This window comes from Brassica rapa, chromosome A09 (assembly GCF_000309985.2).
Source record: "Brassica rapa cultivar Chiifu-401-42 chromosome A09, CAAS_Brap_v3.01, whole genome shotgun sequence".
Classification (NCBI taxonomy): Eukaryota; Viridiplantae; Streptophyta; class Magnoliopsida; order Brassicales; family Brassicaceae; genus Brassica; species Brassica rapa.
Window position 1 is genome coordinate 26,497,835 of NC_024803.2, and position 127,934 is coordinate 26,625,768.

The 127,934-nt window shown below is 32.8% G+C and overlaps 11 protein-coding genes and 2 long non-coding RNA genes across 15 annotated transcripts; 7 read left to right on the forward strand and 6 right to left on the reverse strand.

Moving 5' to 3' along the window:
* Positions 1-2,228: 2,228 nt before the first annotated feature.
* LOC117128407 lies at positions 2,229-10,438 on the reverse strand. Its single transcript, XR_004451703.1, has 2 exons — positions 3,536-10,438; positions 2,229-3,501 (listed from the first exon to the last, which is right to left on the reverse strand). It is a non-coding gene; the product is annotated as an uncharacterized LOC117128407 (long non-coding RNA).
* Positions 10,439-10,777: 339 nt separating this feature from the next.
* Positions 10,778-17,811, forward strand: LOC103840273 (transcription factor bHLH111). 2 transcript variants are annotated; one of them, XM_009116770.2, is made up of 7 exons: positions 10,778-13,969; positions 14,696-15,215; positions 15,999-16,127; positions 16,807-16,875; positions 17,005-17,070; positions 17,170-17,208; positions 17,321-17,811. In XM_009116770.2, exons 1-7 carry the CDS (start codon positions 13,656-13,658, stop codon positions 17,492-17,494), a joined length of 1,311 nt encoding a protein of 436 aa, XP_009115018.1. In that variant the 5' UTR covers positions 10,778-13,655; the 3' UTR covers positions 17,495-17,811. The 2 variants fall into 2 exon arrangements, with proteins under 2 accessions (XP_009115018.1, XP_009115019.1); XM_009116771.2 differs by having other exon boundaries at positions 10,781-13,969; positions 16,011-16,127; positions 17,321-17,796.
* A 10,655-nt stretch (positions 17,812-28,466) lies between these two features.
* LOC103840274 lies at positions 28,467-38,209 on the forward strand. Its single transcript, XM_033279052.1, has 4 exons — positions 28,467-28,738; positions 30,590-30,664; positions 30,742-30,879; positions 33,517-38,209. The coding sequence occupies exons 1-4, from the start codon at positions 28,523-28,525 to the stop codon at positions 33,808-33,810; spliced, it is 723 nt and encodes a 240-aa protein (XP_033134943.1). The 5' UTR covers positions 28,467-28,522; the 3' UTR covers positions 33,811-38,209.
* A 14,178-nt stretch (positions 38,210-52,387) lies between these two features.
* Positions 52,388-54,370, reverse strand: LOC103840275 (thioredoxin O2, mitochondrial). The gene is made up of 7 exons (XM_009116774.3): positions 53,586-54,370; positions 53,432-53,522; positions 53,285-53,350; positions 53,154-53,204; positions 53,002-53,081; positions 52,822-52,866; positions 52,388-52,686 (listed from the first exon to the last, which is right to left on the reverse strand). The coding sequence occupies exons 1-7, from the start codon at positions 53,613-53,615 to the stop codon at positions 52,588-52,590; spliced, it is 462 nt and encodes a 153-aa protein (XP_009115022.1). The 5' UTR covers positions 53,616-54,370; the 3' UTR covers positions 52,388-52,587.
* Positions 54,371-54,781: 411 nt separating this feature from the next.
* On the forward strand, positions 54,782-58,734 carry LOC103840276 (protein OSB4, chloroplastic). The gene is made up of 7 exons (XM_009116775.3): positions 54,782-57,345; positions 57,426-57,567; positions 57,645-57,741; positions 57,833-57,936; positions 58,017-58,161; positions 58,250-58,317; positions 58,409-58,734. Exons 1-7 carry the CDS (start codon positions 56,984-56,986, stop codon positions 58,532-58,534), a joined length of 1,044 nt encoding a protein of 347 aa, XP_009115023.1. The 5' UTR covers positions 54,782-56,983; the 3' UTR covers positions 58,535-58,734.
* Positions 58,735-67,686: 8,952 nt separating this feature from the next.
* Positions 67,687-70,278, forward strand: LOC103840278 (protein SUPPRESSOR OF FRI 4). The gene is made up of 7 exons (XM_009116776.3): positions 67,687-68,066; positions 68,293-68,393; positions 68,467-68,596; positions 68,738-69,069; positions 69,160-69,305; positions 69,388-69,441; positions 69,893-70,278. Exons 1-7 carry the CDS (start codon positions 67,873-67,875, stop codon positions 69,962-69,964), a joined length of 1,029 nt encoding a protein of 342 aa, XP_009115024.1. The 5' UTR covers positions 67,687-67,872; the 3' UTR covers positions 69,965-70,278.
* A 5,528-nt stretch (positions 70,279-75,806) lies between these two features.
* Positions 75,807-78,076, forward strand: LOC103840279 (GTP-binding protein ERG). The gene is made up of 7 exons (XM_009116777.3): positions 75,807-76,414; positions 76,478-76,567; positions 76,667-76,812; positions 76,978-77,136; positions 77,198-77,372; positions 77,448-77,587; positions 77,666-78,076. The coding sequence occupies exons 1-7, from the start codon at positions 75,908-75,910 to the stop codon at positions 77,748-77,750; spliced, it is 1,302 nt and encodes a 433-aa protein (XP_009115025.1). The 5' UTR covers positions 75,807-75,907; the 3' UTR covers positions 77,751-78,076.
* A 1,166-nt stretch (positions 78,077-79,242) lies between these two features.
* Positions 79,243-84,598, reverse strand: LOC103840280 (vacuolar-sorting receptor 6). Its single transcript, XM_009116778.3, has 11 exons — positions 82,564-84,598; positions 81,257-81,949; positions 81,021-81,179; positions 80,839-80,922; positions 80,673-80,749; positions 80,490-80,571; positions 80,316-80,398; positions 80,170-80,233; positions 79,945-80,073; positions 79,772-79,875; positions 79,243-79,660 (listed from the first exon to the last, which is right to left on the reverse strand). Exons 1-11 carry the CDS (start codon positions 82,856-82,858, stop codon positions 79,541-79,543), a joined length of 1,890 nt encoding a protein of 629 aa, XP_009115026.1. The 5' UTR covers positions 82,859-84,598; the 3' UTR covers positions 79,243-79,540.
* A 230-nt stretch (positions 84,599-84,828) lies between these two features.
* On the forward strand, positions 84,829-85,611 carry LOC103840281. 2 transcript variants are annotated; one of them, XM_033279597.1, is made up of 2 exons: positions 84,829-85,134; positions 85,295-85,611. In XM_033279597.1, the coding sequence occupies exons 1-2, from the start codon at positions 84,921-84,923 to the stop codon at positions 85,426-85,428; spliced, it is 348 nt and encodes a 115-aa protein (XP_033135488.1). In that variant the 5' UTR covers positions 84,829-84,920; the 3' UTR covers positions 85,429-85,611. The 2 variants fall into 2 exon arrangements, with proteins under 2 accessions (XP_033135488.1, XP_009115027.1); XM_009116779.3 differs by having other exon boundaries at positions 84,840-85,155; positions 85,301-85,611.
* Positions 85,612-85,759: 148 nt separating this feature from the next.
* On the reverse strand, positions 85,760-88,761 carry LOC103840283 (peroxidase 7). Its single transcript, XM_009116780.2, has 2 exons — positions 87,074-88,761; positions 85,760-86,697 (listed from the first exon to the last, which is right to left on the reverse strand). Exons 1-2 carry the CDS (start codon positions 87,353-87,355, stop codon positions 85,936-85,938), a joined length of 1,044 nt encoding a protein of 347 aa, XP_009115028.2. The 5' UTR covers positions 87,356-88,761; the 3' UTR covers positions 85,760-85,935.
* A 2,806-nt stretch (positions 88,762-91,567) lies between these two features.
* Positions 91,568-97,782, reverse strand: LOC103840358 (zinc finger MYM-type protein 1). The gene has a single exon (XM_033280646.1). It carries the CDS (start codon positions 95,845-95,847, stop codon positions 93,514-93,516), a length of 2,334 nt encoding a protein of 777 aa, XP_033136537.1. The 5' UTR covers positions 95,848-97,782; the 3' UTR covers positions 91,568-93,513.
* A 335-nt stretch (positions 97,783-98,117) lies between these two features.
* On the forward strand, positions 98,118-103,323 carry LOC103840284. The gene is made up of 5 exons (XM_009116781.3): positions 98,118-101,468; positions 101,582-101,700; positions 101,807-102,358; positions 102,446-102,752; positions 102,831-103,323. Exons 1-5 carry the CDS (start codon positions 100,644-100,646, stop codon positions 103,143-103,145), a joined length of 2,118 nt encoding a protein of 705 aa, XP_009115029.1. The 5' UTR covers positions 98,118-100,643; the 3' UTR covers positions 103,146-103,323.
* Positions 103,324-104,546: 1,223 nt separating this feature from the next.
* On the reverse strand, positions 104,547-113,107 carry LOC117128202. Its single transcript, XR_004451423.1, has 2 exons — positions 107,584-113,107; positions 104,547-107,501 (listed from the first exon to the last, which is right to left on the reverse strand). It is a non-coding gene; the product is annotated as an uncharacterized LOC117128202 (long non-coding RNA).
* Positions 113,108-127,934: the final 14,827 nt, after the last annotated feature.

Genomic DNA, 127,934 nt, shown 5'->3' on the forward strand with positions numbered 1-127,934 from the left:
AAATAAAATTATTATATTGAGCTAAATAAAATTATTATATTGAGCTAAATTTAATAAAGTTGTATTAAATTTATATATTTATATATTTTATTTTTGTAATTATAAAATATTTATGTTCAAAAATAAAATCTAATATGTTAGTAAGATGGGTTAACATTATCAAACTATATAATACATGTATAAAAATTAACATGTATTTCTTTAAAGTTAATAATATAAAATCTTTGTAACTACTTTAATCATAATATATTTTCATTTTAAATATAATATATATTTATATATTATATTTCTAAAATTCTAATAAATCTGTGTAAAAATATTTAAACAATAACTTAATGTATTTTAAGTTATCGTTTAGAAATGAAAATAAATAAATTATATCCTATTTTATCTACTTTTATAGTCATGATCATGTTAAAATATAATTATTATACTAAAATAAATATGATAAAATTATATTCATTTGATAAATTTATAAATTTTATTTTCATAAATATAAACTATTTATTTAAAATATAATATGATGATAGAACGGCTTATAATTAACAAATTATATAATACATGTCTAAAAATTAACATATCTTACACTTTTATATATACAATAATAAATTATCTAAAATGAATATGCATAAAAATATTGGTAAAAAGAAATCCAGTTTTGAAATACAGATCAGAATTTAGCCTAAATTAAATAAAAAATATTTTTTAAAAATATTTTTTCATGAATATATTAATTTGCTTAATAACTAAATGCAAATACAATAAGATAAATATATAATAAGAAATGGCAAATACATAAGGTTTAAACAATTAATTAATTATAACATGTAAATTATAAAATTATTGTATTTGAAATAGTTATATAAATATTTAAGTATATGATTAACATTAAAAATATATACCACTTATGTTCTAAAACAATAATTTATGTATAAAAAGTGAAAACAAACACCCGTGCGATTGCACGGATCAAAATCTAGTTTTTATAATTAAAAGAGAAAGCAAATCATTTAGATTTAGATCCTTATTTTCTAATACCCTAATATTTTATTTAACTCTGTAAATTTTTATTCGAAAAGTTGAAAAGGCTTAATGAAAATACTACACTATAATAGAAAACCACAATTCCTCTAACAGTAATAAATTAAAGGGAAAATTGTTTTTTTTAGCCAAAAAATGATAATTATGTCATATTAGACTAATTTTTTTATATCATTTTTTCTTCTAATACCTTTTAGTATTTTTCTGAAATAAATCAAATAAATAGTTTTACAAACAAAAAAAGTTCAAAAATAGTAAGTAGTGATAAAATACACATATCAACTTATTGGTATTTTTTTCAGTTCTAAAAAGGTTTAAATCATAGTTTCATATTTTGTTCTACAAAAAGTAGAATTGACATTAGAAAATGTAATTCATTTTTTCATTGAATTTAATATGTTTAGAATATGTGATCTACGTAAATAATAGTAATCTAAAGTATTTGAAAAACACATTTCACGCTTAACCTATCGTTCTAAAATCTGTAGAGTCCGAAATCTACATATCACTATAAATCTAAAACCTGTAGAAATCAGAATCTACACATTACTATAAATCTAAAACTAGTAAAATTCGATTTCAAATATGTTTACTGTGTTCCACATATAGTAGAATATAAACTCTACGGATAACGATAATCAGTTCCAAAAATATGGAGATAATATATTTAAAAATATTCAGTTTCTTCATATTTATTAAATCGATTTTTTTTGAAAAAAGAAAATCGTGATTTATAAAATCAATTTTTTAAATTAAAAAAATTAAACATCGATTTGGAAATTTCTTCTCATACCATCTTTTTCTCCCCTTTGTTCTTCAAGGAGAAGAGAAAAATGGGTTTGATTGATTAGAAATCAAATTTTAAGAGTTCAGCTTGTGTTTGTTCGGTTCAAATTAAGCGGGAATCAAAACGGTTTTGACCGATGAAAACCAATAAATCGATTTAGAGACTTACCTAGGCACGGGATCGATTGATCCCGAAGATGCGGCCGATCGAAGTGGGATCGAGCTTCTGCGATCGACTGACCGGGCTTGGTCGATCAGTATATCTCTGCATATTGTTGTTGTTCTGGATATATTTATCCGGATCGACCGGTTCAGATCGAACGGTTTTTTACGGGAACGATCGATCCCTTTGAGAAAAAAAATTTGAACTTTAGGTTTTGTTTTAAAATTATTTTTTAAAAATTATTTTAGTTAGAACTTATATTTTAATATTTAACAATTGTTTTATTAATTGTAATTTCGATTTTTTAATTGAAATTGGGTTTATATTACTATTTTGGAAATAATTAGACTAATATGACATAAAGTACACAAAATTAGCCTAATATGATATATTTATATTTTTTGGCCTAAAAAGATAACACTTGTTCACTTGAACAAAAAAAATCATGTCATTGTTACTCAAGATTTTGTCATTCTCTATAAATACACCTCTTAAATCAAACATCCGTAATAGACGGATATTTCTATTTATAGTGGACAGTATTTTATGATTTATAATTGTACAAAAAAAAACGAATTTCCTGATTTGTGGATTCATATATGCACGCACCTGGCAGTGCTATTTGACCCCTTTTTTTTTTAAATACATCGGGCAATACGTGAATCACCGACATGTCGTATGATGGGAACGTTTAATTAATTGAGTGATGAAAAAATAATTTATTTATTTGTACGGGGAACTGTGTCTTATTAATGGAAATGAAAGTTAGTTGAGAAAATGTGCGTAGACTTGAGTAAATTGCAAGATTTAACTCGTATTTTTCACTAAAGTCAATTTGGAAGATATTTGAAAAATGAAAACACTGATTTTCTAAAGTAGATTTTATCTTCTCTAAAACTCGTCGTGTTAGGAGGTGTCTGATATTTTCTACGGACTATCAGTTTGGTGGAATGGGAATGTATGGTCTTCATCACATGATTAGGTAAAGACATCGACAGTATATTTAAAATCGAGATTCAACGAAAACATAAGGTACAAATAGTTCTAAGAACACATATCATATCTGTTTTATTAGAAATCATTGACACAATCTTTTATAGACTTGTTTGATCTGAATTATACTACTCGACACAAATCAATTTCTAACACACCCAATTTACTTGACTCAATCTCAAAACCCCAAAACCTTTTGTGTTTCTCTTTGAGAATTATAACGTCAAAAGCATTAACCCTAATTCTTGAAAAACTCAAAATATATATTAAATAATCTTTTTCAATCATCTAATATATTATTTCCTATATTTTAGCATCACAAAATCTTCTAATTTGTGATCTACTAACCATTCTCTGTGTGTAACATAAGTACACGAACCAAAGCTTCACCACTGCAACAACCTATCAAGCTCCAAGTTCTTGAGCTTACATTCTCCTCTTGTTTCACTGAGTTTTACAGCTCAAGCTCACTAGCATAATATGCATCATACATCCCATCAAAGTATAAACTTAACCCCCTCCCCCCCCCCCCCCCCCCCCCCCCCCCCCCACCCCTTGAATTATCATCTCCCCTTGATTGAGTGAAAAACTTTGTGAAAAACTTCATGATACTTTTTGGACCATCAAAACTCTCAATACCTTCTAGGCCATCGAACTGGTTCTTCAAGTTCAGTACATTGATCTTCCATTTGAGTATATGACACATTGGTACGCTCCTTTGACACACCTTTTGTAAACTCAGGATACAAATCCTTCTTAGCTATACATACATGTCCACACCTTCTAGGTTCCATATAACAAATGTTCATCCTTCAAGCTCGCTCAATCTGGTTCCTCCGAGAATAACAAAAAGCAACATTATGTCCAATCTTACCACAAAAGTGACAGTCATTCTTTCGCTTAGCAACAACTTTTATGTCTTGTATCTTTGGAATCACGATCTTTGTTTTAGTTTCAAAAAACTAGGACTAAGCGTTTTACAAACTTGGTTTCTTCATTCTTGTTAACCGTTTGAGAATTAGTTTCATGACGACCTCGCTTTCCACTGAACAAACCTCTATTCTCACAAGCTGTGTTTTGATTATCTTTAGTCTTTGTCATTGATCCTGATTTTTCTTCAGCTTTTGGTTTGTCAACTTTTTGTGCTGCAGCTTTTGGTTTGTCATCTGATTTTACTTTAGCGTTTATGAACCTTATTCTTTCAGCCTCGTCATACTATTGTGAAGTTGATCCTTGATAACCCAAACCCCAATTAATTTTTGGAGACTATCCCATTGACAAGATATGATCCAGACTTGCTGATCCAATGTTCAACATTCTTACTTTCTTGTAGTTCTTAGTAAGTTGTCTTTCCAGAAGCTGACTCTTCTTAAGTTCTTTATTCAACAGATGTTTCATCTGATGAAACTTTATTTCAGACTCTTGTTGAACTCGATTTTTCTCTGCTATAACTCTCTTAAGAGACTGAAGCTCGTCTTCACCATCATTCTTTGTCATCCCACACTTTGATACACCCTTTGTGTCAGTCTGTTCCATATCTAGGATACTGACTTGAGCTTTTAATATAGTTTTATCCTTGATGAGCTGCAAGTTTTCGTGATTGAGTTCTGCATACTTGCCAAAGAGAACCTGATACTCAACTACAAGATCTGCATCTATATTACTCTTTGTACCACTGTGTGATGCATCAGAATTGGTGTTAGACACACACGACGCAGAAAATTCACCTTTAGTGATGTCTTTTTAAGGCCCCATAATTCCATGAAGAGCCACGAAATTGAGAGCATCTTCTTTTCTTTCTGGCTTTTTATCACTACAACTTCTTTTCATCTTCAGCTTCATCTTCTTTGTGTTCACACACTCTGATTATATGTGTCCATAACCATTACATCCATTACACTTGATTATTTTCTTTTGAATGATGGACACTCTGTTTTGACATGTCCAATACCATGACAATTAAAACACACCACTTCATGACTTTTATGTATTTCTTCTTCTTCTATAGGCAGTCTGACATTGAACATCTTAAGAGATTTGTGGTTTCTTCAAGTTTCTAAATCATCAGGTGAATATATTCTTGAAATTTTTGAGCTCTTTGGATGTCTTCATCAAATGTAATTCTAGAGTCTTGAGCAGGTTTTGAAGATTTAGATTCCAATTCCATATCCTCAGCCTTTAATATCCTTACTACCTCATCAAACTTGAGTTCATCAGTGTTCATCGTCAAATTTATCACCGCTTTATGTGCTGCAAATTTAGTAGGTAAACATCGCAAAAGTTTCTTCAGTAATTTTGCGTCTTCGTATTTTTACCTAAAACTTATGCTTCATTTGCTATGAAGCTAAGCTTTGCATTGAATTATCCTATCTTCTCATCATCATCCATCCTTATGTCTTCAAACTGTGATGCAAGCAAGTTCAATCTTATCCTTCTGACATCCACAGTACCCTAAAACACATTTTTAGTATATTCAAAGCCTCATTAGCTGATTCACAGCTATGTATAAGCTCAAATTGCTTTCGACCTACAAAACTGAAGATTGTATCCAGTGCTTTCACATTAAACTTTGAAAGGTTTTTCTCTGTTGCAGTCCACTTCGTCTTCGGTTTAGGTGTCTTCAAGCCATCCTCTTGCATCACCCACAGTTCTTCCCATCCAGATTGAACAACTGTCCATATATTTTCATCAGTTCCGCATAAGTTTGCTCCCATTCTCACTTTCTAATACCCATTATTCACATCATTCAGCAGCAAAATATTATGTGCCAAAATCGCCATATTCTCTCAGGATCTCACATTGGTTCGAAGAACCCTCCTTTGTTTAGGTGTTCCGCTCTGATACCAATTGTAAAATCGAGATTAATCGAAAACACAAGGCACAAAGTAGTTCTAAGAACACGTTTTCTTTTATTAGAAATCTTTTACACAATCTCTTACGGACTTGTTTGTTCCGAATTACACGACTCAACACATATTGATTTATTACACACCCAACTTACTTGACTCAAACCCTGTTGATCAAGTCTACCAATTCACTTAGGTATGAAACTCCAAAACCCTTTGTGTTTTTCTCTGAGAATTACATTGTCAAAATTTCTAACCCTAATTCTAGGAAAACCCAAGACATATATTAAATATTTTTTTCTATTATCTAATATATTATTTCCTATAGTTTAGCATCACAAAATCTTCTAATTTGTGATCTACTAACATTCCTTTAATGCTTATTTCGTTAACCAAACATAAATATCACGCTTCATCTTTTCTTGACGTGTCCTTTTTATTCTCTGAAGCGTGTGTCCACACCATTCTCCGTGTGTAACACAAGTACATGATCCAAAACTTCACCACTGCAACAACCTATTAAACTCCAAGATCTTGAGCTTACAACATATAGTCGAATGCAGATTAATCTGACGCTTTTTCTTTTGTGGTGAAGTGAATAAGTCAAAAAAATTATTTATTTTTAGCTTGTTCCTATTTATTCATTCTCTGACTCTTGATATGTTATGAATTACTAAGACCAATTCAAATGGTTCATTCTATTTTTATTTAAAATAGAGTTGATTATAGTTTATTGCTATGTTATTTTAGAGTAAAAAATATAGTTGTGGACAAAAAATAAACGAATTATTTTATTTATAAAATAAATCTACTTTTTATTCTACTATAGAATAATAAATTGAATTAGGTTGGAAAATTTTACTCTAAAATTTATCTTAAAATTAGAAAATAAAATTAGTTAGAGATGTTCGGGTGATTGAGTTGTAATTATAGAAATTTTACTGTAGAATTTAGTATGTAGGATTTTTTTTATTTAGTTGTAAAAAATGTATCTTTAAAATGTATTATCACAGTAATATATTTCATACAACAAAAAAGATGGGATTTTACAAAATGAAGTTTTTACCACCATTTTTTTTTTTAATTTTTTGGCTATATCTTTAAAATCAACATAAAGTATAATTGATTATTTTAAAGACCGTAGTAAAAAAATTAAAAATAAAATTAGCTCTTATATATTGTCGTACTTATGTTTCCAATAGCTTTCATATTATTTTACATTTTTAAAATTCAATTTACTATTTTTCCCATTAAAGAAGAATAAAACATGTCCAAAATTACCAAAGTATAAGAAGTTTTATTGTGACAAACAAAAGTTCAAAGTGTCCTATTTTTCTAATTCTCCCATTATTTTATGGAAGCGGTATTTGAAAATCTAAACTAAACTAAACTAAAGAAAACGGAGGAAGGCTTTATTAATTTAACGGAGACAGCTAAACAAATAACAAAAAGTAGATACATTGTTTGAAAAAGAATGAACATTTAAATATTATTTTAAGCAACTTAAGTTTTCTGAACATTGGGCTATCATTGTTTGGTGACCGAAGGAAAAAATAAGAAATGAACATTGGCCCATCGTTCCATTCGATCGGTCATGCACTTATAATCGATTAATCATTGCTTCTGATCTTAATCAGAAGACTGGAGCTGGTGACGATTATTCAAATAAGTTTAAAGGTTGGTAAGTTGATTAATCAATTGTTACATCAAAGTTAGTTTGGTGGATAGGTCACAATTTAGTTTGGCCTAATCAGTTCAGCCAGTATCTTATACTTTTCAGTTTTCAAATATAAAATAGTTTACTATTCTTTGTTCAAAAACTTATGAAGTATTATATAATTTACTATGCCATGTAAAAGAGGTGATTTAAAAAATATTTTATTTAAAGATAAAAGCTAATTTATAATTTGTCTTTTTTAGGTTTCATCAAAAAAAAAAAATTTCTAAAAAAGCTGAAACCATAAAACAAGAAGAACTATAAGAAACAAAGTTCTTTTCCGAGAAAGTTTACCTAAGAAAAGTGTTAGGTGGAATGTGTTTTTTAAAGTTGTGACTGTATGCCACTTCTAGAGTAAATAAGAGTAAGAGATTTTTTCAATCAGGTGAAAAAATATTTCTTCCTTTTTCCTCTAGTTACTGTTAGAATAGAGAAAAATACATAAATAAATTTACTCCAACTTAAGCAAGAGTAAATATGTTTACTCTGCTATACTCTCTCTCCCAATTTTATTTTTTCACTCATTTTTACTTATTTATTTTTCTCTCATTTACTCCACTTTTTCCAATCACACTCTAAGAAACTAACGATTTATTAAACTTTTTTGTTAGTGGTATTTTCATGTGATATATTATTGAGTTTCTTTCAAAAATAACTTAAAATTTATGGTCAAACACACAAAAAAAATTAAAAAAATTATATTCACTCTTTCAACTAATTCACGAAAATGTCACTATTTATATTAATTTTACTCAAATATTTACCGTCATCACCTATTCACAAAAATATCATTGTATTCAGTATTACCAGTCACCATTAACAACCAAAATCAAGCGTTCAATATTCTCTCTCGTGTCATCCTTAATTTCAAAATCTTGGATTTCAATATGACATTTTCATTAAATTTACTCAAATTTGATGATTCTTTGTCAATAACGAATGTGTATCTATCATAAAGAAATTTCTAAGTGTTTGGAGAAGTTCAACAAGTACTCTCACAGGATCTATGTATGATATATGAAATTTTCAGATTTTTTTCATGAAGAAGACTTATGAAAAAGTTAATGTATAGGTTAGTTTTGCAATTGACTGTTTTGTAAATCTTTCATAAAATATTTCTACAGAAGTATTCTAACTTTTCTTTATAAAAAAATGAATAGACTTCCTTAGAAGTCTCCGTAAAAAAAGAGATTAATTTGACAACTGATCGAAATCATGCAGAAATTTGACTTTTCATAGAAAACATACAGAAAAAGACTTTTCCAGAAGTTAGATCGACTTTTAGTATGAGATTTTGGTGAAACCCAATTCATTTTGAGAGAAAACTTGTTGGAGTGGGTAAAATCCAAGATAAACCTGTAAAATTGCTAAAAAGACTCCAAAACAACATAGATAGTTCCTAAACACACAAATATATACAATGGCTGAAAGTGGGTAAAATCCAAGATACATCACTACCCAAGCTTCTCATTCGACCTAAACCAAGTTCCCATCTAGCTCAGAGTAGTGTAGTGTAGTTTAGGCAGCGAAGGTTAGCTCAGTATAGTGTAGTCAGTTCGTACAAGCTAGCTGACCAGTTCAACCAGTTGTGGCGGTTAGTTTAGGTAGTGATAGTAGTGTGAGGTCCGGGTCGGACGAGTGTCCGGATCTTGTCTTACAAAATATATAGTTTTATTCGAATATAACACATAAAACATACAAAAATAGATATCTAAAATTTATAGATCTATCTTTTTATGAGGGAAAATGATAACCATGAAATGAAAACCTGCAAAAAAAACAAGATGAAATGTTGAGAAGGACATGAGACAAAAAAAAAGAGAAATTGATATAAAGTTTAGTGTGTTCAAATTCAAATAGATTAGAGAGAGATTAGAGGGTTTTTGATAGATAAACATTAATTTTTTTTTGCAAACATGTGAGAGAAAAAAAAGGTGTAAAACTTCTTTATAAAAGAAAATAAAAATTCTAATGAGGTTAAAAAAATTTGGTGTAGAAGACTTCTCAAGAAATCTGCAAATGCATTGCAGTTTAGCAACTAGTGCATTATAGTTTACCATTACCCTAACTTTACCTTATGTTCCAGAAGATATCTAAGGAAGTGTGCTAGTGCATAAGTTCTTGACAGATTCCTTAAGAAGTCTTGTACCCTTAAACCCTAAAATCAAATAGTTTAACTAGATTTAAATAAACATTTCATTAAACATAAAATCAACTTATATAATGTTTAATATATACAAAAATAAACACTATATGTCAAATTTTTATTTTTTAAAATAAATTAGGATTTCATAATCCTAAAAATATAACAATACTTATACATATTTTTCCTTTTTTTTTTGAACACCTATTTTTCCAAATTCTAAGCAATGAACAATCATGACTTTCTTTCAAAAAAGAACAATCATGACTTACAGTTCAATTTTAGTACATTTAAAATCACATCATTTAGAATTGTCTATAGTTATAAGATTTCGGTTTATTTTCCATCAAAATATTTTTTCAAACTTTCTAAATTAATTTTAAGATAAAATACATGAATAGACATCTTGAAATGTTTTATCGTAGAAAACTTTATTGTCGTGAGAAATATTTTAGGATTATAGTAGAAATGTCTACAGTTTTTTATTTAGTCATAAGAAGATAACTAGAGTTTATCCCGCACATCGTGCGGGTATATTTTTATTTTATAAATATTTAATTTTGATATTATTATATAAATTTAAATATACAATTTATATCTTAGTGTTATGTATTTTATAACTCTTTAATTTTATTGTTTAGGTTTCTTATTACTTTATTAATATAAGGGTTTGTTTTATACATTTTACCTTTTTTATTACGTTTTTGAGTTTTCATAATTTGAAATAATCAAATAAAAAATATTCTTCAACATATGATTTTTGAAAATATATAGCTGTAGAAATAAATTTTTAACATATGTTAATAACTTCATTTGTATAAAAAAAATCTGACATGATTAATAAATTTGAACCCGTTTTAGTGGTAGATGATAATTTATTTAAATAAAAGCATTATATTACTTAATTACAAAATTAATTAATGTAATATTTAATAAAAATTATTTAAAAATTTAGTAGGATTTTGTTAGATTTTTTTCTCAACAGATTTTGTTATAACTGAAAATAAAATTCAAATCTATAGTTAAAATTAATTTATTTATTAATATTCCTATTAATTATTATGTCATATTATGTGATTAATGAAATGGTCTTAGTAGACTTCTAAATAGTAGATAAAAATGGTAATTCTCTTTTAATAGAGAAGATACTAGTTACACTATATCTTTTTAAGTTATTTTTGCATTAGATTGAATTTGAAATATAAATTTAAATTTAAATTTGAAATTTGGGTCTTTTTTTGGAAAATTGCCCTATATTATTTGGCAACGGATATTTCTTACAAGCCAGCCCAATCACATTTTGTGGAGAGATCAGCTACCACTGTTTAAGTAACCATTTCTCTTTACTTCTTTGTTTCAAAACTTTTATAGACTTTGATACTAAGTTTTCTGACCTTTGTGTCTTTTTCTGGGACTTTTGATATGTACTATATCTGAGCCAATAATTCAGTCTTTTCAGTGAAAACAAACTTTATGAGCGAGTTTAAACATTCTATTAACATACCAAAACTATTGTTTTCATGCGTTGCAGAAAAAAAAAACAGAAACGATGTTTCATTCATGAATCATGATGGGCTTCGAAGGAGAGATCAAACCCCAATAAAGAATGGGCTTATGTATAAACACACCTATAGCTGGCCTAATCTTTCTCTTCCACCACATTTATTTAACAAAAGTATAAATAACAGTTAACAAATACCAATTGATTATTATCAATTAAACTTTTGGCCAAAAGAAAAAAAAACATATTGGGTTGTGATGCTATCGATTGGTTATTGACTACAAATAAAGAGTCAAATATAGATGATAATGAATTTAACAAAAGTCAACCTTAGAAATTTTGGCCACTCAATCTCTTTCTAAATTAATATTTACTAAAATATGAAAAAGAAAATATAAAGGATATCACAAAAGACAAGAAACTTTTGGAGTGGAGTTGGAGTAGGATTAAAAGGGATGAATGCCTGAGAAAATAAATAGCGCACCAAGGAACAATAATAGATTAATTATGCAGGCGTGATTATTGATTCATACTTTAAGTTATCTTAAAAACAAAACAAAAGTTAGGGCCAATATGGAATTGATACACTTTTTGCTAGGTTTCGTGTCACCAAACAAGCTAGCACCTGATGATTTTACGATATAAGTCAATGCTATCAAGTAACACTCCTATTTAAAATGAAAACATGTTAATAAGTATTTGGGCTCGTGACTTTTATAGATAAATAGCAGTATGTTGGATAACCAAACTAATACTGGTAGGCTATTTTATTTGTACTGTTTTTACAAGACATGTATGAATACATGGACGTGTGGTAAAACAAGAAAGATGGGTGCTTCCTTGTTTGGTGAATTGAAACTAATATACATTAATATTAAATATTTCCCCTTGCTTTTGGTTATGAAAAAAAAAGATATTAACATATTAATCAATAATCACGCTCATATATTTAATTAGCATATCCGTATTAGTTTAAATTATTTTTTTTTGGAATCATGTGTCCACTTTTTATAATAATTGGACACCAATAAAGAAGTATAAGAATTAAAGTTATTAAACCCTATTGCACTCTACACCTCGTCCTTCGCCCTAGTTTTTTTGTTATTTATTATGAGAAGCTCAATTCTTAGAGTGGTATTAGGACGACATGCATGTACAAACCAATCAACATATATGTGGTCATAGACTCTTGATCATTTATCATTTGAGTCTTCGTATTTTTTTATTCGTCTATGAATGTCATCTCAAGTTCCTTAATTTTACACATGTTCTAGTTTCATCATCTGAAAACTGGTTGTCAATCAATTCGTTTAATTAACTTTCTGTCGGGAAAAGAAAATTTTTCTTAAAGCTGGAGAGCAAAAGAATAAGAGTTGTTCAAAACCAGTGTAGCAAAGAAATCAGCTAAATAATTGATTCTCTCGGAATAAACTGAATCGAATTACTTGAACGAAAGAAACATGTTTATAGGTTGCAGCAGAATAGTTCTTAGTTCTTGCTGTGGTGGAGGCGTCTCTTGGAGTATGCGGGCAGGGCCGGCTCATTGGGGAGGACAAGCGATGTCCCCCATATAATAATAATTAAAGAGTTTAATTTTTTATAAATCTTTTATATATATATATATATATATAAATTATAAATATAACAAAAAAAATTGAAAAGGGTCTAAAATTATTTGATATATATAGTTTTATTTTCATTACAAAATATACAAAATATTATTGATTAAATTTTAATAATACTTTAAATATCATTTGTATATAAATTTTAGCGGGTAAATAATTTTCTTTTTGTCTTATGACCTCCAACAGTGTTGAGCCGGCCGTGCATGTGGGTTGTGGTTTATAAATTGGACTAAATATCAAGTCCAATCTTCACATATAGCTTTTGAAAGTGTATCTCTCTGAAGAAAACATGTTCAGGAATACTAATTGGTCCCAAACTATTTATAGATTCTACTTTCTAGCAATATTTGGAAATAAAAGCTGTTAAACTGGGTATTTTGGTTTCTTCTCTGTCGTGATTAGTCGAACTCTTGACCATGAAGACACTATATATCCTTGGATGGCCATCTGATTTACTAGTTGAGTTACCGATGTTGGATTCGAGGCCAAATTTTGGATTCCTACTAAATATAGTTTCTAACAGATGATAACATATTTGTTACTGAAGAAAACCCCAATCACCTTAAAAAATGTAACAAGCTCATGTAGAGGTCAAATACATCTTCAATTGACGTACGATCTTACGCAGACCGCATATAGCAACATCTTCGGTGGCTTAAAGACATTTCCATAAATCTGTATATAATATTAAATGTATCTTAGTGGACATACCCCACTCGCATATTATATTGTCACCACCATCGAGCGTATCATATTCACAAACACTTTATATATATTCTCTAATTCGCATATCCTCTAGACTCTTAACCAACAACAAAAAAGTTTGAAGAAATAAAGAAAATGATAAGGGAAGAATGTACTCCAAGTTCGTCATGGTGGGAAGATGTTCATCATGATGATCATGCAAGCTCCATTTCAACTTCTTTTTACCATAAGAATAGTAATGGTAACAATAATAATAACTCAAACGCAAACTGTGAAGGAGACAATCTCTCGATCTCAACGGTCAACACTTCAAATCGTTTTGACCTAACCGCTGAATCATCCAGTCGTCACTCTCTCTCGGCTCCGGATCACCCTGCTTCCACCTCCGATGAGTTGCTCCGAGACCACGTCGTCTCTTCTAATAATCATCTATGGAGTCTTGCTTACTTGTAAGTATTCATACGTTTATTCGTCTCTATACGTACGTATTATTATGCTTCTTTTAGGTCTGCGTTCGTACTTGCAATTTACACAACGGTTCTGTAGATTCAAAGTTTAGTTTAACTTTTAGTTCTACGCTCCACTCCATCATGATATCGTCTTCTTGGTATTGCCTTTTCTTTTCTTTTTTAAGATAACTTTTATTTAAAAAACGAATGCTTTCAAACCTGAAAAACAAAATAAAAGAACATTAGAAACAAAAGAGAGGTCTAAAAGTTGGTTTACAAAAGTAAGTTAGTAGCTCTTTTGAATTATTGTTACCCAACAAATGATTTAACATTTGATTGGTGAGGGTATGCCTATTATTTTGCACTTATGATTCATCTTTTATTATTGGCCACTCGAATATGTAGTTTTTTTTTTTCCTAAAACACTCGAATATGTAGTTTATTATTATTAAACAAAAAAGGTTGGAGTTATTGTAACTATTTGTATTTACTTAAACAGAAACGTAAACGCAACTAAACATTATCATCTCGTATGCGTTTAAAGATTCCATATGTACTTTAAAAATTAAAAATGCAGTGTTCCTTATTTTGAAAGTAAAACAAATTAGCATATAAACTACACAAATTCATAAATAATTTTTTTTAAACGATCGGCCCATATTTATCTTAAGTTTTGTAATTTATACATACATGCACTGATGATTTATTAAGATTATAAATGTACAGGCCTGGTAGAAGTTTAGGAGATCAAATGCTGGATCATCATCATCATAATAATCACATAACATCTTCAAGAAATAATTCATCAACAACATCAGAATTACCTTTTGAGCCAGTCTGCGACAACGCCAACGGTTGGATCTACGACACAAACCAAGTAAGGTACAATCAAAGTAGTGACCAAAGGCTGTCAAAGTTGACGGATCTCGTAGGCAAACACTGGTCGCTTGCGCCACCGAGTAATCCCGACATGAACCATAACCTTCATCATCACTTTGATCAGACAAGCGATGATATTTCTATGTACAGACAAGAGTTGGAAGTGAAAAATGAGGAAGATCTTTGTTACAATAATGAATTAAATGGTGGTGCGTCGTTGTTTCGTGATGCTATAGAAAGTTCAAGAAGTTTCCTTGATATAAGGTTAAGCAGGCCATTAACGGATATTAATCCGTCGTTTAAGCCATCCTTTAAAGCCTTAAGCTTATCTGAGTTTGGCAAGAAAGAGCATCAAACAGCATCACTGGTACGCATACATCATCAGTTATGTTTATATCATCAAATATGTGATTTTCTTCCCTGATTTTGTTCATTAGCAATAGCGTATTTAATTTACTAATTCGCTTAAACGTTAGAATTTACAATTAATGGACTTAACGTTTGATATCTCCTTTGCAGCTTTAACCTTGGTGACGGATGTTAGTATATGGATGTGAAACTTTATTCTTAGAATTTTGATGACAAAACCTATTATTACATTTTAAAATATTATAATATTTTACGAAAACAAATTTTGGTTTTACGTGATTTTCAAAAAAGAAAATAAATGTTCTTTCTTTTCCAAAATGTTAGATGGTTCAAAAGTTTCCTTTACTTTATTTTATAAGATGTTTTACAAATTCTATGTAGATTTTAATAGTATTTAATTTTTAACAATTCAATTCTACTGTTGTATGATTATTAAAAATGTATTTCTAACTAATTTAAATAAGTATATTTGTATTTACTAAGTAGCTTTTAATTTCACGTTATTATCCACAGCAACTTATATTTTGGGGACAAAGTACTGAACTTTAGAAATAATTTCTTAACATAAATTTGGTGGTATTTGGATATTATTTTCCTTATTTATCTTTTTCTGCTATCTGCATGCTTTTTCATTAGAGTCAAATTCACCATAAGAGTTCATTCCTTGCATACCACATTCAGTACCACAGATTAATCTAACATTTCGTTATTCTACACATGTACTATGCCAAATTGCCAATTAGAGTCTATGCACCTAACGCTAACCACGAATTTGGAAAAGCTATTTTCGCAGGCAACTGTGAGGTTGGGATCAACAAACGCCGGGAAGAAGAAAAGATGTGATGAAGTCTCCGATGAGGCCTCTAAGAAGGCTAAGTGCGGCCGCGATTCCACACATTCGCCGGATAAGGTAATCTTTAACCGAATATGTTTGTGCGTGCACCCAAGTAAGTAATGAACGTATACCTTTATAAAGCAGAGCGATAGTGTGTATATGTCTCACATTCCTAGCTGGAGAAATAATTCACTAATATATAAAGAGCAGAGATCAATTTATTTATCATCAGTGGTTATTAGTTAGAAGCTTTTGATAAACTCGATTTCAACATGGTATCATATAGCTACTTGATGTTAGGCAACTCCATAAAAATAGTTCCTACAATTGCCCACACATGAATATGAAGAGGAACGTAGATGAATGAATCAAATCTCCTATCAGTAGCTGAAGAAATTATTTACTAATATATAGAAGGGTATACGCCAATTTACTATTGTTAATTTGCTTGAAAGTTCATAATAAACCTTAATTTAAAAATTAACTATTTAACAAGTGAATCTATGTCGAGAGTAAAACTATATACGTTGACAAATACTGAATTTGAAGATTAATTGTTTATAAGAATTTTCTAAATTATTGTTTGATTGAGAATCTTCTATTGAGACATATGATAACAGTCAGTAACTATTTTATGTACTATATTTGCCAAAAGTATAATAATGATCTTTTTATGGAAAATGTGGTTTTGAATGAAATTAATATTAGTTTATATAAATATACAAAAGAGGTTATTTTGAAAAATAAATGGCAGGATTTACCCAAAGCCAAGCTTCGAGACAAGATCACGACTCTACAGCAAATTGTGTCTCCCTTTGGAAAGGTACTACAAAAAAGGACTATTCAATTTTTCTTTTTAGACTTCATTTTCTTATATATATTTCTCTTTAGTTTAACGTTCCTATTTTTGGTACATGAAGAAAATTTTAATATTTGTTTGAAAATCTTTCAGACGGATACTGCTTCGGTGCTTCAGGAGGCCATCACATACATAAATTTTTATCAAGAGCAAGTAAAGGTAAAATGTTTACACGTAGGAAAATATTGATTGTTGCATGCACATGCAAGCCCTTAGATCTTAATTGATAATTTGGTTGGCCTTTTTACGATCATGCAGCTGCTAAGCACTCCTTATATGAAGAACTCATCAATTAAGGTACGTAACATTTTCAGGAAGAATATGTGTGGATCTTTTAAATATGTTTCTCAATAGATATTTTGCTAACTATATCTGGTATTCAGTTATAACGGTATATGTATGGTTTTAGGATCCATGGGGAGGATGGGACAGAGAAGAGCACAACAAAAGAGGACCGAAACATCTAGACCTAAAGAGTAGAGGCCTTTGTTTGGTTCCTATTTCTTGCACCCCAGTCGCCTACCACGATAACAGTGCAACTGACTACTGGAGTCCCTCGTATAGAGGTTCTTTGTATCGCTGATTATGAGCACAATCAACTGGTATGTGAAAAGAGACCGATTTGATTAGCGATAAAACCATTTGAAACATCTATCGGTGATTTTGCAGTGGAGCAAGCAGTAGAAAAAAGAACATTATATGTATATATACTATACATATTAATCACTGGGGTCGTAGTTATATGATTTGCAGATGTTCCGCTTAAACATGTATTATAGCCTTATATTATACAATAATATTGGGGTTTGATTTAGATATAATACAATGTAATACAAGATTAGTTTACTTATTACAAGGCTTTATATACATAGAGAGTCACCGATATTGTTTCAATCTCAATGGTATGAACTCACAAGATCATTAAGAATAATTCAATTCTTATTATCTTAAGAAAACTTTCTCAAAAACTTAAGCTCTCACAAAAATCTCTCTCAATTCATAAGTTATGCCACACCTTGGCATCTCCTTATATAGATAACTCCTAAACAAGCATATTTCCTATTTCTTTCACTTTCCAAATATCTTTAGGATGTCTTGCTCCACAAACTTTTCCTTCAAACTTACTTTCAACATTCTCCCCCTTAAGCTTGAACTCTTTTCTCGCCAAGTCTTGTACACCGATAAGATCTATCATTTCTCTAAGCTTGATCTTTCCAAGCGCCCTTTTGAAAGTGTATCCCTTTTGCTTGTGTCTGGAAACATGGTCGCAATCCCTGAAAGCGGAGCCACTTTCAAACAAGTCAAAGAAGGCAACCCTTTACCTCTCCATCAGCTTTAACAGTGTTTATCATGCCTCGAGAATCAGGTTTAGCTCCTCTCCAGTCGCTTCTTGGTTTTGTTGAGCCATTTGCAAAATGCACAAATTGGTCATTATTCATAACTGGAATCTTCTCTAAATCTGTGTAATGAGTACTCCATCTTCCTTTCCGGAAACAACCAGCCAGCTCTAAATAATCTGCTTCTTGTATGCTATGAACAACAACAATACTGTCCCTTCCTACACTAAGCCAATCATAGCTTGGTCTGCTTCCTAGGCTCTTGTTTGATCGCACCCAGTCACCGTCTTCACAAACTGATAGCATTTCTGCATATCCAGGTGAGACATTCCACAATGTCTGTCTACTAGTCACATGTGCACTCGGAGTCCCATCCATGTTGAGTTTCATTATTTTACCAAAGGTTGCTGGATTCTTGTTTGACCATCCAAGTCGTGCTTGGGTGATAGATGGTTTCGTATGAATCTCTTGCTTCTCATGAAACGGTTTAACCTTTTCAATATCTGTCAACGGACATGAAAACGGCTTGTTCCAGAAACAGAAAGCTATGCCTACATCACCTTCTTCATCTACGTTGTGCATCACAACATTACTTTTGAGAGTAATGTCTTCCCATCCATATGACATGGAAGAAACTGACGTCTTCACTCTGACGTAGTCTCCAACTTTAAGCTCTTCCACACGATCCATCTCAGCGGGATCAACTTTCGAGCCTCGAAATGCTCTAGGAAACCCGACTCGTAAGATCCCAGCCTTATAACCATATAAAATAGTACCAGCACTATCACGTGATTTTCTGTGCTAACCAACCCTTGGCTCTCTAACATCTCTCATGAGTTTTACATGCTGATCCATGTCCAACGGAACCAACTTAACAACTTCACTTGCCAACACACGAGCTTTCACAGAACAAAATGTGACAATCATGTCCTCCCTTTCAAGAATAATTTTCAGAAACCCAACACTCTTAGGCTGAGCACCTATCCATCCATGTACATGCGTTTTTATGCCTCTCTTTAACTTCACCCAATCCCCTATCTTATAGATTTTAGGTGATAGATGAACTCGGTCGGTTTGTCTATTCGCAGAAGATTTATGGTCATCTTTGCTATTACTCAGAATACTGTCTTCATTTTGTAACTCCAATTCATCATCTTGACTAATATAACATTCTGTTTTAAAAACAGAGACATTTTCCAGTTATACTCTATCTTTGAAAGCTGCATTTCTGCTTCTCTTTCAGATGGAATCATATGCCTTTGCCTCTTCAGTTTTTCTCCTTGAACAAGTTACTGTATAAGCTCAAGTCTCTTCACAGCTATAGACATATCTAGATCTTCTTCCTTCTCCTTGAGTGCTCTCTGAAGTGAATGTATTTCATCTTCTCGTCTCTTGACAATCTTGTTGGCTTGGTTCAAGAGTTGTGATTTGGTTCCAAATCCAGAAACCGCCACGGAAACCTTATTTCTTTTGACTGAAATCATAATATTCATTCGGTCTAGCTCTCGCTCTCCAAGATGATAGGACGACTTCATAACATTAGTCTCCTTGTCTCTTTCCCTAAGCTTATGCTTCAAATCCTCAATCGTTATGGCCTGTGAAGCTAGCTCCACGTTTGCTTGCTTCAGCTTCCTTACATTTTGGTCTTCACACAACTTCTCTGTTCTCAACCTCTGTCTCTTCTCCTCTACTTGCTTAAACCCTGAGCTTTTGGCGCTTAATTCCATAACAGCAGTCAACACTTTAACTCCCTCCACGGTCTCAGTCGCTCTTAGCCACTCGTACATACACCAAATGTCTCAGGAGACTTGTATATAAGAACATATAAAGTTCTTTAGAAAACATAAAAAGTTCTCATAATTCCTTACGTACAAATCTAATTCTTTTATATATGATCATATAACCATTAAATTTCTTTCAATAAATAAATTTAAGGTATTTTATTTAATTATATATAAATAACTGATAAAGAAAAAGAAATTGATAAAACATATATATTATTTCTCCAATTCTACAATTAGTTACCATAAATCATTATTTGTAATATTACTTGTGTTATTTGGCAATTATATTAATTAGTTCTATATTACCTTTTATTTTTAGATCTGAATAAAATAAATAACTAATAAATGTCAACAACTAGTCAAATTATAACTATTTTAAAAACTTAACCTATTAACAATACATAAGAAAAAATTACTTAAGTGACTTCTCAATTAATATATAGTATGATTTATCTCTTTAAAACCAATGATAAATTTGGTTGATGTAAACATGAAAACATGTATTAGAAAAATTGTAGTCTAAGTATTTTCTCTCATAATTTTGTCAAATCACAAACCACACTTTCTCACTCATTTTTATATAGTATTTAACATACAACTTAAATAGGTTTAATATAGCATTTGCAAGTTATTTGGAAGACATTAAAGTCCTGAAAGAAAGTTTCCTCCAATCAGAGATCGTTCATGTATCACGAACACAAAACTCAAGGGCGGACAGCCTAGCACGCAGTGCCAGGAGACAACCGTCTTTTGTTGTTCACATGGATCAATATACTCCGATTTGGTTTACAGAGTCTGTATGAGTCTGTATAAGTTGATGACAAAAAAAAATGGGTTAAACAAACCATTTCTTCCTTTAAAACATACATATTTTAATTAAATCTGATTAATTAATAAGAATAAATAATTTTAAATTTTTAAAATATCGAAATGTTGTTGTTTTTGGCATATATACTTAATTTTAATGTGAGATAAAATATTATATCAAAATAAAATATTTGTATTTGTATAAAAATTTGTTAAAATTTTATTATTGTACATTTAAAATTTTTATTGTACCGCAAAATATACATCTCATTATTTTTAAATAATTTATCCTACTTGCAATTTACATTATATTTTCTATCTTTGACTTTAACAATCGTAGAATAGGTCATTTTTATTGATTTATCTTACTTAATTTATCACAATATTTTAAAAACACATAAAACTAATTAGCTCACATTTATAGTAACACAAAAAATACATGCATCTCGACAAATAAATAAAATTAAATATATAAGAATATAAAAGAACCAAAAACACAACAAACATATTTTATTATTCTTCCCTCTTGTTTTTTTATTTATATCTCCTTTTTTTTTACTATTCAAAAGAAGCATGCTAATTTTATTATAATCAAAGCTATATGAACTATATTAATAGAGTATTAACTCAAGGAAAAGCATGTGAAAAATACTTAGATTAATGTAATTTTAAATGACTTACTAAATAATAAACAAATGAATTACCATATAATATAATTTTAAGTGACTTACCATATAATAATTTTAATTCATCTGTTTATATTAATAGATGAATTAAATAACATTTCTTGATTAATATAATTTTAAATGACTTACCATATAATTTTTATGTTTTAGAGTATAAAAATATTTTAATCATTTCTAAAAGTGATAATGTATCTATGATATCACATTGTCATTGGAAAATAATGAGATTTTTAAAAAATTATGTATTTGGCTGTTCATATGAACCATTTTAGAATATATATACATATATATAGAGTGAATGAGTGAGTTTAGTTAATATTTAATTAATATAATTTTAAATGACTTCACATATAATTTTTATGTTTAAAAATATAAAAATAATTTTAGGTTAATAAGTTTAATTGATATTATTAGGCTTACACTAATTAGTTTTCTGGAATCTATGATTTATTGTATTCACTACTAATATAAATATATTAAAAACCGTTTTATAATTGTTTTTGTAGTATCATATGTATTTAAATGTATATTATCAATTTATAAAATGTAATCTATGATATTTAATTGTTTTAATAATTAAATTATATTAATTCATCTATATTAAACATCTTAAATTATAGATTAATTAACATCAATTAAACAGCTTAATTCATCCAAACATACAATTAAACATCTTAAATATAGATAATTAATATAATTTAATTATAGAAACAATTAAATATCATAGATTACGTTTTATAAATTGATAATATATATTTAAATACATATGATACTACAAAAACAATTATAAAAACGGTTTTTAATATATTTATATTAGTAGTGAATACAATAAATCATAGATTTCAGAAAACTAATTAGTGTAAACCTAATAATATTGATATTCAAAAGAATATGGGATATTTACATGGTCAAAGTCATTTACAAAGTAATCATGATTTAGTATCCCTCCACATTTATCGGTCCCTATTTATATCTTTTTTTGTTTTAACGTTGATTTATTATGATATTACAATTATGAAAAAAATTACATAGACGATTCGACAACCGACAGTACTACTTGCCTTATGAGAATTTATGTCTAACTGCATCACCTGAGCCGTCATATGAAGACCTACACCTGACTGGCCTTTCTTCCATAATGTGCATAACTGTTTAATAAATCGTTTTTTCCGGGAATTGAAACCTGGACCTCTTCTAAAGCGCAATCTATAAGAAATTGTATAGTTTGAGATTCGAACCATATCTGAGTGTAAAAGTCTTTAAACCTTAACTAATAGGCTATAGGGCTTCCACTCCCTATGAGATATACTCCCTATTTATATCTTATAACCAACATATGATACATGATATAAATGTTAAAGTAGTACTCCAAATTGATATCTCAACACTTTTAAGATAACAATATGGAGTGATAATTGAGTAATTATGCTATTAACGATCGTTAAGTGTTAGGATTTATACGTAAAAGTAAATGATGTAAGAGATGTAATAGATCTGAAATAATGTGAATTATAAAACTTTTTTTTACAAATAACTCTTTTTCTTTTTGGATAGGTTTTTTTTTTTTTTTGACATCGAAAAGAAAACAAAAAATCCTATTACTCTGCAGCCGTTAGACTAGCTTCAGGGGCTAGCCATATGGGTGCAAAGTCATGAACAAAGGAAGTTATCTCGCGTACTCGGCCACCTTTCGCAAGACTGTCTGCGCGACTATTTTGAGTTCTTGGGATATAAGATACAGAGAAGTCTTCAAACTCATCCGATAATGCTTTAACTTCATCTAGTTCCGCAGCTAGGGCAGGCCAGTCCATATCTGTTCGTATGATCTTAACAAGTTGCTCACAATCTGTTTGTATTTGAATTTCTCTTATCCCCTTCTTTATCAACTCTTGCATTAGATAAGACCTTCAGCTTCTGCATGGAGTGGTGTAGCTACGCGACTATCTTTCTTTGTCCCGAACAAGCTTGGGTTCTCTCCATCCAACAGCACAAATCCAATTCCGATAGCTTCAGTGGCACTCGTCCAAGACGCGTCAGTTTGGCAGCGCCATCTCTGTGGAATGCTAGGCGGTCTCGACCGTGACGCCTCTAATGAATGTTCTTCTCCCACGATCTCAATAATCTCTGGTACACATTGAGCTAATTTCCAACTCTCCGCTTCGTTTGTGGCAATTTGGATAGTGTCCAATGGTGAAATGTCTTTATTGCTAAAAACTTTTTCGTTTCGTGCTTTCCAAATATACCACATGAGCCATGGAAACGATTCCAGTTGTTGCGAGTTCACACCTTGAAGTCTGGCTTGGTAGAACAGATAGTTGATGTTTTCAAAGAGGGAGTTACGCGGGAAGGATCCCGGAGACGTTGGGACAGAGGACAGGGCCCAACACTGAAGGGCCGGAGGGCACTCAAACAGAGTATGGTGGATCGACTCTGCCTCTGCTCCACATCGTACACAAGAGCTGTCTTGAGTACAGTGACGCACCTTTAGTTGCTCCGCCGTAGCAAGGAAGCCCGAGATTGCTTGCCAGATGAAATGCTTCAGCTTCCTTGGCGCTTTCAGCTTCCAGGTGGCTTTCTTTAGCGCAGTGGTACTGGGCTCTAGGATAGGTGGTTCGTTTGCTCTTGTTCGAAGCCCATGAGCTGTCTCGTACCCGGATCTTACCGTATATAGTCCAGATTTTATTAGGTCCCAGCTGTAGCAGTCATTGCGTCCCGTCCTACTGATACGCAGGGTCTTGATGTGTACGATATCCCCTGCACTTATAAATTCATTGAGTAATTCCACATTCCATGTCTGATTTTGATGGTTAATCAAATGGTGGACTCGCAAGTCCTGATCGAACTGGTTGCTTCTTCGTGTGGGGGGGCGTGCAGGAGTCACAGGTAACCAGGGCTCTTCCCAAACTTTAGTATCCAAACCATTACCAATCTTTTTTCGTAGCCCTTGTTGTAGGACTTGCCTCAAAGCCGTTAGACTCCTCCACCCATATGAAGGGTTGTTTGCGCTGCCTGATGCCATCGGGTTGGAGTGTCGGTAATACCTGCCCTTCAGTACTCTGGCTAGTAAAGAGTTTGGATATTTGAGAAGACGCCACAGCTGCTTTGCCAGTAAGGCCAGGTTAAAGTCTCTGAAGTTTCGGAACCCCAAACCTCCCTCGTCGAGAGGGATACATATTTTGTCCCAGGCGACCCAATGCATTCCCCTGTTGTTATCTTTGGTGCTCCACCAGTATCTTGACACAGCTCCAGATAAGTTTTGGGTGATTCCTTGTGGTAGTAGATAGCAAGACATGACATATGAGGGAACGGCTTGAGCTATTGACTTGATCTGAACCTCCTTTCCGCCCTTTGATAGGAGTTTCGTCGACCACGAGTTGGTTCTATTATTTAGTCTCTCCTGGACAAAGCTGAACACTTGTTTCTTAGATCCACAAATCTTTTCCGGCAGGCCGAGGTACATTCCCATTCCACCTTCTTGATTAATGGCTAGCGACCTTTTCAGGTCAGTTTTTCGGGACGCTACTACCTTAGAACCGAACAGAACTGAAGATTTAGCTTTATTCAGTTGTTGTCCTGAGGCATTTCCGTAGACGTCGATGAGTCTCATAAGCTCTTTGCACTCATTTGGCTCTGCTTTCCAAAAAAAGAGACTGTCATCTGCAAACAGAAGGTGTGAAACCGAGGGGCATGCTCGAGCAATTTTAATTCCGGTGATTTTCTTTTCCGCTTCGGCATGTTGAATCTGTGATATCAGGACCTCTGTGCAGAGAATGAAAAGAAAGGGCGATAAGGGATCGCCTTGTCTGAGACCACGGGAGGGAACGATGCGTCCTTTAGCTTCTCCATTAATAAGAACTTGATACGATACGGAGGATACGCAGCATATGATCCAGTGTATCCACCTCGCGTCAAATCCCATTTTCTCCATAAGGGTCTCGAGAAAGGTCCACTCTACTCGGTCATACGCTTTACTCATGTCCGTCTTTATGGCAACGAATTTATTTTGGCAACTTGGGTTTGTACGAAGGGCATGGAACATCTCTTGTGCTACAAGGATATTGTCCGTGATAAGACGTCGAGCCACAAAGGCTGATTGTGTTTCCGAGATTAACTCAGGGAGGATCTTTTTAAGGCGAGATGAGAGAACCTTGGAGATGATTTTATAACTGACGTTGCACAGGCTGATCGGTCGAAACTCCGTCATGGAGGTTGGTCTTTCTGTCTTGGGGATCAGACATATATTCGTCTCGTTTATGCGCTCATCTAGCTCTCCTGTGGCAAAGAAGACTTGGACAGTCTTCACTATATCTTTCCCAATCACTTTCCAGAACTTTTGGTAGAAGAGACTGGTCATCCCATCCGGTCCCGGTGCTTTCTCTGGATTTATCGCAAAAGCTGCTTCTCTAATCTCTTCTTCTGATGGTTCTTTGGTTAAGAGAGAATTCATATCTTCGGTAACAGACTCGGTAATATACTGGAAGGCTTCTTCACCATCTCCTGGGCTGGAGGATGTGAACAAGTTTTGGAAATATTATGTTGCCAAATGTTCGATTCCTTCATCTGTTTCAACCCAATTCCCCATTGAGTCCAGGAGCTTCGTTATCCGGTTGCGGGCTCTGCGTTGTTTTGTCTTTGCATGAAAAAACTTTGTAATCCTATCGCCTTACTTAAGCCACATAGCTCGGCTCTTTTGTTTCCAGTAGAGCTCTTCTTCTCGATAAGCTTCGCATAGTTTCCACTTTAACTCTAGCTCTTCTTCACTGGAAATGTTGTCATCGTTTTGCACCTGGTCCAGTCTGCGCTTTAACTCCTCGATGATCTTCTTGGTGTTCGATGGGTTGCCTCGTTTCCATCTAGCGATAGCTCTGCGGCACTTTCCAATTTTCTCGTACAGTTGGGTAGGGTCGCTTGCATCCTCCAGTCCCCATCCCTGCTTAACTGTCTCAAAGAAGCCTTCTTTGCCGAACCACCTTCTGTCGAACTTAAAACCTCTGCGTCCTCTTTGTTCCTTAGATTTTATTCGTACTAGGACAGGTCTATGGTCAGAGCCCCAACGAAGTAGATACTCCACATCAGTGTGGGAAAAAATTTGGTGCCAGTCTTCATTACCGACTGCTCTATCAAGACGACACTATATTCTTCCTGATCGTCTACGTCCTGCCCAAGAGAAGATATTACCCGAGTGGGGAATACAATAAATCATAGATTTCAGAAAACGGTTTTTAATATATTTATATTAGTAGTGAATACAATAAATCATAGATTTCAGAAAACTAATTAGTGTAAACCTAATAATATTGATATTCAAAAGAATATGGGATATTTACATGGTCAAAGTCATTTACAAAGTAATCATGATTTAGTATCCCTCCACATTTATCGGTCCCTATTTATATCTTTTTTTGTTTTAACGTTGATTTATTATGATATTACAATTATGAAAAAAATTACATAGACGATTCGACAACCGACAGTACTACTTGCCTTATGAGAATTTATGTCTAACTGCATCACCTGAGCCGTCATACGAAGACCTACACCTGACTGGCCTTTCTTCCATAATCTGCATAACTGTTTAATAAATCGTTTTCTCCGGGAATTGAAACCTGGACCTCTTCTAAAGCGCAATCTATAAGAAATTGTATAGTTTGAGATTCGAACCATATCTGAGTGTAAAAATCTTTAAACCTTAACTAATAGGCTATAGGGCTTCCACTCCCTATGAGATATACTCCCTATTTATATCTTATAACCAACATATGATACATGATATAAATGTTAAAGTAGTACTCCAAATTGATATCTCAACACTTTTAAGATAACAATATGGAGTGATAATTGAGTAATTATGCTATTAACGATCGTTAAGTGTTAGGATTTATACGTAAAAGTAAATGATGTAAGAGATGTAATAGATCTGAAATAATGTGAATTATAAAACTTGTTTTTACAAATAACTCTTTTTCTTTTTGGATAGGTTGAAGGAAGAGAAACATGAGTCACATCCGGAAAAGGTTTCTGCCCAATGGAATAAGTCGAACCTTAAGAGATTTCTCCGAACAAACTAATCCTCTGGGACACTTGTCCTTTCACCAAATTGCATATCCTAATTAATGCACACGCGCAAATAAATCAAGTGATATTAAGTACATCCGTAATTTTTATATTATTTAAAAGAAAGTTGCAAAAGAAAAGAGAGAACCTCCTCGTGAAGATACCTTTTTATTTCACTTAACGGCATTTTCATTCATATTCCATTTTTTTCTTTAAAATTGAGTAAAAGTGAATATGGAGCAAAAAATGCTCCAACCCAACTTCATATCTCATTCTATAATGAAATTTATTCTATAAATAGAATAATATATTTTTTATTTGTTCATTATTCAATTATGGAGTAGAAAATAAAGTAAAATTAGAATAATTTTACTTTATTGGAGTTTAACGTTGGAGATGCTCTAAAGGTAATCAAAAACTTAGAAGTTTTTATATTTTTTGTAACTTAAACTTGGAAGTTCAGATTGAGTTACTGTGTTTTCTGCTCGATGGAAAATTCTGATTTAACTTTTAAATCTTTTACCTCCCGTGTGATGAATTACACTTTGTCACACAACTCTATCTTCTCTTTCTTAAAATATGCATCTTTTCGCCATTGGAGAAAAGATCTGATCTTTCTTGGAACATTTCGTTTTCTCAATAAAAAAAACATTCTCTCTTTCTATCTCCCCCACCCAGCAACAACACTTTCTCTCTCCATACCTAGAGACAATAATTCTGGAACCTCCTCTGCATAACAACACAAAACCCATACATACGTGTATAAAAAAACGACCCACTCGTTATATAAACACTCTCTTCACACACTGTCCAAAGTAAAACAAAACAAAACCCAAAGCTCGCTGTCAAAATCTCAATCTCGTAGGGTTTTTCTCTTCTTCTAGAGAATAGGGTTTTGAAATTGAGTAACTTCTCCATCTGGTTCTTGTCAGATAAATCGAAAATGGTGAGAGGAGATCATGAGGAGGGGGAGGAGGAGATGATGGTGGCGGCCACGAAACCAGCATGGCTTGAAGGATTAATGTCGGAAACTTTCTTCTCGAGCTGTGGGATCCACGGGAGTCGCCGTAAAAGCGAGAAGAACGTGTTTTGCTTGCTCTGTTGTCTCAGTGTTTGTCCTCACTGCCTCCCTTCACATCGCTCTCATCCTCTTCTTCAGGTAAAGATTTATCAAATAATTTATAGAATGTTCACAAATTATTCGTTCATTGGTATTGAAATTGACCAATTACGCATCGACTACTTGTGCGAAATTTCGTTAGTATTTGTTTGTTTCTTCGTTAATTTTGTTTGATCCGTGGTGATTACTTCGGAGAATAATGGATGACCCATGACTTGATTCCGTCACGATTTCAATACCCAGGTTTCTGATTTTTTTCTTTCTTGCGATTGTTTTATTATCATAAAATCTATACGCACTTGTACAAAACAAGAACCACTCTGTATACGTATGCTTTTCTGTTGATTTCTCAAAGACAATTCTATCTCTCTCACATGAGAGTTTTTGGATTGGAGCAAAACCTGTACTTATTACATATTATAAATATATAATCAATACACATTATCAAATTTTCAATTAATAACATTCAATTCAAACAAAAAATTCAATTAAAGCATTAGCCCAGCAAAAATCGATATCTTTTAAAAAAAGAAACAAAATATTATCGAGTTATATTATATTTTTAAAATGAAAAGGTAAACACTAAATAAAAATAATAGTAGTTAAAAAAAAAATTTTAAAAAATATATTTTTAACATTGTCTGCAAAACACTATAACCTAAATCATAAACTCTAAACCCTTGGTTAAACTCTAAACTCTTGAATAAATTCTAAATTCTAAATTCTAAATCAAAAACACTAAACCCTAAACCCTAAATCTTAAACCCTTGAGTGTTTTAGTGTTTAGTATTTTTATTTAGAATTTACCTAAAGGTTTATGATTTATGATTTAAGGATTAGTGTTTTGTTAAAGACGTTAAAAAAAATTGTAACTACTATTATTTCTATTTTTATTTTTTATTTTTTTATTTTAAAAACATAATATAACTTGACAATATTTTGTATGTTTAAAAAAATATATCGAATATTTACTTAGGAAGTGAACCAAGAATAAGTCTATTTTAAATATTTTGTCTTGGTAACTTCCTTGGAAATTTCTCAATTCGGAAACCAGACTTCTGGTGTTTTATTTCTCCGTGCAATTAATATGAGTTACTTCAATTCACATGCACCATACCTCTGCTTTAATAATTACAACATCTTTTCAGATTTTTTAAATGCAAATTATAGACCTTTTAGAAAATGTACTATGAGAAGTCTTTTTTAATAATTAAATAACCTTTCATTATCCTAAACTTTTTCTTCTCCCCCAAAAACTCTACTGTTTTATATTCTAAAAAGACCCCAAGTCATCTTCCTATATTTCTCTGCATTTTAAATTTAACTCAAATTGAGCTTTAGATTTGACTCAGTTGCTTTAAACACGCGATCATTTCTCTACTTACGTTGATAACCGTACAGGTTTGAAAGCAAAGTCCAGAATGTAAACATTACTATATAATGTATGTATATATCATTGATAGTATTGGACTTGAATTGTCTATTGTTTGGATTTGGTTTGTTTCTATAAATAGTATGTGTCTTTTCTTCTGTTTTATTTATTCTTCTCTTTCAAAACTGCTTGGTTTCTTTAAATTTATTGTCTCAACTTCTCTTGAGCTGTTGCTTTCAAACAACATCAAAACTTTGACCAAATTCCTTTTCCTTAACTTACATTTACTGCTTTCCACAGTCTTTCTTTTTTATATAAGTAGTAATTTAAAATTCATTTTCACTATTACCCATAACAATTATTGGTGCAAATCCAAAATCTAATTATAAGACTTATGAAATGTTATTTATCTTACCATGTGTGCTTCAGGGAAGTAGAGGAATTATTTTCAGTAATTATAATTTTGCCTCCATTAGTTTATATTCTACCAGTGAAGCCCTTGGTTTGTGAATTGTCAGGTGAGACGATACGTATACCACGACGTCGTTCGACTGAGTGATCTTGAGAAGCTCATAGATTGTTCATATATTCAGGTGAATTATCCACTCTGAATTTCATTTTATAGCTGAAGAAGTTTGTTACAAATTAATTGAAAAACATTTATGTTCAGCCATATACAAATAATGGTGCCAGAGTGATATTTATAAACCAAAGACCACAATCAAGAGTTAAGGTCTCTTCAAATGTTTGCTTCACCTGTGATAGAATCCTCCAAGAACCATTCCACTTTTGTTCTCTCTCTTGCAAGGTAATTGCAATTACTAAATATGATTTAGTTTTGAATGTTTGAATCTGAAGAGCATCTCCAATGGTTAGCTTCATTTTTAAAAAAAATTAGAAATTCTTCAAAAAAAAATGAAACAACATGCTCTCCATTTTACAATTAATTATTAATCACTTTATACTTTTCCAATGTCCTAATTTTACCCATATATTTTATTGTAACATGAATTCGACCTAATTGCTATTTATTATAAGTTAAAAAGTAATTTATGATAAAATTATTACACATAACATAAATAAATAAATAATTTTAGATTTTATAAAGAAATACTAAATACATATATGTCTCAAGTGGTTAACAAAAGTAATTTAAAACACAAAATGGCTTATTTTATTCTAAATTATTCTATATCGAAAATAAAATTTTCAGGAATCATTAATTTCATATTCTTTGTTACTAACATTCAATTAAATAAAAGTAATAGAATGAAATTAACACTTTTAATTTATTGAAGTACAAAATAACAATAAATAAAAGTTAAAGATTAGTTTTTAAATAAAAAAAATTCATTTTCAAAAAATAAAAACTGAACAGTATTTCAAGTTCTTCAAAAAAAAAAAACATGAAATACCATTGGAATAAAAAAATAAAGCAAAAAGTAGAAAATGAAGCACCACTAGAAATGGTCTAAGAAAACAACTTTCACTTTTAATTTGTACTAGTTATAACTTATAATATATTCCTGACTAGTTAAAATTATGGAATTTAGTTATAACTAGTTGGCATAGTGAACGCATTAATTCATGAGCTTCACTTCTTTGTTGTTTTATTCTAACAAAATTTTAAAATAACATTAGAATTGAACAATTTTTTTTTTTTTGACGAAAAACATTAGAATTGAACAATTGCTTCAACTTTTAACCAGATGCCATATAGTTTTTTTTAACGAATAATTAATTTCTCTAAAGATGAAAAGAAAACATTGGAAACATCTATCTTTCATTCTTTTTTTTTTTTTTTTTTTTTTTTTGGTAAAATGTTAAATTATTATACCAAATTTTCAAGTTTTTGACAGCAGTTACAGAGAAACTAGTAGCAGAAAACAGAAACAAAACTAAACAACAGCTGGAAAGTAACAATGAAAAGAACCCAAGCAGAGAAGCTAGTCTAGCAACCAGCTAAACAGCAGAGAATGCTGAGACCAAACAAACTGGAAAAGTCGAAGAGAAGGTTCAGTTGCCACGAGCTACCGAGAGATAGGCGCCCTCAAACCTAGAAGCTACGGCTCCTGCAGCTTCCGAACAGCCAACCTGACACAAACCAATCTGAAGAATCCAAACACGGACCAACCAAGAAACCCGACAGACGCAACCTCCGACGGCACGAGAGCAAATTACCACGCGACGATGCCGTCGTTCAGCAGACAGATCTGAAAATTGCCGTCTCCAAAACCGACCCACTGTGACCGTTTACACCCATTGAACCGAAATCTCATATAGAGAGAGCGGACCGCGTAGCTACCAACCCTCCGGAGACAGATCTGCAAGAGAAAAGGCGGACCGAGAACCCAACTGTCGCACGGAACCAAGAACACAACCAACACCACCATAGGAAGGCAATACCAAAGCCACTAACTTTATTAAGGGAAAAGAGCTAGGAACGGGGCCTCACTGACGAGAATGCTAAAAGGAGGGGCAAGAACGAAACCGTAGCCGACAAGACGCAGAAGTTGCCTCCCACATGCCGTCACGACACACTGCCACTTGCGCTGTCACCGCACACGCGCCGCTGCCACGCGCCACCACCTCCTAAGCGTGTGTCACCAGAGAACATTGGAAAACAAGCCGAAGCTCACCACCACTGAAACTCTCACGCCTCCACCAGAGATCCCCAGCAGAAGAAAGCAAAGGTCTTCAGATCCGCGGAATCATCCGACCAAACCACCGCCGAACCCTAGCACCACCGGAGCGCCACCATCCAGAGGAGCTGACAAGCTGCGACGAGGCTTCACGACACCACTCGCTCCATCACTCTTGAGGAACCACCGGAGGCAAGGAAAATCAGAGCCAGTCAGAGACACCACCAGAACCAGAAGCGAGGCGAAGGTGGAGCAGTCACCGTCCTCTAGCGACGCCACCACCCATAACTCGAACCGAGATCCAACGGAGTCACCGGATCTGAGACTGGCTCAAAGCCTACGATGAAACCACCCCACCACCGAAGAAAGAGAGACAGGGGAGGAGACTAGAGACACAAAAACACAGGGACGGAGTCCGGCGGTCGCTTAGAGCGGCAGCGCCGCCGGAAAACGAAGAAGGAGGCTTGAAACCCTAGGCGGCGGTAGAAAAAAGGAGAGACGATGGAGAGAAAAAGTTTTGAAGAGAGAGAACAAACCTAGAACTATATCGTCGCAAATATTTTATATTTTCTCTATCTTTCATTCTTTATAATCATGTTGTATCTTCGTTGGATTATGTGTCATTTGTTTAATTCTATTAAACACGTGAAAGTACAAAATAGGCATTTTTTTTTAAAGTGTATGAACTATCATGTCCAATATAAGACTCTTTTTTTTTCTTTTTTTTTTGGTCTAAATGTTATCCAATATAAGACTTATCTCTTATTATGATATCTTATTACTGATGAAAACATCATGTGTAGGTGGATTACTTAGTATATCAAGGAGATGATTTATCAAGTATTCTCTATAGAATCGATGAGTCGGATTTCACGTTTTTAAGTTTGCGAATGGACGGACACGATCAGCTCGGAGAGATATCAACAATGGAGGACGAGACAGACGATATTGTGGTAATCTCTGATCAATCGGAGCAAGGTAACAATAGTAATAAGGAGAAAAGGAAGAAGAAGAAAGAGAGCAATTACTTGCCTGGGATGGTTCTTTCAGTTGGTAGCAGAAGAAAAGGCGCTCCTCATAGGGCTCCTTTTTCATAATTTGTTTAAAACAAAAAAAATCATAGCCAAACAAAATAACATATTTATAAAATAAGCATTAATTTATATTTATAAATAATTATATATATATATATATCGTGTTTTAGGTATTTCTTGCAATGGGCACGATAAGATCATCATTACTCTTTTATGAGTTTATCCCCACCTAAATGTGTTTTTTTTCCTTATCATTGGTTATGTTTCTCTTGCGCTAATGTGAAATCAGCTACCAACTCATGTTCTCACGTTTATGTGTTTATATATTACTGGTCCCTTCATTAATAAATACTGTGTCTATCAGCATTCGGTACTTTTATATAGTGATTTTAAGTTGGAGTATCAAAAAGTGGACTCGTCGTTAGTGTAATTTTCATTGGGAGATGGAACAAACGACGACAGGTTTTCACGGGGACAGCTGAAATGTCTCAGCTGCGTCATGAATTACACCAGCATCGTCTATTCTACTTTACCATTTATTCTTTTTTTATGCGGTCAATCCAGTTTTTGTTTTTCTATTCGCTATGTATTGTATGTTCACTATGTATATTTTTAACTAGCCATTAAATTTAGAAGATGTTATTGATTATATAAGTTGAAGTTAAATTTAGTAAATTTATAATATATTAATTTTCATAAAATTGCTCCATTTCAAATGATTTATTTTATGATGTGAGTTAGTCAAACTTTAAAATATGAGGCAGTGTATTTATGAAATCAGTTGATATCGAATCCTACAATACAAATTCATCGTTAGTACACAAAGAGCCCATTGATTTAGTGCCCCCACCATTAGGACCGGGCAAGTATCAGATCTCCGGTGATTTGTTTCATATGTTACGATTATATAATTTTTTATTTGCTTTGCTTCGAAAAATACAGATATCTGGAAAAACGGAAATCTAGAAAATAAATAGATATTTACGGTTATTTACGAATACTTATGGATATCTCATCTGTTTTGATTAATACAAATAATCTTAAAAATTAGATACAATTTTTTTTTAAAAAAATTATTATTTTGTTGCATGACATACAAAATAAAAATTAAAAAGTAGTGAAATTACATAATTTGTAAAAAAATTAAACTTAGTTAACAATTATAATAACACAAAATTAAAAAAAATTATAATTGTTATAAATGTTTTTCTTCTTTTTTATGCGATACTTTTATATAAGTAATAATATGAACATAATTTGTCAAATTATATGTTAAATAATAATTATATAAACTTATACATTTAAAACTTTAAATATAATCAAAGTATACATGTATATATATATATATATATATATATATATATATATATATATTTATATATATATTATCAGATCGGAGCGGATATCCACTTCCTAAAATTTTAATATTTGGTGATTTGCTTCGATTTTAATGGATATTGATTTGTAGTATTTGCTTTACTTTGGAAGTTTACGGATATCCATAATTTTTGGATCGAATCGAAACAAATAACGAATCAAATCAAATCAAATTTAACGGATAAAATGCACAGTCCTATCCACCATGCAGTGGGTTGAACTCCCGAAGAAGGGATCCTAAGATAAAACTGCAAATAAAACAAATATATTAGTTTTTTGAACTTTAAACAAACATATACTTTAATTAAATACATCATATTTTAACCCATTAACTTGACTGTGAATACTACCATTAACTTGCTAAAAAAAACTACCACCAACTATATCTTATCCCATCTGGTCTCAAACTCTTGGCTTTTGATATTCATGATTTCAAAGTTTTTAGCATCTTAATTTAAATCATTAGATCATTTTTGTGTACATTTAGATATCTATATTACATATATGTGTTACTTTGTATTTGACAGGGTTCCGAATGCAAATTTGAAAGTTAAAAATTAATTTTAGAGAAATACCTACAAATTAAAGAATCTAGGTTGAACTGAAATTGTAAATAAGGCGCAGTTGGGCTTCCGCCGCAGTCTCACGCAGCATGTGGAATACGATAAGGGATCCATGTTTTCTTCTACACTCGCCGCAACTTAATGCAACATGTGTTTCAGAGGCAGTTTACCACCACACCTCAATGTTGTCCGTGGCCACCACCGCAACCTATCGCCACAACCTGATACAACCTGCATTTCAGAGTAAGATTTTACTATCCCACATTCACTACAAAAAACGTGGGCATAACGACGATAATTTGGTCATCGTAACGTTACGTCAATGTTACAACACAACCACTTTACGACGAAAGCTAAAATCATCATAAAGTAGTTGTAACTTTACAACGAAACAATTTCGTTGTAAAATAGTCGTACGTTTACGACAAATTTAGGACGACATGTACATGGTGTCGTAATGTAGTTGTTAATTTACAAGTAAATTATATCAAAATATTTTGCAATTAAGTAACGACTAAAATACGAGCAAATATAGAAAGTTGGTATTTTTTTTAAATTGTTTTTAAAGTTAGTTTATCTTCCTATCACATAACTTGCTTATGTCCTCATATAAGCAAGTTAGTTTTCCAGTTGACCAAATTGGGACAGAATTTGATTCTTTCAAAAAGACTTACATGGGAATTTTTGGCCAGAAGACTTCCGCGGAAGTCTTCTGAACTATTGGTGGAATTCTTGTGACTGCTGGTTTTAAGTCTTTTCAGGTTACATTTTCAATTAAAAAATAAAACTTTGCTTTATTCCAAGATTCTAGTCAAACCTTTTGTTATCACTAAAGACTTTCGCGTAAATCTTACATGAGAAGACTTACATGGAAGTTTTCTAGCAAAGTAAAATATTGTTTTATTTTTCCGGTGGAAGACTTTCGTATAAATATTCTAGAAAAAGTAAAATTTCTTACACAGTTCGGTCAATTGCAAAAATAACATATTTATTCGAGAAGACTTACATAGAAGTCTTCTTTGGTATTTTGATTCTTTTTCAAAAACCAAAGTAAGTTAATATTTACAAGAAAACTTCCAAAGAAGTCTGATGTAGAGTAGACTTCCCTGGTAATCTTCTTTTGCAAATTTTCAATTGCAAAAATGACCTAAATGGAAAACTTCTATAGAAGTTTTCTACTCAAATATTTAATAAACTTTCATTTTTTTAAAAACTATATTGACTTTTTAACATTTTTTGTTAATTCATGTATATTAGTTGATATTGGGGCTACTAAATGAAATTCATAACATAATTGATTTTAATTATGAGGTTGCCAACATTCATGTTTATTAATGTGTCTAGCTAATTCTAGAAGACTTCTCTGGAAGTCTTCTTGGTTTAAGTTTTTGTAAAACTTGTATTTTTAACTTCAATATATATTTTTAACTTTCAAAAGTGTCAAGTAACTTCAAGAATATCAAGTCATATGGTTTAATGTGTCTTCTTAGATCATAACATATACTTTTTAACTGTCAAGAAAGTTTAAGTGAAATTTTCACTTAAAATTTGAGTTTTAATTTCCAGCTTAAATTTCTCGCTTATATTTTAAGTCTTCCGAGAAGTCATTCGGAATATTTCCCAGAAAACTTCTAATGAAAATGATATATGTTTGAACTTATGTAATTTTTGATCTTTGTGAATTTGACTAAATTTTCTTGAGAAGTTTTCTCCCTTAGTTCTAGTAAATTTGACTATTTTTTTTGTGTTTTGCTATGGAAGTTGTATCAATAACTTTTGGCAAGATAATATTGTAGCATGAACATATTTATTGTTTCATTAATATCTTTTCAAATTTACAAAAGATTTCACAAGTAAAAGAGTACACATATAAATCATAAACAAAACTATTATAGATCATTCTTCCACAAATACAAGCTTGGACTCCACTTGAAATGGAAGAAGACTTCGCCAGAAGACTTCCAGAAGACTTTCTGGAAGTCTTCTAGTGCATTAAATGTTAGAAGACTTCCCTAGAAATCTTCTCAGTCTATCTCATATCTGAAAAACATGCATATCCAAAAGCATTCAAATGGCTTCAAAACATAAAAAAAATCAAAAATAATGTAAGAGCTTAAAACAACCAAAAGAGTTTTCAAAAGGTAAGATCTTTAAGCAACAAGAGATTACTAAATAAAAAACTAATTTATAGATCTACTTTTAAAGAGTGGAAGATGAGAGTCATTAATGAAAAATCTACAAAATAAGATGAATTAGTGAGAAAGACATAAGACAAAAAAATTGAAAAATTGATATAATAAAGTTTGGTTTTTTCAAATTCTAAGAGATTAGAGAGAGGTTTGAGAGTTTTAGGGGATGATTGGTTGCGGCTGTAAATGATCTAGACAACCAAAATTTAGTCTACAGCCATAAATGTTAACCAATCAAGCTTTCTTTTTTTAAAAAAAATTACAGCAAAAAATATCTACAAAATTAAATATGGATGTATGGAGCTTTATTTCCAGAGCAAAAAAATATTGCTTCACAAAGCTACAGCAAAATAATCTAAATCAAATAAATCTACAGCTTAAATTTTACAGCCAAAAACATAAAGCTACAGCTCATTTCAGTCACCTTCTTAGTTTGAGAAAAATGTAAGAGCTTTAAACAATCTGAGGTTACCAAATGAAGAAAAATGAGACATAGAAACTTATCAAAATATTCATATCTGTTATGTAAAATGAGATATGGAAAAACTTAAGTCACCTAAACTTTAAACTCAAAATAACTAACTAACTAGAAACAAACACTTCATAAAACTTAAAACAACTTTAAAAATGTTTAATATTAAAATATTTATGAGATATAAAAGTTTAAATGATAAACAATAAATATTTAAGAATCATAAATATTATGTATAACTGTAAGTACCAAAATGCAAATAAAAAATATAAAACTTCAAATTTGAAGTTTCTTTTGGAAAACAAAAGAAAATCATATTTAAAGTTATAAAATATATTTTGGAGATGCTTTTAATATTGTTTGATTATAAAATAATTCAAGAAAGGACTTTCATTTGGAATATTTGTTCCAACAAAAAAAAGAGCGAAAAGCGGAGGTATATGGTATGATAGAAGCTTCCGACCATTTACTCAATCATCTATGTAAATGGAACCTACATGATGTCGATAGCTTTGTAATGTGTACGCTTCACTATCTAATGGGGTCATGAAATTATTTTGGAGAAAGATATGGTAAAGGAGCAATTTAAAGTTTTTTTTTCATTTTAGAAAAACCCTTCTACGCACACGACTATCCCCACCTTAGTTACAAATTAACACCCCTGTTTTTGAGAAACAATAAAAGAGATACAAAAAGCTTCGAAGAAGAAAGTAATTTTTTCAAGGAGATAAAGGCTATCCTCGTGATTTCTCAAATATAATTTTTTACCACATATATTGTTTTAAAAACTGTTGAAAGATTATTATAAAGACGAATCCACCAAAAAGAGAAATACATTGGACGAAATAGAAAAAAGTTTGTCTACCAAAAGAAGAGGGCGGAAATGGCTTCCGTTTAATCCATGAATTTAATCTAGCACTATTAGCAAAACAATTATGAAAATTGGTTCAGTACCCTGATTCACTGGTTGTCCGAGTCTTGAGGGGCAGATAATATAGAATGACCTCGTCTTTAGGAGCAATCTCTGCAAGTAGTCCTTCATATGTGTGGACAAGCATTTACGCCGCAAAGAAGCTTTTGCTTCTGGGGATCAGATAGAAGATTTATTCTGGTTATGAAGTCAAGGTGTGGGAGGATCCGTGGATTCCAACGACACCTGTAGCACCTGTGATGCATCCAAATATGAGAGTTAGTGACCTCATTAACCATGAATCGAAGGACTGGGACGTAGGGCTACTAGATGATTATGTCCATCCCGATGACATACCACTCATACACACTATGGCCATAAGCTCTACTCATCGCCGTGATACTTTCTGCTTAAACTACACGAAGAATGGCCAATACATAGTTAAATCTGGAAACTGGGTTGCTCAAAATCTATTGAAGCCAGAAGAGGAATAGGAAATACGGGAACCGAGTATCACTAAACTTCAAGCCTTTGCTTGGAAGTTGAAAGCGCCAATGAAGATGTACCATCTTATATGACAATTGATAACAGGTCAGATGGCAGTAACGAGGAATCTAGTAAGGCGGAATATGATGTGCGATAATTATTGCCCAAGGTGTGGAGAAATAGAAGAATCTGTAACTCATGCAATATTTGAATGCCCTCCAGCTCTCCAAGTAGGGTCTTTATCAGCAACTCCTACAAGCCCATGTATATTTATTTTGGACTATCTATTCTGGAGGAAGAATGATATCTTAGAACCAGACCAAGACACGGATCCTTATCCCTGGATAATATGATATATTTGGAAGGCTCGTAATGATAAGCTTTTCAGGAGAACTAACAGAGACCCTTTAGAACTAGTTCGATACGCAGAAAGTGAATGTCAAGGCTGGTTTATTGCAAATGAGATGATACCACCAGTAGTACAAGCCTAAATGACCGCCTAAACAGGTTTAAAAAATTGATATCCGATTTTCTCGGCCTAAACCGCCTAAATGACCGCCTAGCCGCTTAGGCGACCGCCTAATCTATTTATTATTATTTTTTATTTTTATTTTATTTTTATTGATATTTTTATTTATTTATTTGATCTAAAATTTTATAAACATCATTTATATTCACAATTTTGATGAAAATTACACTATATTAAATTTATATATTCTATTTGTGCGTTTTGTACAGTCTTAAATATGAAAATGTATTAATGTTATACACAATTAAAGATTAACATGTTTTATAACATAGTAAACAACCTAAAAATTCCGTCCGTATAATTTCTGATTAATAGCCAATTTTCTTTTTAGGCGCTAGGTTCAACCCGACTGCCCGACTAGCGCCTAGCGCATTCCCGAATAGGGGAAAAAAATGAGTGTATAATTCTTTTATCATAAATATTTGCAGAATAACATTAATCTTATTTGATATGACAACACATAGGATGTTATCTTCAATCTTGATTGCTCTAATGAAAGTCAATAAATGACCAAATATACGATGTAACTGAAAAAACTAATAACATTTTGACGCATGTAACACCATGATTAACCCTCGTCTCTTAATCGGGAGTTTTACCTTCGGCTAAGAGATGGTTCTTAGTTTTTAATTAGTTAACCGTCTCTTAAATAAGATATATAAGAGACGTCTCTCAGCCGAAAAATATAAAAAATAAAGTGTCAAATCATGAACTAAGAACCCCAAATAAGAGACCGGGGTTAATCATGCTCTAAGCTTTTCTTTCTAGTAAACATAAATATATATTCTGTTTATTTCAAAATATGTGATATATATATATATATGTTTCAAAATAGATGATGTTTTCAAAATTTAATGTAGTTTTAATCAAAAACTGTGTGACCAATAGTTTATTACAATTTATTTTGTAATTGGTTGATATAATTTTAATTAATATTTTAATGATATTTTTAGATTAAAAAAAAAGCTTTTAATAGTTGTTCACTACTTTAAAAAAATATTTTGTAACATAGAGGGTAAAATAAAAATTCATATTTGTTTGGGAAATTGGGTGAGATAATAACCAACAAAAAAAGTAAAACTCACTATCTAACCAAAATCACACACTTTCTCCTCTTATATTTTGCTATCTCTTTCTACCATTTTCTCTACAAAATTAATTTTCCTTTCTTCTTTGGTTATTTCACAAATAACCCCTATTTATTTACTGTAAAAAAAATTTTTAACGGAATATAAATTTTATATTCTTTCTAAAAAAACAATTGTAAGATGTCAACTTATATTTTACCAAGAAATTCATTGGCATAAAGACTACTGTATAGAACTTTATCACATATTTCATTATTAGCTATCAATTATATGTTAAAGCTTTTTATAAGCAAATCATATGTTAAAGCTTAAATAAGGATTGTATTTTGCTATGAATAGCAAAAATAATGAAAAGTTTAGAGATCAGATTTGGCAAAATAAAAGGAGACTGAGATTAAAAAAAAGGTACCGAAAAACAAAAAAGCGCCAAATCATTGTCGTTCTGCATTGACCATTCCCCACCTTCTTCTCACTGTCTCCTCATCCCATTTTTCATTCTATTTTTATTAGCAAAATAATAGCCATATTCGTTTAATAAATGCCGGCGACAAGCAGCGGCGGCAGAAATTAAACCTACGATGGCAACAAATTCATTGATGTTCTAACTAAAATCAGTCGCAACGGATAACGCAAGACATGAAAACGGATGCCATCGTCGCTGATATTTCCAGCGTCGTAATTACTGGTCTGTACTTGCCGCATCTACTTAATAAATAATTTCGTGTTGTCTTACTTGTGATGTATTTGACGAAGCCATAGGTGCAATTTTGAATCGTTACCATCAGTCACCGCGTTTATAAAACGAACATAGCTAATGTACTTCCTTCATGTGAAACCAAAAGAAATATTGAAGTAAAAAGACACGAAATTAGACAAAGAATTGTGTATCTAGACTAGTATGATTTATTTACTCTTTTTGGCAATCTATTATTTCATTGATCCTTTGTTAAATAATATGATAGGTATAAAGTAGCATATTATCGGAGAAGGAAGGGAAAGGAGATAGCAAAGGAGGATGACGTGGAGAAGGATTTAAATGAAAGAGGAAGCGGAACTTCTATTTGAAAGAGAGGGTTTGCGGTTAGCTTGAGAGTGAGAGAAGCGAGCTATATAAAGAAGATAGAGATTTGAGTAGAGAGTTATGCTTGATGTTGTTTGTAATTGACGTTATGAGTCTTTACACCTCAGTCGCTATGAGACTGGTGAATCTGTTCTGAGTTCGTTATGGCTTAGATCGGTTCACACTCAAGCTGTACTTACCTTTCATATTGATAATAAATAGTGTTTACGTTGTTACAAGAGTTCTAGATAGCTAAAATCTATCATTGGTGCGGTGAGCCGTTTCGAGTCAACGCGATGCGATCTCCGTGTGCTTCGCCGACGAGTTCGCGACGACAGATGGAAGCAGACGAACCGGAGACGACGATTCAGGAGGAAGTGGTGTTTTTACGTGGTGGTTACAATCTATTGATGAATCAGGCGGTGGAGAATAAACAGCGATTCCAGCTGTTGGAGGAGCATTTCCAGGATATCATGAAAGCGATCGGGAAACGTCCGATGAGCGCCGCGGAATCACCGGAGGATAATCGATATCTGCCGGAAACTTCGAATCGCGAAACTCAGGTACCGGCTCGTCACTGGGAACATAATCGGGATGAATCTCAGCTAGGTTATCGATCTGGTCAATTGAATCTTGCAAATCGTGAACACATGTTGAAGAAGTTAGAAATGCCTAAGTTTGAAGGTACTAATGCACATGATTGGATAGTGGATGTTGAACATTTCTTCACGGTGGGGAGGTTTCGAGATTCAGAACTTTTGGATATGATAGCTCTTTGTGTGGAAGGCAAGATCAAGAAATGGTTTGCTTGGGTCTTGAAAAGAGGGGGTTTCAGAGACTGGATGGACTTTAAGCAACAACTCATTTACCGCTTTGCAGAAGCCATTGATGATGAACCAGAAACAAGATTGTTTTCTCTGCGACAAACAGGTTCAGTAGCAGACTACGTTTCTGAGTTTGAGGAACTTTCTTCTCAGGTCACAGGGTTGGAAGATAAGTTTTTGGAAAGGATATTTTACAATGGTCTCAGTCAGGAGATGAAAGAAGTGATCAAGATAAAGGATCCACAAGGACTGTCTCAGTTCATTGCAGTAGTATTGAGAATGGAAACGAGTACTTTCTGTAAAGTGATGAGCGGAGCGACGAAAGAGGACTCCCAAGTTCATAATCACCGCTCCTACACTGGAGGAAAGAGTTCTAACACTGTGGGGTTTCAACGAGGCAATGACTCAGCGATAAACAAAGAAAATCAACCAGCTCGCACTAACATTCGACCAAGACAGCAATTCTCAGATGCTGAATTGGATAAGATGCGTAAGGATAAGATCTGTTTCCGTTGCAAAGCTCCGTGGACACCAGCGCATAAACAAGAGTGTCCTAATAAAGCTTTACGGGTGTTGACAGTGATAAACGGATTACAGTTAGAGGTGGTTGATCAATTCAAAGACACAGAGGAAGATGATTTCTTTACACATGTGGTTCAGGAATTACGCACTCTGTCGTTCAGTTCATTCTTAGGATTGGACACCAAGAACGACAAAGCTGCGGGGTCGTATTAACAACAAAGAGGTGATAGTCATGCTCGATAGCGGAGCTTCGCACAATTTTATTTCTCCTAAAATTGTGAACAGGCTGCACTTGAAAGTTTGTGCTGATAGCGGCCTAGACGTGCTGTTGGGAAATGGAGTTGCAGTCAAAGCTCTTGGGTTGATTAAGGCTGTAACTTTCAAACTCAACCAAACCGACTTCACGTCATACTTCATCTCTTTAGAACTGGGAAATGTGGATGTGATCCTTGGAGTTCAGTGGCTGGAAACACTTGGCTTATGCGAGGTTGATTGGAAGCAACAAGTATGGTCATTTGTTTATAAAGGACAGCGAGTCACACTGTATGGCGATGAGTCCCTGCACTGTGATAAACTCTCCTTTAAGTCACTCACTCCAATATATCTTGGTTGTCGTCAAGAAGAGGTTGTGTTGATGGCAACCTCGAGCGACACATCCATGAAACCAGATATATCTCCATCACCTACTTGTGAGGCAAACTCTGAGTTAACAGCATTACTGGAGCAGTTCTCAGATGTTTTTGCAGTACCTTCGGGATTACCTCCACTACGAGGTAAAGAACACTCGATATTGTTATCTCCTGGAGTCACTGCAGCTTCAGTGCGTCCGTATAGGTATCCGCACGCAAGTAAGATTGTGATGGAACAAATGGTGGCCGATATGTTAGCTTCGGGTATAATCAGACCAAGCAACAGCCCTTTCTCTAGTCTGGTACTGTTAGTGAAGAAAAAAAACAGGTCTTACCGTTTTTGTATCGACTACAGGGCATTAAACAGAGCCACCATTCCGGATAAATATCCGATCCCGGTCATTGATCAGGTTCTGGATGAGCTTCATGGTGCGTCCATGTTTACAAAGCTGGATCTTTGATCGGGTTATCATCAAATCAGAATGACAGAAGAAGATATCAAAAAGACTGCTTTTCGCACGTTGGAGGGACATTACGAGTTCTTAGTCATGCCCTTTGGTTTGACAAACGCACCGGCGACATTTCAATCTCTGATGAATATGGTTTTCAAACCATTCTTGCGAAATTTCGTATTAGTCTTCTTTGATGATATATTGATATTCAGCAAGAATCTCGCAGATCACTTGGAGCAGTTGAAGTTGGTTTAACAGGTCTTGCGGGAGCAGAAGTTATTTGCGAATCATAAAAGTGTACTTTTGCAGTTCCTCAAGTTGAGTACTTGGGGCACATTATTTCTGCAGAAGGGGTAGCAACAGACAAGTCTAAGACTGAAGCTATGAGGCAATGGCCTATACCTACTACGACCAAGCATCTTCGCGGGTTCTTGGGTCTTACAGGGTATTATAGAAATTTTGTTCGATACTATAGCGTTTTGGCTCGTCCGCTTACTTCTTTACTGAAGCGTGATCAGTTTGGTTGGAACAATGAGACTCAGATGGCGTTTGATAAGCTAAAACAGGCCATGGTATCATCATCAGTTCTGGCGTTACCGGACTTTACGAAGACGTTTGTGTTGGAGTCCGATGCTTCAGGGGTGGGAGTTGGAGCTGTACTTATGCAAGACAAACGACCGATAGCGTTTTTCAGTCATGCGTTAACTGACAGAGAACAACTCAAACCAGCGTACGAAAGAGAACTGATGGCTATAGTCATGGCGGTCAGAAAGTGGAAGCACTACTTGATTGGGCGTAAGTTTGAAGTTCATACAGACCACCGCAGTCTCAAATATCTTCTCGAGCAGAAGGAAGTCAATTTAGAATATCAGAAGTGGTTAACACGATTACTGGGCTTTGATTTCGACATATTTTATAAACCCGGATGCGAGAATAAAGCGGCTGATGGATTATCTAGGTGTATGTCTGTGTCATCGTTGCTGTTGGCGGTTACAGTACCGTCTGTAATACAGTGGCAGGGGCTGGATAGGGAGTCAAGCGATGATGAGTATATTCAGCTGATGATCAAGAAGATTAAGGAGGGGTCAGTAAAGTCGGGAAAGTTACAGGTGATTGAGGGGAGGCTTTGGTCCAAACATCGTTTGGTTATTGCAGCCACTTCACGGTTTATTCCACTCATACTTTCGGAGTGTCATGATAGCAAAGCAGGTGGTCACTCAGGGGTTTTGAAAACAGTCAAGCGAATTCAGCGTTCTTTCTATTGGTCTCAGATGTATCGAAGAGTGCAGGAGTATGTAGCGAATTGTGGTATCTGTCAGACTCATAAGCACTCAACACTTTCACCAGCTGGTCTCCTTCAGCCACTACCGATTCCTCAGAAAATTTGGGAAGACATCAACATGGATTTTATAGAAGGACTACCTACTTCGGCAGGGGTCAATGTGATATTGGTGGTCATTGATCGGTTAAGTAAGTACGCTCATTTTATTCCTCTGCATCATCCATTTTCAGCAGCGGATGTGGCGAAAGCATTTGCAAAGGATATTGTGCGTCTACACGGATTTCCCCGAAGCATTACTTCTGACCGTGACCGTATATTCTTAAGTGCATTCTGGATTGAGATCTTCAGGTTGGCAGGGACGAAGCTACAGTATAGCACTGCCTTTCATCCTCAAACCGATGGTCAATCTGAAGTTCTCAACCGCTGTTTGGAAACATATCTACGCTGTTTTGCTTCAGAACACCCGAGGACGTGGTCCAAATACTTATCTTGGTCCGAGCTTTGGTATAATACGACATTCCATAGCTCACTTCAGATGACTCCTTTTAAAGTGATTTACGGTCGAGAACCACCTTCGTTATTGCCATTTGAGAAAGGCTCTACTCGCAACTTTGAGTTGGAACAAGAACTGTTGGAACGTGATGAGATGCTCCAATCTTTGAAGAAGACATTGGCTAGAGCGAAGCAGTTGATGAAAGATCAGGCAGATAAGCACATGAGAGATGTGCAGTTTGCAGTGGGTGATATGGTTTACTTAAAATTGCGCCCGTATCGTCAGCAATCAGTGGTGCAACGTTTTTGTCAGAAACTCGCAGCGAAATTTTACGGACCATATAGAGTGGTGGAACGTATCGGAAATGCAGCTTACAAGTTACTCTTGCCTAGTCATTCTCGTATTCACCTGGTCTTCCATGTTTCTCAGTTGAAAATTGCTTTGAGTCCGCAGGAACAGGTGTTGGATCTACCTCGTGTGTGTTTGGGAGGGTCTCAAGAGGATTGGCTTCCTTCGGATGTGATTGACAAGCGTTATTATTCAAGCGGGCGGCTTGAATTGTTGGTGACTTGGCAGGGTAAACCAGCAGAGGAGAATTCTTGGATGTCTTATTTGCAGTTCGTGGAGCAGTTTCCAAGTTACAAGCTTGAGGGCAAGCTTGGTTTTGTTGGGGGGAGTATTGATAGGTATAAAGTAGCATATTATCGGAGAAGGAAGGGAAAGGAGATAGCAGAGGAGGATGACGTGGAGAAGGATTTAAATGAAGGAGGAAGCGGAACTTCTATTTGAAAGAGAGGGTTTGCGGTTAGCTTGAGAGTGAGAGAAGCGAGCTATATAAAGAAGATAGAGATTGAGTAGAGAGTTATGCTTGATGTTGTTTGTAATTGACGTTATGAGTCTTTACACCTCAGTCGCTATGAGACTGGGGAATCTGTTCTGAGTTCGTTATGAGAGCTTAGATCGATTCACACTCAAGCTGTAATTACCTTTCATATTGATAATAAAGAGTGTTTACATTGTTACAAGAGTTCTAGATAGCTAAAATCTATCATAATATTGCCATGTGTTTCATTTTTAAAGCTTGTCGAATGAAATTTTAAGCTTTATCAGAATTATTTTATATAATCTGAGTTTTTAAAAGATATTTTTTCTTTCCATATTTTAAATATTATTAGAATATATTATTTTATCAAATGATAATTCGAATTTTATGAATTAATATAGTGACATTTTTGTAAGAAACAAATCAGAAATTATTTGTTAATATTATCAGCAAATATTTTGAAAAAAAAAACTAAGAATAAGCCAATATACCTCATTTTCCTTTTAATAATATCAATCCCTATCTCGAATATGTAATTTATGTTTACCTAAATTGGTATGCTCCAATCCTAAGGGCATTATTAATGGTAAAATAGCAAATAGAGTACCTCACTGATATTTTAATTATTATTTTGTACATAATTTAGTTATTAATTATTTTTAAAAAAATGAAAATAAAAAACCTATAAACTAATGCCACATGCATTCACCATTTCTTTAGAAAGGTAAAAAAACTCTTTCCACCGGTACGATTCTTGATCTCTTTCTGTTTCTCTTTTTTTCTTTTTTTCAGCTTTTAATATTTTTAAATTTGCTAGAGACAAGTGAATTTCAACTGCTGTGAGTACCTTAAACATTAGAGCACCATTAGTGGTAGTCTTTTAAAGAGTCTCTCACCACTTAATTATTAATGCAAAGTAAAAAAGTAAGAGAGATAATACAGAAATGAAGAAGAAAAGAAGAATTGGTCTCTTGCCGAAAGTACTTGTGCACAATCTTTTTTTTTTTTTTGGCTCAACTACTACTTTTCATTCATCCCATAATGTTTGGAACTACAGTAGACAAATCTGTCTCAAACACAGATTTTAACCAAACTGGCACAATAGAATAAAGCTTAGGGACATGATTCTGTAATGAAAAAGCCTCCTTTGCTTAAGACACTGAATTTACAGATGTGCATTTTGTATTGGTAGAAACAATTCACAAAAATAAAAGCTAATTATATGTTTAAAATAACTATTTTTTTTTGTTAAGAAACTGTTTGTCTATGTCTACTGCAGATGCTCTTAGAATACAAAGAGAAAGAAATAAGGAATTAATGTTCTCAACTTCTCATATCTCATTAACTTCTTGATTAATAATTTTATATGTAGCTGTAAAACAGTGTTGTAGTGTACTATGCCGTCAAATCGGGTCCTACTCATTATCTAGAGTCATTTACACCATAAGACATTTTATGAATTTTTATTACATCCAAAAAAAGTTTACTCTACACATGCTGTTTTTAAGTGAAAAGACTCAATCTGCCCTTAAAAAAAATCAGTTACGTGCTCATTAGTTAGAAATGTTCGGTTTCGTTGAATTTTTGAAATTTAAAAAGAGTTTTTATTATTGGTGGACCTGAAAGAGGATTAAACTTGATAATAATCTTATTTTGGAGCAAAACCTTTTTCTTCTCCACTTTGATCTTCTTCTTTTTCATCTCCACCTTGACCTTCATCCTACGACAAGCACCGCCGCCGGCTTAGTCTCCGACTCTGTTTCTAAGCTCCTACTTTGCGGCGAGTCTACAATCCATTGTCACCAGGTGGTCACTCTACTCGTCTCGTCTTCCTCAGCGTCTTCAATTCGGTGGCTCTCGTCAAGCTCCGTCATGCTTTCCTCCATGCCCTCTTCTCCTTGCCAACCGTCGACGAACCAAACCGGGGGCGATCTGTTCTCTCAAACCTTGATGGGACCTATTCCTAAACCAAGGTTCTTGTATTTGCAATACTGGTCTTTTACCTTTCAACTATTTACAATTTGGCCCTAAAAATTGCAAATTTGCGTTGTTACTTTTCAATTTGGCTCCACACTTCTAATTGTGCAATATAATCCCAACTTTTTGAAGATTAGTATGCAATGCATATTAAAATGTTTATTTTGAAGCCATTTGATGTGTACACTATACAACGTACACAATTTTTTATTATCCAATATCCACATGTATAATGACTATATACACAAATTACTTGTACAATAATAGATCAACACCATATAATTTCACCACATGATTACACGTGCACAAAGATAATATGTGTACATGAATACATTTTCACATGTGTACATTGTATATTACTAAAGGAATGTATCATAAGATCGAGTTTGCTCATTATATTCGTAAATATCATGTTTTGACGTCAAAAATGCAAACTACATTTTCTTGTCAAAATTGTTAAATCAGTTTTCCAATAAAACCACAAAATCATGTTTTCTCGTCAAAACCACAAAATCACGTTTTCACGACAAACCTCTAAAATCACATTTTCCCAATAATTATGTTACTTAATTTAGCAAATTTATAGCTATAACTTTTCAAAATAATAGTTGTATTGCATTTTTTTTATTTGTGTACATCATGTTTGTGTACACAAAGATATTGTGTGTGTACATAATTCTAGTGTACAGGTGAGACATGTGAAAAATGAAAAAAAATCCAAATAAGGACATGGATCATGGATGTGTGGTTTACGTGGACGGATTGGATTGGTTTTCATGTTCGTGAATAATGCTTATTTTATTGATAGTGTAGGTGTTGATATTGTTTTTTTTTACACTAACTTCGTTATATGTGTGTACATTCGTTATATGTGTGTACATGTGTACAATCTTTGTTGTGTACATATTTGTTTTGGTGTACACACATATGTTTTGTTAATTCTTGGTGTACATATATACAAAGATATTTCAAACATTGAAGAGTAAATTCATGATATAAATGGTCCATCTACCAAGTATGCATACTTAATACCATTACCAACAAAAAATATATATATGACATTGTCGTATCTACATCTATTTCAATTCAAACATATTGTTTTCTGATAAAATGTTTCATTATCCATATGTATTACCAAAATACAAACATCCACACGTACATCGTATAAAGTATTATCCACATATAAATTTTATGAAATTAGTGTCTTTGGACGCCAGCATCTGCTCAGCCAACCCCCAAATGTCACTATGTTTTTTTTATGCTTGTAATGTTGATACTCTTAACCATAACAAAACAAAATCTTGGAAGTTTGGTAGAAAAATAGAACAGACTTCTTCACAAATAAAAGTATTAGGTCAAAAACAAATTATACAAAAGATGAGGGACCAAATTTTCAAAAATGTCAAAGTTGGCCATTGTTGCTATCGAGCTTCTCACAGGTGGTGGCTGTGACAAAAATGGGCAAACCGATGATTCTGCAACCAGTACCATAGCTTTGAATCGCGTTTTAGAGTTCAAGGCAGAGGTATATCCATTGAGCGAGAAAGCTTGTATACATCATGATTATACCACCATCAGAGATATAACTTGATATATCTCAAATGATAGATTGGATAATAAATATATTGATTATAAAATCATATTTATGGAAATAATGTTCTGGAAAAACAACATTCATTTTACAAGAGGAAAAATAAAGGACTCAAGAGAAAAAAACAAAGAAGAAAATATATGGGATCCACTTTAGTTACAAACTGACTAGCTTGTTTAGAATAAAGGGAAATTGTTAGTGGAAACTAGGGGTGGGCAAAAAAACCGAACCGAACCGAGTCAAACCGAACCAACCAAACTGAAACCGATTCAAACCGAACCAAAGTCTATTTCAAACCATTCAGTTGAAGATTTTTCCAACCCGAATGGTTCGGTTCGGTTTAAAACCGAACCAAACTGAGAAACCAATGTGTTTTGTAATTATTTAAATTAAAAATATTAGTAATGCCAATATACTAAAATTCTAATACCAAACCACATATTTTCCATTTTTCATTCATTAACATATATTCTTCTAACCGAATATGTAATCATTAAAATAATTTATTTAAAAGAAATAGAAAAGCTTGTATTTTCATATTCTTATATATGTAAACGTGGATGTTAAATCTAAACCTAAAACCTAAAAAAAAAAAAATTTAAAAAACAAAAGTTCTTCTCCACATCATCACATGGAAGATGATTCACTGTAGACGTTTAAATAATGATATAAGAGATATTGATGATTCATTGCATGCTTTTAAATAATGACATAAGAGACATTACTAATGATGTTGGGTTTTTTTCTAGTAAACTTTCATTTGTTTTTAATTCTTATATACTTTTTGTGACTTTTAAAAGTTTTTGTTTCAGTTTTATATTGAATTTAGTTCACATAGTTTATGTTTACATAATTTATGTTTTAAAACATAATTTTTCTTTAAAAATTAAACTAAAAATAACCTAATTAAACTGATCCGAAAATAAACCCAACCAAACCGAATATAAACCGAACCGAACACAAACCAAACTAACTATGGTTTATTTCATTTGGAAAAATACTAGAACCGAACTAACCAAACCGAACCGAACCCGAACTGAGAAAATAACCAAAGCGTCCACTCCTAGTGCAAATTGTCTCGATAGCATAAACTGTTTCATTGTGTAATAATAAACTCAAAACTGATTTATGGGGTAATTCTTTTCATTATCTAACTCCTCTTCGGTAATAATAATTTTTAACTCGGATCCGCCAAATTCGAGGTTCCTACACATCCATGAGCCATTCTTAAGACCAGCCCGACTCTGTTTAGTCCACTGGGCTATTCTATTTGGGTCCAGCTTTTTCAATTTTAAAATAATAACAAAGCCCCAAACAGCATTATGAATTGAAGAACTTGGCGAAGCCCGAAACTTTAAAACAAACGAACAAAGTAATAGCTCAAAGCAATGAAATTTATTTGATAAAATCACAAAATTATGTACATTGATAAATAAATGCCGTGAGACAGAGAGTATCTCCATAACGATCTCAACAAAGATTTTTTTTGTTTCCTTGTTCGTAATCACTTGGTGCATTACTTTGACGCAGCGCAGCAAAAAAAAATGTAACACAAGGTGACAGTCTCTCTCTCTCACTTGTACAGATGTTCCATGATACTCCTGAGCTTAATTACATCTGCACCTACAAGCTCTGCTTTCTTGACGCCCCCTTTGAAGAATTGCATTGTTGGCTGCATTCATCAACCATCAAAATTAGTCTCCCATTAGATTGATGGCTCTCACATTGAGCTCATATCAAATTTACATGCTTGATCCAAGAATGTACAGATTAAAATTCCGAAAGAAAAAAAAAAAAGATGTTTTACCACAGCAGAGACGTTTAACTTCCCAAGAGCATTTGAAAGACCGCCCTAACGAATAGACAAGAAGCGAATATAAGAAGAAGGTGCGAATATATGTGTGGCTCAGCCACAGCAATTTCTATACTTAAAAGCTTCCAATCATAAAGCACAACAGTGGTGGCTTATATGTAAATGCAAACATACCTCATCAATGTCGACCTTGTATGTAGTAACATGAGGATATTTCTTACCGAGCTCCAACATTACAGGAGCGATAAGCCTGCCTAAAAGGTCACACATTAACAAAAAACCCATCCAGAACCTAAACTTGGTTTCAGAGAAGTAAATAAACTTACAAGGTCCACACCACGCAGCAGTGAAGTAGAAGACCGAAGGCAAAGATCCATCTGAAGAAAACAAGATATACTACTAAGCAAATCATATCGAGTGTGAAGCAACTAAAAAATAAATGATTGTTTTTTCTAACCTCGAGCTTTGCTGAGGGCATTGTTGAACTCCTTCTCCGATTTCAACACGACAAAGCCAGATCTGTCTACAAATTACATGTTGTTAAGTTTTATCTTATCCGTTTCATTCTCGATCCAATTCAGATCATATCCTAAAGCACACTTACCTGGTGCAAAAAAGCAGAAGCTTCTTCGATCAAAGTTCAATTCGGTGGAAGCGTACACGGTTGATGTAGCTATGAATGAGTTTCTCGCAATCTGCAAAGTTTGAGGGCATATTAGTCAAAGATCGGGAAAAAACGCAGAGAACTCGAAAGAGACCTGATGCAAGTTAAACCAGTCGCTCTTCATCGTCTCGACTCCAAAGATTTCACCTCTCTCGCCGGTTTCTAGGGTTTCTCCAAATCCGATTTGCAGCCTCCTCTTCCGTCTCCGCACAACGAATTAAACAAGAGTAGCAAATTACAATGTGACCCACGTATAACTTCCGTTTTATCAATTAGCCCCCTAAAAATACTATTGGGAATTTGTATGACACTCTAGGTCCGTAAAACTGATATAACACGTCGGTTCCTGATCGATTTGTATCACTTTTTTCCCGTCAAGTTTATTATAATAAAAACTGAAAAGGGTTTAAGCCCAAATTACATAGTCCGAGGCCCAACCAAAAGCCAACAAAACCCAAAACAAATGGGGGAAACACACACTCAAACGGCCCTACGGCCCAACAACCAACCCGAACGACTTCAACCGGCCCACGGGTCAGGGACGCTCGGCACGTGTAAGGATAACGCCCCTCAGTGCGGCACGCGTCACGTCAGCATCAACCTGACCTTCACCATCTCGAGAAGTCGCCGGAGATACACCACCGGAGGCCAGGAGCTCGGACAAACCGCAAAGCCTCCATCAAGACCACCTCTTCTCTTTCACGCTTTGTTCTCGCTTCGGAGAGCATCATCGATCCGATCGAGAGCTCCTCCGACAGCACAAAACCATTACCCACTTGGAATCACGAACCAAAAGACCCCCACACACACCCAACACACACCCAACGAAATCAAAGACCGAACCAAAAGACTGGAGCAACAAACCGGCAACGCAAGGTTGAAGAAACCTTCACCCCCCGGAGAACAGAACCGACGAAGGCGGAGCTGCAAAAGCCTCCCCTCCCGGAGACAAGAACCGGCGGCGACGGAGCTGAAGGAGCCTCCATCTCCCGGAGAAAAAACATCCACTGGCTAAAAACCCTTAGCTTCTCCCCACCGTACCTTCACCCGACCGCGTCTTGACTCCAAAGACAGAACCTCCGCAGAGGAGGCCTGAACCAGAGCTCAGACAAGGCGGAAGACGGAGGTGACGAAGGAGAGACGCACGACCAACATCTTTAAAGCTACTCTAGGGGCTCCGGCGACGGCACGCACGCTCACGCGCCGGCCGCTCGCCGGACCAACTTCAAGATCTACTTTCTCGATCGATTTGTATCACATCCTAGAATTTATAAAATAATTATATATCTTCGGATTATATCAGATCGGATAGCCCAACATAAAATCTAAAATATAAAAGCAAAACAAAAGAATATATACTTATTTATACAAAATTAGATATTTAAGGTATTTATTTACATTTTAAATACTTATTATTAGATATTATTTCAAAATTAATATGAATTGAATATTTGAAATACATACTTATGACCCACGTATAACATTCGATTTATAAATTAGCTCCGTAAATATAATCTGGGGAGTTTGTAACTAAAGTCCCTGTTCGGAAACTCGCTAGGCGTTACACGTGCGCTCGGCTTACGCCTAGCGTTGAATGAAGAAATCGGGGATTTTGCAGGAACTAATCGGCGATTTCTTTTGGTTATATAGTATATAGTTGTAATGAAATACATCGAAGTTTACTTAGTGTAGTGGTTGAGAATTCTTTTAAGCAGAAGATAAACATGGATTCGATTATAGGAAAGAGCTATATTATACGATTTTTAATGTTTAGGATAAATGAAGGGTAATTCTGTCATTTATATGTCATCTTCTTTTTTACACTTTAGGTTTTCTGCAACTATAAGCTCGACGGCTCTCCCATTCTGACGAGTTATAGATTAATTTTCTTCATCTTCTTGCTCTTTTCATGTAAACTTTATAAATCATATGTAGATTTGTCGATTCAAAGCCGAAATGAGTAATAACTTAAGATTTTTCAGAGATCCGATATTTCACCGAAATGACGAAATTCGCCACACTTTTCCGACTGATTTGGTTTAATGTTAATTATAGTACTAAATATACTAAAAATATTAATATTTGGGATAAACCAAAACAAGTAAACATAATTTTATACATTTTACTTTTAAAAGAATAGAAGAAACACAACTAACAATAAAATAAGTCAATATGAATCTTAAGCACTATCATCAAAAACGAAAACCTACCTAGTATATTTATATTATTTTCAAAGATAATAATATAAAATTATTAGATTACATTTTTTAGATTTTTATTGTGATGATTTTTTTTATATAAATTATATTTTCGTAACCAAATGAAAAAAAAAAACTAAAAACCAATTCGGTTGAACTTAAAACTACAAACAAACCAAACAACCGAACCAAACTAAAGACAAACCAAACTAAACTAATTTTGGAACCAACTTCGTAGAAGTAGCAGTGAATAATGCCTTGTTGAATAATTCAGCCAAATTGTTAGTTGAATGAACATATATAATACGAACATCGCCGTTCTTCTGCAGTGTATGTTATGCTTTGATCTTTTTTTATTCTTTTTTTACGGTACATGTTCACAATTTTGACAAACAAAATAATGTTATATCATATATGTTTTTCATATTTACGTTAAATACAAAATAATAATTAAATAATAATATCTACACTAAATAAAATATCAAATTCCAATTTTTTTATTAGATTGAATTTTATTAAAAATTATTTTTGTTTTATTAAAAAGTTATTTCTGCATTTTAAAAGAGCGGATCAAAATATAGTAATATTTATAAAATTTTATTGCTATATATTATACCAAAACAATTACTAAAACAACTAAGATGTTAGTTCATTAAATATCTTATCAGAGAAACATAATTAGAAAAACTCAATTAAAACCTAGTTATTTTAAATACTAAATTTCATGTTCTTACATGAATCCGAAGTGTTATTAATTAAATTTAAAATGAGTTTAAAAATTGATTAAAACTCAAAGGGCATGAACGGTGACCACGAAACGACGAGAAATAATGCATTCTCTAACGTTTCTAAAAAATATCTCAATTCACAAGGAATAATTTTTTTTTCATTTTCTGCAAATTTTTTTTTGCAGAGAAATAAAAAAAGTTTATTACTTATTAAATTTGAGATGAACAACTATTTCTTTTCACTTTTGCAATTTTCTTTTTTTTATATATTTTTTCCTATTTATTTCTCTTGTTTTCAAAATGGTCACGAGGCGAATCCAAAAAATCTACTAACTCTTATTAAAAAGCTTGAAGACTGAATCAAAAAACCTATAATACGGCGGATCGGATCGGATGGGGGATACCCGAACACTCGTGCTTACTCTTATTATTACAAAACGTTCCTCAAGTGGGAAAGTGTCATTTTGCAACGAAACTACAGCGTTTCATAACGAAAGGTTGCCGAGAAAAGGGGTGGCTTAAAAGAAAAACCCCATAAACCCTAAAACTTCAATCGTTTCGCGAAAATGCAGTTTCTTGCACGATCACTATCGAAATCAACAAGACCCTTGTTGAATTCAAGAGCTAGACAATCATGGGTTCTGTCTCAGCAATGTCTCTCAACCTTCTCCGCGAAGAAAAGTAGTAGCCGTAATAACGGAGGAAGCATCACTGAGAAATCAGTGTCGCCGGCCACGTGGCCAAAACCGACTGAGATACCGTACCAACCCAAAATCGCAAACTCTACCGATCTGATTGGGTACGTGAACCAACACGTCGAGTTCCACGCCAAGCCCGACGGAAGCTTCTGGGCAGGCACCGTCATCACTCACGGACCTCCATCTGGTTCCGGGTCGGATCCAAACTCGGATTCAGCTCATAAATTCTGGTTCGGCTTAAAAGAAAACTTTTTTTTTTAATTCAAACCCAAAAATCGAAGCCATTGAAATTGAATTCAACTGTAATCAGGATTCCAGTAATATTCGAAGGGGATTTGGCTCATACTGCCAACTGTCACTTGAAGAAAAACGATCGGCTTCATATCACGGGACAGATCTTTGTGGATGCCAGTGAGATAGCTGGAGCAAAGCCTGATCAAGCTTATGTTCATGTTAGGATACCAGTTTATTATAGTTTTGGCTTGGATTATTAGTTCTTTTTTTTTTAATGTTTGTTTCCATGATTCAGATAATGGTTCGTGATCTCCACTACATTCAGGGTTCTAAAACCTTACCTAAAGTCTTGCCACCGTTGGAACAAAAAGAAAGTGTGCTTAAGCATTCTGGTAAGCGTCTAATTGTGTTGACCATGTTTCTTCCCATTATGGGATTGGCTATTTAAAACTGATGAACCATTCGTTTTCTTGTTTCTTTTAGCTAGCCTTCTTAAGAAAACAGATTCTCAAACTGATGTTTGGTTCGATCTTGTTGGTAAACCGGATGAATGGTGTGATTACCGCGAAAGCAAACAGAACGGATCGGTAATAGATTTTTTACATTCGGTGATAGATTTTGCCAAAGTTGTTCCTTTTTTTTTTTTGCTTAATTCATATGTCTATAGGTAAACCCAAGACACCCTGATTTCAAGAAGAAAGACGGGACTGAAGCGCTTTGGCTTAACAAGGCTCCCAATGAGATATTGTCTGATCTTAAAGCCCTGAAGTTCCACGTTCCTGTCAGGTCAAAATACGCTAAACAAGCAAAGGGTAAGGATATAATTCTCTTTCTGTTGAAACTGAAATTTATTTTTCTTCTTTGTATAAACCAATCTTTGCTTCTGTAAAATATGTGTAGCCGGAGACGAATCATGGAAGGACTTGGTGGAAAACATGAATAAATGGTGGGACAACAGGTTGAACAAGGTGGGGAAAAATGTTAAATAACCTTTGAATAAATACTTTTTCACATATTTACTGCAGGGTACTAATTGTTTTTTAACTCTAATGAATGTAGAGAAATGAAAAAGCTCCGGATTTTAAGCACAAAGATACCGGTTTGGGTCTGTGGCTAAATGATTGTCCAAGCTGGGCGATAGAAAGACTACCTCCTCCAAAGAGCAAAACAAGTGTCAGCTACTGAGAAGAAAATAAGAACAAGATATGGTATACTCCTAAGGACATGTGGTCTACTCTTACGTTTTTGATAGATTTTGAAAGCATTCTTTAAGTTGCGAGTGGAAACAAATCTGCTGAAACAATCAATTCGATTGCTGGGTTAGTTAAGACTTGGTGGATAAACGATCTTCGGGAAGTACAATAGAAATAGCTTTTGTGAAATTACAACAATATTCATTCACAGAAGAAGACAAAGTAGTCGTAGTAGAGGAAGGGAACATACAAACTATACAAGTTTAAGTTACGGAAACAACAATATTCCTTCACAGAAGAAAACAAAAACAAAGTAGTGTCAATATTCCTTCACAAAATTGATAAAGGCAATTGAAGATGAAGACCTATTTAGACGATGAGATTGTCGTGTTTTTGATAAGGTATTAGAAGTCCGTCTGCTACTTTATTCTATAATAAGACTAGTTTGATATGGCTAATGTGTCATCAATGATGATTATTCTCACGAGCTTCTGTTGCAGAAGAATCATTAGTTTCTCATTATCGTTTTGTCGTATTCTTCTATGATGTAATATGTTTCAAATCAGTTCAATAAAACAAAGTGTTAAAAAAAAAAGAAAACAAAGTAGTAGTAGAGGAAGGGAACATACAACTATACAAGTTTAAGTTACGGAATCAAACTCTGGGAATAACAAAGAGGAGTCGAGGACGCCCAATATATGGCTTTGAAAACTAACAAATCATAAAAATTGATTCGAGAAAATTTGCGAGGTCTTATATTCACAAACATATTATATCGTTTATGTTATTTTTTAATTCTAATTTGAATAAATTTTGATGATATATATAAAAAGGGATACGTGGTTTTAAGTTTATTTTTATTTAATATTATTACAATTGATTCATGCTTCTTATAAATGTAATTTCCAAGAGTCCTACACTGATTCATGACTTCATTTCTTCTATGCCTGCATTTCCAAAGTGAAAACATCGTTTATTTTATTTATAATAAAATTCTTGTAAAATAGTATAATTTTTTTAAAAAAATTAACAATGAAATAATACCCTGCAATGCAATAATCTTTATACAATATATTGTGTTTGAAAATAATTCTCTGTGGGACATATTCCTACAAGGTTATATTGCTTAAACACATTATATGAAATTTATTCGAACAGACAATGCAATTATTTTTTTTTAGATTTAAACCACTTAACTAATGAGTGATACTATTTTTTCAAAAAAAAAAAAACTAATGAATGATACTTCATCTTTTGTATTCAAAGAGATGTCTATTCCAATCATTTAATTGAAACAATCGTATCGTTTATTCAAATTCAATCTAAAAATATATTCGTTGATAAAAAGAGGAAATATACTTTCTATAGTTATAAAACATCACAATAATCATAAATACTACATTTGTTTTGGCATTTTTTTAAAAAAAATTTGTCTTATTTTTTTGGTTAAAATAAACATAAAGAAATAGTTACCTATTGTATGAGATGGTAAGCCTTGGCATCTACTGTAACAACTCTGGAGGCATTTGGCCGGAAGCGCCCCAGTCATGGCACAACTTTGACTGCAACGGTCACGACATTCAGCGGATGTTTCTCCGTCAACTTTTTCCATCGCCATTATCATCATCACCACCATAAAGACTATTACAATCACTGAATTATATTTTGCAGCCATGTTTTGTGTAATATTTTTGATTTGTGTGTTGCGAAGATTGTTGTTTGTTTTTTTTTTGCATGTGAGAAACAATGAACATGTATCCTCTATTTATAATTTTTCCTTTTGAAAATAGCTATATATTCTTTTTCTTGATACATAATTTGGTTAAGTTTGACCAAAAACAAAGAAATTTTTGTCAAGAAAACAAAGAAATCAGATTGATATAGAAATTAGCAAATTGTTGACCAAACACCAAAAAGTTAGCTGATTTGTTCGGATCGGACTTACAAGGTCGGATAAGATACTATAAAATTTTTTTTTTTAAATTCAACAGTCTTATTTTGTTTATATTCAATATCAATATTTCACCAATTTAAATCCAAAACTTTATAAATCATACATAGTGTTATTAAAAACAAAAACTAGCTACTTTGTTTATTAGGAAAATTGCCAAAAATGACTCAAAACTTGATTTTGAATACAAAAGTGTATCTCAAATTCAATCAAATACAAAAGTAACCAAAAAAGCTAGTGAAATTACAACAACCTCCTTACGACTAAACAAAAAAACATGTATTGAGTTTTACCATAATAATCTTCTGCGTGAAAAGATTTACAAGAAAATCTTCTCAGAAAAGACTTCTTTATAAATATCACATCTCTTGAAACGTCTATCTTGTCTTCCTTCAGCAAATAGACTCGGTAGCCTTTAGTTTGAGAGCTATAGCCAACAAAGATTGCTTTCTTAGACTTGTCATCCCACTTCTTTCTCTTTTCATCAGGTATGTGTACATAACATACACACCTAAGCTTTGTTCCATCCTTGTCATTGATGGCTTTGTTCCATTCTAAGCTTTATGTACACATACCAGATGAAAAGAGAAAGAAGTGGGATGACAAGTCTAGACCATCCTTTTCAAAGATTGCTTTCTTAGACTTGTCATCCCACTTCTTTCTCTTTTCATCTGGTATGTGTACATAAATCTAGACCATCTTTCTTAGACTTGTCATCCTCACATTCATATGCAACAAGGATGGTCTAGATTTATTTCGTGAAGTCAAAATCAGAAGTCTTTTAAACCTTCAAAAAGTTCAAAAACCTTGTTGAAAATCAAGCTAGCTGCAAGATAAAGAAGATTAGATCAGACAGAAGATCTGAAATGGTGTCTCGGAAAGAAGAAACAGAAGTCTAGTTGAGATGGCAAGGGCCATGATCAAAGCTAAAGACTTACCAGTGAAGTTCTGAGCAGAAGCTGTCCATACAGCAGCTTACATTCAGAACATAATTCCAACCAAAGCACTTGAGAACAAGACGCCGCTTGAAGCTTAGAATGGAACAAAGCCGTCAAATATCGGCTCCCGATGATTGATAAACCTGCATTGGTCCACACACATCACTGTGAATCAACTCAAGTTTCTTTGTTGCTCTTGTCTCTGATTCTTTTGGGAATGAATCACGACTATGTTTGCTTAGAATACAGCTTTCACAACCTTCCTTCTCCACCACGAACTTGGGAAAATTCAGAATCATATCCATTGACTGCAAGATCTTCAGATTTGAGTAACTAGTGTGCCCAAGCCTTTGATGCCATAATTCTGCAACTTCATGTTTTGCCACCATTGCTTTTTCAGGACTTGAGGACCACTTGATGGGAAAGCTCTTGTTCACCATCTCCACTTCCGCTATCTTTCTTCCAGCACCATCATGTATGATGCAACATCTTTTCTTAAAGGTAACTTGATATCCATTTTCAATCATCTGAGGGACACTTGACAGATTCTTTGCAAGTGTTGGCACAAGAAAAACATCTCGAATGATTCTCTTGCCTTTCTTTATCATGACTTCAACGTCTCCTTTTCCTTTGGTCATTAACACAGTTCCATTACGAACTCTTATTGGAACTTTGATGTTTGTGTTGATTCTGGAAAATACCTTTTCGTTTGGAGTCATGTGATTAGTGCACCCACTATCAATGAGCCATAAGTTCTCTTCAAATGGCTCTTGATCATCCTGTCTTGCGGTGAACAAGTGATTATCGTCTGCTTCTTCTTGTTGATGAGACACTTGTGCTTGTTCTGGTTTCTTGCTTCTGCATTCTCTTGAAAAGTGACCAGGCTTTCCACAGTTGTAGCATTCACTTCTACCTTTGTTTTTGTTGAAGTTTGGCTTCTTTCTTCCATTCTTTAGATAGCAGACATCTTCATTGTGATTGTATTTCTTGCAGAAGCTACACCACTTCTTCCCTTTTCCTCTATAGCTTATCTTCCATGAGCTTGTCTTGCCATGGTCTCTGACTTTCAAGCTTCTAAAACATGCATGGAATGCACCTTCACCATTTTCTTCATCTTCAGGGAAGAACTTCTTCTCATGAGCTTCCAAAGATCCCACCAACTCAGCAAATGTTACTGTCTTGGAATCTTTAGTTTCTTCCATCAGTGATGACAATAGAGCATATTCTCTTGAAAAGTGACAAGGCTTTCCACAGTTGTAGCATTCACTTCTACCTTTGTTTTTGTTGAAGTCTGGCTACTTTCTTCCATTCTTTAGATAGCAGACATCTTCATTGTGATTGTCTTTCTTGCAGAAGCTACACCAATTCTTCCCTTTTCCTCTATAGCTTGTCTTCCATGAGCTTGTCTTGCCATGGTCTCTGACTTTCAAGCTTCTAAAACATGCATGGAATGCACCTTCACCATTTTCTTCATCTTCAGGGAAGAACTTCTCATGAGCTTCCAAAGATCCCACCAACTCAGCAAATGTTACTATCTTGAAATCTTTAGTTTCTTCCATCAGTGATGACAATGGAGCATATTCTCTTGAAAAGTGACAAAGCTTTCCACAGGTGTAGCATTCACTTCTACCTTTGTTTTTGTTGAAGTCTGGCTACTTTCTTCCATTCTTTAGATAGCAGACATCTTCATTGTGATTGTCTTTCTTGCAGAAGCTACACCACTTCTTCCCTTTTCCTCTATAGCTTGTCTTCCATGAGCTTGTCTTCCATGAGCTTGTCTTGCCATGGTCTCTGACTTTCAAGTTTCTAAAACATGCATGGAATGCACCTTCACCATTTTCTTCATCTTCAGGGAAGAACTTCTTCTCATGAGTTTCCAAAGATCCCACCAACTCAGCAAATGTTACTGTCTTGAAATCTTTAGTTTCTTCCATCAGTGATGACAATGGAGCATAGCTCTTGGGCATAGAAGCTAGAATCTTAACCACCAAATCAAAGTTTGATCTTCCTTCACCTAGAGCTCTCTTTTGATTAGCTACAGCCTGGATTCTTTCAGAGTAAGGCTTGACCTTTTCTCCTTCCTTCATTTTCAGATTCTCAAAATTTCTTCTCAAGGCTTGTAGTCTAACCATCTTTACTTTTTCATTACCTTGATAGGAATGTTCAAGTAGCTCCCATGCTTGCTCGGCTGAGGTTGCAGAAAGAATTTTGTCAATGACAACATTAGCTACAGCAAATTGAATGAGTTGTAGAGCTGCTGTGTTTTTCGCCTTACGGGATCGCCAGTCTCCAACCTCTTTTGCATAATCAGCTCCAGACATCTCCGGTGATCTAGATGGTGGTTCAGGGAGTTCTTCTTCAACCATTTCCCAAAGCTCTCTGTTCATAGAGTTGTCTTCATCCTAGCTGCCCAAAATTCATAGTTATGTCCTTCAAAGACAGACACGATTTGTGAAGATTGCAGGTTTGACGCCATGTGTGTTTCTCCTTCTTGTTCTTTTAATTTTTTTTGGTTTTGTCTTGTTCTTTTCTTGTTCAGACTTGTTCAAGCTTCTTCGGTCTTGTTCAGCAAGGCTCCAGAGATCAGCAGGAGCTCTGATACCATGTTGCAAACTGCAGAAAATTGCAGGTTTTCTTCATGTTTTTCTTGTTCTGTTTTTGGTCTTGTTCAAAGAAAAGAAAACAGAGGAATGTTTGTGTGTAGAGCGTAAGAGTGAGACAATAGTAGAGAAAGATGAAGTAGAGAAAGATGAAGCAGAGAACTGATTTTTTTTTATACGGAGAACAAAACTCTCTGAATCTTTCTCCATTTATCTTATTATTAACTTATTACTTTCTTTTCCCACGTTTTATTTTTGTGATTTGAGAACAAATAGGCATTATTCAACATTCGCATTGAATCCACGTCAGATCGCTTCCTGTGTCAAGATCAGAGACAAATCGAATTTTTGGTGTTCCGATTCCGACAGTTACTACATAGTTTCCTGATCCGTATGTGCTTCCGTCTTTAGAAGGTAGATCCGTTGACTTGCTTTGCCTGACTCGATATGTGAGCTTCTTCGATAGTTTCGAATGTATCGAGTTGAGCGTGCTTGGTCCAGTCTAAGAATCTCGGCATGGTCTGGACACTTGGCTTTGGCACTGATTATACGTGAGAACGTCCCGTGCCTGTGCGTCACGTGTAGTGAAGACTTTGTATTGGAGGCTGAGTAGATAAGTACATGTTAGAAGCAACAAAAGGAGAAGGATGATAACCATGCACGGTGAGTTAGAAACAACAAAAGGAGAAGGACAAAAGGAGAAGGATGATAACCATCACGATAATAATATTGTTCTATTATGAATTTTGTACTACCCACTACCATATCCCTTGCACTAAAATATAATAATAGTTTTCTGCATTGTTTTTTTTAAGATAGTTATATATTGTAATGCTCAAAACATATTTGTTTCAACTATTTGGTTATTCTGTAATAAGTTGCAATTTCATGTACAAAACAATATTTTGTCGCTTTTGAATTGCATGTTAGGGCATGTCCAAAACATATATGTTTGAATATTAGGATGATGGTGCAACGCCAAAACATACATGTAGTTGTTTAATCAATTTTAGTAAATTATTCAACTATTTTTTTTAATACCGGACCAGATCAAGATAATGGTCCGTCAATTTTAGAAATCAATTTTTTTTATTAGCTTAGTGAGAAAGTGTAGACCAAGTACCAAATACACGTGATATACAACTTGACTTCAAATTTTTTTTTTTGTAAAAAAACTTGACTTCAAATCTGTATTCGGCAATATAAAACTTATTTGTATTAAATAAGACGTATCTTTCTTTCTATCTTTGTGCCAAAGTATATATGATTCAAATATATCGTCACAACTATATCCCAACATACAGAAAAAATCAATATATTTATGGAAATGAATGTATATATTTAGAAGATATGATTCTTTAAAGAAAACTAGATTCTTTAAAGGACGGGTATATTTTTTGTTTTTTTTTTGAAAATTTTAATTTTTGTATTTGTGTTATTTTTGTAATCATATTTGTTTTTAGTATTAATTTAATTTAATATAATTTTTGGTAACTATATTAAATATGTCAAATTGCATAATTATATGTCATATGTATTTTAGAAATTATTTTAAAACTTTATTTCTAAAATTTGCAACATATTATATTTTCTTAGTAGTTACCTAACATAATTAGTCAAGAAAAAGATTCGTATCCAAAAATCAAAGTTTCATAATCTATTAGATTTGGCATATATACTCGAATGGTTCTTAAGTGATATCCGAAAACCAATATCAAATCCAACACGCACAGAAAACCGAACAAAAGTTTTGAAAAATATTTGAAAGATAATTTTTAATATATTTTTTTAAATATATATATATGTAAATGGGTTAATAAGGTCTTCACTAAACATTTAACAAATATTTTTAATCGAATAACCTATTTAAAACCCGTTAAACTAAAACCCGTAGAATATATTTTTATAAATAATACTTCCATAATAATATCAACTGATCATGTTTCTAATTTAATAGAATAGATAGATTAAATAATTTAATTTTCTTATACAAAAAACTATTTATATTTCTTGTTTATCTTAATTGATTCATGAATTTTTATTGTATTGGTCTAAATTTTAATCTGTTTTGAAAACTATATATAATTAAGTTATATATATTTGCTATAATTTTTACTCATGGGCTGTTGGTAGTTGTATATCATGATAATAACAAATATTTATAATTATATATTATAAAACTAACGCTGAAAAAAAATATTATTAAGCTAATAAATATGATTTATTTTTGTCTAAAACTAACACAAATTATTAAAAGTGGGTTTGTATTTGGGCTGTATAGGTAGGTATTGCTATTAATCATTTGTATGTGGAATAGTTGATCGTCAAAGGAATATTTCATGAAGTCTATATAATCACGTATAAGTTTCGTACTAATAAATAATATTATACCTCTCAATTTTTAATAGGATGAGGTAAATTACGGGTAGTTTTTTAAAAAACGAATATTACGGTTGCATAAAATTCGTTGTTAGTGGAAGTGGTTAATTTAGATGCAGTTATAAAATATGTTATTTGGACCAAACATTTATCAATTGGACATGTTGTTGTTTTAATAGTATTGATATATAAAACATTATATATTACGTTCGGTTTAATATGTGATTTATTTTGTAAATTATTTTAGGTTTAATTAAAAAATAAAAAACTTTGATTATATTACAGTAAGAGTTATCACAAGAAACACTTTTGCGAACTATGTGTGAATTTATTCTTTCAATTAAATGTGGCCAATCGGCTAAAAACCAAACCGAAATAGAAAATGTAATTTAGATTTGGTAATACTGATAAACAAAATATATGTTATTTAAAAAAAAATGGTATATGAATATGGTTCAGTATATAAATCAAACAAAATAAACCGATTAATTAAAATATAGTAATATGTCAATTACATAATATAATTGATAGTATATATATATGTTGTTTATTTTATTGATATGATCTTATATTTAGGATGCTAATTTGAATAATTTGTTATTTTAAGTAAAGACTTTCATTGATATTTATTTTATGTGCTAAAATTTAGTTATTTAATTATATTATGATATTATTAATCTTTTTTCATCCTATGAAATTATTAAAATTATAATTTATTTAATATTTATTTCGAATAGTTAGATAAAATAGAAAAAAATCATATTTATAAATAACAGTGCTGTTTAATAAATTCAAATTTTAATCTTATAAAACTAAATTAAAATGTTATAAAAGATAAATATAATTTAAGTTTTTGTATAAAAACAAATAAACCAAAAACCAATAATTATAACCTGAACCAAACCAAAATAGATATGGTATCTAATTTTTATAAACTAAAATATTAAAAAACTGAACTGAAACTATATCGAAACCCGTATTGAACAAGCCTGCCTTAGATTTTTTTTTACACCAATCTCACTTTTACGTGGATCTCAACCTAATATGTTTATATGAACCAACTTAATTCTTTAATAATTCTAATAATCATTTTAGTGATACGTGTTATAGTTAAAAGTTTATAATGAGTTTCTTTTAATATATAAGGATCGATAGATATATAAATATAATATATGGAGGTAAATATTCAATTTTCAAAGTATATGGGATTTTACGCAAAATTACATAAGAAAGGTCCTTTTCTATAAATAAAAAGAGAGTAACGGAAGATAAAAAAAAAGGGTTAACATAAGACAGACAAGAGAATCTGCGAGATCGCAAAAGAAATCGAGAAAACGCCTTTGTCCGAAAAGAAACCCTAGCGAGGGGAAGGAAGGAAGGAAGACGAGAAGCAAGAGAGGGGCAGGTTTCAATTGGATTTGAGATTATTCAATAAACACAGAGTAGAAGGGGTTTTTGAGTGATGGGGAAGAAGAAGAAGAGAGCCACGGAGAAGGTGTGGTGCTATTACTGCGACAGAGAGTTCGACGACGAGAAGATTCTCGTGCAGCACCAGAAAGCCAAACACTTCAAGTGCCATGTCTGCCACAAGAAGCTCTCCACAGCTAGCGGCATGGTCATTCATGTCCTCCAGGTTCATAAAGAGAATGTCACCAAGTATGTTCCTTCTCTAATGTGCATGTTTGCTGGGAACTTTGAAATAATTGAATCTTTATTGCGTTAGCTCTTTCCAGGGTTTGGTTAATTCCATACAAGTTTTGATTTTTTTGGGGAAGACAAGTTTAGGGAAAGATTAATTGAGTTCTTGTCATGGCTGGATTTTGTCTGAATTTTGTTTGATTTATTCTAATTCCGTGACATTGTTTTTAATTTTCTGAACAAGGGTGCCTAATTCGAAAGAAGGTAGAGATTCAACTGATATTGAGATATATGGAATGCAAGGAATCCCACCAGATGTCTTGGCTGCTCACTACGGAGAAGAAGGTAAAGAGTTGAGCTGAGATGTATTGTTTACATTGTCGCATATGTTGATACCTGACGTTGGTGTTTTCTGCAGAGGAAGAGTCTCCTGCCAAAGTTGCAAAAATTGATATTCCTTCCGTCCCTCTCGGTGCTGCAGTTCCTAGACCATACGGAATGGTATATCAACCCCAACAAGTGCCTGGTGCTGTGCCTGCGCGACCAATGTATGTAATCTATATTCCTTCTCTTTCCTGGTCTTGTAAGATAGTCAGATCTTGTCTTTAGTATCTGATACATGCTAAGTGATGTTTCCTTAGAACCGTTCTACTTTGGGTTCCGTATGTTAAATACTTTTGTGTGAACAGGTACTATCCTGGTCCTCCTATGCGTCCAGCTGGTCCTGGATGGCCTATGCCTCCTCCTCCCCGTCCACAACAATGGTATCCACCAGGTTCTGTTCCTCCACCTCCCCATTTAGGGTATCGACCACCACAACTCTTTCCTGTTCATGGTATGGGGATGAATATGCCATCATCAGCTCCTGCTCCTCCTGGGATTCAACCATCATCTCCTGCAATGCCGGTTTCTCAACCTCTGTTCCCTGTTGTGAATAACACCACTCCTTCTCAAGCTTCTCCGTTTTCTGCTCCCCTTCCCGTTGGTGGGGCTCAGCAGCCGCCTAACAACTCATTTCCAGGTTCTGTCTTTGTTCTTAGAATCAATTGCTTGCATTTGACTCAGCTCAGCTGTTTGTTTTTTTAAACCCTCTTTTAATGTTGTGTTGCAGTGGGTGGAAATAATTCTCATTCGTATGCTTCTGGTCCAAACACTAGTGGTCCTTCAATCGGTCCACCTCCTGTGATTGCAAATAAAGCTCCTAGCTCTCAGCCTAATGAGGTCTATCTTGTATGGGATGATGAAGCCATGTCTATGGTTAGTTTCCTTCCTATACATGTTCTACTAGTGTCATTAACGAATCATTTAATAATCTGACTCGATGTGTCTGTATTTGCAGGAGGAAAGAAGAATGTCCTTACCTAAGTACAAAGTCCATGATGAAACCAGCCAGGTAAGTTCTGATTTTAAAGTTAAAGGAGAGTTTGCTTTATTTTTATAAACTCCAGAGCCTGTTGTTTCTATGCTAAGAGGTACCTTTGTAGTTTCAGTTTATATTATGAGAGTAAGGACATAGGTTTGTGTAGCTTGTAAAGTACTTGCAATTGGTAGTAAAGAACATCGTGTTTTGTATCTGCTAGTTCTTCATTTTGTATCCTATTTGCTCTTTGTCTTGTATTAAATGAAATTGTGGTGATTGGTTCCACAAGATCACACTCAAACAGGTTTGGTTTCAAACCAGGTCAGCTTCTTTTATTTTCATTCAAGTTTGCAAAGTTTTGTAGCTTTGCACAATCACAGTCTCGAAGAATAAAAAGAAAAGAAAACTCTTTGTAGCCTTTTTTATAAAGCATCCAACCTTTCTTTACTCAGAACCGCGTTTACTGTTTTTGAAATGGTTGCAGATGAACTCGATAAATGAAGCCATAGACAGACGTATCTCAGAGAGTAGGCTCGCTGGACGGATGGCGTTTTAGAGTTTTTAGCACCAAAGATGAGTCGAAGAAACCATCCAAGAAAAGACGATGATGGTGGTGGTCGTTTGTGATAACCCTTTGACTCACATTTACAGAAGCTGAACTTGTGATCTGAATTTTGAGTTATTCCTATCTATCTGTTGTATTGTTACTTGTTAGGTACCATTGCATTATTTTAGAGATCTCAGAGATGTTATTTCTGCAAATGTTTAGTCTTTTCTTTTTAATTTTTATTGGAGACTTGGAGGAAAACTGTAGTCTCTTTTTCTTTATTCCGACTATCAGTTACTATTAAAAACATACAGATTCACCCATAAATGTTTTTTTTAACGACTGCAAAATTGTCATTGAATCAACCCAATGGAAAGTTTGGATACAAATAATTAAAAAGAGAAACATTTAGACACTCAATCTTAAAAAAAAAAAAAAAAAAAATTCTACGAGGGGATAACGCATGATGTAGCACATTGCGTCTCCAATCCTACTATATAAAAGAGACTAAATTCAAGGCTTTTGAGACTATCCACTTCAGCTAAAATATTCTCATCTAAAAAAAATTAGAAATAAATGTCATTTATAAGATAATTAACTAACATGCAACTTTTGATATTTTTAAAATTTTCAAATTTGTAACTACTAATTTACTAATAGAATCATATATCTATATTGAATTGTGTTCTATTTTTAATCGTTAGACTTCAAGGATAAATAAATTATTAATTTATAATATATATAGTTTATAACTTTATATTGTAGTTATAAATAAAGCGAAAATAATCGGGGAAGGTGAAGAAGCTCATCTAAAATTATGTAATTAAAATGGTAAAATGGTGAGTATGATGACGTGAATCTAAGAAAATTTGTTGTACAAATTATGGTGCTTTCTTCGTCCACTATAAAGATTTAAAATAAAATACATATTCACATAAATAAGTCAATATTTGTTGTTTTTTTGGTAAGATACTAAGATTATCAATTTTTGAAAGGTTACACTATTATTTTTAAACAATTTATTACAGCAAGGAAACAAAAACAATCAACAACAACTCAAAGTAAAAAAGGCCTTAAGGAAGTCTTATACAAGAAAGATAAAAAGAAGTAGAAAAGAGGAGAAAGAAGAACTTTCCAGGTAAGAGAGGAGACGGTCACGCATCATACGGTCGAGAGAGGCAAGGATGACTGATGAAGGTGAGGAGGCAGCAGTGAACACACGAGCATTACGCTCTTTCCACAGCAGGTAGATGGCTGACTGAAAATAGAGCTTGATGACTGGAGTAGCATGCGTATCTGCGTTGACGCGAGGTTGATTGATCCAGGCTGCAACAGAGTGTAGATCAGCCGGAGGAGAAATCCAAACTTCAGCAGCAAATCCAAACTTGTGCCAATATTTGTTGTTGATAGTGTTTATATTCTTTTCTAACATTAGTATCTATATTTTTTAGTAAACTGATCCAAACAGATTAATTTGTGGATCTAACCAAACGAGGATTATAGTATTTACTTTGGAAAAAGTAATAGGTTGAATGATAGATGGCGTGCGTGCTTTTTCATATGAAAATCTGCACATATATTAAAATCATAAGATTTGAATAATAGAGAAAATATAGTGTATATGACTGAAGTTGGTCCATTCTGAAACTAAAGATGGCTAAAATTCTTCTTTGTCAAAATGCATAGATGTGAATCTTATATGAATAGAGTTCTCCATTGCTTATAACAGTGTAATAAACTCCGTGTGTAAAGGAGAAAAAATGTTATATAAGTGAAAACAAAAATTATGATTTTTTTTTCTTGTGCCTATAGGTTCTTCGCAATTTGAAGAAGAAAGAACATATTGTGTGAAAATCTTTGGCTCTGTCAAATTTTATCCAGTTGTTTATAAAACTGTTGTTATCTGATTCATGTAATTTTTCAGTGTTGATTTAAAAGCCCAAAAAACCCATCTATACTGACTTTTTGATGTTTCTTTTCTGTGATTTGAATTTAAAAAGAGATAAAATTTTCGATAAGTTATGTAAACTCAGAACAAGAATTTAGCTTTAGAAAGGATTTACATGTTTCAAACTTATAATATATACATATATAATGTTTAAAATTATGCATATAAAACCTGTGTAAAATGTGCCTGAATATGTTTCTCTTCTTTAATGTGTTAATCGTACTATATATAACATTATTTTAAAATTTCAAAAAGTTTATGTCATATACAAAAAAATCATCAATAAAATATATAATTCTTCATCTACAACAAGAAAAATTATAAACATATAAATTTAAATTAAGAAAAACTAATATTGGAAAAACAAAAAGTTAATGTAAAAGAAAAAACCGACAAATAATATTATAAATAAAATAAATTTATAAGACACAATCCGCGCGAAGCGCGGAAAAAATCTCTAGTCTCGTATAATAAAGACAATCACTGTGAAGTTTAGCGTTCCTCCAATTTGAATGAATATTACAATTCGTGAAACCTGCTAAAGGAGGATCCCATCTCTTGTTTTCTTTCTATCATTCCATTCACAGTTCCGTGCTCAGATGTCCAAATTTAAATCATTCCAAACTCTGGCTTCCTCACATGCTTTGTTGAACTTGAGTGCAAGCGATTCTTGTATCGACATATAAAAGTCAGGGCCGGGCCTTGATAGAAGCCCATCAAGCATTTGCTTGAGGGCTGATCAATATATAAATTAGTTTAGGGCCATTTTCTGAAATATTTAAATATCTGAGATGGTTAAAGCGGATGTTACATGAGTCGGACTGTTAGCAGCCCGGATTCGAAATTCGACTAATGCTCTTTTTTAGTACAATATTTTTAAACGAAAATTAAACTAACTTTACTTCAAAGAAAAAGAAAATATAGCAATAGCAAAATAAAAAGAAAATAGGATAATGATCAGCATTAACTATATAAATTCCTCTGGAAAAAATATCAGTTATCAAAACCTAATCAATTGTTTTCAGTTACTCCCTTAACTCTCAATTAACGAAGTCACAAAGTTTTTTGTTTCTCCTACAGACTACATCTACGAACCAGTGTCTATCGGTAAAGTTTTGTTTAATTATTAGACTTTTAAAAGTCCACTATAGACTCATCTCTCTTATATCTAGTCTTCTGATCATCAGTTTATTTTATGTTAATGATAAATTATTTTTACATTAAGTTACAGGGGCCAATTTTTTTTTCTTTGCTTCTAGTTTTGCAAATGTCAGGCACGGTCCTGTATAGAACCTTGTTCCGGTTCTTCCAAATGGTCCAAAGGATCATGGAATCGCTTTCCTCTGTAGTACTAGTATTGACTCTAACTTAAGATAGCCCGACAACCAGTTGACCAAACTATTATCAGTGAGCTGTAGATCTTGCTGGAAACCTGCAATTGTCCATGCCTCCTTCGCGACCGAATAATTAAAAAAACATGTTTAATTGATTATGCTCCCATCCTGCATAGCTTGCATTGTGTATCCAAATTCATTCCCCTTGTATTTAATCTTTCAGCCACAGTTAGCGCACTAGAGGCCGCTCTCTACCGCTCTCCACAAGAAACTTTTAATCTTTGGGAGTGTTGGGACATTCCAGATGGATCTCTTCAGCTCCAGTAAGCCTTGATTCATTGAGTTCATCATAGCGGCTTGAGATTCCTTATCCTTTGTACTCACTATACAACCGCTTTCACTGTAAAAGATCCATGAGATGTATAGGCCCATATATCTCTATCTGACACATTTCCAACTGAAAGTTGCATGATCCGAGTGACCTCATTTACTGGAAACAGAGACTTCAGCTTGTCTCCATCCCATTGTCCCTCATCCTGAATTAGAGATGATACTTTTAGGTTAACATCAATCACCGTTTCCTTATTAATTTCCCAACGAGGGATCTCATCCATAACCCATTTTTGACTCAACATGGAAGTTGTCGTTTCATCTCCAATGGACTTGATCAAACCCTTACTCAATAATTCCCGGCCAAATAGGATACATCCCCATGCATACAAGGATCTATAGCCTTTTCCACACTCCATGAACTCATTGTTAGAATATATAGTACATTTTCTTATAAATCTTCGCGGTCAAGCTGTTTGGTTCATTAAGAAGTCTCCATGCCTGCTTGGCTAAGAGTTTCTTGATTGAAATCCTCTATATCCTGAAAGCACAAACTGCCATTTTTTTTAGATACACATAGCTTCTCCTAAGATATCCAATGAATCTTTCTCTTCTCATCGCAATCATCCCACCAGAAGCTCACCATGACACTCATAATCTTATGACAATGATGTTTTGTTAGCATGAAACATGACATCACATATACAGAAAGGGCCATCGCAATTGACTGAAGGAGTATCTCTTTTCCACCAAGAAAAAGCTTTTTGGCAAACCAACCTTTGAGTCTTTTGCTCATTTTCTCACCTATATATGCAAGTAACTTCTTCTTTAATCCACTGAAACACTCCGGAAACCCAAGATATTTTCCATCACCGCCTTCATTGTATATATTCAAGAACTCAGCCACACTCTTTTCATCACCGGACCAATCCCACTCCAAAAGTAATGACAGACTTTTGGAAGTTGATTACCTGAACTGATGAATATCCATATAGCTTCAACCGTCTTAAGAAGTCCGTGCATTCTGCAAGTGACACTCGACAGAGGTTGAATCTATCATCTGCGAATAGCAAATGTTGAACGCTGGGTGTTAACTTCATTCATGCTATCACACCTTTTTGTTCCGCTTGATTCATAGTATGGACCAAAGTTTCATCACACGGGATAAATAAGAACAGTGACAGCGAATCCCCTTGTCTGATCCTACGCTTCAGTTTAAAATGTCCATAAGATTGTCCATTTGGAAGAACCGAAAAGGATATTGATCGAACACAACTCATGATCCATGAAGTTCACTGAGGATGAAAACCCAACTTGTTGAAAAGAGATTCTAAGATATCCCACTCCACTCTGTTATAAGCCTTGGACATATCAGTTTTGATTGCAATGTAATCCGACTTACACATAAGATTCGTCCTCAGGCCATGCACCATTTCATGTGCAATCAGTACATTATCTATAGAAAGGTATATAATATCAAATATAATATTATCAAATATTGTATAGTTATTATATAATATATTTACATATATTTGTATCTATCTAGATTAGGAAATATCACTAGTATATATTATATGTACGTAGTCCTAACTATTATTCTTATGAGAGTAAATACAATTCTTTCAATCTATCTCTCATCATATCATCAACAAGGTATCAGAGCCCGATCCATGCAATCCAACCCGATCTATATCGACTCCGTTCAAAGTTAGCCCTCGATCCTTGTCCAAGCATTCCGAGATTGACGCTCAAAGAGTCATCATCTCAAGGAGGCGTATTAGAGACAAAGTCTCTCACATAGGATGTTGGAAGTGCTCCTAAGTAATATATAAGATAGATGAACCATTCCACTGATACCATATTAAGTTAGATATACTTACAACCTAAAATCACTTGGTAATAAGTGGAATGGGTTATCTATCTTATATATTACTTTAAGATCCCTTCTAATATCCTATGCGAGAGATTTTGGAAGTAAGCATATGTACGTAAATGTTTGCATCATATTTAGCATTTAGCCTAAAGTAAAAAGTGATTAACAAGTCTAATATTCTTGACAAAATTATATCAACCTATATATACAACTACATTCTCAACTAGAGTGAACTTTGGTATCCAGATACTCATCTGAAATTCGAAATTGACTCAAATGCACCAAATGCAAAGTTGGAGATGCAAAATGAATTACACTCAAACAAAAGGGGCAATCAGTAATAATGAATTACTTTCTCACCACTCTCTCCAAACGAAATAAACAAACTCTTTGGTGAAGCAAAAAAAAAAAACTCTCTAAAACCCTCGATTCCGCGAGATCGCTTCTTCGCCATTGTTGAGAAAAAGATGAAAGCTTTCAGATCTCTACGAATACTTATTTCCACCTCACGAACAGCTACGACACCTCGCTGTAAACCCCATCTCACTCACACCTTCCTCCGCAGGTTCTACTCGGCGCAGCCGAACCTAGACGAACCCACCTCCGTCAACGGAGACGAACCCACCGGCGACTCCGTTTTCGATAGCAGTCAATACTCAATCCCTGGAACCGAAGATTCCTCGAAAAAGCAAAAGCAACCTAATTGGGATAAAGGGTACAGGGAAAGGGTACAGAGGGAGCTGTTTCCGGAAGAGAAAGGTAAATCGAAATCTACAGAAGAAGATAGCTCCGAAGAAGAAGATGAGAGTATTGATAGGTCAAGGATTCTAGCGAAGGCTCTCTTGGAGGCGGCGCTTGACTCAGCTGATGACGAACTCGGTGAAGGCGAGGTTCGAGAAGAAGATCAGAAGTCTCTTAATGTCGGCATCATCGGCCCCCCGAACGCCGGCAAATCTTCCCTCACTAATTTCATGGTTCGTTTATTGAAAAAAAGTTTCCATCTTTTTCAGATGTTTGAGAATCTTGCTTATGTGCAGGTTGGAACAAAGGTAGCAGCTGCTTCAAGGAAGACCAACACGACGACCCATGAAGTGTTAGGAGTGTTGACTAAAGGAGATACACAAGTTGTAAGTTTTTCTCTTTGTAAACTACACCTTTGTGATTGAAGGCATGGAGGTTAAGTTCAATCATTTGTAGATTTTAAAGATGTTGAAACAACTTTGCAGTGTTTCTTTGATACTCCGGGTTTGATGTTGAAGAAAAGCGGATATGGTTACAAAGACATCAAGGCTCGTGTGCAAAACGCTTGGACTTCTGTTGACCTTTTTGATGTCCTCATTGTTATGTTTGATGTCCACAGGCATCTCACTTGGTAACTCACTCCTTTCGTATATTTTCTTTACAAAGCTTTCTCGTAACTTAAAATAGTCTAGTTAAGTGCATCAAGTGGTGGACCGAGACTATCCTTAAGCTTTAGAACCGTAAACCACTGTGCTGTTTGTTTGTTAAATTTCTGTTTTCTGTGTGATTTGCATAGTCCGGATTCAAGAGTTGTACGCTTGATAACATACATGGGAGAGGAAGCAAATCCGAAACAAAAGCGTATTTTATGTATGAACAAAGTTGATTTGGTTGAGAAGAAGAAAGATCTCTTAAAGGTTGCTGAGGAGTTCCAAGATCTCCCGGCATATGAAAGGTACATAGATTCATTTAACAGGGATGTCTCTTGAATTGCAACTGAAGATATACTGTTTTAGGTACTTCATGATATCAGGGCTCAAGGGATCTGGAGTTAAGGATCTCAGCCAGTATTTAATGGATCAGGCAGTCAAGAAGCCGTGGGAGGAAGATCCATTCACCATGAGTGAAGAAGTCATGAAGAACATCTCTCTTGAAGTTGTTAGGGAGAGATTACTAGACCACGTTCATCAGGTAATGATAGTAATAATAGTCTAACCTCTACTTGCTTATCGGTTTCTAAATTACACGACTGCGAACAAACCATAGGAAGTACCATATGGCGTGGAGCACCGTCTAGTGGACTGGAGAGAGCAGCGAGACGGGTCTCTGAGGATCGAACAGCATCTCATCACTCCTAAACTTAGCCAGCGCAAGATTCTTGTGGGCAAGGGAGGTGCTAAAATCGGGTAAGAGCAAACAAGATCACAGGCTAGTTCAACTAATCTCATGACTGATCTTTTTGTGTTGGTATGGTAATTTTGCAGGAGGATAGGAATAGAGGCAAACGAAGAACTTAGGAGAATAATGAACCGCAAAGTTCATCTCATTCTCAAGGTGTTGCTCAAGTGAAAACCGTTCTCTGAAGACCTTTAGTTTTTTGAGTTTTGATTGGTTTACAGAATCGTTTGTACACGATTTTGATATCTGTCTGTATATTTGATGTTGTCAAAGATTAGACATTAGAAATATAATCTTATACAAACAGACAGTATCCCAGGAATGAAATGAAGCAGCAGAATTTTGAAAAAAAAAACAAGCAGTCTTACCGCCGTGTAAGAAGACTGCTTGTAGTTCCTTGAGTAAAAGTGTGAATGATGGTTGATTAGTTTCTCTGACTTTATCAACTTTTTAAACAATAACAGTTTTTTTCTTTCTATGAAATATGAGTGGTTTTATTGAGACAATGCATAAGATGCGAGTAATAATGTTATGGGTTATATATGTTGCGTTCGGTTTTGTGGACACGTGAACATTATATAATGGATAAAATGTGAGGAAAAAACATAGCTTAAGTGACATGTACAAAGTATGTGAACTAGGAACCATGGAATATGTATATTAGATAAAATATTGTAGAGAAGCAACTAAAAAAAACACTATAACAACATATTTGTATTAAGCACTACAAGATCATATCATTAAATAAGTCATCATCATGTGGGATACTCGTCGTTCTGGTGATGTAGGATTTAGCTTCCATTTGCTCAAGTTTTGGTTGAGGATTCAAATCTGCCGTCATAAAAACATATCCACGTGAATGTGCTACAACACTCCTCTTGGATTATGAGTCTTTAGTGGAACAAAAATCACAGTTACGTGAGAAGTTTGGATTTGGGTTTTGGCCTAAGCAGTTAATATGGCAGTCCGGCAACAAGCCATTAGTCGGAAAGCATTAATTTATATATGTCTTTTGGCGTTAAGGTATCTGAGTTTTGACCTAACCAGCTGCCTCCGGTTTGTCTGAGCGAGAGATTCCCTAAGATCATTCTATTCTTCAGAGCCTGTAATTCCTCAAGAGTTTTAATTGGCTCCTTGACAAGCTTATTCAAGGAATCAAGAGACGCCTGTAAAACATTATGAGCATAGATCATTCTATTTCTAGCAAACCCTAAAATATAGAATGAATGAGGTTCTTGTGTTTGAGTCGGTGACTAATCATGAAAGTGAACATCTCAAAGTGACCTGGAGCATCATTTGGATCTACAAGTCTTTAGGAGTCAGACATATAACAGCCAGACACAAGCTCAGTTATCATGGCATTCCTTCAAATGAAGAAAAACCGAAAAAGTATAAAAAGTATGTAAACCACTAATATGCTTCATCTCCTTAATCCTACAGCTAGTGGTTTTAGATCGCAGCCACCAAATCATTTAACACATTCCCAGTCTTATTCACTTTTAGAACCTCCAGAGTAACACACTCAAGATTTAAAACGTTCTCCATCTATCTCTCTCTCTCTCTCTCTCTTTTTAATCTAGCGTGCTCCTTACGGCGATAACTAACATAATCATTTATGATCTCATCATTACTTAGGTTCTTCGATTTAAAACATCAAACTGTATTTTTGACAAAAGAAAAGATCATACTCATTTATAACAAAAGTCCGAACCAATTCATTCAGTTATTTACAATACAGACGCCCTTTCAAAATATAACCCTAATGAAAGTAGTAGAAAATGTAAAAATTGACCAGAAACGAAGTATTTTTTTTTTAGGATAAACAATCAAAAGTAAAAACAAAAGAAAATACAATATCTTCTTTTTTTTTGGGTCAAATACAATATCTTCTTTATGCTCTTTTCAAAGACTTTCCTTGAGGTTAACACAGCAAATTCTCTATTAAAAAAAGGTGAAAAAAATTAGGCTGCAGAAGTTAGTCGCAGCTGTTGAGATTCACCAGTCATTGGATCGCTAGTGTTTTGGCTCTCCAATGGCATGTACTGAGACATAATCGCCATGATTTCTGAATCCATATAAGACTGCATTTTGGTGTTTTGGAAAAAAAAATTATCATCAGAGAGATTCATGGTGACTATGAATTTAAGAGTTTTTAATTCTCAATAAGAGAAGCAAAACGTGTAAAAACATACCCTGAGACGATACTTGTAGAACACGTAACCACCTACACAGATACCTCCAACTGCAGCTAGTATCACAAATGTAAAGAACCATCCAATTCCTGACCCGCTTTTCTCTGCGAAAAAAAACGAAAAACAAAATAAGAATATGATTAAGATCATGATTGTTTGTTTCTGACATTTACCAATACAAGTGTCTTGTTCTTTCATGTAGAGACGATTGCCGGAGCATTTGCATTCGAAGCTTCCCCATTTGTTGTTACACTTGCATCCATCACATTGACATGCTGATTTCTCCTTACATTCATCAATGTCTAGTAGATATATATGTATACAGAGCAAAAGATGAATCAGTTCAAGACAACAAGATGAGATAATATAACATTATAGTGTGGGGGAAAAGTTTTCACCTTCACATTTAAGACCATCTCCTTTGAAACCTGAAGGGCAACGACATCCAGATGTCTCCGTGTTCTGAGAATTCAACAATAGGAGAAAATGGTAAGAAACAATGTGAAACTTGGATGTAAAGTTTCAAACTGTATGGCATTATTACCGAACAAGCGGAGAAAGTTAGGCCCTTTTTGGTTTCAGACCAGCAGCCTCCTTGATTCAATGAACATCTTGCAGGTCCATAAGCTGTTAACAACAGTCAAGAAAAGATTACTTCTTTTTCAAATCAGAACACAAAATGTTTTTCTTTAAACAATATAGAAGTTGAAGAACATACGTTCACATGAAGTATAGCCATCTCCTTTATACTGCACACCATTCACAACAGGGCATTCACAGACTCTTCCCCTAAATGTGTCCTGATATAATCCAATTTAGGTGAAAATCCCATCAATATATATGAGAAAAATAATGAAATAATCAGGTAAAACTAACTTTTTAACGGTATATAATCAAGTACCTTGCAAGCTGTTACATTAGATTTCTTGTCTTGCCAACATCCTCCATTTGCTTCAAGACATTCATTTGTTTCTATATCTGTTTTCAAAAGTGTAAATAATATTTCTTTAGTATTATTCTGTTACCAGAAGATGGTCAGGTCAGTTTACAAGGGGAAGTGGTTTAACCTCCACTTAGACAGATCCCGGGTTCGGTTCTCTCCTTGAAACCTGAACATATAGCCTTTAATACCGAACTACTCTCGAGTTTACCTGAGCAATGAATCAGATTAACAACTTCAGAATTTGTAACATTATAACAACATATTGTTCTAAGCAAACATGTTACAATAAGAAGGAATGAAACAAACCGCGGTATTGAGCATTGTTGATGATCAATGTTGGCAAGATTGTGACATCCCCACGGTCTCCCTGTCCAACCTGAAGTGCTTGCTCACCTTTTAAAACCTCATTCTCCACATCAGCTGCAGGATCACCCATACATTTCTTGATCTTGTCAAGTGGCAAACCTGAGAATAAGAGAGTCTTATAAGAAGACCCGGAATGTGAAGAAAAGAAAAATGAAAACGATAGTGATGTCACTTACCTAGAGATTCCACAACACTCTCTGCACATTCTTTAGTATACTTCTTCTCCTTCATGGAACACCTGATGTGAAAATCAGTCACATAGTCCCACCAAACCCAAGACTTGTTAATCTCCTTCCCTACTCTATGAACACATAGCTGTCTCAAGTTCTCAAAAACAATGTCTTTCCCATCGTATCCATCTCCAAAGTCTTGTTCAGGGTCAGGAGCACAATACCTCCCTTGGTTTATACACTGAGACTTACACTGATTGCTTGAAACATAATCTTTAGGACAAAACCATGTAATGTAATGAGGTGTGAACAAAGAGTATCCTCCTTTCTCGAGAATCTGTGCGTGCCCTTTAAAGTTTTTTACAAAATTCATCTGCTCATCGCACCGCGCACCACACTCATCGTTAGTGTTAGTCCATAGCTCATACTCAACTCTCTCATCCGGATGAGGCAGTGACTCGCTCCAGTCTATCTTGAGGACTACTTCCTCTCCTTTCTTGAGAGCTTGCTTGAGGGTGTTTGCGAAAGAAAGGTCGATTAAAGCAGATGGAATGGTGAGTTTCTCTATGAAGTCATCAGCTTCTTTGGATTCTTCAGGTGAATCCATTGTTATCAATGACTCGTCTACGTTATCTGCTATTAGAACTGCTGCTGCACCGGATTTTTGACCGTTCCATACCTTTAGTGCAAAGTAGCACTCTAATGCAAAACAAAACAAACCACAAAAAAAAAACAAATCAAAACCGAATCTTTACCATCCTTAATTCTTGAATCTACAACTAGATTGAGATTAAGGCGAGTTTCATATGTTTTTTTAATGTAGGGTCTCATATAGGCATGCGGTTCGGTTCGAGCGATTAGTTCGGTTTGGTTTCGACAATTCAGTTTTTGGTTAGTTCGGTTAGACAAAATTCGCCAAAGTAAACCTAACGAATATCTGTCGGTATTCAGTTAGTTTAGTTGATGAAAATTTTACCTAATTTAACCGGAGTGTTTGTTTTGGTTTAATCTCGTTTATAAATTTGGTTATTCTAGTTCAAAATTTAGTTAATTTGGTTTAAAATTTTGATTACAATTAGTGTAGTTGTGTTTTTAAATGAAAAAAGAAAGTTTAGCCGAACCGAACCTATAACTGAAAATTTTTAATATGGCAAATTGAATCGAATTCATAACCAAACTTGAACTAAAAACGGAAAATTTTCGTTTGGTTGGGGTCAAAATGCCAGAAATTTGGAATTTGGACCGTTCTCTAATTTGCTGAGCGGTTAGGATCAAAAACTAGATAACAAGTCTTATGGGAATGAAACAGTTACCTCCACGATCGATGATTAAGATGGTAGGACGAGGGAACTTGGGTTTGAAAGTCTTGTCAAAGGAATCGCACCCAAAAGCTCCTTGACCGGCGTAGACGACGGAGCCGATCATGTAACCACCGTAGTTAGGTACGCCGAAGTTAGCAATGGCTGCGTCGTGTTTCGACCGCATTGCCAAAGGGCTTAAGATCGTGACGCTGCTCTTCTCAACGATGAATCTCCCGAAAACGCCGTTCACCACCATGGTCAACGCTAGAAACAGAGCCAAGGTGGCTCCTTTATTGATCAAAGACATTTGTTTCTGATTAGACCAAAAAAAAAAACAGAGTTTCCAAATTATTTTGTTTTGTTTCCCTTAGAAAGTGAAACTGAGTCGGGAATTAATGACTTTTCGAAAATGGGTGTCTCGGTTTTTTCGATTTTTTTGAAGATTTTCCAGAGAAAACAAAATGTTAAAGAGAATTAGGTGATGCTAACTGTTTATTTTCTGTGTGTTTCCATGGGAAATTAGAGAAAAGCTTAGCTTTGATGGGAAAGGGAAAAGAATTGAGTTTGCAGGAAAGTGGATGTCTCTGTTTTCTGGAGGAAGAAAGAGATCTTAACGTAAAGTAAACGAGAGAGAAGATGACTTGACAGAGTCAGCAGAACTAACCATGTCTCTGCAACTACTGTTTCAACCAACTTCTCTCTTTCATTCTTTTTGGTAAACTTCTCTCTTTCATTCTTTCTTTTATTTTATATAATTTTCTAAATTATTGACGAGAAAAACAAAATTTGACGTTAACTTAGAACGTAAGGCAAACGTGAGATCCTATCATCTTTTCAAAGCTCTAATCTTTAAGCTTAATCAAAGTGGAGAACGTTACAAAATTTAATCTAGTGGAGAAAGTTACAAAAATTAATCTAGTGGAGAAAGTTACAAAAATATGGTAGCTCAAGTCTACAAGTTTTCAATCTTTATCTACAGCAATAACTTTTCAGTACTCAATGATTTACAAAAATCAAGACCATTGCATACTTCATTGACTTTTGAGATATATTGAAGTGCCATATGGGTTAAGTTAGAGAATCATCCGAATCACCGATGTGACAATTACTAGGAGACATGAATTATTGCATAATCGACATTAACTTGTTTAATGAAATATCCAACCTAATTGTTAGCTTTACCATTATTTCAAAATTATTTAAGGCAGACCTTGAATATGATGTGTGTTTGTTTATATCATCATGATGTGTTTGTATTTTTAATGAATTCGGAGAAATGACAACAAACATGTATTTTTATTTAGCAAGAAAAAGTCTCTGAAATATATTAAGGCCATTTACAAAAAAAAAAAGTCTCTGATATAAAAAAAATGGGTAGGATTAGAGAGACTAGTTACAAGAATATTTTTATATGTGGTAGGAGAGAAAATGTCAATCCATGATTTAAAATTGTCCCATTTGCGTGAATCTCATGCCAGTTTCTTTCATATGCAGTAAACAAGAAAATTGTTTCTTTTTCAACAACAAATATTAGTTGCCACAAGCACATAATAATATAGAAGAGAAATTAGTAAAAAGAAGTAGAAATAAACTTAAACAATAATGTTCAAAATGACACTTTCTTTCTTCACCACATTCATATGAATAGATCAACCTGCATTGCCAATAAATGTTCAGGTTTTGCTACAAGTACCAATAAGAATTCACAACAAAAACCGTATATTGTAAACAAAAAAAGAACACATATTCAAAAAGGCCAATCAACACTAATGTTACCAAACCATACCAAAAGAGGGAACTGGACCAAGGCTAAAAACAGCAGGAGGTACTGATGTTTGCCCGAATCATAAGTCCTTACTTGAGCAAACAAAACATGTTTTATCGTCTTCAAGGGAAGTTAAAACGGGGACCCGGCCTGCTTATGTCCGACCTGTTTATTGTGTATGTTCCTTTGTGTTGTTCACCAAGAATATCCCAGTACACAAACACGTCAATGGCATCAACACATAATAAGAGTATATCCCCACATAGTCTTGGAAAAATCGCAAGACATCGACCCGCAAAAAATAGCCTCCATATGATATCCCACAATGTAGCACAGGAACCTTTCCTCTACCAAGTGAAGTGATAGAAGGGAGCATCACTTACACAATGATTTGGGCCTGTAAATATCATTAATAGGCCATTAAGAAAATATTCTGATATGGGCCATACAACTGGACAGGATACAGCTATTCTTGTAACCAAACAAAATACGAGCAATTTTTCCTCAATTAGGTTTAGACGATATAACCCAATCCGACACCCGAATCTCATAGTCCCTTCTCCGTCAAAGCCCTAATTTCTCATCCCCTCGAACTTTGATTACAATGGCGAAATCAATGAGATGCAAGAGGGTGAAGAGACTGAGAGCTATTAGAAGAGAAATAGTGGAGAAGGAAGCATTCACTCTAACGAGAGACGACGCCAAATCCGCCGCCATCGAAGCCGCACTCGCCGCCCCCAAATTACCTGTTCGTCAGCCACCACCTTCTCCGTTCATGGAAGTTGCGACCTCCACCCCCGAGTCTACCTCTGCCTCCGGGACTATCGCCAATGATATGGGTATGTTCGATTTCTTCTGTAGCAGCATCAAGTTTCTCAATACACTTGAATTCGTATAGGTTGATGGAACCGCTGTTTGGTTATGTCTGAAAGTGTTGGTAAGATAGCTATGTCCTGTTTTGGATATTATCGTTGTTGTTTGCAGATATGGAAATGGATGATGAGAAGCGTAATAAGTCTCTTAAACCCATCGGGAGGAAGTTGAAGAAGAAGTTTAAGATGGGCATGAAGAATCGTCGCAGCAAGGGTTTCCTTCGAGGCAAGCGTGTCTAAGTTCCCAAGTTTTGTTTTGTTTTGTTTTCACTTCTAGTTCTGTTTCACCTCTCATAACTATTATGTTCCCTGAATATTTCTTAATTGTCTTAGAAAATGTCTTGTTTTGCACTTTTATTTTTAGCCACTTTAAAGTATTATAGACCTAAAAAGAAATGTTTTGAAACTAAATATGTCTGATTATGCCTCCCATGTTTAATTTTCTTGCACCAAAAACTATCATCGCTACTATTTTTACTTGACTAGATAGTTAACATTTTAGGATTCAATCAACTTTGTAAACCTTTAGACATCTTGATTTTGAGCCAAATGTAAATCAGAATCACGAATCTTAGATAACTTTTTAACATAACAATAATTCTCAGTATAAATCAAGATTCACATATTTTAGTTGTTCAGACAACGTATCACAAAATTTAAATTGAAACAAAACAAGAAATTATTTGTCAAGAAAGATTCTTTTAAAAACCCAGCACCGTTTGATTTTTTTTTTTTTTTGAAAAAGAATCAGTAACGTTTAGAGTTAGATTTGCTGCAAACTCTCCTGATCTCTCCAGTACGATCTTCACCAGTGATGACACCAACATTGACCAGCTTAGCCATCGACACAGCAAACTGATGTCTGAACATCTGAGGCGGCTGCTCCGCGAAAGCCTTTACAAGCGGAGCGGTCCTCGGGTCCTTCACAAGCTCCGCATCAGTCGTCAAAACTCCCATATTATTCTGAAGATTAATGTAATACTGATTATCGAATACCACAGGAGTCGTGGCGTCTAGGTAAACCGTCTCTGAGGCCCAACGACACTTGCGGCGCAAGAAATCTGCGTATTTGGGGTCAATAGACGGATCAGTTCCATGGGTCGCGTTGAAATTGTAAAGCCTCGACTGGATGGTTCCACAGTAAGCTTTTCCGATGGTGTGGGCTCCGGAAAGGACGACAAGGTCGAGAATGTTGAGTCCGTACGACTGAAACGTCTCGAGGAGGCCGGTGATGTCACGGCGGCCTGAAGGGACTTTCTCGACGTCTCTAGCGTAAGAGTTGGTGGAGTCGCGACGTCCGTAGGCGTTGGGCCAGTAAGGACCACCTAGTTGGTAGGTTGCGCTGCGGCTAGCTGCGGTTAGGATGTCGGCACATGAGACTAGACCGGGGCAGGATTTCTCGATCTCGGACTTGATATCCTCGATCAGCTCGAAGCCTCTTAGGGTTTTGCTTGCTGGAGATCTTCTCTCTGATTCTTTGTGGTCTAGAAGAATCGATGCATCACATCCCTGAACGTTATCCATACACAAGAGATATTTCTCTCATTAGTTACTACTTTTGTTCATCTCTTCTTCAAAATGAAATGAAATTTGTCATTAAAGGATTAATCTATTACTTATCAAGTTTTATTGGTTTTGGCATTGCATTCCGCATATTTTATTTTTATTTTATCCGATCCTTAGTGTTACCGATACAAACTCTAATAGTCATTCGAAGAAACTATCAATTCAGGTCGATTTTCAGAACTATGTAAACTGTATATTATATGAACGAAAACATTAGTTAGCTAGCTATAGCATGAGAGTATAAGGTTAATATATATACTATGCAGTTGAAAGATTAATGTTAAAAGAATATTTAAGAAAGAAGGTATAATTGCAATACCGTGACGCCGCAATCGTGGAAGAGAAGGCGGAGGAGGGCTGGACCAAGGGAAGGATCAGTCTTTGTCCATTCCCTGACTTTTGTATCAACGATTTTCTCAAAATTTGGACAAATCTTATCATAATAACTCAACGATAACAGATTGTCCAAAGGAAACCATGACTTTGTGTCCTCTTCCTCGTCGCCTCCGTATCCTCCCTCTCCCGGTAAGTCTTTGCCAGCCGATACTGGCCAGGCCACGAGAATCACGAGGATGAAGACTGAGACCACGGCCGACTTCATTATCTTGCCTTTTTATATCTTTCTCAGTTTATTGAGTTTGAATTTGTTTGATATGGCCAAGAGATGTCTGCGAGTAGTTTATATATTGGGGGTTGAAAATGAATGTGATGGTTTTACGTGGGAAGCACACCTTTAGTATTTTAATAATTCAAATGAGTTGCTTGCATGTCGTGTATACTTTTGATTTTTTGATAGAAGAGAAATCAATAAACTGATAATTTGATGTGAAACAAGCCTTTTACTTATTTGGATTAGATTGTTATTTTTATTTTTTCGTCAACTTGGATTGGGCTTAATTTATGTGGTTCATTGGTCGGTTATCACTTATATTGCTATAATTGATTTCCCTATTATATTGTTACTAGGTGATTTTCCCGTGCTCATGCACGGGTATAAATATTTCTAAAGTAAATATATTATAATAATTTATTACTATTTACATTTAATATTAAAATAATTTATAATTTATATACATCATTTAAATTAATAATATTACATTACTTTAATTTTTCTATATGTTATATCTAATCGATTTTGTTGTTTTTTAGTCGATTTTGTTATTTTTTGGATAAATTAGATTGCATATATGAATTCAACTATAGTATTTTTTATTCTATATATTAAAATTTTGATTAATTTTTTATTTACATTTAGGTGGTTGTTATCTTACATGTGTACGTAAATATATTTTATGAAGATTATGTATAACTTAAGATATATTATGCTTAGAATGAAATAAAAAAATAAACTAAAGTGTATGATTCCAAATTACATAAATTAATATAACCAAACGATAATATTCTGAAGTCTCATTTATATATATAAATTTTAAAAAAGAACTAAATTGTAACAGTTGGTTAATGTTTTGTTTTCATTTTTAATATTTTTTGAGTTGTCCTATGATTTATATTTATAAAATAAATTACTATTCTTATAAAATTATATAATCTTATCGTAGTTAAAATTATGATTTTAGATATAAGTTGGATTAGTCGAATCATTCATGTTATGAGTATATTGAGTTACATATATTCTTTCAAATTAAAAATGAAGTATAATTATTTTTTTATTATAATTAAGTCAAATGTGCATGTATTTTCATAACATTTATCAAATTATATGTTGATGTTTTTTAAAAAAATATTAGAAAATAAAGGATGATCAATATGAAGTTACATGCGTAGTAGCTGATACATTTTTGAAAGCTCATGTACACATATCAATATTTACAATAATTAAAATAGTTTAAAATTTCTAAATAACTTTATGCCTTTGATTTATTGAATGGAAACTAAAATTTATTTGAATAATCTTAAAAATGAGAATTCAGATTTGCTTTGGTATTTTGATTATGGTTCTACTAAGTTCCACAAAAACAAAATAAAATAAAATTTAAAAGCATATTTAATATTAAAAAATAACTTTAATAATGATAAAATATAATAGATCTACCTCATTAAACTATTTTGTAACTATTTGATCAAACGATGTTTATTTTAGAATTTTCCTTTTATTTTTTTTTAATATCTCTTAAAAATAAGTACTAATATTATATAAGTAAAATATAATTTTATCGATATTTTTTGTTGTAATTGAAAGATATTATAGTCAACTAAATTTATGAAACTCTTAAAAATAAGCAGTAAAAAAATTGTGATTGTATTTAAAATAATATTATATAAGTAAAATATAATTTGTCGATATTTTTTTGCTGTAATTGAAAGATATTATAGTCAACTAAATTTATGAAAAATAAATAAAACATTTCAATATTACTAATTATAAAATATTTTTAGATAATTAAACATATATTAGTTTATGTTACTTAATTATTTTATGTAATCATCTAAGAAAATATATAGGTATATAAAAATATTTTTATTAATTTGAACTTTTTTGTATTGTTTAAATTATGTTTTAGAAGAAATAATATTTTTATTTCTAATATCAAGATTATATGTGTAAATTGTTTTTAATGAAATCATGTTATATAGAAATTTATAATTTTCATCTAAGAAAATATAGATATAAAGAAAGTATTTTATTAGTTCAAAATAAAATTTTATGTTATTTAAAAATATTTTTTAAATGTAATATTACTATTTTGTGAACTTTCCTTTTTTATGAATTCATATTATATATACATATATTTTCGTTTTTCAATTCTTCTTTTTTTTTTAACTTTATAAAAAAAATTATTTTTATTATATGTGTATATTTTTAGAATTTTTTTAAAAAAGACACTAAATAAAATAATAAATAATAGTATTTTAAATGTAAGTTAATTCATTAAGGGTATTAGTGTAATCAACCGTCGTGAGAGTTAACGTGAGAGCGACACATAGGAAACTGACTTCTCAAATAATATTTTTATGTTATTTAAAAATATTTTTTAATGTAATATTACTATTTTGTGAACTTTCTTTTTTTATGAAATCATATTATATATACATATATTTTCGTTTTTAAATTCTTCTTTTTTTTTTAACTTTATAAAAAAAAAGTTATTTTTTATTATATGTGTATATTTTTAGAAATTTTTTAAAAAGGGAACTAAATAAAATAATAAATAATAGTATTTTAAATGTAAGTTAATTCATTAAGGGTATTAGTGTAATCAACCATCGTGAGAGTTAACGTGAGAGCGACACATAGGAAACTGACTTCTCAAATAATATTATAGAGATGGTCATGTTTGGCCGATTTTGTGTATTCGCCTAGAAACACTGAAATTTTGAAGTTAATATAGACTTTCTAGATTGTTAAAAAATAAAATTTTATTAAAACTATTAATAAATTGTTTTCTTTTAACGCTGGGTAATTATGTTATTACAACTATGATAAATATTACAGACGATTCTACGACCGACAATTCTACATGTCGTATAAGGATTCACGCCTGACTGCATCACCTGAGCCGCCTTATGGGATCCATGCTTGACGATACTCCTTGTGACATGCTGCAGATCTCTTGTAAACTCTTTCTCTTTTAATTCGCATAATTCCGCCTTAATAAATTGTTTGTAAATTATAAAATTTTAGAACCGATTATGTTATGACGATATCAGTTTGTAGATAAAATAAAACGTGAATATTTTGAAAGAACAAGGTCTGTAAGTCACATATCGCCTAGATATAAACCCGTTATGATACAGTAGCGGTATCTTATTGAATAATCTGGCGAAGCAAAAGGTGAAATCGCAAAATTACTAATTTCATTTTACAACCATGCATGAGTTTTCCTCATTTACGTGGACCAATTTAGTAAGAGGCTTACTAAAGGGTCACATCTATGCATCCATACCGAAACTATATTAGTAAACCACAACCAATATCATGATAACATCTAAAGTTAATATCAGTTTTCTCCATTAATTCCATCTAGGCATGAGTATTTGAATATCCAATCGGGTTCAGATCAAAGATTTTAGATTCGTAGGTATTTCTGTATAGGGAGCTAGTATCTATTCAAATAATTTTGGATACCAGATCGGATTCTAATATTTTGAATTTGAGTTCCGTTATTACTGATATAACAAAAATCACCGAAAATATTTTGTCAACCGAGGAATCAGAATTAGGCTTTGATCATTTTCATTTTGATCATTTTCATCTTCACAATGATAATTAACTATCACTGATCAATTATTTCAAAGACAAATCTCATCAGAGATTTCTTACCACTAGTATAATCCATATTTAATCCACTTTTTCACATTTAGAGCTTTTATTTTCATCATCATCATCACATTGCAATCTTATCTCCTTCGGCTCAAACCTTGAAACGACCTCACCTTAATCTTAATTCCAGACCTATCAAATAACGTCGCAAGGTCAATCATCTCTTTTATCCTATACCTTTACATATCTCGCCTCAAATCAACTTCCAAATCATTGTATGCTTTCCTCTCTTTCAAAACACTAATTTCACTCCACCATAACAACGATAACCATTGGTTAACACATTTCCTATGCATCCTCTCTTGAAATCCTTCGATTATTTTTATGTTTCTCTTTGTCCCTTTACGCTTTCATGAAGATTGTTTAGTATTCAAAGGTAGGAAGATCCTAAGGATATAATGAATCGATAATGACGAAGGAGATTTAAGCATTAGGCAAATATATGATCATGTAACTTCAGGTATATATACGGGTACGGTTCAGGTATCTAATTTTTTTTAAACTCAATTTTGATTGAATATTTTTTATTTCAATTCAATTTTGCTTTTTTTTTTAATAGAGTAGGTTCGGATTTTGGATCCAGTAAAATGTCCGTGCTAAAAATTTATTTACGGATATAAATTTGTTAGGTTTCAGCCCTTCCCCTAAAAATAATAAAAATAGGTATAGTTTAGAAAATATGAATATAATAAAATTTAGTGATTAATATATAAATTAAAAAAAAAAATTAAAGCATGAATTGATTTATGTTTTTACGAATAACTATAGTACTCTAACTACATCCTCAAAATGATGTGTTGAAATGTATACAAGGATGTCTACACAACTATTTATTGTACATATAGTTGGTTTAAGTTTCCATTATTAAAACAAAAATATTTGTTTGGACCTAAATTTGAAATTTGATTTTAAATACAAAATTGTACCCTATTATACTACTATCTGTGTTTCCTAACAACATAATAATTAATATTGTATCCAAAAATCATTTATTATAAATTAATTATGCAAACAATATCACACTACTATCTATTTCCTGAAAACATAATAATTAATCTTGTATCCAAACAATATTTATTATAAATTAATTATGCAAATAATATCATACTACTATATATCTATGTTTCCTAACAAAATAATAATTAATCTTGTATCCAAACAATATAAAAATATTAAGTATCATTTTTTCAATAACCTTTTATCTATTTCCTTTCAAATTATTTGATAATTTCTGATAAACCAAGATAATTATAACATATCTTTGTAGGTTTGCATACTACAAGATAAAATTTAATTTCAAATCAATTAAATTAAAACTTATTTTATTTATTTTTCTTTAAATTACAGTTATTTAAGTTTAAATATATTTTCTTATTAAATTAAATAATGTATATAAATAAAATGCAATAAATCGACATCAAATAAATTTTATGGTAAACATTTATCAAAATATTTTATTCAGGTAATCAAATAAATTAAATATATTTTAATTAAAATTAATAACGAAAAGAGTTGAAATAACTAAAAAAAAAATTAAAAAACATCCTATAAAATTTCATACTTAACAAAATAGTATAATTTTTTATATAAATATTCAAATACACTAAAATATAAATTAAAAAAAAATTATTTTGTAAATTGTATTTTGTTAAAAGATATTCTCGGGTTTTAAAAGTCAATTAATTTTTTTTATATGATTAGAAAAAATATATAATTTGTGTATGCGGATCCGACAAAACCGAAACAAAAACTCAAAAAGGATTATACAAACATTTATTTTTTGTTCCCGTTGAAAAAAAAACTGTTTGATGATGAGCTTCAATACAGAAGTGGATGATTAGCAAAATCCGTTGGACTAAATCTTTACTTATAATCATATATATTTTTGGGGAGAATTTCATGTTTACCATTTTCATGGTATTGTTATTCACTTTTACCACCACTAAAATGACATTTTCAAAAATACATTCTTCATTAAGTGGCAAAATGCTCTTATACACTTGTGCTCTATATATAATAAATAAAAAATAATAATAATAATTTTTTTATATTTTTGAATGATACTTTTTCAAATTCAAATTTTTTATAATTTTCTTTTTTTTTCTTTTTCTTTCAAAATATATGATTTTCAAAATTTATTTTTTAAAATAAAAAATAATGTTTGAAACTATTTTTAAATTATTTTTTATATTTGTTTCAGTATTTATTTATATATTTATTAGAATCTTAAATTTCACATTCCAAGAATTTTACCTCATCCTTCAACTCTAAACCCTAAGTCTATATTAGTTAACCCTAGAGATATAACTGTTTTTTACCTTTCATAAAAAGAGAGGGTAAAAATGATTAGGGTAAACATGAAAAGTGGTACTATGAACAGTGGCGGAGTCAGAGAAAATGTTGACGGGAGTCATGATATAACTTTGCTTAAAGTACATAAACTATTGAATAATAAAAATATCACTGTACATTGAATTTCAAAGATGTACTCTACGCTCACTCATATTTTGAAAGCTTTTTATGATTGTTTCGTTTGCCACTGTATCAAGAATATGCTTTTCAATGAAACAAACTAGACAATCACTTAAAAATTCATCACCAATACTGTTACGCGAAGCCGTCTTCACAATGTTCATAGCGGAGAAGCACCTTTCAACACTTGCAGTTGCAACAGGAAGAATCAAACATAGCTTCAAAAGACGATAAACCAAAGGATGAGAAAGATGTTTCCTTGTCTCCACCAATACACGAGCAAGATCACCAATACTCTCTAGATTAGAAAATCTTTCATCTTTTTTCACATTATCAAGGTAGATGTCAAACTGTTGCTCAAGAGATCTTCGCTCCACACAACTAAAATCATCTGGATAAAGCTCAGCTAGTCTCACCAACAGTGACTTGTCAAACTGAACAAAAGAATCTATCGGACTTAAGGATGCCATACAGATTAGTAGTTCAGAATTCACCTCATCAAATCGATCATTGAACTCTTGAAGCTGCAAATCTAGAACAGTGTAAAAACACTCCACCTTATAATGATGCAAGTTTGTGATGCCAGTTTTACTCCTTGGTTTTCTTGAGTCAACAAAGTTTTCCTCCATACTAGGCACTTCAATATTATTCTTCTCACTAAAAGAATAAACTTCAGCCACAAAATCATCCCATCCTTCATCTCTAAGCTTCTGTAATTGTCGCTTAGTAGATTCAACCAATGAAACTGCATTCAAGATCTCTTGATCTCTTTTCTGTAGAGCCTTTGACAAATTATTAGTGAGTCCCAAAACAACAAGCATCAAGTGTAGATGAAAGACAAAACCAAATGTCTGAAAATATTTGAGGAGACCATATGCTTGTTGTCTTTTGGTGCCATCTGCGCCTTCTATCTGAATATGTTCAAGAACTTCAATAATACATGGAAACATCACAACAAGCCGTAATAAAGTCTTGTAATGTGAACCCCAACGAGTATATCCAGGTCTTTTAAGAGAAAGGTCTTGATTCAGCCCAGTTCCAGTCTTCATTTTACCCTTACTAATCTCTTCTTCCATTCTCTTGCGATTACTTTCAGTGAGCATAACTTTTCTTTTACAAGAAGCCCCAACCACATTCAACAGAACATGAACCATATCGAAAAATTCTCCAACTTCAAAATGCTTCTTTGCAACAGCCACAACAACCAGCTGAAGTTGATGAGCAAAACAGTGAACATAATATGCAGATCCACTTTCTCTCAAAATCAAAGATCTTAAACCATTGAATTCTCCTTTCATATTGCTGGCCCCATCATAACCTTGTCCTCTCACCTTTTTCAAACTCAATCCATGTTTCGAAAACAAATCATCAATAGCATCCTTCAGAGTTGAAGAAGATGTCTCTTTCACATGACTAAGACCAACAAATCTTTCTTTTACGAGCCCAAATTTATCAACGAAATGAAAAACCACAGCTATTTGCTCTTTATCTGAAATATCAGCCGATTCATCTACCAGCAAGCCAAATACATCATTGTTGATTTCTTGTATGACAGACTTAGTTACTTCTTCCGCAAAGCAATGAGCAATGTCTTTCTGGATAGGAGGAGAAGTCATCTGATTATTTTTAGGAGCATTGTTCATCACAACTTTTCTAACAGCCTCATTCTGACTAGCCGTATACTTCAGAAGCTCTAAGAAATTACCTTTGTTTGTTGACTCTTCTTTCTCATCATGACCAAGAAAAGACAGTCCTTGGTGTAACAAGTGTCTAGAAACATCAATTGAAGCACTCAAACGGATCCGATAATCATTCTTCACAACATTGGTTTGCTTATGTAAAGCATGCTTGATAGACTGACCTTGTCTCATCAAGTCTTCACATTTATTTCTAGCATCGTTGTGAAAACTAGTATGATCTCCCACATACTTACTGAAACTATCAGCCTTATTCCAACTAGAAAACCCCGTTGATACAAAAGTATCACTTCCGCCTTGTTTTCCAGCTTGAACTCTGAACAAGTAACAAAACAAACAAAAAGCCTTCTCTTGATCCAGACTATACTCTAACCAATCAGGGTACTGCTCAAACCAACGTGGATTAAAGCGTCGTAATACACCTCCTATTGATTTTTGTTGAAAAGTATGACCAATAGGTTGACAAGGTCCTCTAGTCAAATACTTGCGCCTTACTTCATCTCTTTGATTATAAGGATAGTCTAGAATGTTTTTCCGCTTAGCTGGATCCCACGGCAAATCATCCAAGTTGATATCAGATGGTGGAGCTTTTCTTTTGTTCAAATTCAAATATCGTTCCATTTTGTCTGATGGTACCTGCATAAATAAAAACAAAATATAATATCAAACCAAGTATATAATATAACAGACAATGTTCAATTCTCTATGTCTAATAGTTACGAAATTTGTATGTTGAGCAATCCTTCTGTTTTTTTGTGCAAATGGTATCCTTTATGTAGACATTTGGTATTTTATCATTTGAGACTATGAAACATAACAATTATAGGGTAAAATAATCTAAAAATCAAAGGAACAAGCCATAAATAAAAACTAGTTTTAAGATCTTTTGATTTTTATAAAAATATAATACAATATTCATACTTGGTAGAAGAAGAAAGCTTAAATAAATTATTTAACAAAATACAATACTATTTATTACCTTCGCTACTGGCTACTGCTGTTGTAATGGACGAGTTTCAGAAAGACCAGAAAGGAGAAGAAGAAAACAAAACGTCCAAATGACTAAATTAATATAATAATTAGGCTTAAGCCATTGAAATAATATTAATGGTTGGGTTTATTTTATCTGGTGGGCTTATTTTGTTGTAATTCTTTATCTAAAATATAATGGGCTGCAAATTAATTAACGTAGTTATTAGATTATGGTCCATACAAAATTTGGACTAGGGTCAAAGTAATTTGGACAAGGGTCAGAAAAATGTTAACGGGGTCAATAAATATTTTGGACCAGGGTCATTTTAAAATTTTTAATAAAAGCCATAATGTTTTCATAATTTCACGTGGGTCATTTGACCACCGTGACAATGAATTGCCTCCGCCACTGACTATGAATGTGGTATTTGTGGCAATTTCCCCTATTTTTGTTGGGTAAAATTTTCTAAACAAATCCAAATTATTTCATCAAAATGTATAAAAAAAGCTATAGAATATTATATAGATAATTGAATAAAATTTGCATATATTTTCATCAATTAAAATCTTAATTTTTTAGGCTATAATTAAAATAATAGAGTATAAAAATATTTACATGAAGAATAATTAATATGATATATATAAATACAAAATATATTCATAATTTTATATGTTAGCAACATCAATTATTTTTATATTCACTAATCTATATAATCTAATAAAACATTATTTAATTTATTTAAGTAACATAATAATTCAATAAGAACCATTAGATACAATCATTAGACATTGAAAATAACCATATTTTACAATAAATATAATAAAAACATAATTATGAAAATGTTCAAAATATATATCATGTGAAGATAAATGCTTAACACTAATTATTAGGGGTGAACACACACTAATTATTAGGGGTGAACACATTGGTTATTTTATATGTTCAGTTTGGTTGATTCAGCTTGTGTTTTGTTTTGGTTTAATTAATTGAGCTAGTGTTAGTTTAATTCTTTCATGTCTTAAAACATTAACATAAGGCTATTAAGTCATCATGTTGGTCAAAGAAAGGAAATTGCCATAAATACCACATCCATAGTATTATTTTTCATATTTGCACTAACTATTTTTACTTTCACTTTTAATAAAAGGTAAAAGACATTTATACTACTAGGGTTAACTAATCTAGACTTATAATTTATAGTTGAGAGGTGGAGTAGGGTTTTCAGAATATGAAATTTATGATTCTAATAAATATATAAATAAATACTTAAAAAAGTAGTTTCAAACATATTTTTGATTTTCGAAACGAAATTTTAGAAAAACAAATTCGAATAAAAAATCAATTTTTTTTTAAAAAGTTTGAATTTGAAAAAGTTTACTCCAAAAACATAAGAACTTTATTTGTTACATATATATAGAAAACAAGTGTATAAGAGTCTTTTGTTAGTTAATAAAGAAAATATTTTTGAAAATGTCCCTTTAGTGGTGGTAAAGATGAATAATGGTACCATGAAAGTGGTAAACATGAAATTCTCAAAAAAATTATGTATACTAAATTCAAGGGAAATTACCACAAATATCACCTTCATAGTACCATTTTTCATGTTTATATTAACATCTTTTACCCTCACTTTTAATTAAGGGTAAAAAATATTTATAGTCCTAAGGTTAACTAATATAGACTTAGGGTTTAGAGTTGATGGGTGGGGTAGGGTCTTTGAAATGTGAAATTTAGGATTCTAATAAATAAATAAAAATATATATATATCTATATAAATACTTAAAAATATAACTTTTAAAAAATAGTTTCAAACATAATTTTTGATTTTTAAAAAGAAATTTTGGAAAAAAAAAGAAAATTTTGAAGAAAAAAAATCAATTTTTTTTATTATAAAAAGTTCAAATTTGAACAAAGATATATAGAGAACAAAGATATTCGAATCAAAATTTATTTTATTTATTTAATTAATAATTTGTTATATATATATAGAACAAAGACATAATGGTCTTTTGCCACTTAGTGAAGAAGATATATTTCATAATGGTACCATGAAAATGATAATGAAATTTCTCATAAATTCAATACGTAATTGAAACAAAAACTTTTAAAAGTGGTAGTGAGAACTTTTGTTTTTAATGAAATTTAGTTTAGGTTTTAGGCATTCACCGTTTCAATATAAGAGTTCTGGCTTTTCCTTTTTTACTCATTATTTTGATTTGGTTAGAAAAAAATCTGATATTGAATAAAAATGGAAATATCTGGGTGTCTCAGGATTATAGTATTTTGATATTAGTTGTATGTTTAATTAAGATAATTACATAAACTATTTGTTTTTCGGTTTAGATTGAAACCGAATTGAATCGAACTGTTCTTTTTTTTTTTCTCATTTCATTTCATGAGAGCCCAATGGGCAATACAGATAGATCAGTACAAAGCCCAACTAGAGAATTTTAATAAAATACAGTCCATATAGAAAAGCGATTTGTGATGCATGTCCATCCATGTGTAGCCTTCACCAGCTCTCTGAAACATGCGTTCTTCAGTCATGAAGCAGCAATCTTGGCTGTCTCAAACTTCGTCGGCAGGCACTGCCGGGATGACTCTGAAGTCGTCTCTCCATCTTTGTCTTCTCAGCTTAGAGGATTTGTACCAATCGATGCTCTTTCCACAAAGGATCGAACTAACTAGTTGAACTCATCAAACCACCGGAAACAATCTGATTCTGAAAAAGTTCTTGTTCAACTGGAAAATGATTTTTGTCGGACCGCCATGAACGCCGACTCTACTAATCATACCCCAAACTGACAGATACTTTCAATCCTCCATACCTCTTCCAATCAGAGAAATTTTACTTCAATTTAGTATATATTAGAAGTAAAGATTGATGCTCCTAGGAAGGTCTCTGGACAAACCAATGACCTGAGAGTTCGAACACCAGTAAGCCGTAATTGAGCACATGTGGAAGAGCTTGATACAGCTTCGATTTCAAATCGAAAACTTTATTGTTCATAACAAACCTGAGTAAAAAATATAAAAACTTTAATATTTGCCCAGATTTGAATGAGAAAGCACAACAAAACTCGCCAACGTAAAGAAGAGATCGCCAAGTAAAGAAGAAATCCTACAGGCAGAAACGAACTCGTATTTACAAGACAAAACAGAATCGAACCCTCCCTTGTGAAAGATATGGGTTTGGTAACAAGGAAGGTTCGAGAGAAAAATTCTTTCTCGAATCGAACTGTTCAGATTGGATAAATCTTTAACCGAATGATTTGATAATAGACTTAGGTTTTATTTGGGTTGGTTTGAACTTGATTGGTTCAATTTGACTCGGTTCAATTCAGTTGTTTTTCCTACTAATTATAAACAACAAATTTAAACTGACTATAATATAAATTAATTTATTAGCAAAAAAAATTACACCGAATAATTATAATAATTTTAAATAAGCTATATAAAATAATATACAATTAAAATAATTTTAACCCTAAACAATATATAATTAATTTATAAAAAAAATTTGATCAATTTAAAATAAAATCTGCGCTGTCATGTAGTCATCTAGTTTGGATTAAAACACGTACTCGTAACATAAAACATTCATGTCCAACTCCGGTGGTAATTCTAGTAGTATTATTTTTGAATTGTTTTTATTTACATTCATTTTCCTCATTTTCTCCTTTTTGAAGTAGTATAACATTTTGTATTTGTTGACGAAAAAAATAATATTTTGTATTTAATTTTTATTCCTTCTAAGTTCTTTTTTTAAACAGTTCGAATAATGGCGTGGAAGAAATCAAGAAAGTGCATGGTTCCCACTCGCCAACGGCTAAATCCCCAAACGGCTCATTTTGACTATCGCATTTAGGAGCCTTCTTCAACTAATAATTTTTAATTACTACTATTAATTAAATGCGTTTACCCAGAAAAGCGATATCTGTGCACAATTACCATTTAATTTAATATCCGAAACTACAGCTTTTTATAACTAGTATATAACCAATTTGACGCTTAGCCACGAAAGCTTTTCTTTCTCGAGAACCTCAAACATCTCTCATCTTCTGTTATTACACCTCATTTCGTTATTTCCTTTATTTTACAGACACGTTCCAACGTTCAAGGGACAAAACAGAGCGATTTTAGGACACATTTTATTTTAGCGGTGGAGGGAAAAAAAAAAGAAAAAGAAGAAAAGTCTCTTACTACTAAAACAGATAAGCACATTACTGTTTAATTGGTTTTGTTTTCTTCTTCATCGTTCTGTTCCTCGTATCTTCTCCACCGCTTGTTTTGTTCTGTTTTTATTTTCTCTTGTGCGAGAAAATTCAGTGTCTTCACTAACCCAAAACGATCTTCTCCTCCTTTTTTTACTTCCTCTTGTAGAGACACACAGAAACAGAGAGCTGTTCTTTAAAACCTTCGATCGGTTGATAAAACTCGAATGAGTGTTTGATTCGTAAAACATATGGAGATATCGTCTTCGTCCCAACGGTTCGGTTGTATCCTTAGAGATCGTAATCAAAACGCTTTCGTTTGCAAGAAGAATCTAAAAGCTCCGGTGAAAGACCGCCATCATCATCGTCATCATCACGAGCTCTTTAAATCTCACGTCTCCGACGAGAATTCTGAGAACTTGGTCGATTCTTGGATCGAGGCTCTTAATAAAAAAAACGATAGCAACAATGGTATTGTTCGGTTAACGGGTAAACCAACCGTTAGAAAATCGCGTGTTAGTGCATCTCTTCCTATAGAAGAATCTGTTTCGAGGAAGGAGAAATGTGATGAATCGAAGAGAAACAACGGAGCTTCTTCGCTGGTACAGATATGGGAGGCGAGGCTAAACCCATCCAGCGGCGGAAACTCGCCGAGCCATAACCAATCCACGGTGGCTAGTAGTATCCGGGGAGATTCAGGAGACAGCGTTCAAGATTCGTGTTTCTCAGAATCTCCGTCTGATGAATCGGAAGCTGAGAATGGTCATGTGGAGATGGAATCTCGGTCACAGGGTTCAGTTTCTGATTCCGGTAGAGTCGCTGACTTAATTAGGAGGCTTAGCAATGAAAAGAAGCTAATCGCCCGCGGGGGTGGACTCTCGACTATCAAAACGCCGAGACCTTACATTTCGTCGGAGAAAAGCAGTTTTCCGATAATTGGTTGCTCCCCGAGACTCCGAGGACGGCAAGCGTTCACCGATCTGCTTATGCGAATGGAACGGGATCGCCACCGCGAATTGGATTCGCTTCATCAACGCAACGCAGTTTCTAAGTTTACTCAACGTGGCCGCCTCCAGGTAAAATATGTTTTCACTATTTAATTTAATAATCCCCCACCCCACCAATACTTTCTTTTGTTACACTGTCATCTCAAATCCTCCTTCTTTTGTTTTTCCTTTTCTTAATTCAGTCAATGCTAAGGCTGAGGAACCTCAAACGCTGTCTAGCAATTCATGATCAATACCGGTCTAACGAAAAAACGACTAGATTGAACCGGATCGAACCAGGCTCTGCTGTTCTACGTTTAAGGTTATTATTGAGAGTCTATGTTTCTGTTTTTTTTCTTTCAAGTTCTTGAGTTTAGTTCTCAGCGTTTACTTTTTTGTGATCCTTAACCTTTTGAATCGCAACGCAGGGAGAAATTTCGTGCTAACGCAGTCAACGCTGATACGAGTAAAGAGACAGAAGTAGCTACAGAGAGGACAGGGTTGAAGAAAGGCGGTATTAATCAAGAAGCTTCTTTCGCTACAGCAGGCACAACGTTATGTAAGGAAGAAGAAACTGTAAATGGAACAGTTGAAGCAGACGTGGATTGCCTTGAGCTGCAAGAAACAAGAGGTGCAAAGACTTGGAATGACAACAAGTTCGAAGATAAAGAGGAAATAACAAGTCAGATTGAGATAAAAATGGAAAATTGTGTGCAAGAAGCTCCAGAGACGCAAGGTGTGGGACATGAGAGTAACGAGATGGACCAGTGCCTTGAGAAACAAGAAACATCATACATGAATGGATGGGAAGATCAAGAAGAGTATGAAGAGGAGCAGTATTATTACAGAGAAGCGAACAATGACTGGCTCAGCGAAATATCACGGCCGAGAAGTTATTGGGAGGAACTGAGGAAGTCACGGTACCTGGAAGTAATGAACACTCGGTCTGAGAAAGAAGACATACGTAGACTTCTTGAGCGGTAATTAACATCATCAAATCAATCAATTCAACTTTGTTTATGTATATTAACTAGTCTTAGAGAATGTGTTTTCTTGGTATCTTACAGAAGAACGGTAACAGACTTTCTCGAGAGCGGGTTAAGAGAGGAGATCGATAGGCTCATGATGTCCCGTGTGCAGACACACTCGAATAAATCTTGTCAAAAATGGGAACAAGAGGAAGAACAGAACAATGAAGCTGACGAAAAAGAAGAGCCATTAACAGAAGGCGAAGAGCAAGACGATAGAGATGATGACTCTAGCCGAGCTTCTTCTCATATTTTTGCATCGTCTCCTGCCGGATCATGGAGTTCGCAAGACACTGAAGTAACGTCTTCCACTCCTGTCTTGTCTGTTCATAATTCTCCTTCACCCGTAAGTATTTTTGATTTCTCGTTGTTCGCAACCGCACTAGTAGTACAAACCTTTGAACCGCTTAAAAAACATTTTCAGGAAATGGAGCTTATAAGTGACATGAGAGCACAGATCCAACAGCTTCACCAAGAAATGTCGTTACTGCGAGACTCTGTCAAGACATGTTTGGATGCTAACGCGAGCTTGCAACAGTCATTCCACGGAGAAAACCCAATGAAACGCAAATGCTGCGTCTGCGACGAAACGCAGGTCGAAGCGGTTTTGTATATGTGCGGACATATGTGCACGTGCTTGAAATGTGCCAATGAACTACACTGGAGTGGAGGGAAATGCCCGATTTGTCGAGCTCAGATTATGGACGTTGTTCGTGTCTTTTTCGATACAAGAAACTGAAATAAAAAGGGTTCTTAAACGAGTCCACTAACCCTTTAGGCCCTCTGTTTTACTCATCGCGTTTATTTGGCGTTTTGGGTCTGAGTATCGTAATGTTCTCTTTAATATTAGGTTTTTTGTTACCAACATTATAACGAAAGGTTTTGTTTAGTTTTATAAAGTCAAGTTTTTGGTGTCCTAAGCCAAATATAATAATTAGCACAAATTAACCAAATAACTTTAAATAGAAACTGGATATAAAAGTTAAGAAACAACTAGGCGGACATTTCTGGTTTCGGGTAGTTCGGATAGGGGATAGAAGATCCATTTACTATTTGACATATTTTCGATTCGGTTTGGATAGTTTTGGATTCGGTTCGGTTCGGATAGTAAATGTAGGAACCGAAAAATACCAAAAAAAGTCGGTTCTCATTTGGATCCGGTTCGGATTCAGATAGTTCGGATAATTTGGATAAAATATCGGTTATTTAAGGTAAATATCAAATAATTAGGATGATTTAGATACATTTTTTGGATATTTCGGATGAAATTATCCAGATAGTTTCGGATACTTTCAGGTAATTCGGATACTTTATAATAATTTCATTATCTTCAACTATTTTCAGATACTTTTAATAGAATTTTAAATTAAAATATATATTTAGTTATGTTATATGTATATAGAATAGAGGGCGTACGTGGATTAGCTGTACGCTAGGCACCCATAGGAGCTGTGAGGTAGTATTCCATTGGGGCATCTACATGAATATGGAGTAGTGGTCTAGCGAGAGTTACCCATGGAGTATGAAAAGACGAGTCAACCGCGAGAGGCGGGATATAAAAATGTACATTGTAGGAGCCCTTAATTCATGGTCGGGTATCGGGGTGTTGAAATGGAGTCGGTTAAGTCTATGGTTTGAGGTGTGTGGCAATGAGTGAGATCATTGTATTGATTGATCGCTAGGTTGTTAGAAATGTATAAAATTGAGAATGTTTGGAAAAAAATGATGATGATTTGAAATGTTAAGATGCATTAACTGATTGTAGTGGCTAGTCAGCCCTAGTTCCCGCATAAAATAGTATAGAAGATCATGCGGGCAGACTGGTCTAGAATCACTTCACTGAGTAACTTGTTGCTCATCTCTCCCTTTCCATTTCTCTATGCGCAGTACTGTAAGTAGAATTATATGGATGTGGATGGGACGGTATTTCAAAGAAAGTTATGCGTCCGTTGATTCTTGGGACCAATAACAGAAAACGAAAGGCTGTCTAAATGAGTAGATACGTGTCCATAACGCCCTTTCGATAACCCCGGTCGAACATCGGAGGATCGGACCGTTACACATCGGTTAATCAAACGTTGTGTCTCTCAATTGGAGAGTGTTATTCTGCTGGTAACTAATTATCACCGGTTTCTGTTCAGTGGCGATGGTACTTATTTGTTTTTTTTTTTTCATACCGATGGTACTTATTTGTTATCTCACGGAAACATATTCAATTGTTGGTTAGAGACAAATAAAAATGATGTAGATACCTAGAGTTTTATATATGTTCAATTCTCAAAGAAACTAGATATTTTGTCCGCGCTACGCGCGGATTATGCAATATAAATGTATTCCCAATCCCTATTTTATTTGCATGTACTTTTAATAGCTTTTTATAATTTAGACCACAAACCAAATCACTTCTATAGTAATAAATTAGATGAAAATAAATTGATTTTTTATATTATTGTCATATCAGATAAGAGATAGAGAAATTCTATATGATGATTTTTTAAAGTTTTTTGTCATAAAAATAGACTTCAGTGAAGAAAATGACCATAATAAATTTTATTAAAGGTGCTAGAGTTAACTAATCTAGACTTAAGGTTCTCAATATAAATACTCTCATAACATGTATAGAATACTACTGAAGATGAAAATTCATTGGAAAAGAATATGTAGTCCATTAACTCTTATGAAAAATGTTTATAGAAGGAAAGACAAAAAATCACCAATAGATTTCTCTTTATCTGAACAAAAACTTGATTAATTGATATAAGTTAGCATGAACTCGTGCATTATATAACTGAACTCCAAGCTTAGTTTCGAAAGCAATAGCATGGAGTGGGTCTTCTTTTTGCTTTCTATCACTTGTATCTTTTATTTCTCCCACTAACCTGAACATGGGATATAACTGAGAGATTTACACATGCTAATTTTAACTGAACATGATAAAATAATTTTTGTGTGTGTTTATATTAAATTTACTTATATAATTTGCATAAGTACAACACATGTGTACTAATTTATTTTAATAATCTAACATGTGTTTGTTATATCACATCTAATTTGTGTGGGGGTAATTGTACTAATTTATTTTAATAACCTAACATGTATTTTTCTTAATGTTTTAATTGGTTTGTAATTAATTTACTTTTACTATAATTTATGTCATGTGGTTTTTAAATTTAAAATTTTGCTTAATAAGTTACATGTTTTTTTTTGTGTTTTTGGTCCATACATAGAGCATACCAAGCTCAGAAAGAGGACGTGTCTCAACTGAAATATAAGTAAGTATTTACCACAACTGAAATATCTAATTTTTTTAGGACGTTAAAATATTTTTTTCTTAATGCTTTTTTCACTATCGACCAAATTGTAGTAAAATAATTTGTTTTAATAATTTTATTTTTTAAACTATTATCCGTTTAGAAACTATAATATGAAACCATTGGTTCGACATCACAACTATCTAAGATTCATAACATTGAAAATAAACAAATAATAGTAACTTTTGATTATCACAGGAAAAAAAAAACCGCAAACATTTTAACTGAATAAATCAAATAAATATTGATTTAAAATGATAGTTATATTTTAGGAGATTAAAAAAAAAAAAAAACTAAAACCGAACCGATATCTAGATTAAACAAATTAATGTCTCCTTATTAAAAAAACGAAACTAATAATCATATTCCGCATAAGGCACGGGTTATTACCTAGTTGTATGATATACAACCTGCATTTATGTGTTATTCTTGCATTCAAATGTCCATGTAGTTCCCGACTATTACAAAAAAAAAATATGACAAAACTCAAAAAGAAAAAAAAAACTAACGAATTTGGTTCTTTTTTTCTTTGACAATAATTGATTGCCATAAGTGTGAAAACACATACATATATAGAGCCATAGAGGGGTCAAATTATTTAATTAAACTCTCGCGCAAAAATCCTCCCCTACACGTTGAATATGGCACTATGCAATCTAATGTGTAGTTACCTGTTTTTCCTGTTCTTTTTACATTTTTATAATACAACTGATGTATTCATATTTATAGTTTTTTTTTAGCTTTGTTCGTTTTTAGTTTAGTTTTGTTTTGTTGTTCAAGCCTAATAGTTATTCTTCTCCACTAAAATAATCTCGATGAGCAAGTTGATTTTCTTCAAGCATTGTAGAGTGCTTTTCTCTAGCCATCTTTGAAGAATTATTTATATTTTTCATCTAACTTAAAGTATCTTTATGCTCAGTATCCTTTTGTACATTTCTGTGCTTTTTTATTAATCTCGAGAATCTCTTTTCTCAAAATTAACCTTTTTGAAGGTTTTATTGGAACCATTTATGTTGGTGTTAAATAAGTTCAATCAGTTGCAAACCACACTCTAAAAAAATTGTAGAAATATCTTATGTATATTAGTGACATATTCTATTATATCATCCAGGTATGGAAATTGGAGAATGATCTTATCTTTGGTCTCTCTCTTGATGCTCTTTTTTCTTTCTACAACTCTCCTCATTTTCTCCGTCTTGGGAAGTGCAGATTTTTTTCTCTCATTTTGTTGTGTTCCTTTGTTCTTAGTTCTTACTTTTTCCTCAGCCAATTTAATCTTCAGCTCAGGTGAAATCTCTTATTTAGCTTTTTAAAAGTCCCAATCAAAATCTGATTCACAACTTCATTCTTCCATTGCAGCTTCAGCAATGTTTTTGACCAAAACGAAGTGAGGCTCTCCTTTAATCGCTTGGTTGTTGACCTTGCAGCCCAAAATTGCTTCATTGAAGCTCTTATCCTCTCCTTGGTTTCATCACGGCGAGAAACAAACTCAGCATTATTAATTGTGGTGTAACTACACTTAAATAGTTACATAATACATGTTGACAATGAGGAGAAAAAAATATTAGCAAACTCCTAAGAGGAGCAATTAAATACGTCTATGCACCAAAACTTGCAAGAACCCAAGAATTTCCTAGCAAATAAAAAGTATGATGTAAATTTTTAAGAAAAATAACATAAAATAAAAAATATGATGCTTAACAAAGATATAGGAACAAAGATGATACCTTGTTAAGACGTATAGGTTTTCCATTAAGCGTATTCACGTTAAGACTTTTAGTTGCCTACAGAAAAGACGTTACCATTCCATCCGAGCCAACAAAAAAATTCAAAACAATTTCATAAAAGGGAAGGACCAGGTCTTACATATTCAGCATCTTCCTCTTATGTAATTCAATGAATCAATATTCTTCGTGTACTGATGAGAATAACGCAAAGAGGCATGACTACTTATAGGAATGTGATTGTAAGTGAGTAGTGCAAGGTTGAGGTGTATTAAATACGGGTTAGTGGGATAAGTGGGATTAAGCTTTTAATAGGGACTTAAAAGAAGGTGTAAACTTTTATGGAGACGTTATGGCAGACCTTTCGTGGAAAGGAAAAATGGAAATGACGGCAAGAGAAGAAAGATGATGATTTGAGCGAACAGTTGATGTTGGGCTTCGGAATATTATTTTTGTAAACCTACACAGTCAAGATTCAAAGCCCACAAACTGTAAAATGACATGTCAAAAAGAAAATTTCTGATTGGTGGATTATTTTAATTGATGTGGCATGCTTCTCCTTGCACTATATTTGGCTTTTAGTATAGTATATATATATAGATATAGATATCTATGAAACAAAAGTCAAAAACACGTCTTACAATTTCATTTCTTTATTATAAGTTATTTTCATTTATATTTTCGTTAAGAACCAGTTTTATTTATCAAAAATATCATTTTTTTAACACTTGTGTATTTTCATATAGTATATAATAATAACAAATTAATTTTGAAACTTTTTTCCAATAAACTATCCGAACTTACTTTTATTTTACATATTGGACTGGTATTTATCTGTTTACACATTTGTACTAGAAATTTCAAGATAACAATTCATATATCTTATATATTAAAAGAGAAGTCACAACCTTGACTCATGTGCGATTTTTAAAAAAATGGACTTAATGGACCTATTACTAGAAAGTCATGTTACATTTAATTTCTAATCTTATCATTATTATAGATCTAAATAACTCACTTTCTAGATTATAAGAACTAAATAATATGTCTGTTACATTATAGGAACTAAATAATTATCAAAAAATTTCAAGCAAAAATACGTGATCTTGAAACAACCAATTCAATAAAAAAAATATACAATAAAATTATTATGTTTTAAAAAGTGATAGACACACCTTATAATATTATACTAATATACACCAATGTAGAATTAAAAACAAAATATTTATATAAAAATAAATAAAAATAAACACCCGCGCGGTAGCGCGGGTCGAGATCTAGTAATTTCTTAAAAGTGCAGTCAAATCATCATCGTTCTATGTATATTACTTTTCTTTAACTATATATATATATGCTATGGTCGGAATTTCAATTAATAAAAAGTAAACTAATAATATGAACTTCAATTAATATTAAAAGTTGTGTCTTTTCATTAAAAACTAAGATTAGTTTATTTTTCCAATATGCAACTATTGGAAAATGTGTAAGAAAAGTTAAGGTATGTATTTTTATCATAAAAATATATTTTTTACATCTAAGAATGTGTGTTTTCATTCTCTAAAATATATTAGTTTTAAAATTTGTATCTTTTCATTATAAAAATAAATTAATAAGATGAATCTTAATTAATGTTAATAGGTGTTTTTCATCCTTAAAAATTAATAAGTTTTAGAGTTTTTCAAATGTCTAAAGATATGTCTTATCATCTTATAAATTGTGTAATTTGTAAGAGTTATTTCTCGTGAAGTATGTGTTTGTTCATTATATAAAAAATTGTATTCAAGTGGTTGGCATGTGATAAATCATTGCAATTGTTGGTGATTATGATCTTTGGTGATAAATAATTTTCTTTTTTGGTGTTAAACGACCATTATTCCTCTATTTAATGAGTTGTATGTATTAACAAATTACAACAAAAAATGTCACAATAATCAAAATAAACTAAAAAGAAAAAAAAACACATAAAGATAAATGTTGTTTTTTTTTGTATTTTAGACTAAACTTGAATTTTTTTTTTTGAGAAGTCGATACCATTCCAAAATACCAAAACATGTTGAGAGTTCCAAATCAGCCAAAGAGGCACCAAAACATGTTAGAAACTAAAAATTATAATTGAAAACATATACTAAATTTTGAAAATATATAATATTATAAAATAATTAAATTACCCAACAAATCAAATTAAGCAAATATATAAAGACATCATTTTAAAAAAAAAATTAAAAAATATATAAATAGATATGAAAATAGAATTAAAAATCATTAAAACTTATGGGATTTTTGAATGAATATCAACATTTCAGACATTCTTATAACCTCTTAAATATCTATGTAATTTAAAAAAAAAAAACATCTTAAGATGAAAGATAACTCTTTAAAATTCTCAGCAATTTGTATGTTGAAAAGATACATCTTTATGAAAAGATGCATCTTTAGATATTTTTCTTTCAAAACTAATAAATTTTTAAGATGAAAAACACATCATTTAATATTTGTAACTTTTAAAACTTATGGGATTTTTGAATGAATATCAACATTTCAGACATTCTTATAACCTCTTAAATATCTATGTAATTTTTAAATAAAAAACACATCTTAAGATGAAAGATAACTCTTTAAAATTCTCAGCAATTTGTATGTTGAAAAGATACATCTTTAGATATTTTTCTTTCAAAACTAATAAATTCTTAAGATGAAAAACACATCATTTAATATTTGTGTGAAAAGACACATCAATTAATGTGATAATGAAAAACCATATCATTTTTAAGACACACCATTTAACATGAATATTTGTGTCTTTTCATTTTTACTAATCCCAATCAATAAGTAATTACTATTTAGTGAACACTCCAACTATCTGTAATAGTAGACTTTAGTGATGAACCATCATAACTTTAATGCTAATTCTTGTTTCTATTGGTGATGGTAGACTTTATAACTATTGGTTAACTATTTTAATGTTTGGTTGTTAATCATTGTAACCCTCAATTCTCTATATAGAAATTATAAGTATTGGCAAATAAAAATAGAAAACTAATAGTGAGAGAGAGAGAGAGAGAGAGAGAGAGAGAGAGAGAGAGAGAGAGAGAGAGAGAGAGAGAGAGAGAGAGAGAGAGAGAGAGATAGATAGATAGAGAGAGAGAGAGATATCCATTTTCGAAATGATCATCAAAGATCTTCTGTAACATATATAAACATGAGAAATATTATTTGTTATTTTTGTAACTTATCCTAAAACAAGAAAACTTTATTTATCAAATGCCTTTTCAAGAAAATAATTTCATGCGTAATTCAATTATTATCAACCCCAAAATAAATAATAGAATTATTAATAATACCAAATTATATATATATATATATATATATATAATTGTATCTTTTCATCTTTAAAATTAGGTTTTAACGGAAGTTAATTTTGTTAATTAGTTATTTATATTTATTTTACTTTTAAATAGTCCAAATAAATATTTAAAGATTTATCTTTTCATCTATTTATTTCATGAATCATCTATGAATGTGTCTTTTTTCTTAATTGTTCAATTTTTATACTATTCTTTTAAGAAATCTAAAAAATAGCATCTACTACTTAATGAACCAACTTTTACAAATTAATTTTAGTAAAAATATAATTTATACTACCGAACTAACACAACTTTACGTTTTGGAATATGACTTATCCTTTTTCATTTACAAATATTCATTCCTAACTATAACTATGTTTTTTCCTAATTCTAAGCATTCTAACTATACCATCTATCTATCTATCTATCTATCTATATTAATAAAGTTGGGTTATGCTCTCTCCTCATGCGTCCACGTCAGCAAGGACATATGGGCAAAACTAGACATGCTGCATACATCAAATAAAAAAAACAATTGTGAGGAACATAAGAAGTCAAAATCAGAAACATCCAATGAAACAATAAAATCTAAATGTTTAGTCTTTCCTATTTAATCAGAAACAACATAATCTGAAGCAAGGGAATCACCCTGAATAAACGTCTTTGTGAATCACATAGACATATGGGCAAAACAAGAGGTGCACACATAGACATATGGGCAAAACTGGACATGTGGCATCGTACAGCCTAGATATAAACCTAATTTACAATGTTGGCCATGAGGATAATGCAGAGGGTGTTGTAAGATAGCTTATTGCAAACAGTTGATCAACTACAAGAAAATTGTCATATTGCAATAATGATATTTTGTTGCATTATGCTAATATATTGTTGCAAATATAAAATTGCAATAAAAATGTGACAAATTTTAACTTCTTGCTGTTTGGATGTTGCAAATTCGTGTTTGTTGCATATACGCAGCAATATTAGCAACAAATTGAGTTGTTGCTATATATGTCATATTATTGCAACAATTGTTTTGTGACAGTTTTGTTGTACATTTACAATGTATTTGTGCAATGACATTAATAGTGGCAAATCATTGCTAAGGAAAATATATAGCAAACAACATAGCAAATTTGCAATAATTTCTATTTCAATTTTCATAATTTGCAATAATTTCTATTTCAATTTTCATAGTATTAATGCAACAAGACGTCTATAAAATATTTTGTAATAGTTATGACGTGTGGAAGCAATTTAAATAGTTACAAAAGTTGATATATAAAATACCTACTGAATGTTGTTGTGATTGTTTTGTTGCAATTTTTTGAACAATATTTTTGGTGAAAATATTTTGGAGCAGTATTTTGTTATAATAATATCAGATGCGTTATTTGTTTCAGTAAATATATTTTATAATAACATAAAAGCAAAATGACCAACGTTATTAAATCAACTAAAATGTTTAAAAGTTCAACAATGCATTATTCGAGAAACACCAATGATAATTTGAAAGCTATAAAAAACCTAATAAATTTTTTTAAAAAAATAAGCAGGCAACTGAGACTTAATTGCTGATCCTCGTGGATGGAATATCTGGAAAAAATGATCCATTCACTTTAGAAGGATCGAGAACACCTAAGACGTTCAATACTTGGGCTGCTCCTCGATTATGGGGACATTTGCTAAAACCAACCCAAATATTCAAGTCAAATGTAAAAATATACCCCACTTTCAGTCAAATGCAAAACCAACATAAAAGATTAGTGAAAGTACTATTTAACCCTTATGACCAAACAAAAAACAGAAATGTATTTTACGTTTCTATCCTTTGGAAGTCTACACGTAATAAAAGAAGTCTACATATATATAGACTTCCTACGAAGTCTACTTTATATACTTGTTTTGTAGTCTACACTCTAATTTGATCTAATAATTTAATTTTAAAAATGTATAAAAATAATTATTGTGATATTTTTAACTAATCATCAATATAATGGATAATATGAAGTAAATAAATTAAAATTTCATATAATCGAACAATTTTGAAGAATATATACTAATTTGGTTATCATGTGTTAAACTATATTCATAGTTTACAAACAAAAGGTTCTAACATGTTATGTCTTTTAGTAGTTGATTTCAAAGGATTAGATTTTAGATTTTGTTTTTTTTTTGTTTTATTAACTTAAATCTGCATATTAATGTTTAGTAGTTTATATTTTGTATAAATGAGACTTTTTGATTATCAAGCAAAACATTTAGGGTTTGAGATTTGTGGTTTAGGGTTTCGTAGACCTACAATAAAGTCTATTTATCTGAAGACGTCTTTTACAGTCTATATTTTTCAATTTGTTTTACAAAAAATCATTATATTTAAACTAAGTTAAGTTCCTTACGAATAAAAAAGTGAAATCATATACTATAACTATTAAAAAATAAAAAAATAAATTTAATAAATCATATATTAAAATTATTAAAATAATAAAGAATAAACAACAATAATTAAATTATTATAGTAGACTTCCAAAAAGGTCTACTATGTTAAGGTAAGATCTATTCCAAAATTTTAATTTTAGTAGACTTCAAACGAAGTCTACAGTATCGTAAATTTTAACCTAGTTACATTTTTGTCTCCCTATATAAACAAAATTTATACAATCTCTCTCTAAAGTGGCTGCACAAGTTTTTAAAACTCTCTCCCTTCTCTCTAAAACTTTCTCTTTTCTCTCTAAAATTCTCTCAATTGTTTCTAAATCTCTCTCATTATCTTCTTTCTCTCTAAAATTTTCTCAAGTCTTTCTCACAATATTATCTTGTCATTTTAGATATTATGATTCATGGTTTTCATCTTCTCCTTTTAAAAATGTAAGTTTTAAATAAACATAAATGTGTATTTTTATGTTTATTTCTCACAATATTATCTTTTTTTGGTAGGTATTATCACTCATGGATTTCATCATCTCCTCTAAAAATGTAAGTTTTAGATTAATAGATTTAAAATATGTATTTACATGTTTATATTCAAATAAATTTATAGATCAAGCTCTCTACATTAATTTGCTACTAGTTTACCTTATAAATTCTATTATGTAAAGTATTTTCAGATTTAAAATTATTTTCACATTTCAAAATATATAATTTTTTTCAGATCTGAAAATTATTAGACAGTGTAGACTTCTAAAGAAGTTTATTAAAGCTTGCAGACTTCATATGAAGTTTACTAAACCACAAAGTTTAAGCAGACTTCATTGGAAGTCTACAAAAATATGACTTTAATTTTTTTTCTATGTTTTTTTTAATAATTTTATCTTATTTTGCAGGTATTTTCTTCCATAGTTGTTTTCTTCTCCTCCTAGAAATGTAAGGTTTACATCTATAGATTTAAAATATGTGTTCTAGTATTTATATTCAAATAAAGTTACATATTAAAATTCATATTAATATGTCTTTAATTTATAACTATTTTGTTATTAAATCATATTTCTAAAAGTTTTTTAGATTTAAACTTATTTCATATGTTTAATGTATTTATTTTCCAGATCTATTTTTTTTTATAGAGTAGACTTCATTTGAAATCTACTTAAAACTTACGGCTGGTAGACTTCAAATGAAGTCTACTACCCTTGACTTTTAAGCATATTTCATTAGAAGTTTACTCAAATATGATTTTAGTTTTTATCTTATTTTTCATAATTTTATTTTATTTTGCATGTATTCTCTTCCAATGTTTTCAAATCATCTTTCCAAAAATGTAAGCTTTCCATATATTCATTATAAGATATTTTGTGTTAATAATGAACTAAATTTATAGATTCATACATTATCTTTTTGCTTTGTTACAAGGATGACAAAAAACCATTTTTGAAATATTTTTCAGAACAAAGTATTTTCAAATTTTCTAAATGCACACTTTTAGATATGAAAATTTTCCATTAGTGTAGACTTCAACTAAAGTCTACTAAACAATAACTTTACGTAGACTTAATAAAAAGTCTACTAAAATATGATTTTATTTTTTATCTTATGTTTTTCTCATAACTCTATCTTATTTTGCAGGTACTTTTTCCAAGACTTTATTTGAAGCATCAAGATTATGAAAAATCAAACATACTCAAGAATGCTTTTTAATATATTGCTCTGTAATAACTTTCATAATAAAATATTAATTTTTAAATAATTTTTTAATGCATAATCTATAAACATTGTATTCATTTTTAGTTGTTTTCACTTGTATGATATTATTAATTTTTTGTTAGATATCAATTTTTTCACAAGATCTAACCAACCAAACAAGTAAAACCACCATAAGCTAAAATAATAACTAACACACATGTGAGAAGAAGAAAATCTATACAAAATTTTCCCAAAAATTTTCAAGAATAACACTAATCAAAACAATTTGTAATAAGTATCAAGTGTATAATTATAACACATTAAATTGTGAAATTCATCCAAGACCATTAAAATTTTACAAACATACACTGTAAAATAATTAAATCATGAAAAAATATGATGAATAATACACAAATACACTTTTGATAGAATTTACGACGTAGACTTCAACTGCAGTCTACATTTGTAGATTTACAAAAACGTCTACACTTATTATCTAACATATAGTCAATCCAAATTTTTTTAGTGTATTTGGCGCAGGCTTGATACACAAAGGCGTACAAAGTGTGTCTTAGATAACTCGATCAAGTTCCGTACTTGTCGATTATTCGTGACAGGCATAAGAGGAGTATTTTCCTATTCGGAGTCATTTATTTTAAATGATGTTTGGTAAGAAATAGGTTAGCACCATCTTCTCAATTTTGTTGTCCAGATCATAATTTTCTTGTGTCATTTCAAGAAGTTTACCATGTGTACAGCCATCATGCATAATGAACATTCTTCAACCTTTCCGATTCTTCATCCTTTTCGAATATTTTGTCATCTAAAATGTCTTTGGCCCATGCTTCACACTCGCTCTAAGTTTCCAACCACATCCTTAAACACGACACTTAGCCACATACAGAGTTTTCGTTGTCTTATATGCTGAGAATGTAAATTTATATTCCACAGTCACCGACTTCAGCTTTGAAACAAGCTCAACCTTACTAGCAAAACTATAAACGAAGACTTACAAATATGTCTACAATTATTAGCTAACAACATTGTCAAATCAAATGAATTATACCTTCATAATTATAAAAAAAATTCTTTTCAAAATCACTCAAACCCATTAGGATTAACTAACACACACTGTCAAACAAAAAATCTAAAAAAAATTTAATGAATAATACACAAATTCACATTTTTATAGATTTTTCTATGCAAACTTAATATTCAGTCTCTGAAGATGTAGACGTTCTTTTCAGTTTACATACGTAGACTGTCAAATAGGTCTACTCTTTGGGTTGGTTTTTGCAATTGACCATTTTACGAGTTGCTTTCTATAGTTGAATAAAAGTTGTGATTTTGTACATGTAGACTTTCTTTTCGGTCTACAATTTAAAAATGTTACTTTTTGTAATTGACCAGAATTCATCCAAGATTTGACTTTCAGAACTAGACTTCATATGCAGTCTACATGTTTGAATTTTTTTGAAAGAGGTTAGTTTTGCAATTGACCAAGTTTGACTTCAAATCAGTAGATTGAAATGAACGTCTACGGGTGTGTAGACTTCTTGTGAAGTCTACTCTCAAAGCCGACGGGTTGGTTTTGCATTTGACCAAAATAAAAAAATAGACTTTATACGCAGTCTACATTTTTTTTTTAAGATAAGAAGACTACATATGAAGTCTACAATTTAATAAATTTTTGATTGCTTTTTAAACTTTTTGGTCAAACACAAAACTAACCTATTCCACGAAGTCAAAGTTTTGGTCAAATGCAAAACTGACCTTTTATAGACTTCGGTGGCAGTCTACATTCTGTAGAGTTCCGTTGAAGTCTATTTTGAAAAGTCAAAAGTTCGGTCAAATGAAAAACTAACCTCTTTTAGGTAGACGTCTTAGTAAGTCTACCGAAAGTTTTATTTTTGTTGTCAAAGGTAAAGACGGAGACTACTGGGGAAGTCTGCGTTAGAAAAAAAATTTGTCTGGTCAATTGCAAAACTAACCCGTGCGTTGACAAATAGACTGCATCGTAAGTCTCCACGGAGGCGTAGACATACAAAACAGTCTACCGTCGCGACACAGATCTGAAAAAAGAACGAAAACCATGTAAATAGTTACCTTTTTCATGTGTAAAGCTCGTTTCCAACCTTTTCAACCGTCCAAACTCCAAATATGAGCAAAAAGAAGCATCTTTAACGATTCACTAATGAAGAAACTCGAAAATATGAGGTTTGTGATTATGAAAATGATAGTTATGAGAGTTTTTTAGATGGAAATGTAGAGGAAATGAGAGGAAATGAAGTTTTTTGGGTTAGAATGAGAAAAAAAGTGGTTGAAAATTGAATTCTAGAGCTTTAGAGCTCAAAAATGATGGTTCATGGTGGTTGGAAAAGTTGATGATGATGGCATTTTTGTAAATAAGAAGAAATGGTTAGGGTGTATTTGGTTTTTTGTTAATTTCGAAATTAATGAAAAAACAAATAAAAATGGCAATTTTGTGAATAATTCAAAAACATAAGGATAGTATGGAAATTTTATTGATGAATAGTATGAACAAAAAAAAAGGGGTTGGTTTTGGATTTGACTTGAAAATATGGGTTGGTTTTGAAAAACACCCAATAAATACATCAAATATTCAATTTTATGTGTATTTTGATATGTAATCTAAAACACCCCAAACTGAAATAAGTAGGGTTACAAAATGGATTTTGACATAAGTTACAAATTATATCCGAAAAATGAAGTGTATTAACCAGATTCAACCGGTACTAAAATAATACTCGAACAAGGTCTAAAAGATTGAACGCAAAAATCCTAAAAACCTGACACTTACCTGAATAAATATCAAAGCGTCCACACCTAACCAAAACTAAAACAATTCGTTTATGATCACACCTTACACCATATGAGAAACTAAACTTGAACACATTATCGTACTAAACAATAAGTTCCACCTACAATCAGATGGAGAGAGTAGGTATGGGCAATCGAGGTCCCAATCGAGTTTCGGTTTGGGTCCATTCGGGTTTCAAGCTTTTGGGTTCATAAATTTCTGACTAATTCGGATATTATAAAAGTTTGGTAGGGTTCGGGTTTAGTCTAGGTTCGAGTTTAGTTATATGTAAAGATTCGGTTGAACCCAAAATAATTATGTTTTGGATATTAGTCAAGTTATCGGTTCCAAAATATTAATTTGTAGACTATATTTATTTATTTTTTCAATAAATATGTATACGTGGATTCCTCAAACCATATTGTTGTGTCTCAAAATAACTATGGGAAACACGTCTATCAATCATACATCAGCATACATCCGGAAGTGAACGAAGAAGTGATATCGTGATGAAAGCGTTTGGAGAATTGAAGCTCAAAGTGAGAGGTAGTGTTGAAGATTTGTCGAAAGTGGATTTCAAGCTCAAGGGATAATGCTAGATTAAGCTTGAAAAAAAAAACTTGAGATATAAATGAAAGACCTAATCCTACTTGTTTATGGTTTAGTAAAAGGATTAGAAAAATGAATTAAATAAATATGTTAAAATCATAGAAATAAAAATGCTCTGTGCTTATTTATATATCCAAGTCACCCCAAAATTCATTGTACTTTCCCACATTATTTTACCAACTCCACTTGTCATATTTCCTTCTTTCAAAATCCATATACATAGTGATAATATGTATAAGACAAAATTTACAACTATAATTTTAGATTCAAAATAGATTTATGAAATATTCAGTTTAAATTATATCTAGAAAATAAGAATATATTGTTTGAAATCTCTTTTAGTATATTTTGACATTCTTTTTAAAAAAGATATATTATCTACATAACAATATATATATATATATACTATATATATACTATATATATACTATATATATATATATTTCTTAATGTTTTTTATATATTTAGTAAACAATAAAATACTTTTTAGAAATTAGATCTTCATAATATAGAGAGATCAAAGTGATTTTAAGATGATGGCATTGAATATGAACGACCAAAGTTTGGGGTTGTATTGGACTCTGAACTTACAAAATTATGTTTTGTTTATAGAATTCTAAAACTAAAAGCGCACAATTATCTACATTTATTAATAAGAGTTTTCTCAAAAAATCTATTTACACGAAATTGGTATCACTCATAAGAAGTGATTTTTACTTCTCAAATAAGAAGATCAGTTGTAATAGGTAGGGATCGAATCCACATAGAGCATGGGCACACAATAGACTATAGATACTAAGATTAAGCTAGACAATCAATATTAAATCAGTAAATTATATGAAAGCAAGGTAAGCAAGGTAGTTGTTCGATTGTTGAGTTTGTAAACAATAACAAAAAATAGCTAGACCTTGCTACGAAAAGAAACGTGGCAAGTTGCTACGTTTTGCTACGTTATTATTCGTAGCATCTTGCTACGTTTTGCTACGTTATTATTCGTAGCATCTTGCTACGTTTTGCTACGTTATTATTCGTAGCAACTTGCTACGTTTTGCTACAAAAAGAAACGTGGCAAATTGCTACGTTTTGCTACGTTATTATTCGTAGCATCTTGCTACGTTTTGCTACGTTATTATTCGTAGCATCTTACTACGTTTTGCTACGTTAATATTCGTAGCATCGTCGCATATTGCAACCAAATAAAATGGAAACAAAGTTTTCATTTGTTTCCTTTTGGTCCGATTTTCCTATTTGGTTTTGGTTCTGAACAATATAAAGAAGAAGCAAGAACAGAAAGGGAATATATTACATTAGCTTAACAGAGTTCAAAAGATCCACAAAACATTCAAACATTCAAAAGGTTCAAAACAAGAAACCATAATACATAAACTGCCACATCTACACCTACAATCCAAGTTCATTACACCACCTATCTAAAGCCAAATTGGTAGTGGTGATGAGATGTTGAGGTTGTGCATCACCTGGAGCTTGAGGCTGATCGTGAGGTGGAGTTGGAGCTTGACCGTGACCTTCAGGTTGAGCTTGACTGTGAGTTGGAGCTGCAGAATGAGAGGGAGAGTGATGCTGAGACTGATTTGCTTGCGCAGCAGAAGCTTGAGGCTGAAGAAGTTGCAGAATCATGTTGAGAGTTGACTGAGTTTGAGCTGTGCCTTCATTGAAGTCAGTCTTCAAAGCATTAACATCAGATTTGATTTCCTGTGTGAGAGTCTCCAGGCCAGAAACCCGCATCTCCATGTTTATGCCTCGCTTGAGTGAAGCAGGGACAGACTCAGAAGGACACTTGTTCTTGTACTGAAGATTGCCAAGACCATAGATGGTGCCCCTGCGTGTCTGTCCACGCTGAAAATTACAAACACAAGACAATTAGCTTTCAATATACAGACACAAGAACAAGCAGTCATAAATATACGGCAGAAGGCGCTTTGAATATACAGAGAACAATACTAAGACAATGAGTAGAAGAGATTATTACCTTGACGTATTCTTCGTTTAGGAGAAGGCGCTTTGAAGTGCTTGTGGCAGCCGTTGAGTCAGTTTGGCTATCTCCAAGAGGAGATCCATCTTGTAGCATCTCTTCAACCGCTTGCTCAACCTCCAGAACCAGTGCCTCTGCTCGTTCGTCAAGGAAGGTCCCATCTTTGCGGCAGTGAGTCTTCCTCACAAGGTCGGGATATGAAACTGGTCCCTCCAGACCTTCCTCAACAACCTACAACAAAGGGAAGAAGAGAAAGTTAGATAATTAGCAGTTAAAGAAAGGAATTAAATAGAAATGGGAATGAGAGATGGTAAGCATACCCATCTGGAAATTTTATATCTTCCTTCAACCATCGCAAGAATTCTTTTTTTTCTTCCTTTGACAACCGAAATATCGGGACCGGCATCTTTCCATCATCTTTGATATGTAACTCTTGCCTTCTGCACAAATCAGGTAGATCCATCCTCGACTTTGCATTATCTTTAGTCTTCCCAGGAACATTAAGCACCGTGTTGATAAGATTATCAAAGAAATTCTTCTCAACGTGCATGAAGTCAACGTTGTGGCGAAGAAGAAGGTTTTCCCAATACGGTAATTCCCAAAAGATACTCTTCTTCACCCAATTGTGATCTTTTCCGTAGCCTTCTATGTTACTTCCAGGTTTCTCGTGTCCGTTACCTCCACATTCAACCGTTTTCTTCAGCCCAACGATGTTGTTGATTCTTTCATAGCGAATTTCTTCTCCCGTCAACCATGGTGGAGGATCATCACTTATTGTCTTCCCCCTTCGAAACGCTTGGACATTTCTCCTGTATGGATGCTCTTTAGGTAGAAACATTCGATGACAATCAAACCAGCTATGCTTCCTTCCGTGTTTCAACCAAAATGACTTTGTATCATCGAGACAATATGAACAAGCTAAACGACCATGAGTCATCCAACCTGACATCATGCCATAAGCAGGAAAGTCATTAATTATCCACATTAATGCGGCTCGCATCGTGAATGTTTCCTTTCTCGAGATATCGTATGTTTCTGCCCCGTGACTCCATAAACTTTGCAATTCTTCAATTAGCGTCTGCAGATATATATCAATGCTCTTCTTTGGATGTCTTGGCCCGGGAACTAGGACGGATAAAAAGAAATATTCTCTTTTCATACACATCCCAGGAGGTAAGTTATACGGAGTAACAATTACTGGCCAGACCGAGTGTGCTTCACCACTCATACCAACTGGGTTAAATCCATCTGTTGCTAAGCCTAGATATGTATTCCGACTTTCTTCAGTGAAATCAGGATATACCTTGTTAAAATGCTTCCAAGCTGCTCCATCAGAAGGGTGATGCATTTCTCCTTCGGGCGACTCATGTTCTGCGTGCCATCGCATTTGTGCTGCAGTTTCTTCAAGTTGGTACAATCGCTTCAACCTCTCCGTAATAGGCATGTAAAACATTCTTTGTTTGGGCCGCTTTTTCCCCTTTCCATGGTTCTGGTGATATCTATCTTTCCCGCAAAATCGACACACCACCAAATCTTTATCTTCCTTCCAAAATAACATGCAGTTATCTTCACAAACATCAATCTTCAGAACAGGAAGACCAAGCGCCTTTGTCAACTTCTTCATCTCATAATATGATTCAGGAGCTTTGTTTGGTTGTGGCAGAACATCTCTAAACGTTTGTGATATCTCATCCAAACACGACTCCGGTAAATTATGATCGGTTTTTACTTTCATTAAACGTGACGCCAAGTATAACTGAGAAATACCTTCTACACATCCTTCGTATAATGGTTCATTAGCGGCTTCGAAGGCTTGAAACACGCCATCTCCATATTGCTCTTCATTGGGTGCTTCCATCACATCCTCCAATACTCCTTCCATAACATTCGGATAGTTTTCCTGGTATGGTTCTTCTTCCGTATGCAGTGTGCCTTCTCCCATAAATTGACCTCCCGTGGATGATTCGCCAACTTCATAGTAATTTTCTCCATGGCTTGACCATAAATAATAATTACTTTTGAACCCGACTCGGTAAAGATGGCGAGATACGGTTCTCGAGTCCCGTTGTTTTCGGTTTTGACATCTTGCACAAGGATATAACATGGTTTTCCCCTCAATAAAAGAAGTTTGATTGGAAGCAAATGCGATAAAAACATCAACACCTTCCTTAAACTCACGAGAAACACAATTATTGACCGGATCAAAGTGTCGATCCATCCACTCTCTCGAATAAAAATAATCAGACATTGTACTCACGATTTCAACACCAACACATTTGAAAGAAAGCGTTTTATGTTTGATATCTCACTCATTGTTATGAGAGTGGAGTGACTGGTTGTTTTTATATAAAACACCTTGCTACGAAATCTGCCACGAAATGCTACGAAAAATGCTACGAAAAATGCTACGAATATTTTTCGTAGCTTGCTCAAAATATCTTGAATTATTTTGCCTGCACATTGTCGGACCGAGGGGACGTTGCATTCAGAAAAAAACCACGATCTTTGCTACGAAAAGTTCTCGTGGCTTATTACGTTTTGTATTTTTCTCCCGACACTTGCGCACGATGGATGATGGGACGTTTCTTTCGGTGGGTTGCTACGAATTTGCTACGGTTTTGCTAACCGTAGCTACGTTTTCTTTTTTAAAATAAATTAAAACTAAACCTACGATAGAATCGAAACAATTCGTAGCTAGGTTACACACGAAATGACACGTTAATGAAACGTAGTAAATTGCTACGTTACTTTTCATAGCAAATTCGTAGCAACCACTAGCTACGATTTTTTTACGTAGCACATTCGTAGCAAATTAGCTACGATTTTGTTACGATTTGCTACGTTTATGTTTTCGTAGCTAAAACGTAGCAAATCCGTAGCTTTTTTATTTCTAGCTACGATTGTACCGTAGCAACTTCGTTGCTATTTGAGTTTTTTTTACTAGTGGAAGCCTTTAATAAATTTTCAAATGAAAAACAAAAATATAGAAATCATATGTGTGGGTTTAGGTTATTGGTTATTGATGTTATAGGTGAGCTTTGAAGGTTGCGTATCCGAGTGGATGCTAGCTTTGGGTTTCAGAAGGGAACGGATTCTGATGAAGAAGTGGCACTTCATGTATTGAAGAGAATATGTATTAGCTCATTTACATTGAAGACGACTCTACATTTCACTCGACGTCTATCACTAGCCGTCTCACGTACCGGAGACCTTTGGAAAACAGGGACAGCACTGGGACGGATCAAAATGTTCCCATACGTCTCGAATAATGAGGGGACAATGATGTGTGGTCACGTACCGGAGACCTTTTGACACATATTTTTTTATATATTATTTTTGTAAATTAGCAATGATTTAAAAATGTTGAATATTTCTTGCAAAATTGGCAAGATATTTGTTTATGTTGCAAAAAGTTACAATTTAGTAACAGAAACATGCAACGTCTGTTATAGTTGTTATTTTGCAATAAATTTGTAATGAAACTGTAAAAAATATTCATTATTGCAAAAATATTGCAATAATCATGACAAATTATTAATGAAAATGGACGTTGCAATTTTTCTGTTGCAATAGAGCTATTTTCTTGTAGTGATCATTCATCCTTGCAAATTCTAAACATGTTATCCTTATTGTCTATGTGTGCTAGGTACTGTGTTTAGAAGGCATTGTTGGCAGCACTGTGACCTTCCAATTAAAGCTCTCTCCATTCAACTTCACTTCCAGACATCATAAATTCACTATCTCTCGCATTTTTGAAAGCCACCAGCGGCCCCCTACATTTGTTTGAGAATCATGTAAGTTTGAATTCTATTGTAAAAAATGTGTCCAACATTTTCATGTTCTTGACTGTTATTTGCAATTTCTAATGGACAGCGTGGTGATGAGCACCCACCCTGGTGATGACATGCTTGGTGGTGGCACTTTGAAAAAGACTCCTCTAGGTTTGAACAGTCCTCAAACAAGAAAACTTTATTTATTAAATGTCTTTTCAAGAAAATGATTTCATGCGTGATTCAATTATTATCAACCCCAAAATAAATAATAGAATTATTAATAATACCAAATTATATATATATATTATATATATATATATATATATATAATTGTATCTTTTCATCTTTAAAATTAGGTTTTAACGGAAGCTAATTTTGTTAATTAGTTATTTATATTTATTTTACTTTTAAATAGTCCAAATAAATATTTAAAGATTTATCTTTTCATCTATTTATTTCATTAATCATCTACGAATGTGTCTTTTTTCTTAATTGTTCAATTTTTATACTATTCTTTTAAGAAATCTAAAAAATAGCATCTACTACTTAATGAACCAACTTTTACAAATTAATTTTAGTAAAAATATAATTTATGCTACCGAACTAACACAACTTTACGTTTTGGAATATGACTTATCCTTTTTCATTTACAAATATTCATTCCTAACTATAACTATGTTTTTTCCTAATTCTAAGCATTCTAACTATACCATCTATCTATCTATCTATCTATATTAATAAAGTTGGATTATGCTCTCTCCTCATGCGTCTACGTCAGCAAGGACATATGGGCAAAACTAGACATGCTGCATACATCAAATAAAAAAACAATTGTCAGGAACATAAGAAGTCAAAATCAGAAACATCCAATGAAACAATAAAATCTAAATGTTTAGCCTTTCCTATTTAATCAGAAACAACATAATCTGAAGCAAGGGAATCGCCCTGAATAAACGTCTTTGTGAATCACATAGACATATGGCAAAACAAGAGGTGCACACATAGACATATGGGCAAAACTGGACATGTGGCATCGTACAGCCTAGATATAAACCTAATTTACAATGTTGGCCATGAGGATAATGCAGAGGGTGTTGTAAGATAGCTTATTGCAAACAGTTGATCATTCATCCTTGCAAATTCTAAACATGTTATCCTTATTGTCTATGTGTGCTAGGTACCGTGTCTAGAAGGCATTGTTGGCAGCACTGTGACCTTCCAATTAAAGCTCTCTCCATTCAACTTCACTTCCAGACATCATAGACTCACTATCTCTCATATTTACGAAAGCCACCAGCGGCCCCCTACATTTGTTTGAGAATCACGTAAGTTTGAATTCTATTGTAAAAAATGTGTCCAACATTTTCATGTTCTTGACTGTTATTTGCAATTTCTAATGGACAGCGTGGTGATGAGCACCCTGGTGATGACATGCTTGGTGGTGGCACTTTGAAAAAGACTCCTCTAGGTTTGAACAGTCCTCACCTTAACCAAAGTGGCTGCATGGTGATTCAAATGTTAAGGGCAAGAGAGCAGCAAGAGATGATTCATGTGAGACACTTGACATTGACAATAATACTGGAGAAGACGAACTAGCTAACGAGGATAGGCCTTCCGACAAGAGAATGCAAAAACTAAAATTCCAAGCACCCGAGTGAATGTTCACACGATACTGACACAAGCTATCTGCATTTTTTTGTCAACGACACAAGCTATCTGCATTGTTTGCTTTTTTTTGTAATTTTATAAAATTCAAAAGCTAAGAATTCTTCTCATTCTAATATTATGTTTTTTTTATGTTTTAATGGTTTTTATTTTTCTCTGGGAACTGTTCCTCTGAATTTAATGCTTAAATAACTTCTATTGCGTACTCAACCCTCTATCTTTATATGGTGATTAAAATTTACTCATGATAATTACTTTTTTAATTAGGTTTATATCTAGGCTGAGAATGGGAGGCGGTAAAAAAGGTGTATGACACACAATTGGGGACCGCCCACTATTTTGCTCCATTCACAGATTCAACAACATATTTTAAAAAAGGTAAGAGATACACACGTGGATGAAAAATTGTTTGTCCTTTAGCGAAAAAGATGGGAGCACCACTTTTATCACGTAAAGATGGGAGTAATTCAAGTGGATCATCTATCTATTCACACAAACCAAGGGAAAAAAATATATATCACGAAAATATAAACAATATATGTCTATAAACAGAATACTTGTCTTCTTATTATACTCACAACTGAATCAAAGCTTTTATATTTCAAGCAATACGCTTAGCTATTTTTACTTTGGTCCAGAACATCAGCAGAAGACTTCTTTCCAGCATCAACATTTTTTAAAATCCAAATTTTATTAATTTTCCTGAGAAATTTGTGAGGTACGTATGTTTCACTTTTTTTTTACTTTAAATAGATGTTTAAATTGTAAGTAACATGTTAGTTAATTTAATTAATAATTACATTATTAAATGATTTGAAGTACGTAAATAGTTAATAGTTATATTTCAAACAATATGCTTAGATATTTTTTTTTTGGCACAGAACATCAGCACAAGACTTCCTTCTATCATCAGCATCTATTAAAATCCAAAACTTTATTAATTTTCCTGAGAAATTAGTGAGGTATGTATGTTTCACTTTTCTAATTTTCACTTTAAATAGATGTTTGACTTGTGAGTAAAATGTTAGTTAACTTAATTAATAACTGAATTATTAATTATTTAAAGTACGTAAATACATAATAGTTATATGTTTTGTAGTATTATATTTTATGTAATTATATTATTAGTTTAGAATACAAATATTTAGTAAAATTAACTATTATTATATGAAAATATCTGTAATATATATATATATATATATATATATATAACTAGTGCTTATATCATAAATTGAAATGATATAATATCACTAGTTTTTTTCTTTTTTTCTGTAGTTATTTTTATTAAATTATGTATGATGTTATTTCATAGATATATATTAGTGTATCACATGTGAAACTTTAAAAGAATTTAAAGTATTATATTGTCACTATTGCAAAAGAAAAAAGACGTCATTGAATGCTATTCTTTTAGTTATGGTGTTATTTTATGAAAGGTTTGTATTAATTTTGTTATAGTTATTTTTTATTTTAAATCTACTTGAGTAAATAAAAAAAAAATCTGTTAAAATTTGGTAAAAATAAAGCTATAAGGTTTTGTTACAAAAATAATTAACAATGATGTTTTCTCTACAAAATAATTCAAATAAATTGTGATTAAATAAAACTAATTATTGTATTTTTAAATTCATAGGTATGGAATCTAATCGTTGGCAAAGCTTAAATTCTCAAAGGCAAGCAGACATCAATCTTCCTAACGGAACATCATCACGGGTAATATATTTGTGTTTATCATAATATAATATATCATGGTTGAATAAAAATAGCAAATTTATGAAAATTTGTAGAATGGAGGAAACTTCAAATGGACATCTAGCACTCTTCTTAGATTGCTTGAGCTATATGATCAAGCTGCTGATATGAATAAGTACCGTATTAAAGATCCTACTCCATTTGCTAAACAGTTTATGGTTGAAAAATTTAACCAAGAGTTCGGATTAGATATAAGTTATAAGTTTTTCTTTGAAAAACTTGATACCATGAAAAAAAAGTACAAGAAATACAAAGAGCTTCTAAATTCAACTGGTATATCGGTTGATCCCATTACGTCTGAGATTGACGCTTCTGAATCATGGTGGAAAGATCGTGAAGTAAGTATTCATAATCTTGTTCACATTTGAAATATATAATTGATTAATGTACAAATATAATCTAAAATATATGTTTTCT

Coding starts and splice junctions, on each gene's coding strand:
- LOC103840273 (XM_009116770.2), top strand. CDS start 13,656: ATGATAAGGGAAGAATGTACTCCAAGTTCGTCATGGTGGGAAGATGTT. Junction 13,970..14,695: donor CTATGGAGTCTTGCTTACTT/GTAAGTATTCAT, acceptor ATAAATGTACAG/GCCTGGTAGAAGTTTAGGAG. Junction 16,128..16,806: donor CCACACATTCGCCGGATAAG/GTAATCTTTAAC, acceptor AATAAATGGCAG/GATTTACCCAAAGCCAAGCT.
- LOC103840274 (XM_033279052.1), top strand. CDS start 28,523: ATGGTGAGAGGAGATCATGAGGAGGGGGAGGAGGAGATGATGGTGGCG. Junction 28,739..30,589: donor GCTCTCATCCTCTTCTTCAG/GTAAAGATTTAT, acceptor GTGAATTGTCAG/GTGAGACGATACGTATACCA. Junction 30,665..30,741: donor TAGATTGTTCATATATTCAG/GTGAATTATCCA, acceptor ATTTATGTTCAG/CCATATACAAATAATGGTGC.
- LOC103840275 (XM_009116774.3), bottom strand. CDS start 53,615: ATGAAGAGCGACTGGTTTAACTTGCATCAG. Junction 53,523..53,585: donor ACTGGTTTAACTTGCATCAG/GTCTCTTTCGAG, acceptor CAAACTTTGCAG/ATTGCGAGAAACTCATTCAT. Junction 52,867..53,001: donor ACAAGGTCGACATTGATGAG/GTATGTTTGCAT, acceptor TCTATTCGTTAG/GGCGGTCTTTCAAATGCTCT.
- LOC103840276 (XM_009116775.3), top strand. CDS start 56,984: ATGCAGTTTCTTGCACGATCACTATCGAAATCAACAAGACCCTTGTTG. Junction 57,742..57,832: donor AAGTGTGCTTAAGCATTCTG/GTAAGCGTCTAA, acceptor TGTTTCTTTTAG/CTAGCCTTCTTAAGAAAACA. Junction 57,937..58,016: donor AAAGCAAACAGAACGGATCG/GTAATAGATTTT, acceptor ATATGTCTATAG/GTAAACCCAAGACACCCTGA.
- LOC103840278 (XM_009116776.3), top strand. CDS start 67,873: ATGGGGAAGAAGAAGAAGAGAGCCACGGAGAAGGTGTGGTGCTATTAC. Junction 68,394..68,466: donor TGCTCACTACGGAGAAGAAG/GTAAAGAGTTGA, acceptor TGTTTTCTGCAG/AGGAAGAGTCTCCTGCCAAA. Junction 69,306..69,387: donor ATGATGAAGCCATGTCTATG/GTTAGTTTCCTT, acceptor CTGTATTTGCAG/GAGGAAAGAAGAATGTCCTT.
- LOC103840279 (XM_009116777.3), top strand. CDS start 75,908: ATGAAAGCTTTCAGATCTCTACGAATACTTATTTCCACCTCACGAACA. Junction 76,813..76,977: donor GTCCACAGGCATCTCACTTG/GTAACTCACTCC, acceptor TGATTTGCATAG/TCCGGATTCAAGAGTTGTAC. Junction 77,137..77,197: donor GATCTCCCGGCATATGAAAG/GTACATAGATTC, acceptor ATACTGTTTTAG/GTACTTCATGATATCAGGGC.
- LOC103840280 (XM_009116778.3), bottom strand. CDS start 82,858: ATGTCTTTGATCAATAAAGGAGCCACCTTGGCTCTGTTTCTAGCGTTG. Junction 80,074..80,169: donor AGATGGTCTTAAATGTGAAG/GTGAAAACTTTT, acceptor TATATCTACTAG/ACATTGATGAATGTAAGGAG. Junction 79,876..79,944: donor AGAACAAGACACTTGTATTG/GTAAATGTCAGA, acceptor TTTTTTTCGCAG/AGAAAAGCGGGTCAGGAATT.
- LOC103840281 (XM_009116779.3), top strand. CDS start 84,921: ATGGCGAAATCAATGAGATGCAAGAGGGTGAAGAGACTGAGAGCTATT. Junction 85,156..85,300: donor GACTATCGCCAATGATATGG/GTATGTTCGATT, acceptor TGTTGTTTGCAG/ATATGGAAATGGATGATGAG.
- LOC103840283 (XM_009116780.2), bottom strand. CDS start 87,355: ATGAAGTCGGCCGTGGTCTCAGTCTTCATCCTCGTGATTCTCGTGGCC. Junction 86,698..87,073: donor TCCACGATTGCGGCGTCACG/GTATTGCAATTA, acceptor GATAACGTTCAG/GGATGTGATGCATCGATTCT.
- LOC103840358 (XM_033280646.1), bottom strand. CDS start 95,847: ATGCAGGTACCATCAGACAAAATGGAACGATATTTGAATTTGAACAAA.
- LOC103840284 (XM_009116781.3), top strand. CDS start 100,644: ATGGAGATATCGTCTTCGTCCCAACGGTTCGGTTGTATCCTTAGAGAT. Junction 101,701..101,806: donor TCTGCTGTTCTACGTTTAAG/GTTATTATTGAG, acceptor ATCGCAACGCAG/GGAGAAATTTCGTGCTAACG. Junction 102,359..102,445: donor ATACGTAGACTTCTTGAGCG/GTAATTAACATC, acceptor GGTATCTTACAG/AAGAACGGTAACAGACTTTC.